The 144,179-nt window shown below is 39.3% G+C and overlaps 2 protein-coding genes, 1 long non-coding RNA gene and 1 pseudogene across 5 annotated transcripts in view; 2 read left to right on the forward strand and 2 right to left on the reverse strand.

Annotated features, from left to right (window-relative positions):
• LOC129730181 (mitochondrial import inner membrane translocase subunit Tim16) overlaps positions 1 to 934 on the reverse strand; it is a 1,015-nt gene extending 81 nt beyond the window's left edge. Inside the window, exons 1-2 of the mRNA XM_055689312.1 lie at positions 268 to 934; positions 1 to 208 (exon numbers count right to left, since the gene is read on the reverse strand). The exon at positions 1 to 208 is cut by the window's left edge and continues 81 nt beyond it. Coding sequence (XP_055545287.1) covers positions 1 to 208; positions 268 to 430 — 371 coding nt within the window. The 5' untranslated portion in view covers positions 431 to 934. The remainder of the gene's footprint in view (positions 209 to 267) is intronic.
• A 26,880-nt stretch (positions 935 to 27,814) lies between these two features.
• Positions 27,815 to 119,208, reverse strand: LOC129730176 (ubiquitin carboxyl-terminal hydrolase 15). 3 transcript variants are annotated; one of them, XM_055689297.1, is made up of 12 exons: positions 118,990 to 119,203; positions 118,109 to 118,929; positions 117,913 to 118,054; positions 113,035 to 113,375; positions 112,841 to 112,971; positions 112,091 to 112,304; positions 48,600 to 48,730; positions 47,996 to 48,095; positions 47,809 to 47,925; positions 47,541 to 47,750; positions 28,294 to 28,655; positions 27,815 to 28,201 (listed from the first exon to the last, which is right to left on the reverse strand). In XM_055689297.1, exons 2-12 carry the CDS (start codon positions 118,838 to 118,840, stop codon positions 28,075 to 28,077), a joined length of 2,607 nt encoding a protein of 868 aa, XP_055545272.1. In that variant the 5' UTR covers positions 118,841 to 118,929; positions 118,990 to 119,203; the 3' UTR covers positions 27,815 to 28,074. The 3 variants fall into 3 exon arrangements, 2 of the variants coding, with proteins under 2 accessions (XP_055545272.1, XP_055545273.1); XR_008728804.1 differs by lacking the exon at positions 27,815 to 28,201 and adding an exon at positions 28,727 to 28,914 and having other exon boundaries at positions 28,499 to 28,655; positions 118,990 to 119,208; XM_055689298.1 differs by lacking the exons at positions 112,091 to 112,304; positions 112,841 to 112,971; positions 113,035 to 113,375; ... (1 more) ...; positions 118,109 to 118,929; positions 118,990 to 119,203 and adding an exon at positions 53,607 to 54,011.
• A 5,925-nt stretch (positions 119,209 to 125,133) lies between these two features.
• Positions 125,134 to 125,806, forward strand: LOC129727842 (uncharacterized). The gene is made up of 3 exons (XR_008728597.1): positions 125,134 to 125,375; positions 125,429 to 125,509; positions 125,591 to 125,806. It is a non-coding gene; the product is annotated as an uncharacterized LOC129727842 (long non-coding RNA).
• A 574-nt stretch (positions 125,807 to 126,380) lies between these two features.
• LOC129728852 (uncharacterized) lies at positions 126,381 to 127,377 on the forward strand (annotated as a pseudogene).
• Positions 127,378 to 144,179: the final 16,802 nt, after the last annotated feature.

A 144,179-nucleotide genomic window follows, 5' to 3' on the forward strand; every position in this document is an offset into this window, starting at 1 on the left:
TTATCTAGTTGCTCGTTCTCTGGAGGCTTATTCGCTTCAAATTCCTGATCTATTCGTTCTTTCGCGCGAAACACCTTAGACTGCAGATAGAAAGAGCCGCCTTTCGATTTATCATTAACGTGAAACAAATGTTCAAAATTTTTTTGTATCTTTTGTCTATCAAGTTTAGAAACGTTTAATATCTGTTGTGCCTCTTCCAACGACATCCCTGCAAAAGTTTAAAAAATAAATGTATCAATATAATCATTTTTGAATTCAACAAATTACCGGTCCTTAAATTGGCAGCTATTTGGTTTTGACCTTTCTGACCACCACCAGCTCGCTTAGCAGCTTCTTGTGAAGCATTTATCTCTTGCTTCAATGCTCGAGCGAAAGCACGTCCTACTATTTGCGTACCTAATACGATTATCTGTGCTATGTACTTTGCCATTAGTTTGCAGTGTGTATAATTGATCACAAACAGTCAAAAATAAAGATCACATTATTTTTGTATGTCTACTATCAGTACTGAAAGAAAGATCCAATAGTCCGGATTACACAACCAATAAACAATGTACTACATGCTGCTTTGTGACAGCTGAGCTGACATACAAGTATAAATGACAGTTCTAAAAGGTATGCTATTCACGTCGATGCATTAGTATTAGTGAGCGTTATGAACTTTTTCAGATTTTGTACACTCAAAATAATTTTCACGTTATGATTACCGGAAAAGTTATGTGAATATTTTTCACTGTCATTTTCACGTAGATTTTACGTGATTGTCATTTGAGTTCATCATGATCTAGTGAGATGAATTATCCTGTGAATATTATTCAGTAGACATATGCGTTTCATGTGATTTTCACGTAGAATTTAACTACCGGTAAAGTGAAACCCGCATAATCAATAACCATAAACGGATGATAATCCATATGGTTTAACGATACCCCATACAGTCGGGACTATAACCCGAACTAGTTGTTAGGCACGTTTTATGGTTATTGATTATGCGGGAAAGCATTTGATTAACGGATAGCTACTACGTTTTATAAAACGTATAAATTTCGATTGTGGTTTCCCAAATTCTTAAGAGAGAAATTAGATTTCAGAATTTTTGAAATATGTTGCCAGATAAATCGCACGGGGATGCAAAATTTCCAATTCTAAAATGGGTTGAACGACATAAAAACTGGCAAATATTAAGACATTCACCGTCGATAATTACTGTTAGCTGCTACTGTTTATGTTCAGGTAACTCTTTGAACTGAATCTGTGCAAAATCTGTAAGCTAAAGGTTCCATGTCGAATTATGGTTTTTCTAAATCTCACTCATTGGGAAGCCATCGGTGAAATCAATTTTATGTTCAGAGACCGAATTACACAACAGCTTCGCCATTTTGATTCTTGTATATTTTCGCACGGAGAGTTCATTCTGTTTGACGTTGCCAAGTTCACGTAGATACTACGTAATAAAACATAGTATGCATGTAATTTTCACGTAGATGTTATGTTTGTCACATAAATCATGAAAACTGACAGAAAATGAATAAGTACAGGAAATTTCACGTAACAATAACGTGAAAAATATTTTCAGTGTATGAAATTTGAAATGATGCATTTTAAACTAAACTTATAAAACATACTTTCCTGAAAAGTTATAGAAATGATGTAGAAACATGTATTATTTGTGAGAAATACATAAACACGCTGGGGTTTAGGTAAAATATGCTGTTTTTTATCATTTTGCCGGTAACCTTTTTGCACTTTTCGTTTTTTTCTTGTACTCTTATAGCGCTTCTAAATAGAGTCGCTAATGTTTCATACAGTAACAAGGGACGATCCTTCAATGATGTCACGCAAAATTTGGAAAAAAATAACTCCCCCCCTCCCACTTGTCACAAGCTGTCACAACTTCCTTGACCCCCCCCCCCGCTTAATTACGTCACGTTTTTATACCCCCCTCCCCCTTCTTTGGTAATAATTGATTGAAAATCGAGAAATTTGTTAGGAATGCATTTTTTCTTAATAAGAACGGTTTTACTGAAAGAAAAACTGAAACTAAAAGAAAAAGAAGATCATAGAAGATAACTAGAAAAGGCGTTTAGTTCTTAGTCCAAGGATGCCAAGTCGCATATCAACGACATAGAAAGCCGAGATAGTAACTGCAGCATCATTGCTGATTTTTGAAAGACCATCAATATTTAGTTCCTTTTCTTCAATCATTTCGCAATCCAAATCTTCTACATATGTTACAATAGCCAAGCGTTCTTATTTACGTTTTGTCACAATTTTTGTATTGATTGGATTGAGAAACACTTAAAATTTATTAAATTGCGCTGTCATTCATAAACGAACATGCACGGTAAAACAGAATTAACGAACCTTATGCTTGTTTAACGACAAAAAAAAAGTCATTTATTTTATCTTAAGCAAATCTTAAGCAAAAAAGGGATCGTAGAACTATAAATGAATGATGCAAATATCATAAATAGTTCTGAGTTAAACTCTGTGGTCAGGTATGTGACTTTTTTGTTTTTTTTTTTAATTTTTTTAGTTGAAATGTGATGTCAGACTCAAGCTAACCCCCCTCCCCCATATATCACAAAATGTCACAATAATCGAAACCACCTCCCCCCCCTAATCACGTGACATCATTAATGGATGGTCCCCAAGAGTCATGAGCTATGACATTTACTAAGATTATGCTCCAACTATTAGAAATATAGCATTTTTATATATTTTTTTTCGACATATTGTCGCAACTTTTCACACTAAATCTAAATTAATATCAATTTCTAGTGTGTTTCAACTGGAGATCCACTTTCCAACAAAAAAAAATCAAATATAAAACAACATAAAACAAGAATTTTCCAAAAATGTTCCGAATTCCATATACAAAACGCGAAATTTTTCATAACGAGATTTGTTTGTGTGCGTGGATAGACAAAAATGTAGCATACCTTGTAGAACTGTCATTGTACTTGGAGCTGACATGACGGAGCCAGAAATACCAGATGTTTTTGAAAAATGTCTGCAACTTCTCGAAAAACCGGAAAAATCTGCTTGAAATCTAAAAAGCACTATCCGTGTTTCGAAAAAAATGGGGAGCTGCGTAGCCGCAAGGTTACAGAGTCCGCTTTGTCAAGCGGATGGTCGTGGGTTCGAATCTTAGTAGAACCAGGCCATCCGATGTCAAAGAGGACTTAAGCATGGGTTTATTCTCAGGCTCCCCACCAGTTACCCTTCCTTTACGCTGAAATCTACAAATACCTTTGCGTGACTTCCTCTTAACAAAAAATAAGTCTCTCTTATCAATAAAACTGGCCAGAAGGACGCACGACGAAACTTCTCCAGGGAATTATAATTGGTGATATTTGGCAAGAGGAACGAGTATCGGTATAGTAGAACAGTAAGCGTGTAAGGAAGAGTAGCACATTACACACAAGCACTGATGAACAATAATAATAAGCATGACACTTCTCAATAGAGGTATTGCTATTAACAGAAGTGCGGGATGCAGCAGAGACCCGGGCATATCTCACAATAGATCTACGATTCTGGTCGCAGTGAGGAAGCCCATACAGCAAAAAAAAAAAACCCGAAATGGCTCGTTAAAACCGACCGAAGGCTGAAAAAAATACCGGCAAATCGAAAACCACCGACCAAAAAAACGCGGGTCATAATCACATGTTTTCTAATGTCTTCCATATGTCTTCGATTTGAAAGCATGTCTTCCAATTTGGCATCGCTGGTTCGGGCATAGTTTACGGTTCCACACAGAAAATGATTCACACGCTCATACCAAATGCTCTTTACAAATGAATACCACTAAACTGGATCTCTACATTAAACGAACCCAATCATTTTATCATGTCGACCCATATTGAAATCCACGGTATTTTGACGATTTTTGGCATTTGACGTATTTTGGTATTGAAATCTATAGTTTAAGACAGACATGTCCAATCTTTTTGACACGCGAGCCAAATTTCACAATGCACAACATTTTGAAAACTTTTAAATTTCAGCTAATGTTTAGATTATGTACAAATATATGTTAAAATATCATGCTGGTTAGCTTTGATCTTGATTTAAAAGCAGTCCATTTTAGATTGAAAAGCCAAGGGTGATACCAGTTGAAGCTTACCATGATATAAGTAAACTTACAAGCCAACAACAAATAACAAATATGGAAAACGGTCTCCTACGAAAGGCGGAAAATCAAGAGGCGGAATCACGAAAGGCAGAATCACGAAAAGCAGAATTACGAAAGCAGAATATTTCATAAGGCAGAATCACAAAGAGCACGAATGGCAGAATCACAAAATGGCAGATTCGATTTTTAATATGTACTTTACTAACATTGTGTCATCTAGTTTCCCTTTAATAACACACACTCGCGGCGTTTGACCGACTCTATTGTCCAAGTTTATGTTGTCCTTACTCGCTATCGCTCGTTCGGACTTAACTAAGAGAAAGAAAACCTGCTTGAATAACCCTAGAAATCCAGTAGATCAGTCGTTTGTATGCGAGAGGCCGCCGCTTCCGACCGGCTCGGACTACGGAAACCACGGCGGCTTTGTGCCGTCTTGGTTCCTTGACCTCGTTATGTGTCTTCGACGCATGAATTGTTTTATGTTGATTATACCCAACATGCCGTTGAGACTAGTGTAAGTCTGGGAGGGAGAAACGAATACTACACTCAAGACAGAAAACACGCACATGCGTCGTTTTCTGATAGCGTGTAACTATCTTCTTGCTGTAACGCATGCATGACTCAAACGAAGTTTTTAGTAACATCAGGAATACTGAATGTGTAAATTTCACAGACTAATTTTTCGAGTCTGTGTTTTTTCAGTTTGCCGTTGTATAAGTTTTTTCTGAGTTTTGAGTTCGACCGTGATGAAGAGTGTTCGAAATTGTAACCAAAGCCCTAAATCACGAGAAGCGCAAGTTTAATAATCGAAGTACGCTAGCATGATTACTACTTAAAGCTTATAAAATTTATTATTTTACGTAAAAACTAACCAAAATATTTTGTAAAACGACAATGAATACAAAAACTGTTTGCGATGAATATTTTTTCGAGCAACGCGATACCTTTCAGTTATAACAATACTCATCGCAAAAAAATGCTTTTTTTCTCCTTGGTTCAAATTGACAGTCAATGACAGCTCGTTCTGGTTCATTTTGACACTCACACACATCCGTTTCTCCCTCCCAGGTATAAGTTATACCTAACATCGAAAAATTACTCCGCGACGCCGTGAAAATCTTGAGGACCTAAGCCAAACCAGTTTGCGCGTTTCGGATCTAATAAATAGGCTTGCCTTGCACCTCCCGCCAAAACTGATCATCGTTTGCAACCAGTTATTAAATTTGGTTACCAAATAATAATAAATAATAAATGTAGAGTAGCAGCTTTAGTACTGTGACCAGGATTCGAACCAATTTGCCATCACGCACTTGGCTATCGTGAGTCATGTTTTGCTTCACGTGATTCTGCCTTTCGTGCTTTTCGAAATTCTGCCTTTCAGATTTCCACCTTTTGAAATATTCTGCCTTGTGTGTACGGTCATAGAATTCTGCCTTTCGTGCTTCTGCCTTTTGTGATTCTGCCTTTTGTGGCGAACCCGTAAAACAGGATTTAAATTAATTGTTGTAAGATTTTAAAATTACATGAGCTTGCACACTCAATCAGATAATAAAAGTTCGGTAATTATTATTACAATTTCGATCGGTAAGTTTGAGAAAATACAGGGAAGTTTGTAAAATTGATATAACTTTACATATTTTCTGTATTCAACAAATAATTTTACTGAATACTGCTATATTTTCTACTGAACTGTTCGGTAAATTAAACTTTTACCGAATATTGGTAAAAAACTACCGGATCAACTATAGACTAGGCTGTCCCAAAAAAAATCGATGTTGAAAAAGTCAAGGTGCTCAGCCCCAAATTGAAAGATAATGTTATTTATAGCATTTTTGTAGAATATTTTGACTTTCTAAAAGGTCGTTTTCAGGTTGCCCAAACGTGATTTATGAAAAAATGACTTTTTCAAGCTACAAAACCACTCTTTTGCACTTTTTTCAAGTCTGTTCGATTCCTGTATTTTTCCATATATTTTTTTATTTTGGTGGCGTTGTTTTTGAATATTTTGCATGGTTTGGTTCAGCATCGCATTAAATTATTTGACTCACAGAGCCCACTGAACATCACAAAAAAGTGAATTTTCCTTATAATTTTCAGATAAAACCCTTCAAAATACATATAAAAAATTTGTTTGATCAAGAACTAAAATTTTTAATGCAAAGCGGAATTCAAGACGAAAATTTACATCAAAAAAGATCCTTGATATCTTATCGGGGGGCTGAGATATCGGCGTTTTTACATGTGATGGAAAACTATGCATTTTGTCAAAAATGCCACTAAAGCTCAATATCTCCATTGCACAGTGTTTTATCAGTGTATAATTTCCTAAATAGTGATTCAAATGTTGATTATAGCCATGAGGTATGTTCGGAGAAGTTTCAGGATATTCAAAAATGCATCTTTTAATGCAGAAAGAAGGGTGATCAATCCACCAATAAGTGAGATAAAAAATTTACTTTTTAATCAGAATGAGATAGACGCAAGGTGTCTTCGACAAAGTTTTAGGTGATCTTAAAACAAGAAACTTTACCGAAGACATCATGTTTCTATCTCTTACATATTACGAGCAACATTGAGTTTTCTATTAGAAGGCACGAAAAATCATAATTTTCGTTCTAACTTTTTCCACAGATTTTTCCAAATTTTGAAACCTTCTACTAAGTTATCAGCCATCCAAAAATGCATTTGTTTTCTGAACATTGTTATTTTTTATCTCCCAAAATAAAACAGTTATTTAACATATTTGTTAAAATGCATAGTTTTCCATCACATAGAAAAATGCCAATATCTCAGCTCTTCGATAAGATATCAAGTATCTTTTTTCATGTAAATTTTCGTCGTAAATCCCGCTTTGCAATGAAAATTTCAGTTCTTGCTCAAAGTTTTTCTTATTTGTGTTTTGAAAAATTTTATCTAGAAATTATTAGAAAAATTAATTTTTTTGTGATGTTTAATGGGCTCTGGGAGGCAAAAAACTAAATACAATGCTGAACCAAACCAGGCAAAATTTTCAAAAACAATCCCAAAATAAAAAAATGTACGAAAAAATGTAGAAATCGAACAGAATTGACAAAAGCGCAAAAAAGTGGGTTTGTAGCTTAAAAAAGTCATTTTTTCATAAATCACGTTTGGGCAACCTGAAAACGACCTTTTAGAAAGTCAAAATGTTCTACAAAAATGCTATAAATAACATTATCTTTCTATTTAGGGCTGAGCACCTAGACTTTTTCAACATCGATTTTTTTACCTTCTTACGTACGAATGTGTTAGTGCCATTAGTTGTGGAAAATATTTACAAATAGCTGTTTTGTTTGCAATGCTATGTTTTAGCAGCTGGACAAATATTCAGTTGAACACTCATTATGTGTTTTAAACTTGTTTCTAAATAAATGTTTTTATTCATGATCAGAAATCGGAAAAAGCTGCTGAACGTAATCGACCACAATTGGTAAAAAGTGATAAAAGTCGAAGCAACGAGATGCGATGATTTACAGTTTGGAGGAAACAAAAGCAACTTTACACTGGTGTACACGTTTACTAGTGTACGTGGGTGAAAAGTCATTTATCTCTATAGCGCTGTAAAATTTTCTCTATTCGTTGTTCTCCTTCTGGTTGTCAAGTCACATTCTCGGTTCGTTTGAACATTGAAGTCCTGCGTAAGAAAAAAAAATGGAGGACGTTTTCCAACAACTTCAGCAAGAAGATGATCGCATAGAACAAATTTTTCGTAAGTATATGATGATAAAATTTGTGAATATTTTAGGCATCAAACCATCACAATTTTTGCTTCTACTTCCGAGCATCTGTTGCATGCTACGTAAATAGTTTACACCGCCATGTTAATGGACACATCCGGAAGATCCTCGGCTTTGGAACTATGAGCACAACTGGCATGAAGTTCATGCACAGTCCATAACAGTAAACAACGTTTGATTTTCACTCATGCAAATTCGGTGCGGCGAACGACGATTTTTGATTTTTTTTTTTAGTTTTCAATAGATAAAATTTTTAATAACATTCGAATAAAAATATCAATTTAAATTTACGTAATATTTCTGGTTTTCTTAAATAATTAAAAGTGAACAAAAAACAAACATCACAGATCTTTCGGTACTGTCTTACACAACTTACAGATTTGATCGGTGGTTTTGGAAACTTATTGCATTCGCCGTTTTCACAAATTAGGTCGGTAATAATGAAGTAAGCAACAACAATTTTATTACTGCTCGGTCGGTAGTGGTTTATATTACCGAACGTTTTACCGAGCGCTCAGCTGTTGAAAAGTCGGTGAAAAAAAACGAATTCGGTGATTAAATGTAAGTGTGTGGAGAATCAATGAGAAACTTGAAACTATTGGCTTTTTCTCCAGAACACGTATTGCACGATTGATGACAAAATCTGATACCGAAATCCGCAAACTTGATTCTTAATTCTCGTCTAATGAAGATGAACGACAACTATTTTTTACAGCCTCCATTCTTTTGAAGTCGTTCTTCATTTTTGAAATGTCGATACGGATTGAACGTTTCAACACACTAAAAACAGGATGTCATTACTCGTTAAATAAGTTTAAATTATACAAAGATGTTTTGTATCATAACAAATTCCAATCCGAATACATCAACACGTGGGCCAAACGTGTTTCAAAACTTAACGCGGGCCGCGAGAAAAGAAGCCGAGGGCCGGATGTGGCCTGCGGGCCATACGTTGGACAGCCCTGGTTTAAGAGATTAATTTCGGTATGCATGACATAGCAAACTGAAGTATAAACCATTTGATGTTGTGCCGTGAAATGAACCGCAAGTGTATTCCACGTCGATATGACATGTTTCATTTAATAGCACAGATGTAAGTGGAATCCACTTCCCAACAACGTGTCGATTTTTTATAGTGCAAGCGAAGTTAAAAAATTAAAAGACTGGCAAAAAAGGCATGGCAAAATACTGAATTAAACCTCGCCAAACATGTGAAAAGGGCCCATTTGCCATATTTAAACGCGCCAAATTATCTCGTTTTTTGATTATTAGAAGCGTAATCTACCCGCAACAATAAGATTTGTTGATAGGAGAAATTTGTTTCATTCAAACAATCTTATCTATACAGCTTTTTATGCATCATAATGGCGGTCGATAATGCGTGTTCGTAATATGCGAACCTCTCTGGTTACGTCAGATTTGCGATTTCTGAAAAATTGGCAACAATTGTCAACAATATGTTGCCAGATATATTTTTCTTTTGATAAATTGTATGAAGACTTCAAACTGACAACAGAGTCAAAAGGGTGGGTAATTTATTACGAACTTTGCATTATAGCGTCCGCCATTATGGCGCGTAAAAAGCTGGATACGAGAAGATTAAGCTTGTGTTAATGAGATAACGTGAAATTGTGGCTTGTTTACATATGGCAAATGGGCCCTTTTCACATGTTTGGCAAGAAATTTAACAAAATAAATTAATTAAGAACAAACTCATCCGAATAAAATAAATTGGAAAAAACAAAATTGATTTTAATTCTATCAAATAAATCAAATTGAAGTTATATTAATATATATTACCTGAAAGAGATTAATTTTCTGAGCAAAACGTGATTTTTTAAAATTTTATATCATTGTGCTTCGATTTTGGAATGAAGAATCACTTTAAATCGCTACAATGTCAGTTGGTACTGGTCCCCGTGGTTCTGTGGTTAGCGATGTCGGTCGGCTAGCTCTCCCACACGGTTGTGATATCGGGTTCGATTCCTGATCAGGTCGAGAATCTTTTCGAGCTGGAAATTTTCTCGACTAGCACTGGGGTACGGTGTACTGTTGTACTTATCCTACAACATGCAAAATGTGCCGAAAACAATATCGATAACGAATTCTCTCAACTAATCTTAGTTGATCGAGACCGCATTAGCCTCTCAGGCTCGCGTGCGATATTGTTATATTGTCAGTTGGTACATGGCCGAACTGTCATTGTAACGATTTCGAGTAGTTTTAATTCGTGATTTAAAAATTGAAGGACAACGATATAAAATTGCATTGCAGCGTGATTTTCAAATATATATATATCATACGCTTCTCTGCTAAGAAAGAAAGCATTTTTCAACGATTCCGTTAGCTGATCACCCGATAAAACAATACAGCTTTGTATTCGGTCGGTGCGTTTATCGCTTGTGTCTTTCGGTGCCGGTGCGGACTAGACATAGCCGTCCAGCAGCCGGAGAAAAGATTTCGACATTGTGCGCAGACGGTATCCGTACTGCTTGTGTTTTCGGTGCAGTGACAATAAAAAAGCCAGCAGAAGGAGCAGTTCCCTCCGCGCCGCCAGGCGCCTGCTACCCACTAGCGGCGGTGACGACTTTTGCAGCCGCTGTTGGAGCATTGTTCGTTTTGCCGAGACGCTTTGTTCAACCTGCAGTTGGAGTATTTTTATTCTGCCACGTCGCTCATCACAGGATTAATCCAGTTAGCAGGTCGTGGAGGCAGCAACCCCGAAAGTTTGGTGGAGTATTCACTTTCAATATTATTATTTTTATTATTTCATTTACGATTGTCTTTTTTTGTATTCAAATAATCTTATTTTGGCAAATTGTTTTTTTTATTTAATTACCAATAATTTGACACCCCATCTTGTTCTGGTATTTTACCGTTAGTTTGCGGTAGAGCAAATTGCTCCCGCCAGTTTGAATAAAATGGATGATATGCAGATGGAATTATTCCTGGATATCGAAACAAATGGGGAAGAGATTGAAATCTCCCCCATCAATTCCCCTGTACCTTCCCATATACCCTCCCCTTTACCTAGCCCTGTACCAAGGGTACCAGAAGTAAGGGTAAAAGCTTACCCAGATAACTCGAAAGGTCCCTACGTTGTCTTCTTCAGGCCAATAAAAAAGCCTTTGAACATTATTCAAATTGGCAAAGACCTGGCAAAAAAGTTTTCGGACGTAGCCGAAATTACAAAGGTTAGGCCGAACAAACTGCGAGTTGTCGTGAATAGCTTGAAGCAAGCAAACGCGATTGCTGGCTGCGAGCTCTTCACGGAAGAGTATCGCGTGTACATCCCTGCCAAGGATGTAGAGATCGACGGTGTGTTTACCGAGGGGAATCTCACTGTCGATGACATTTTGCGTCACGAAGTGGGCTGTTTTAAAAACTTGCGATGCAAAGTGTAAAGATACTCGATTGTAAGCAATTACATTCAGTATCCATCGAAGAGGGGAAGAAGAAATTCTCCCCCTCGGATTCCTTTCGGGTGACCTTTGCTGGATCTGCATTGCCGAACTACATCCTTCTAGACAGGGTTTGTCTGCCTGTACGCCTTTTTGTACCGCGGGTCATGCACTGCCAGAACTGCAAGCAGTTGGGTCATACAGCCACCTACTGCTGCAACAAGGCGCGCTGCAGTAAGTGCGGAAACAATCACGCTGAGACCGTCTGCAACGAAGACACTGAGAATTGTCTTTATTGCGAGGGAACTCGGCATGATCTTTCGGCATGTCTCGCATTAAGTTTTAAATAGTTTATTTGACACGGCACGATACAATTTATGTTTAACTGAGCCAAGTACATTTTTTTTTTAAATTCTAAATTAGCAGGGAAAAGAGGGAGGCCTTTTCTTTATTCTCGCGGCCGACTACGAGCTAGTGGGGATTTAAGGTGAGAGGAGGGGTGTTACAATTTTGTTTTTAATTATTTTATATTACAGAATGTATTCATTTGTACGTGGCTAACCAGTGATGTTCTGTTTGAGCAGTTTTGGTCTGAGGTGTCTGCGTAAACATAGAGATGCCGAGTCTTCATTTTAGTGTCTCCAGCCGGGTGTATCATTCTCTTTCAGTTTGTGACAGAAATTGTATTCTAGCAAATAGATAAAAGAAATCAAATTTTAATGCCAGCATTTTTTATAAACCCGTATAGCTGTGTCATGTACTGGAGATCACCGCTTCCCAGAATGTCTCTAACGGGTACGTTCGGTTGTTTTCCTCGGGCCCGAAGGGAATCTATAAGCTCAGACCTAACACCACAGTATTCGGTACACGACCAAACAACATGCTCGATGTCATGGTAGCCATCGCCACAAACGCAGTGATTACTGTCTACAAGCCCTATACGAAAGAGATGCGTGTTTAACGTATAGTGATTGGACATAAGTCTGAACATCACGCGAATGAAGTCCCGACCTACATCCAACCCCTTGAACCATGCTTTCGTCGATACCTTAAGAAAAATGGAATGTAGCCACCGTCCCAGTTCATCTGAGTTCCATGATGATTGCCAACTGTTGAGTGTTCTCTGACGCAAAATGCTATAAAATTCATCATAAGCAAATGGTCTTTCATAAATATCGCCGTCAATAGCACCCACCTTAGCTAAAGAGTCAGCCTTTTCGTTACCCGGAATCGAGCAATGAGAAGGGACCCACGCTAAGGTAACCCGGTAATTTTTATCTGTTAAAGCACTTAAAAACCGCCGTATTTTCCCCAGGAAATACGGGGTGTGCTTCACAGGCTTCATTGATCGCAGAGCCTCAATGGCACTGAGACTATCTGTGAAGATGAAGTAGTGGTCTATGGGTAGGGTTTCGATGATTCCAAGAGAGTACTGAATAGCAGCAAGTTCTGCGACGTACACGGAAGCAGGAGCATCGAGTTTGTAGGAGGCGGTAAAATTTTCGTGGAAAACACCGAAGCCAGTGGACTCATCTAGATTAGATCCGTCAGTGTAAAACCTTTTATCATAACTAACATGTTTAAACTTATTGGAAAAAATCTTAGGGATCTCTTGGGGTCGCAATTGATCCGGGATACCAGAAATGTCTTGTTTCATGGTGGTGTCGAAGAATATAGCATTATTAGAAGTAGCTAAAAGTGCGACATTGGAGGAATCGTATGAAGAAGGATTAATATCTTGAGCCATATAGTCAAAATATAAAGTCATAAATCTGGATTGAGATTGAAGGTCGACCAACCTCTCGAAATTTTCAATTACTAATGGGTTCATAACTGTGCATCGAATTAGCAACCGGTAAGAGAGATTCCAAAAACGATGTTTCAACGGAAGAATACCCGCTAACACTTCAAGACTCATCGTATGGGTCGACTGCATGCAACCCAAGGCAATACGCAAACAACGATATTGTATTCTCTCTAATTTTATAATGTGCGTGTTCGCGGCGGAGCGAAAGCAGAAACAGCCGTACTCAAGAACTGACAATATCGTTGTTTGGTATAACCTTAGAAGGTCTCCTGGGTGAGCACCCCACCAAGTTCCGGTAATCGTACGAAGAAAATTAATCCTCTGTTGGCATTTTTGTGTCAGATACCTAATATGACAAGCCCAGGTGCATTTAGAGTCGAACCAGACCCCGAGATATTTAGCGACTAAAACCTGAGAGATCGTTTTACCCGTTAGTAGGAGCTGCAGCTGAGCTGGGTTATGCTTCCTAGAAAAAACGACCAGCTCAGTTTTCTCCGGAGAGAATTCGATACCCAGCTTAAGAGCCCATTCAGACAAATTGTCTAAGGTATCTTGCAATGGTCCTTGCAGATCGCTAGCCTTGCCACCAGTAATGGATACAACGCTATCGTCTGCAAGTTGCCTTAGCGTGCATGAATTTGCAAGACATTCATCGATGTCATTGACGTAAAAATTATATAAGAGAGGACTTAAACATGAGCCCTGGGGGAGGCCCATGTAACTAATTCGGGAAGTTGTCGAATCGCCATGTGAGAAATACATGTGCTTTTCTGACAACAAATTGAGCAAAAAGTTATTCAAATTTGGTGAAAGTCCCTGCGAATGAAGTTTCGCGCTTAAAACTTCTACAGAGACAGAGTCAAAAGCCCCCTTAATATCCATGAACGCAGAAGCCATTTGCTCTTTTCGAGCAAAGGCAAGTTGAATTTCAGTAGAAAGCAACGCTAGGCAATCGTTCGTCCCTTTGCCCCGGCGAAAGCCAAATTGAGTATCTGAAAGTAACCCGTTTGTTTCGACCCATTTGTCTAACCGTAAGAGGATCATTTTCTCCATTAATTTCCGGAGGCAAGAGAGCATCGCAATCGGCCTATATGAATTGTGATCAGAGGCAGGTTTCCCGGGTTTCCGAATAGCAATGACTTTTACCTCCCTCCAGTCATGCGGAACAATATTTAGCTCAAGAAACTTGTTGAACAAATTCAACAAGCGTCTTTTTGCAGAGTCGGGTAGATTCTTCAACAGGTTGAATTTTATTCTATCTAACCCTGGAGCCTTATTGTTGCACGACAGGAGAGCCATTGAAAATTCCAACATCGAAAATGGAGGCTCTTCCGTAGTTACTAATAACGCGTCGCGAAAGGTTTTCTGTTCCGGTACAGAGTCCGGACAGACCTTTTTGGCAAAATCGAGTATCCAGCGATCTGAATACTCCTCGCTTTCATTCGAAACGTCACGGTTCCGCATGCGCCTGGCGGTATCCCAAAGAGTGCTCATCGCTGTTTCCCTGGACAACGCGTTTACGAACCGCCGCCAGTACCCGCGTTTTTTCGCCTTTACTAAGCTCTTCATCTGCCTGCCCAGTGCCTCGTACTTTCGAAGCAGGTTGACAGTGCCGTACTCCCGGTAGTCCTTATACGCCGCGGACCTTCGCGCGTACAGCTCAGAGCACTCTTTGTCCCACCATTTGTTGGGAGGGCGCTGTCTAATCGTTACCCCGGGTATCGGTTTCGTCTGAGCTTGAGTCGCGGCGTCGATTATCAAGCCAGCTAAGAACGCGTATTCTTCCTCCGGAGGAAGTTCCTCGTGAGTCTCGATAGATTGCGCTATAATAGACTCATAACACTTCCAATCAATATTACGTGTAAGGTCGTAGGAAATATTGATTGGGTTCGGGGAAGTTGAACCATTAGCAATTGATATAACGATTGGAAGATGATCACTACCGTGGGAATCGTTGATTACTTTCCACCGGCAATCTAACGCTAGTGATGTCGAGCAAAGGGATAGGTCAAGCACGCTTTCACGTGCTGGAGGATTAGGTACACGTGTCGCTTCCCCAGTATTCAAAACTGTCATATTGAAGTCGTCGATCAAGTTACAGATTAAAGAAGATCGGTTGTCGTCGTACAGCGACCCCCATAGCGAACAGTGAGAATTAAAATCTCCCAATATCAAAAAAGGCGCGGGAAGCAACTCTGCTATATCAGTGAGATGCTTCTGTTCAATCCGCGCGGATGGAGGCATATATAACGAAACGAGGCATAAGTCTTTTCCATTCATATTCGTTTGAATGGCAACGACTTCAATATTCGAGATCGAGGGGAGGTCGATTCGGAAGAAGGAATAGCACTTTTTAATCCCTAAAAGTACCCCTCCACCGTGTGAGTCTCGATCTCGACGAATAATGTTAAAATCGTGGAAATTGAGTTGATCGTTTGAATTGAGAAAGGTTTCACAGAGCGCAAATGCGTCACAATTGTATGTATTTATTAAATGAGAAAATAGATCGAATTTGGGGATGATACTTCTGCAATTCCACTGTAATACAGTGATAAAATTCCTAACCTCTTTCGCCGTATTAGTCATCGAAAGATATGATAGCTGAAATGAGGGGCCAAGTTGCTGCTAGTTGCATCAAAAAGGTTTTCACTGTAGGAAGAAGGGCAAGAAGAATATTTTGTAGGGGATCTGGTATGTTGAATGTTTTAAATATCCAGTCCACAATATCAGAAAATTTTATGAACCCTTTTTTTTTTTTTATCTTCTGATCGAGAAATGGGTGCACGAGGGGTTTTTGGTGCCCCAGGAAGCGGTGGGTACTCCTGGTTTGATTTAAAATTAAAACCGGGAGGTACTTGCTTCGGTTTTTCTTCACCGCTTCCTTTTTGTGTTGGCTTATTGGTCATTCCGCTAGGGGTTATCTTGCGACCTTTGCGAGAAAGATTAGGAGAGTTGATCATTCTCCTCTTCCTAGATCCTTCTGGCATGGCATAAGAACACCCTTCGAGGGGATCGTCAGATGTACCCTCATCGGTTGGCAAAAAGGAAAAGATGTTTCCTGTCGAGGGTGGCTCAGCACTCTTCAGCATTTCTGCGAAAGAGCGCTTTGATCGTTCCTTGAGGGAACGCTTTATTTTTTCCTCGCGCTGTTTGTACGCGGGACACGCCGAAAGGTCATGCCGAGTTCCCTCGCAGTAAAGACACTTTTCAGTATCCTCACTGCAAGCGGTCTCAGCATGATTGCCTCCGCACTTGCTGCAGCGTGCCTTGTTGCAGCAGTAGGTGGCTGTATGACCTAACTGCTTGCAGTTTTGGCAATGCATGACCCGCGGTACGAACAGGCGTACAGGCAGACGAACCCTGTCCAAAGAGATGTAGTTCGGCAGTGCGGATCCGGCGAATGTTACACGAAAGGAATCCGAAGGGAAGAATTTCTTCTTCCCTTCTTCGATGGATACTGAATGCAATTGCTTGACATCCAGTATCTTTACATCTTGAATCAGGGGGTTCTTGAAGCAGCCAACCCCGTGACGCAAAATGTCATCGACCGTGAGGCTTCCTTCGGTAACCACACCGTCGATCTCCACGTCCTTGGCAGGGATGTACACGCGGTACTCTCTCGTGAAGAGCTCGTAGCTAGCAATTGCGTTTGCTTGCTTCAAGCTACTCACAACAACTCGCAGTTTGTTCGGTCTAACCTTTGTAATTTAGGTTACGTCCGAAAACTGTTTTGCCAGGTCCTTGCCGATTTGAATTATATTTAGAGGCTTCTTTATGGGCCTGAAGTAAACTACGAACGGACCTTTCGAAGCATCTGGGTAAGCTTTCACCCGTGTTGCCGGTACCCTTGGTACGGGGCTAGGTAGCGGGGAAGGTAGAGGGGAATTGATGGGGGAGATCTCAATCTCTTCCCCAGTTGTTTCCACATCCAGGAATAGTTGCACCTGCATGTCGTCCATTTTGCGGGAGCGTTACGCTCTACCGCACACAAACGATAAATATTCGAATGTGAGGGGGGGTCAAGTAGTTGCTATTAAATTTTAAAAACAATTTTTCAAACTACAATGGATCAAAATAAAAAAAAAGGCAGTAATACTAATACTAATAACAATAGTAATAATAATAATAATAATAATAATAATAATAATAATAATAATAATAATAATAATAATAATAATAATAATAATAATAAAAATAATAATAATGATAATAATAATAATAATAGTAATAATAATTATAATAATAACAATAATAATAATACTATTAATAATAATGATAAAAATTCTAAAGTGAATACTTCACCGAACGTCTAAGTCACGACCTCACGGCTGATAGTAGGATTAATCGAGCGTCTCCGCAGAACAAACAATGACGATCCAGCTTCGTGTTGTGACACAGTGGCCGTATCCTACACGCGACCTTGTAGATGCCACTTGTAGTTGACTTCCACTCGCTCGATCGTATGGTGGTCCGTGCTGCTAGCGGGGTAACAGCGGTGCGGGAGAATTATTCTTGCTGATATATCAGCTGCGTATCGGATCACTGGCGGGGTAGCCTGCCCCTACCAGTGTGCAGAAGATGTTTCTGCCGATATATTGCAGGCTATTGTTATCGCACACAAGAACTAATCGAAAAAAAAAACACCCGTACGATAACTCGTGTATTGTTATTTTGCGAATCAAACGGAGATAAACAATTTGCGTCTAATCAAGACGAAAGCAAAACAACGAATGATGTCTCGCATACAAGCAGCGCGAGGAGAAAATAAAGCGTTCCCTCAAGGAACGATCAAAGCGCTCTTTCGCAGAAATGCTGAAGAGAGCTGAGCCACCGTCGACAGGAAACATCTTTTCCTTTTTGCCCACCGATGAGGGTACATCTGACGATCCCGTCGAAGGGTGTTCTTATGCTTTGCCCGAAGGATCTAGGAAGTGGAGAATGATTAACTCTCCTAATCTTTCTCGTAAAGGTCGTAAGATAACCCCTAGCGGAATGATAAATAAAACAACACGTAAGGGAAGCGGTGAGGAAAAACCGAAGCAGGTACCTCCCGGTTTTAATTTTAATTCAAACTAGGAGTACCCACCGCTTCCCGGGTCACCAAAAACCCCTTGTGCACCGATTTCCCGAGCAGAGAATAAAAAAGAAACAGGGTTCATAAAATTCTCTGATATTGTGGACTGGATATTTAAAACATTCAACATACCAGATCCCCTTCAAAACATTCTTCTTGCCCTTCTCCCTACAGCGAAAACCTTTTTGAAGCAACTCACAGCAACTTGGCCCCTCATTTCAGCTATCATATCTTTCGATGACTAATACGTCGAAAGAGGTTCGGAATTTTGTCACTGTGTTACAGTGGAACTGCAGAAGTATCATCCCCAAATTCGATTTATTTTCACATTTGATAAACACATACAATTGTGATGCGTTCGCGCTCTGTGAAACTTTTCTCAATTCAAATGACCAACTTAAATTCCACGATTTCAACATCATTCGTCTAGATCGAGACTCACACGGTGGACTTACTTTTAGGGATCAAAAAGTGCTATTCTTTTTTTAGAATCGACCTCCCCTCGATCTCAAATATTGAAGTCGTTGCCATTCAAACGAATATGAATGGAAAAGACCTATGCCTTGCTTCGATATATATCCCTCCGTCCGCGCGGATTGAACAGAGGCAACTTACTGATATAGCAGAGTTGCTTCCTGCGCCTTTTTTGATATTGGGAGATTTTAACTCTCACTGTTCGCTATGGGGGTCGCTGTACGACGACAACCGATCTTCTTTAATCTGTAACTTGATCGACGACTTCAATATGACACTTTTGAATACTGGGGAAGCGACACGTGTACCTAATCCTCCAGCACGTGAAAGCGTGCTTGACCTATCCCTTTGCTCGACATCACTAGCGTTAGATTGCCGGTGGAAAGTAATCAATGATCCCCACGGTAGTGATCACCAATCGTTATCTCAATTGCTAATGGGTTAACTCCAACGGATCCAGCCAATATTGCGTATGACCTCACACGTAATATCGATTGGAAGTCTTATAAGACGATTATTGTGGAATCCATCGAGTCCTACGAGGAACTTCCTCCGGAGGAAGAATACGCGCTCCTTTCTGGCTTGATCATCGACGCCGCGACTCAAGCTCAGACGAAACCGATACCCGGGGCAACGATAAGACGGCGTCCTCCTACCAAGTGGTGGGACAAAGAGTGCTCTGAGCTGTACGCGCGAAGGTCCTCGGCGTATAAGGACTACCGAAAGTACGGATCTGTTAAGCTGCTTCGAAGGTACGAGGTGCTGGACAGGCAGATGAAGAGCTTGATGAAGGCGAAAAAACGCGGATACTGGCGGTGGTTTGTAAACGCGTTGTCGAGGGAAACAGCGATGAGCACTCTTTGGGATACCGTCAGGCGCATGCGGAATCGTGACGTTCCGAATGAGAGTGAGGAGTATTCAGATCGCTGGATACTTGATTTCGCCAAAAAGGTCTGTCCGTATTCTGTACCAGAACAGAAGACCTTTCGCGACGCGTTTTTAGTAACTACGGAAGAGCCTCCATTTTCGATGTTGGAATTTTCAATGGCTCTCCTCTCGTGCAACAATAAGGCTCCAGGGTTGGATAGAATCAAATTCAACCTGTTGAAGAATCTACCCGACTCTGCGAAAAGACGCTTGTTGAATTAGTTCAACAAGTTTCTTGAGCTGAATATTGTTCCGCAAGACTGGAGAGAGGTAAAAGTCATTGCTATTCGAAAACCCGGGAAACCTGCCTCTGATCACAATTCATATAGGCCGATTGCTATGCTCTCTTGCCTCCGGAAATTAATGGAGAAAATCCTCTCACGGTTAGACAAATGGGTCGAAACAAATGGTTTACTTTCAGATACTCAATTTGGCTTCCGCCGGGGCAAGGGGACGAACGATTGCCTAGCGTTGCTTTCTACTGAAATTCAACTCGCCTTTGCTCGAAAAGAGCAAATGGCTTCTGCATTCTTGGACATTAAGGGGGCTTTTGACTCTGTCTCTGAAGAAGTTTTAACCGAGAAACTTCATTTGCAGGGACTTTCACCAAATTTGAATAATTTTTTGCTCAATTTGTTGTCAGAAAAGCATATGTATTTCTCACATGGTGATTCGACAACTTCCCGAATTAGTTACATGGGCCTTCCCCAGGGCTCATGTTTAAGTCCTCTCTTATATAATTTTTACGTCAATGACATCGATGAATGTCTTGCAAATTCATGCACGCTAAGGCAACTTGCAGACGATAGCGTTGTATCCATTACTGGAAGCGAGGCTAACGATCTGCAAGGACCATTGCAAGATACCTTAGACAATTTGTCTGAATGGGCTCTTAAGCTGGGTATCGAATTCTCCCCGGAGAAAACTGAGTTGGTCGTTTTTTCTAGGAAGCATAACCCAGCTCAGCTGCAGCTCCTACTTTCGGGTAAAACGATCACTCAGGTTTTAGTCGCTAAATATCTCGGGGTCTGGTTCGACTCTAAATGCACCTGGGCTTGTCATATTAGGTATCTGACACAAAAATGCCAACAGAGGATTAATTTTCTTCGTACGATTACCGGAACTTGGTGGGGTGCTCACCCAGGAGACCTTCTAAGGTTATACCAAACAACGATATTGTCAGTTCTTGAGTACGGCTGTTTCTGCTTTCGCTCCGCCGCGAACACGCACATTATAAAATTAGAGAGAATACAATATCGTTGTTTGCGTATTGCCTTAGGTTGCATTCAGTCGACCCATACGATGAGTCTTGAAGTGCTAGCGGGTATTCTTCCGTTGAAAGCGGGTATTCTTCCGTTCTTCCGTTTTTGGAATCTCTCTTACCGGTTGCTAATTCGATGCACAGTTATGAACCCATTAGTAATTGAAAATTTCGAGAAGTTGGTCGACCTTCAATCTCAATCCAGATTTATGACTTTATATTTTGACTATATGGCTCAAGATATTAATCCTTCTTCATACGATTCCTCCAATGTCGCACTTTTAGATACTTCTAATAATGCTATATTCTTCGACACCACCATGAAACAAGACATTTCTGGTATTCCGGATCAATTGCGACCCCAAGAGATCCCTCAAATTTTTTCCAATAAGTTTAAACATGTTAGTCATGATAAAAGGTTTTACACTGACGGATCTAATCTAGATGAGTCCACTGGCTTCGGTGTTTTCCACGAAAATTTTACCGCCTCCTACAAACTCGATGCTCCTGCTTCCGTGTACGTCGCAGAACTTGCTGCTATTCAGTACTCCCTTTATCTTCACAGACAGTCTCAGTTCCATTGAGGCTCTGCGATCGATGAAGCCTGTGAAGCACACCCCGTATTTCCTGGGGAAAATACGGCGGTTTTTAAGTGCTTTAACAGATAAAAAATACCGGGTTACCTTAGCGTGGGTCCCTTCTCATTGTTCCATTCCGGGCAATGAAAAGGCTGACGCTTTAGCTGAGGTGGGTGCTATTGATGGCGATATTTATGAAAGACCAATTGCTTATGATGAATTTTATAGTATTTTGCGTCAGAGAACACTCAATAGTTGGCAATTATCATGGAATTCAGATGAACTGGAACGGTGGCTACATTCCATTTCTCCTAAGGTATCGACGAAAGCATGGTTCAAGGGGTTGTATGTAGGTCGGGACTTCATTCGCGTGATGTCAGGACTTATGTCCAATCACTACACGTTAAACACGCATCTCTTTCGTATAGGGCTTGTAGACAGTAATCACTGCGTTTGTGGCGATGGCTACCATGACATCGAGCATGTTGTTTGGTCGTGTACCGAATTCTTTGGTGCTAGGTCCAAGCTAACAGATTCCCTTCGGGCCCGAGGAAGACAACCGAACGTTCCCGTTAGAGATATTCTGGGAAGCGGTGATTTCCAGTATATGTCAGAACTATACTTGTTCCTAAAAAATGCCAACATTAACGTTTAAAAAAAAAATCTTTTGTATATTCACCAGAATACCCAACCCACTATGTACTGATTGACGAGCATACTGGAGATACAGAAAACTTACACAAAGCGGAAACAACGCGGCACTCATAGCGAGCCTCTGCCACGATAAATACTTCTAATCTAAGCAGTGCAAAAAAATCGAAAAATTAAGTAATTTTTTAGATATTAGATATAAGCGAATAGTTATCAATTACTAGAGATAAGTCAGTTTTATTTTTTATGTAAATCACCTCTTTAAAAACAATTGCAACTCCCAACCTTAAAATTCCCAACCAGAAAATGGCAATGCCATACTAACCCCAGTAAATCGGGCGTAACGATCACTCCTAACAAAATTCGCTTCTTTTTAAATTTAAAAGCCAATACATTGTAAACACTGCTCCGTTAAGCTACCGCATATGAGCTAGAAAATAAATAATGTTAAAAAAAAAATCACAGGAGGGTTGTGTGCAAAGCCACGACCGCAAGATGAAGTAGAATACTTTTACAAGAGAGATAACCCGGCTGCTTGCGTGTCAGTCATTTTTCCTAGTAAATAAATGTTGACCGCTCATTGGCAGTATTCTGTGCAAATGAAGTTGAAGTACTACTCAACTTCAGTTTGCACATATAAATACGACCTCACTGAACAGGAAAAGTACAAACTCTTTGCGGCGCAAACAAGTTTCAACAGTCAGAGTATATCGTCAGTTGAATTCAATACTGGCACAACTCAAAATTCAGAGTTTCGAACAAAACGCGTTTGAAAATTTGCGTCAAAAATTTCTTTTTTCATTTTCGTGAAAAATCCCACTATAAAACTTCCCATTTTTATTGAACTTGTTTGAGTATATCATGTGCATGTAATGAGCAAGTTATAAGAACTGTAACCTCATTTTTCGGTCTTTTTAGGGGTATTTTAGATTTGTGCAATAAAGGCACATCTACTTATATATCTGGAAATATTGTGAATTTTGAAACAAGTCTTTGTGAGATGAAACTTTATAGTACCGTTATCCGGGGTGAGATTGTGCCAAAAAATGATGCTTTTTTGATCTTAAGCTTCTAACGCACACATTTAAACAAAGAATTCGATCCAAAATACACCAATGCATCCTAGAATGTTTTGTTATCAACTACAACAAATATGGTTGAGTTACAATAAACTATAATTTTGCTAAAAATACATGAACTTTGGCTCAATCTCACCCCTTCTATGGGGTGAGATTGTGCCAAAAACAAATAGTTGAATTTAATACCTGTTAAATGAACAGTAGTGTGTCTACGAATAATCCACATGACTAACATGATGAAACAGTAAGTATAGGGACGACCATAAACAACGTGGACTATTAAGGGGCTTTAGGGGGTTGATCAGAAACTATGCACCATATGAATTATATAAAAATGTATGGCTAGATCAAATTGGTGCATAGAGTAATTAGTTGTGAGAACGTGGCTTATAGACAGTCTCTATACACATAGTGGCGTCTCCAGGTAGCCTAAAAAGGGGAAACGTTAGGACATGAAGTTTGAGAAGACTTTTCGTTTTAATTATTATGTGTCATTGACAACTGTATATTCCATTGGAGATCTTAATACCTCTGGAAACGTACCCACAACCCTCCTTCTTTTCTTAAAAGTCATCTGTTCATATAGAATTGGTGTACAAAATTTTGCTACATTCCATAAGTAATATCAATAATTGAAAATTTCTATATAACAATTGAGAACAGTAAGCTTCTCATGCTTTTAGTCATTATTTCAAAGAATACCATAGCTAGACAACAAACCTTATGCTGTGGGAACAAAAAACATACCCTATGTAAACAATGCAAGTGTTTTGATGTATACTGATATAATTTTGTCGTGAATGTGAATTCCGCACACTGTGCCGTTCAATATAGCTTGGCACAATCTCACCCCAAAAGGGCTCGAAGAGTGTACAGTTTGGAAAACACTATTTTCTGAGCCGGCACAGGTTCAATGCATAATATTTCCTCAACACATTGGAGACGACATCCTAACGTACCAACTGAGCAGTAAGTTCTTGTGATTTTTTGATCGGGTTGGTTTTCCTGGGACATTTTTGGATAACGTTATTTGCGCATGTTTTTCACCCTGTACTTTGAAACATTCTTTAAGCGAAACAGTTCACTGATATTATCTATATTCCATTTTAAGTTGTGAATAAATATGTCATGTTTCATAAAGTATTGAATTTAAGGTATTAGGTTTTGTAAATCTCAAGTAATTTAACATACAAACATTTCCCGTTTTGGCTCAATCTCACCCCCGTGGCTTAATCTCACCCCGGCAGACGGTATTTGGCATCGTTTGCCATCAATAACTCAAAACTGCAAAATTTTGAGTTGTGTCAGTATTGAATTCAACTGGCGATATGTACATGTGATTTCAAATAAAGATAGTTAACTTTTGGTTAAAGCTCAGAGCAAGAAAATATTGAATCTTCAATTCATTTGTTTCGTTGTCCTAAAAAGGACAGTTAGTTGTTTAATTTAAAATCAGATATGACGCTGATTGCATCTCTGTGTTACGCCGATAGCCGATTAACCTACGGCCGGGCGAATCGGTTCGCGCCGCTTTTCGCGTTTAGCCTGGCAGAGGCTCAATGCGCACGGCCAACACAATAGAAAGGTGTTTTCACATTGTCTACGCTGCTATTGTCTGTTATTGCTGAGTGCTGATATCTGCTGCTACTGCTGTCAACGTTGTGGACGGTCCATCCAGCTCACCTTCCGACTAATGAATGTAGCTAGTTTTCTCAGAAACACTCTTTTATAGCCGAAGGGCGCTACGAAATAGGCCACGCCTTTCTGTTCAGTTTTACCATTTCCTAATGTTCTTTAAAGGAATTATTCCACAATTCGCATTTGATTTTAGTATCCAGCGAATAAACACCGACAGTGCTCTCACACACGCAACGGTTTTAACCCGTATCTTATTGCGGTTTGTAACATCAAGCGATTTCGTTTGCTCGCTGTTGCGTGTTGCATCATGTTGCAACTTGGCAGCTGGGAGACGACGAAATTCTGTTAATGCTGATTGATTGCATCGACTTCATATTAGCTCTGCATAGTCGAACTAACTGTCTTTGTGAATCCGGTCTAACAGGGCAGTTTGCTATTCAAAGTCGGTTATGCTGATCGCAGCCTTTGCGCTGCCCCTACAGTGGGGGGTTTACTAAATAAAGTAAAAATTAGACAACTACAACAGAATTTGATTGCATCCCGCACAGAATGTCTGCTTGTGTTGACGCCAGAAAATTATTAACCTTCAATTATTTGTTTATTTGCCTTGAAAAAGGCATTTTGCGGTTCAAAATGGGTTGCTGATCACAACCTTTGAGCTGCCCTAACAGTGGAGGAATTAAGATACACGGACAACATGCACTGTGGAAGCTATTTCACATTCAGTAAATTAGACGGGTGCGACAAATTTAAATTGCTAGGATCCAACACAAAATCTTGCTTGCGTTGTCAAAAATTATTAACTCTCAATGACCTTGTTTATTTGCCTTGAAAAAGGCATTTTGATTTCCAAAATTGGATTTCCTGATGGCAATCTTCATGCTGCCCCAACATGGGGGGAATAGTATCAGTCTGGCGACACACGCTGAGAAGAACCGCGCTGCTCCTGAGACGTATTGACCAACCACAGGGCTAGTGCTGCTGCTAAGGAAGGACGACTGCTGTTGTCGCTGTCTAGAACTATTATGAGCGGCTTCGGCTGAAACAGGCTCTTATATAGGCCAAATAGTATGTTTTCACTTGCAAGGTATATTATTCTGTCGACCGTGCTTGGGAAGCAATCATATAACGACCAATCAGAGGTCGAATTTTTCGTTTTGACAAGGCTTGACTATTTTCAATAGTACAATAGTGTGAATAATAAAATTGCAATTATCTTATATTGGGAAGAATCTTAAAAGATTTTCCAATCTATTGCTGCAAGAACGAAGGAAATCCATCGAATACTAACCGATTTATTAGCATTTGAAATTGGACATATTTTTCACTTTTTTCGGTTTTAGATTTTCATTTCACATCCCTATGTAGCCGAACTTCCTGAGAGAAGTATTCTAATTCAAAAAAAAAATATATATATATATATTTTTGTATATATATATATATATATATATATATATATATATATATATATATATATATATATATATATATATATATATATATATATATATATATATATATATATATATATCACTTGAAACATTTAAACTCTTTTCTTGAGAACCGTTCGCCCATTCGTCTTGTTGACAAAGAATAAAATGTATATTTTTCATCAAGCACGTGTGGTTTTAGCTGGAGAACCACGGACAAATTAAGGAAAACGTGTATTTTCCCACGTCCCCCCCCACGTTTATTGATCAAGACAGGTATAGTTTTAAATAGTCTTTGAATTTTTTTTCGTTTCATAACTTTTGAACCACATATAAAGTTAGTTGGTTGTAAGTTTAAGAGATAACTCATTCGTATGACGCTAGTTATATTGAATAAGTCGTGTAATCTTTGAGATAATAGACTCGTTGTTTAAACAATTTAATATATAACGGTTGCTTAAGTTCGGTTATAATCGAATGAAATGGGAACGTATAGAGCAGCCGAATTGTGAAACCACTTGTTCAATCACAATTCATCAGTTAACCCTTAAGTAGCCCGTTCATCTGATATCAATATTGTTCAAATCGGTTGTGTAGTTTCTGAAATAATGAAGTTTCGTGATTTTCACATTTCGATACAGACAGACGAAGTTACAGTCCGATTACAGTTAAATTCAATAGGGTGTTATGAGGCAGCTGGACCTCTCATTCGACACTAATTTAGTGAAAATCGGTTCAGCCATCTCGAGAACAAGTTTCTTTCCATAACTTTTGAACCACACGTTCAATCTAATTGAAATTCAAAAGTTAAGGGTTTTTTAGGTACGGGCTATTTGAAATTAATTTTGTTCAAATCGGTTGCGTAGTTTCTGAGATATTGATGTTTTGTGATTTTAACATTTTTAAAAACATAACCTCTAAACTAGAAATCCGATTACAATAAAATTCAATAGCGTCTTATGGGGCAAATAGACCTTTCATTTGCAATTAATTTCATTGAAATCGGTCCAGCCATCGAGTGAGATTGGGAGAGCGTTACACACACACATACAGAAAATGCTCAGCTCGTCGAACTGAGTCGAGTTATATACGACATTCGGCCCTTTGGAGCACTTTTATACCTTTAGTTTTTTCAGTGATTGCTATACCTTTCTAGGAGAAAGGCAAAACGTACGGTTAAATAACCACAAATTCATTGAATAAAACAATTGTTGCTTGTTTTTATTTAAAACAAAATCACTTTATTTAATAATTTCTTCACAAAAATATCGCCGCGAAATTAGTGCAAAATTTGAATATTTTCTGTTCTGCCTCTAACCATAACCAACATGCGTCTCCATTAAAAAAATTCCGCTATGCATTAATATCAGACGATAGGATCTCTTGGATCTTGAACCCTCCAAAACGGCAACATACGGTTTGTAACATGATACTGCATTGCAGCCCAAGAGCAAGTTTTAACTGTCCAGTAAGTGTCATTTTTTAAATCTTTGGTATATCAGATCCGTCTCTCAAGCATTGCAGTAACCAAGCGCCTCCATCGAAAAGTTGCAGTAACCTTTTTCTTTTTAGTTCTTTCTGAATTTACTTAGCAAAATAAATAATTTGAAAATATAGTTTTACTGTTTCATTTTTCTCACTTGTTCCATTAGGTATATTCTTTTAGTACAAAATCACAGTACTTCAAACTTCATACCAATGCCGAATATGGTTTCTGTTGTGAAATACCAGTTTCATCATCTTAAACCACATATGATATAAATGATCAAACATAACAATAAAAAGCTAAATTGCCAGTCATATTTACATCACACTAAGAAGATCACAAGTACGGAACATTTTATAATCAGGTTTCTTACTTCTATCTTATTTGCATATCCACCTGCGGCTGTTCTGGAAGCATTGAGTAAAACAGAATGTACGCGGCACTGGAACAGACATCGGATACATCCAGACTAGACACCATATGATCATCAAACTTGTACCATCTGAAAGTTGATAGTATAAAACATTTATCGCAATATTTACTTTTTGTTATAATTTATATCTTATTTATATCAATCATTATGATTGAACTTACATTTGATGGATTGAATTTTTGCAAAATGCTGTGTAATGACCACTCTCCATTGATCCGTAATGATTCGATACCCCATACAGATGGTATCGACGATTTCTTAGCCTTAGATTTCGATTAATCTCCGAAGGTGCTATATGAGCTGACATGTCAAACTCCGTAAGTGGAAACTTGACATAGTTTTGCTTTTTTTTATATACAGTGGATATAGCATCCGGATCTGCGTAAAACCTTTTAAAATGGATCACTAAAATCGAAGGCAGCCGTGAAATGTCCAACTTCTTAATAGCAACTTGGTTGTCTTTACATTGTGGACAGTTCCATCCTCGTATATCTTCGCCATGAAAATACATTTCCAGGCAATCCTGTAAAACGCGAATTACATTGCGTCTTTATTCTGTCATAAATATATTAGTCATGTACTGCCGGTACCCACATAACTGTCCCATACTGATTTTTGTCACTTTTGAGTTATCATCGGGAATCGCCTTAATTGTTATCATATTTTCCGAAAATAATCTAAAATCGATACTTTAGTATGGAAAAACTTGGAAAAAATACCAAGTTGTGTTTGTCCCATATTGAAAGTACTCGCATTACAATCCCACTGCATAGCGGTGCAAACTGCAAACATATAATTTTGCTCCAGATTAGTCTACATCGGATAATTTTAGGCATATACATAGGAGTATGTCGTTCAATTAACTAAACTAATGTTGTTTTTCTGTAGAACAAACTACGTAACCGGTGATACTGCCGGTTGCTGATTGAATTTATATGTGATGAGACAAAATATGCGAGTACCTTTGAAATGTACCCGTATATTTTGTCCCATATTGTTTTTTTTTTTTTTTTTTTTTCTAGGTATATTACGTAGAACTGATTCCACCCATGGTTTTTTGTTCTCATCGTTAAACTGTTTTCAAATGAGACTACTCAATATTTGTTGTTTTAAAACTTTTTTAACGGTGCGAGAAACTTTTCCGGTTACTCTAAAGAAATTTAAAGGTCTTGAGCAACATTTTATTATTAACGTGTATCATTCTCGTAACTGAACACTAGAAATTGCTCAACAGTTTTCTGCAATCTATTTCTAACTGCATATTTCATAATGCTTTTAAATAACGATAATGTCACATGATGTTGCATATTATTGTTTCACAAATGCTTTCTTCTTACGAAAGCAAACAAGTGATGAAAATGTATAGCAACATCTTGTTAAAGCATATATTTGCTAAAATTACCACACAGTAAACAGCCATCTTCAATATAAATGAATGATAAATGATTATTGTTGGAAATATGGTTTTGTTATTTCATATTTCGCACCATTAACACTGCATATCCACTGATCAAGGTTTTCTGAACTATCGTTTCCCAAAACATTGTTTATAATTTGGCGAGTTTGAATCATAAAATTTCTTTTACAACACTTTATAAAAGGCGCGTGAATAATTACGAAATAACATTTTTTGCACGGTAAATTTTGAATCGCAGGTAGAATAACTACCTATCAGAAGCGTAAGTAGAAAAAATCGATATATTTGAGGTTTTTTATAATGTATGTAGTTATATGAATTTTCGCGACACCATCACCGAAGAGTAATGAGAATAAAGGTAAACAAATTAAATTTTGTTTCTCCTCTCTTTTCTTCCTATACTACAGCTACTATCGATGCAGATGATGATTTCACATAACACTGTTTGTTGCGTATAGGCTCCACCTCTTGCGCTTTTTCGGTTTTTTACAAGTTGAATAAAAGTAACGGATGCGAATTAGTACAATCTTTGAATGCTGCGTTGAGAGTTGCATTTGCTTCATTGCAACAATGTGTGCTGCTTGGGTGGTGCCATGAAACTGTTCTGGTCGTTGGTATTGGATGTAATTACTTAAAATAGCTGGAAATCAGAAAATTTACGGATAATATTCAATCGCCGTTTTCTCAACATGCTGTATCTCATTATGGGACAGTTATCCGGGTACCGGCAGTGTAGCGCTCGTATACAAACACCCGAAAATCAAACTCTGTATACTTTGTTACCGATCAAGTACATACTTTTTACTTTTGCGGTTGGGTATTTGTGTACGAGAGCTATATAAATAGATACCTATATTACAAGAAGTAAAAATAATATCAAAAAGTTTATTAATTTACTCTAGAATTGATTGTTATAGGATATGCAGACTTTTTCGTATTTCTATTTTAAATTTATACTTCAGCTCAATTTTTTTAATCGAAGTGAGTTAGCTAGCTTTGAGCTACCCTCATCTACTAACGAGATTTAAGCTACCCTTAGCTACTGTTGTGTATGTACACTTTTATGAATACTTCTTTGTTTAGGAAATTGTGTCATTAGAATACTAGGTTAGGGAACATATTCTAAGCACCCTAAGGAATCGTCTGTGTATTGAGACGAAATACTCGAAATGTGTTGGGTGAAATTCAAACATAAGTATATCAATTTGTTCTCTATCTTTTTCTCTATCAGCACTTGTTTCCAGATTGTAAAACTAAGTTAGCAAACCCTAACAATAATCGAGGGACACTATTCTTATCAGTGATAAGTTATCAACCCGAACCTATTTTAAGCAGTTTGCATCTGTTTTGCAGGCGAAATTTTTAGCACCCGAAGTTGTGCTTGAATGGTTGTAATATAGGTTGATTTGTTTCGGTTGATATATATTCACAGATTTCTTTGTGATTAATGGTATTTCTTATATTCGTGAGACAGCTAGATAGTCAAAGTTTTCGTATCCTTTATTAAAATTTTCGATGTTGAACAAATTTCAGGAGTTTGAGGCCTGCTTTCTTCGACTGATTAAAAAAAGCGCCACTGCTTAAACCATTCCTTACCCTACATGGGCTGGAAAGTCTTTGATCTGGCACGAAGATGGTGCCGTTTGTAACAAATTTTAACCAACATACAGTCGAAATTTCATGACATGTTTTCAACTCGTTCTCTAGTTATTGCTCTCTAAATAATGCTACTTGTGTTATTATGATTGGCATGGAAAAGTGAATTTCGTGCTTTGATAAAGCATTTCTTCCGGACGCGAAAAACTAGCGAAGTAATGGCTTGATATGTGTCACGGAACATCTGCCTCAGCTATATCAACCAACACTTTACGATTCTTTTGTCTTATTTCGTCGCGACCGTACTTTTACAGCCGATGGATCACGCTCAGTAAGGCCAAGTTAAAATCATAGTCATACCAAAGGAATGCATTCATTAATGTTTACTAGGCTGGCTCAAAACGGCTTGTTGCCGGAAACCCTTGGGGCTCACTCTTTAAATGAATGCTTAGGGTGTCAAAAACAATCATCAATACAGCAGCGACTTTGGAAAATGCGGTTTGGAGGGTGCGTATTTAGAAAAAAGACTGGTTTTTGATTTTTTTTTTCTTGGAAAAATTTTTAGCTATTCAAATTTCAATAAATGTTGTGTTTTGCAATTTCTAACGGATTCTTTAGAGTTCAAATTATAAGCCAGACTTTCTTCAAAGCATTTGCCCATTTACCGTGAGGGTTCTATTCACCGCTCACTTTTCAGTTGAAAAGTTATTTTTTCCATAACAGAACACACTGCACGAAAACTTATTTCCCCAATCCTCCAGAAAAGCGTTGCTGAAGTATAAAATATGCTATAGCTTTGTAAGGAAAAGTCATAGCGATGTGTGGTCTTCAACAAAAAGGTGTGTTTTGTATGCCCAAATGCTTCTTTAGAACAACGTTTTCTAGTAAAATGTAACTAACAAAGGTTAGGTACAAAATACTAACTTTTAGGTTACTTTTAAATAAAATACTCTGTAACTCTGTTCCCAATGAAGATAGAAATAGTTTGTTCAGCAAAGTTTCATATTTTTGCAAGTTCTAAAACTTTGCCATGGTCTTTGGTAAAAATGTGTGTTTTGTGTGCCCTAGCAATTCCTCCGAACAACACTTTCGTGTAAAACGCAACGAACAAAAGTTAAATACAAAAAACTAAATTTTAAGTATATAGATAATATACTTTATAACTTGGTACCTAATGAAGATAGGATTTTCATTTGTTCAACAAAGCTTCATATTTTTGAATTTTCTATAACTTTTCTGAATAAGACTCTCCTCTATCTATAATTTTTGACAATTTGCGATAATGCGGCTCATTTATACAAACAATTGTTCCGAAGACACTATTAAGCTAGGATGAATGTGAAAGGCACTATGGAATTAAGTTCACTTTTTGTCTTATTGGACTACTGTGCATTGGTTCAATGTACGATACTCACTTTAAACGATTGAACGAAATGTTAAAAAATCTTTTTTTCAATAAATTCAAATATTTTAATTTATACTTGGAACCCTGAACTGCCATAAAATTTTGTTAAAATTTAAGGGCCACAATTTTTTTCAAAAAATCTTCAAAAATCGAACTTGTTATTTATTATTTATTTATTATTTTATCTTCGACATATACTTCGTACAGTCAATTTAACTTATATACTAATTCTTAGTCTAAACACATATTTCGGCACACCAAAATCAAACAGGTTTATCACATCATTAAAATAAATACAACAGACATTCCATAGAGAGGTCGGAGATTAGGTCGGCGGAAAAACTCGGGTTGACGTAGCACTCGAAGGGGTGTGTTGAGTCGCAAATTTCCAAGAATGTCCGCGCAATCTATTCGATCTGTTAGCACATCAAATATGAGCATATGTTGGAGGAAAACTCGTCTACTCGACAATGTGGGCAAATCAATCAACATACAGCGGCTTTCATACGATGGTAGGTTTGTACTGTCCCTCCAGTTTAGAGATCGAAGAGCATATCGGAGAAAGCGTTTCTGAACTCGTTCTAACCGGCGCCCACACTTGCACCGCATATTCCAGGGCACTGCGCACGAACGAGCAATACAGTATCTTTGGCGTGCAAATATTGTCGAAGAATTCTAATTCCTCTTAAAAAAAACCCAGTAGGGAATAAGCTCTAGTCGTGACTGCAGAAATGTGCTCCGCAAACCCTAATTTGCTATCGACAAGCACTTCTAAGTCTTTCACTGTGGTCGTGCGGGTCAAGCTCGTTGTAGCCATTTTGTACTCGAAGACAGTCGGTGCACGCAAGCGGCTGCCTGAGATCACGCAACATTTGGTCACATTGGCTTCCATTCCGTTCAAGCCACACCATTCCAGAAGCATGTAGATATCCATTTGAAGCCAAAACAGTCAGCCTCCGTTGTGACTACACGGTAAGACTTGAGGTCGTCAGCGTACAACAATTTTGGAGATTTCAGCATCGTACAGAGATCGTTTATAAACAGTATGAACAACAGAGGGCTCAGAATACTGCCTTGAGGTACTCCTGAAAAAATCTTAAAAGGTATACAATACGTTTCACCTACCTTTACCGAAGAATTACGTCCGGTAAGGTAAGACGAAATCCATTGTGTCAGCCACTCTGGAAGTCCTATCCGCTCAAACTTTTCGACGGCTAAAGTATGTGGCACCTTGTCGAATGCTTTGGCAAAGTCAATCTAAATGACGTCAATTTGCTGCCGTTTCTCCATCCGATTTACAAGAGTCGAAACATAACTAACAAATTTGTCGTAGTATAACGCCTCTGAACAAATCCGTGCTGATCAGCTGAGATAACGTGTTTAACAGATTGGAAGAGCACATCGTGTACCATGGTTTCGAAAACTTTCGGCAAACAGCTTGATATAGAATTTCCGCGATAATTTTCCACATCGTTAAGTGAACCTGATTTATGAATCGGTAGGATCGAAGCAGATTTCCGAGCGGTAGGAAAGCACTTTTCACTCAAAGAACGGTTGAAGAGTATACTTACAGGCAAGGCCAGAGCACTTGCACAATTTTTGACAACGAATGGTGGCAATTGATCGGGTCCACAGCCTTTCGATCCATTGATGGATTGAAGTTTGAGCAGAACATCATTGGGCGAAAAGTTCATCCGAGGCATATTTAAGTCGAACTGCGGAATACTGCTCAGGTATGTTTCAGTCAAAGATGGTGAGTTATTACTTGACACACTCTGAAAGAAAGTCGAGAACATATTCGCAGAATCCAGTGGCGTAGAGGCACTCACTCCCTGGTAACGAGTGTTTTGAGGTATTCCTGTCGTTGATTTCCTATGGTTGATGTATTTCCAGAACGATTAAGGGGCAGCTTTAACGTCATTTTCAATGCCATGAATGTAATCACGAAAACATCTTCGTTCAAAGAGTTGTACTGGGCCTCTATTTTACACATTTCAGTTTTTTGTGATTCACCTCTATGTTTGAAATACCGTTTTATGGCTTTCCGGAGCCGGTTTCGAAGATTCCGAATATTTGCTTTCCACCATGGCCTAGTTGTGTGCAGTTTTCGTTTAGTTCTTTTCAACGGTCTATTCGTCCGGAAAACTCTAAACAATTCGCTGTAAAAAATATCAATGGCTACATCAACTGATCCTACCGTCATTATTCGATTCCAGTCTATTTGTTGCATGCTCTGATTCAACACAGTGAAATCACATTGATTAAAATTGAGCCGCTTTATTTCCTCATCAATGAAATTGTTATTCCTCTTAACAGTATTCCTAAAGTTGTCGCCATAGTAAAAATTGTTTATGACACCCTTTTCATTTGAAAGCGTAAGCGGTAGCCGAATATTTACACATTACCCCAATCAGCCTAGAATTTACCGTGAATATTTGACTTTTTTCAACTTTAGATAGCTACTGCGTCCATGTACAAAACTAAACTAACATGATTTGATTTTCCTTGTCAAGCGGCATCTATTGAGGTCCATTAAAGTATCGCCAAATGATGAAATTGTTATTGAATTTCATTTTAGATCGAAAAATGTTCAATTTGTCAAATGATGCCATATGGCGTCGTTGGGTTGATTCGGATTACGAAGCTGTGCTTGCAAGAGGTGTCCATTCGTTGTCAAAAAGGACTTAAGGGGTTATATACCTTTTTGGTCGAGAAAAATGAGGGAAGTTTGAAATCATTTTTAAGTGCATACCACCATTTTCATTGCATCAAAGTGATATTTTTCTCAAAGTGCAGTTTATCAACAACAAAAAATTATGTTTGATTTTGGAGTAATGGCCATTTCCCCGAAACGCTATTTTTTGCAGAGGCTTGTGGTGATCCTGATAGAGACTTAGCGGGTCAACCGAAATAAAAAAACTCATATTATTTCCTTTACGAACTAATTTCATTTTTGTCATATGACTTACATTTTTAAGTTTAGTAAAGCGGGCAATGTATGCAGTTTGCGAGGATGTGAAAATGAACGGGAATAGAAGGTGTGACTTTTAGGCTTAGAAAAAATTTTCCCTCATCCAGACTAAAGGTCACACCTTCTATTCCCGTTCATTTTCACATCCCCGCAAACTGCATACATTGCCCGCTTTACTAAACTCATATTATTTCATTAGTTTAGAAGTGTGCCGGGTCCTTGAACGATCGCTTTTATGAGTATTTTGTTTTCAGTGCAAACGAGAACGTTTTTCCCAAAAAATGCACGTTTTAAGCGCCAAAAATTGCATTAAAATTTTTTTGCGGCAAAATGTAGCTGTATGTTTCAAAAAGCGACCGTTCAAGGACCGGTGAATTCAATAACGAAAATTTAAAAAAAACCTAAATTGATCCACCTAGCGGTCAGACCCAGCCTTTCTCATTCAAACTTATTATTTGTAAAAATAGATTTACATGAACGCTTCAATCCAATAAATGTGTATTCACTTTTTTGATTTTAAAATAATGATGTTATAATAGAAGTATAAAATATGAAATTTGACGTAATGTAATGTAATAAAAGAATTAACTCTTAATTTCGAACGCGATTGCGACTTCTCATGGTAAAGGCCCATGCGATGCAATTGATGGCACATTAAAACGAATGGCAAGAAATGCAAGTTTAGCTAAAGAACATGAACATCCCATTACAAGCGCAAAAGAATTGTATGATTGGGCTAATCAGAAAAGTAATAAAAATTCATCAAAAATGTCATTTAGTTGGGTATCATATGAAGAATATGAACAAGGAGTAACAGAATGGAGCAATATTTTCAAAAAATCTAAAATAATAGCTGGCACACAAAAGTATCACTCGTTTGTTCCGATTTCAGAAAATAAGATACAAACGAAGCTGTTTTCAAAAGATGACGAATCATTTACTTATGATGTATATAAAATATAAGGTGAAACTAGTTCTGTAAAGTATCTATGTCATAAAAAAATATGTTCCTAAGATAATAAAACTCGAAAATAAATATTTGATTTTTATATATATTTATATCACTTAGAACATTTAACTCTTTTCTTGAGAACCGTTCTCCCAATCGTTTTGTTGTCAAAGAATGAATTGTATATTTTTGATCAAGCATTCCAATGAACGTATGGTTTTTGCTGGAGAACCATGGACAAATTAAGAAAAACGTGTATTTTCCTAAATTTTAATAATTGTTCGAGCTTAAATTAGAAATAACTCGAAAACTAATGCCTTTAGAATGTTAACTACCAAGAGCTTATTGATTTAAAATGACTCTCTGCATCTTTTAAAATCCTCAGAATACAAATATTTTGAAAAATGTTTGAATTCGAATTTTCATAAAAAAATTAATCTACCATAAAAAAATTATTTTTCATTTCTCCATCCTGGCATTTTTTTAAAAGTTGCGTATTAACGTCAAGTTTCTTTAAAAAAAAATTAAAAAAAAAATCAACTCTTTTTTTTTAAATTGAAATTTAATGTTTATTTTTAATTTTTTTGTCACCTCAGCTACTCAACCAGGTGAGCAATGTCTCTCTATCTCTCTCGAACACCTTCTCCAAGGTTTGCAAAAGTTCTCAGGGTTTTGAGGTTACTCTTGAGGTTACGTTTACGAACACTAGCCCTTTCAAGGCTTTTCTGGTTTTTAACTTTACTCGACTAAACTGGTCTGGGCTTATCGAGCGATCAATCTGCAATGGCTGACGATAGCTCGCCAATATCGGATGTGCCTGATGATCCGATGATCTTCGCCCCTGCTTCGGGTTTCATCGGTTATGGTTATAGCATCGTTGTTCTAAATCGAGGTGTTACAGCAGTGCGATATTCTCATGCCCCCTGTGGTAACTTTAGCAGTTATCACCGACGGCTTCTAACCGAAACGGTTACATTATCCCACACTCCTTCGATAATAAATTGTTCTAAATTTATTTTCACGAAAGACAGTTAACCGCAAACCCATCACAGCAACAACTCCATGTTTGATTTAAATATCGCAATCTTCTTATAACAATCCATACAAACAGGTGTTTCAAACAAACAATCACGCGAGGGACGTTTTTTGCTGATCCCATAAAAAATTATAGCAAAGGTGGGAATCTGTCTTAACCTTTCCATGTCAAACGAGAATAACGGATTCCGACTGCTGTTTATCTCTCTCTCTTTCACTACTCAACATTTAGTTTCCTTTCACTAGCACACGCATCAACATCCTCAGGTTGCGCTGTCATGTAGTACGCCATGCGGTATTTAGCTAACAGATTGTTCGACCCATGATGAAAATTATGGAAATAAAGTGTATATTTACGAAATGTGGCTGAAAAAAGTTACTAAAATTTCAGTCGGTGTCAAATTACAGTTGTTACTTCAATTGAATACGGCGTTCATTAGAATTTGGCATCTAAGTTGACGTGGCATTTATCTGTTTTTCTTCTAGTGAGCCAAAATAGGTGTAATATTCCACTGACCAAACCATTTAGTTGAAAGGATGTTTATAGACACATCATGGAATCGGAAAACAAATCGGTTGTTGTCGGAAAAATGTTGTGAAAGTTTTGTCTTTCTCTCTAAGCACCGAGAGGGTAAACATTCAACAGAATCAATTGCGTATACATCATACAGTGAACACAAAATTACTCGTTACATATCTACAACGTCTTAATTTCAATTTTTTCTAAATGCTCGAGCTAATTTCTATTTCTTTTTTTTTTAGGTTATTGATTCATCGATTCTAAAATAATTCATTAGTTTGGTCCTGGTTTCAGGTCTGCCGCGGAAAATATACCGATGTTTTTCCCGTTCGCATTCGCGAGTTCGTACGAACTAGTTCCTCGCCGCGATAAAACGGTACACGGAGTATACGCGGAACCGAGTTTCGCATTGTACTTTTCATTAGCCGATGACAGATGAAAGTTGCGTTTTAAAACCCGTTGTCCTATTTTATAAATCGAGGCCTTAACAGGAAATCTTAAGTCGTATCGAAGTTTATTCTTATTGTAGCTTTTTTGTATATTTTTCTTTACAATTTCATAGATTTTACTATCCAAATTCTGTTCCTGTTCGTCGCGTTCGGCATTCGAAATTATTCTAGTGTCACAGTCAAGTTTGTGCTCCTCTCCCCGTGTAATAATTTCATGCCCAAAGACAATTCGATATGGGGTAAACCCTGTCGACGCGTGAATAGTGTGATTTAAGACATGCTCAATTTCAGGTACACGAGAATCCCATGTCCGTTGATCAGCTTTCACACATGTTCTGATGCATGCGTTGATAGTTCTATTCAGCCTTTCTGCTGGATTGGCTGTGGTATCTGGAATTCGTCCAGTGCTGGACTCCGTAACCATCTAAAAACTTTTTGAAATCTTTGGCCAAAAAACTTGTGGCGTTATCCGAAATCAAATATTCGGGAACTGAATATCGTCTAAACCATAGATCTTCAAGTATGTGTATGGTTATTTGCGATGAAATTTTCTTTACAGGTTCCAATAAGCATAATTTGGAAAATAAATCTATTATAACGAAAAGGTGAGTATTTCCGGTTTTACTTCGTGGTAAAGATTGTATATAGTCGATTGCTATAATCTGGAAAGGTTTTGTTGTCAAACGAAGTTGACCCATCTCCGGATTTTGCGAAACATTACTCGGTTTGGATTCTCGACAAATACTACAATTTTGTATATATTTTTTTGTATCCCTAGTCATGCGAGGCCAGAAATAAGATTTTTTTAAACGATCGAGAGTTTTCTCGAAACCTATATGCATCTGATTATCATGTTCGTGTTGCAGTACTTTGTTTCTGAGTTCATTCGGTACACATAACTTCCACTCAAAATGAAAATCCAAAACTTCATTTTGTTGAGGGATGAATTTAAAAAGTTTCCCCCCTTCAATTTTGAATTTATCTATTTCATGCGGGTTTACGGAGACCTTGGCAAATTGGTTTACATACCAACTATCGGTATTATCCATTTGCATTTCCTCCACGGCTCTAGAGAGTGCATCTGGGATAATATTATCTTTTCCTCGCCTGTGTCTTATTTCGAAATCATATTGTTGAAGCTCGATGCTCCACCGACTAAGTCGAGAGCTCGATTTCCACTTTCCCTGCATAATGTAAGTGAGTGCTGACGAATCAGTGATAATTGTGAAGTGAGTTCCCTCAATATAGCAACGAAATTTTTCTATTGATGCCATCACCGCTAAGCCTTCTTTTTCAGCGATTTTATATCTTTGTTGTGCCGGGTTTAGTTTTTGCGAAAAATACGCTATAACTTTCTCCCCTTCAGGAAAATCCTGTGTAAGGATGCTGGCGATAGCTTGGTCGCTCGCATCTGCTTGAATGCAGAATGGTAAGTTGAAATTTGGGTTAGACAGGACCGGTGCAGTTATCAGACTCTCTTTAATTTGATTAAACGCCTGTTCAGCCTCATTGGACCATACTACCATTTTCGGTTTATTCTTTAAAAGATTAGTTAGGGGTGCGGTTATGCTACTGAAATTATGCAGGAATCCCCTGTAGTAGTTCGCCATGCCCAAAAACCTACGTAAAGCTCGTATTGACTGTGGCCTCTCGTAATTGATAATGGCCTTCACTCTTTCCGCGTTCGGCCTCAATCCGTCTCGGGAGAGTATGTATCCCAAATACGGTAATTCCGGAACACAAAATTTTGATTTTTCTAAGTTTATAGATAAATTCGCTCGTTTGCGTGTTTTGCGACTTCCCGAAGACTCTCCAGATGCTCTTTAAATGTCTCACTGACCACAACGATGTCATCGAGGTAGATGAAAACACCTGGTTCCAGTTACCCGTAACTGAGTACTTCATCCATCAATTTAGCCAGCGTTGCCGGACTATTGACCAACCCGAATGGTAATCGGGTAAATTGGAATAGCCCTTTCCCCAATACTGAGAAGGCAGTATATTTTCTCGAGTCCTCGTGTAAAGGGATTTGCAAGAAAGCTTGCGACAAATCGATGGTACTCAAAAACTTCCACGGACCCAAGCGACCCAAAATTCGGTCTTGATGCGGAAGAGGATACGCATCTCTTTTCGTACGTTCGTTCAAGCGCCGAGCGTCTAAACAAAGACGTACCTCCTCTGAACCCTTAATTACTGGTACCGTTGGCAGGCACCAATCGCTTTTTCCCTTCTCTAAGACTCCTTGACGAAGCATTTTATCTAACGTTTCGTTTATTTTATTCTGTATTGCCGGTGAAATTGGATATGGATTTATTCTGATCGGAGGTTTACTTTTATGTTCTTCCTTCAACTCTATGTTGTTCCTTCAACTCTATGTATGTTCTTCCTTCAACTCTATCGGTGTTTAATCATGTTTGTGCAATCTAGAAAATCATTATTAGCAATTTTGAAAAGGGATTTCACTTGTTCTAATTCTTTTTGTTGGGACTCAGTGAGTAAGAAAACTTCTTGGGGTAATTCTAATACTTCAGATGTTGTAGAAACGGAAGGTTTTATACCAAAAGCTTCCCAGAAATTGTGACCTAAATAAAGTTGCTGCATAAGACTTGGGGCTACTAAAGTGGCTATAATTTTTGTCTGATTATTAAAGGTAATTGGTAAGTTCACGTAGCCGATGACAGGAACATTTGCTCCGTTCGCTGTTTTAAGAGCTACTTCACATTTATGCATCTTAAGTTGTAAAGCATCCATCAACTTTTCTCCCTCAGCTCCCAGAATAGTTTGATGTGCTCCACAGTCAAGCAACCCTGTTACTTTGAAACCCATAATATCAATTATTGCATGCGAACGATTATCTTCTGTGACATTTACAAATAGTTCATGTAAGCATGAGCTTTCCCAATAATCAGAGTCTGGTAAACTTCTGAATCCAAGTGCAGAGAGACTTACCTCTACTTCATTTGATTGAGGGCATCCTTCAGACGGTGGATCAGCATCCCCTCCTACGCTGATTCCGTCTCGTTTTTTGTACAAAAAGGACAGAGATGAGTTTGAACGTTGGAAAAGCCGCAACGTTTGCAAAATTTTTGTCTTTGCTCCGGACAATCCCCAAAATGATGACCACTTTTCCTACAATTATAACACGTTCCAATTGTTGGACGTTTATAATTTCTAACTAAATTTTGCAGTGTACCGCTACTGCTACTTTCCATCGGTTCGTCATATTTCTGTTCCCTTTCTTCTGTATTTAATTTCTTCGCTTCATTTGGTACATTTTTGTTATTACTCTGGTATCGGGGATTCAGATTACTATTTTGAAAAATTCGAGTTTCATTCATGTTTTGGGTTGGTTGTTTGTTATACTGTTTCTGATACGTAACTATTTCTTCTATCTGATTACTTTTCCGCCGACCTGGGTTTTCCATAGGTCTTCAAAATAAATACCAATTATTTTCATCTACTAACCGTCCATATTCTTTTAATTTAGCAAGATTTTTTTTTAATTTTTGCGCCAGTTAGAGCGTTTTTATACTCGTGACGCATATTACACCAAACAATTTGAAATTTCCGTTTGGACGAGAGTTGAGATTCCATAGACTGAAAAGTTTTTTGAATGTCATGGTAGAAATCTACAAATTTTTCCCCTCTTGCTTGTTTCCTAGATGATACCAGCATCTCTAGCTGATAATCAATATCAGGAGGCAAAAATTCCCTCTTGAGTTTCCTTTCCAAACTCTTCCAGCTATGAAAATCACCATTTTCAATCCCATCGATTAGCCAGTCTTTTGCTCTACCCGAAAAAAGATGTATAGCCGAACGAAAATGTTCTTTCGCGTTTACCTCTTCTGCTACACAACGCATCTTAATTTCTTTAAGGAATTCCATAAGTTTTCGGACATTATCGCGTCCGTCATATCGGGTCTCCAATCAGCTACCGATACACGTTTAGTTGTTCTAGATTCTCGATTTTTGCGGGAACTATTATGTTTCTTTTTCTTGTGTTTTCTTCGAAGCCAATTTTCTGAGCTGTAAGACTCCGTTGTAGTGGTCGAGCTGTCACTAGTTTCATCCGAGCTATGAGTACCGGATTTACTGTTACTATTGCTTCCACTACTACTCGAGCTGTTTCTGTTTGATGCTTTTCGTTTTTTCGATTTTTTCCGTGATTTACGTTTTCCTTTTTAACATTTTTCCTATATTCAGATTCGCTGCTACTGGTAGTTTTGTTAAACTTTGAAATTTCCTTGCTTTCTTTATTCAAATTATTCCCTTGTTTTATGTGTTTCCGAGGTTTCATATCTGTAGCTTTGATCAGCTTTTCCAATTTTGTTTTTATAGATTGCGCGTATTTGTCCTTAAGAAGTCTCTTCTCATCTTTAAGTCCATTTTCTTGTTTCTTTTCTTCCTTTTTGTATACTTCCTGCTTTTGTTGCATATCTATAATGAACTCTCTGAACAAACCAATCATTTCTCTCCAATTTTCCTCCTCTCCATTTTCTAAACCAGCAATTCTCTCAAGAAAATCTTTTTATTTGTCTCTTGGGTTAATATTTTCTAAGTTCAAGTCAAAGTTTGTTTCTGATTGGTCTGCAATCTTTTCAGACTCGACTTCTTCTTGTTCCGTTGCTTTTTCAGTGTTCACATTTTGATTGTCTATTTCTCTTCCAGATTCTGATGTTTCTGATGTTCCTTCTTCGGTAAATTCGTTATCCGAATTGTTCTGTTTCTGATTTCCACGCATTTGCTTTATTTTCGCGTCAATACTTTTTTGTACTTCCTTTCTAACTTCTGGCAAGTCTGATAGCAAGGTGATAGCTCGTATACAGAGATCTTAAATTCTTTTGTAAGCCCGTTAACAATATGACGTATTTATGTGCATCGCGCATATTTCGTATTATATCCAAACGGTGCATATAATGAATCAATCGCGTTTGTAGTTTTTGTTTTTCCCGCGCGTTTGGCTTAGATTTTTCCATGAGCAACGTAATTTCTCTAACATTCTCTACAATCGGTTCTATTTCTTGTTCAATTTCTTCTGACGGCACTCGAAAATTCATCTGTGACGTATTCAACGATCTTTCCTCTTTTAATTTATCTTTTAATTTACGACGTTTGATACTGTCGTGTTCATTCATCGCGAACGGTATTTTTCTAATAAATAGTTCAAAATCCAATTCCTCTTTCAGAAGATGATACACATCCAATGACTTATATCGAATTTGATATTCCATTGTTATGAATCTTTTAGCTTGAGCGATTATAATAAAAATAGAAAAAAGATATTGAGATAATTTACAAAATATCTCAAATGAGACTAATTACAAAAAATTAGTTCGGGAGCCTTTACTAGCAACATAGTTCGAATACATTGTATCATGGACGACAATCTTTTAGCTAAATGTTATTATGTATTAAATTTTTCGATTACATTATTCGGTTACAGCATTACATGCAAAATCAATCACCTATTTTGATATTGGAATAATGAATCAAGACCCATTCCCATCAATTTGTTCCAATTTTAAAACTAAGTCGCAAAAATACGTTTGTTTGTTTGAACCAGCAGTTTCGTGGACCGTTCAAAGTGGATTCAAGCATAAATTATGCTTCGCGCACTAGTAAAACCGTTACCGATCCGATATCTGCAATCACTTATCGAACGTATTGTCAAGGGGTTGCAGAACAACTTCAATGTCCCAGTTATCACCGCCCTCTCTTGTCTTCTAATAATCGCTTTTCTTCGTCCTCCTGCTATTCTTCTACCAAAAAAAATTTCGCGTTGGGCGCCAATTGTCACCTCAGCTACTCAACCAGGTGAGCAATGTCTCTCTATCTCTCTCGAACACCTTCTCCAAGGTTTGCAAAAGTTCTCAGGGTCGGCCGACATGACGAAAATAGCAGTTGGGTTTCACATGCATTCTATATTTACGATATGGGGGGCTTAACCTGACTCTACTCTACCACGTGGCATTTTTGTCTTAACTAAGTACATGCATTTTTAACTTAGGTCTAATCACATGCTAGTTACATACAATATCTCCGAAGAACTCTGCTACCGATGCTGGCTGCTCTGTAGCTCGGCAACCTATGCCGTCACGTCGACGATATCGCTGTCTGCTGGCTGTTTCCGCAACTCTCCTCCTCCCAGGCCGTAACCATTGGGGAATTCAGCGAACCTTCGCCGTCCCACGGCTCGTTCGCTCGTCTTGCTTATTGGTCCGAATCCAAATGACTTCGCTGACTGACGTACTGTCTACGCTTGGTGTTGATGGTAAAGATGGCGTAGCTTGTAGGTCGATCGCACGGAGGGCTTGCACGTGGCCAATGTACTACCCCTGCAACGAAGCGATATTGCAAATTCTGGGTCCTGATTCACTCTCCTCATTTGATCTTTGAGGTTACGTTTACGAACACTAGCCCTTTCAAGGCTTTTCTGGTTTTTAACTTTACTCGACTAAACTGGTCTGGGCTTATCGAGCGATCAATCTGCAATGGCTGACGATAGCTCGCCAATATCGGATGAGCCTGATGATCCGATGATCTTCGCCCCTGCTTCGGGTTTCATCGGTTATGGTTATAGCATCGTTGTTCTAAATCGAGGTGTTACAGCAGTGCGATATTCTCATGCCCCCTGTGGTAACTTTAGCAGTTATCACCGACGGCTTCTAACCGAAACGGTTACATTTTTGGTCAAAAAAATTTTTTTTTGTACAGTGTATATTTTTTTAATGATGCATTTTTAATTCCCTGCAACTCATTCTCAGACAGTTTTTCTATACAATCAACGGTTTCTGGGCTACAATGCTTCGAATAAAACCTATGCCAAAAGGCATACGCCCTTTTAGAATGTAACTCATGGGTGTAAAAAATCGCTCCATCTGTGGAAAATGCTCAGTTGGCTGAGCCAAATACGTGTGCAAAGTTTCATTCAAATCAAAAATGGTCGATATTCGACCATCGGTGATTTGGCGCGATCTTGCTCAAGTGCTTGCCATACCTTTCTAGGAGAAAGGCAAAAGGTTAAAAAAAATATTAATTAGGAGTAAAATATTCGTGCTGAAGAAATAGCGAAATAAAAGAAATGACTTTGAATTTCGTACACATCAATCACGAGCAATACCGGGAACGTACGAATAGCACAATACCAAATTTAAATTTTGTTGAGGCCATACATTTTGATCAAAGCAGTTACAGTTTTAAATAGTCTTTGAATTTCGTTTCTTTTCATAACTTTTGAACCACATATCAAATTGCTATGAAATTTCTTACTTGTGAGTTTGAGAGACAACCCAGGGGAACCTATAGGAAAGCCGAACTTTTCATTTGACACTAAGATTGTTGAATTTAGTCCTGCCATTTTTGGGAAAACGAGTGAATTTGAAAAGTCACCGGAACATGATTATTTTCACAATTTTTGAACCACGTGTTTAATCACTATAAAATTCATCGAATAACCTTAAACTAGCCCGTTCATTTGATACCAATATTGTCCAAATCGGTTGTGTACTTTCTGAGATAATGAAGTTTCGTGATTTTCATATTTTGATACATTACAGACAAAGTAAGAGACCGATTACATTGAAATTTAATAGGGTGTTATGAGGCAGCTAGACCTTTCATTTGACACTAATTTCGTGGAAATCGGTTAAGCCATCTCTGAGAAAAGTGAGTGAGTTTAAGTAGTCTTCGGAATATGTTTCGTTTCAAAGCTGGATTTCACATTTTTAAACATAACAGGCAGAGTAATAGTCCGATTGCAAAAAAAATCAATAGGGTCTTATGGGGTAATTAGACCTTCCAAATGACACTGATTTTGTGGAAATCGGTCCAGCCATCTCTGAGAAACATGAGTGAGATTAAACACTTTTCAGAACACGTTTCTTTAAATAACTTCTGAACCACACGTTCAATCTACATGAAACTCAAAAGTTAAGGGTTTTTCAAGAAGCCCGTTCATTTAAAACCAATTTTGTTCAAATCGGTTGAGTAGTTTCTGAGATAATGATGTTTCGTGATTTTCACATTTTTAAACATAACCTCTAAACTAAAAATCCGATTACAATAAAATTCAATAGGGTTTTATGGGGGAACTAGACCTCTCATTTGCAATTAATTTCATGAAGATCGGTCCAGCCATCTCTGAGAAAATCGAGTGAGATTGGGAGAGCGTTACATACACACACATACACACACACACATACACACACACACATACAGAAAATGCTCAGCTCGTCAAAGTAAGTCGATTGATATACGAGATTCGACCCTTTGGAGCATTTTTATACCTTTGGTTTTTCCAGTGATTGCTATACCAAAAAGATGAAGGAAATCGGTTCAGTAGTTTTCCCGCAATCAGGATCACGGCAAAGTCATTTTTCGAAAAATACTATTTCGAGATAATCGCGTGTAAAGTTTCAAGTTTAGCTTATACGGCCGTGGCGAGGCGCGTTGCATATCGCTCTAACTTTTTTCCTATTGCTCAGATCTTTATGAAAATTTGTGAAAATGTTCTCAAGATGTTGTACTTGAAGATAATGCAATAAAAATTTTCTCGGTTTTTTGAAAACTAAAAAGGTATATAACTCCTTAAGCATGGGTTTATTCTCAGTCTCACCACTTACACTTCCTTTACGCTGAATTGGGTCCTAAAGCTATACCAATTTTTATATATCATTTAAATAAGGCCGTATTCTGAGCAAAACGTGATTTTAAAAAAAAAAATTCATCGTATTCCTTCGGATTTTTGATGAGGAATTGAAAACTGCTCAAAATGTCTTAAATGACATTTCGCCTATGTATATGGAAGAACTGTACTGTACATAGATGAAAATAAATCTTGATTAACGTGAAAAGCAAATTCGTTAACGCATCGCAAATTTCAGTCATAAACAATTAACATAGAACACGTGTGGGAAAGAGAAAATGATGACCCAATCTCACTAGGCGATGACAACAAGCAAAGAATATTTAATATTCTTTGCTACTAGGTAGTTGTCAAGATGCTCGTTATATAGTCCGCTCGTGGTCTAATTCATGGTTTTTTTATTAAAAAAATGGAAAACTTACATTCAAATGGCATCTGTTAGCGTCATTGGGCAGTTCTAGGCTAAGGTTTGAAAAAGATTCATAAGTAGCGCTCTCTTTTCCGCAACGTCTACATTTCACTGTACTTTTAATTTGCCCGTAGAACAGCTGAGAAACGTAGCTTTCCTTTCCTTTCAAGTATTCAACCCACGCTTTTTCCGACGGTGGAAGCTGGTCTAAACTAGTTTCAATCTATACAAAAAAAAAATGTATCAAAATTATTCAAACTCAAAAACGCAATACTTATTACCTTCATTGACACAGTTTGCAGATCAGAATGAAGCCAATCCATTAAAATTGTCAAAAACTCATGAGAGTCTTGCTGCTCAATTCCTCCAAACTGTCGCTCATATTGTCCAACAACGTACTGATATGGAATAAATTGTGAAAAAAAATTAAAACTTATTTAGATGTACTTAATTTTGTTTAGAATTTACCCTGAGATTTTTACTTGCAATACATTTGTATTTCCCTGTCCATAAAGTCACTATCACGGCGGCCACCTCTTCAGCAATTCTGCCTTGTGTTTTATTATTTCTGCGAAGGTCGAAAGTCAAATTGCTTTTGTTAATTTCTTTCGCTCTCTTGTGACGATTGTTTGAAAATCCATCCGCACAGATCAAAATATTTCTATATTTCATATATTAAAATAATTCTATATTTATATTTTTTTAAATAATTTCAACCTTTTATTTTTAATTGAATCTAATTAGACACTATTACAAATTTTGAAGTAATCTATTATTTGTGTTTTTTACCGCTTTTTGAAAAAAAAAACTAAAAGATGGGTCATGTAGATGAAGATTTAACGAGTTCAACAGAATAAGGAAGATATAAAAATGAAAACGAAGAAACTATATTCCAATACGATTTTTATTCGCATTTTTTTTTTTGAAAAAATACGAATGATAAAGAAAAACCAACAACTTACCTATCAAAAGACTAAGGAAATTAAACTATACTTTTGCCAAATGTAAAATTCTTTAAAATGCTGCAGCTGGCAGAAAATTGTTGGCCCATGATATATAAAAAAGTATTTACCCGTTGAGGTGCTGTCTGAATAATCCTTCAGTAAAATATTCTGTTAGAAATGTTGAATTGCTAAGGCATTGAAGGATGCTATTCATATAACATGTATTGCCGAGATTTTTCAGTCCTGTCAATCCGCGACCCTGAAATTTTAAAAAAATATTAAAATAGAAAACACACACATAATACTATAATTTATGATTGGAAAGTACACGTGGAGTATAAGAATCGAGCGCAATGGAGAATTCGACTCATTTTGTAGCTTTCGATTTTGTATTTAGGAGTACCACAGAGAACGTTGCGAAACGATTCACGACTTTTTTTTAGTTCCATCGAACATCTTCAGGATATAATGAACAAGTCGCTGCGTGCATTCGTGCGTTTCCAGTAGAAGAAGATCAATTTGTGCTTAGGAGGGGACCCTACTATGGAAGGTCGAAAAATCATGAAATTTCTGATTTTTTTTCGGAGGTTTAGAATAAAGTGGGGTATTCGGGTATTTTGGCTATTGATTAAGGTACACTGCGACTACCGCGAGACTCGAACCTACGATGACTGGCTTATTAGGCCAGCATCGTACCTCGAGACCATCTGGGAGAATATTTGTTCCAGGCAAAAGAATTTTCTGAAAAGTAATTTTCTAGAAGAACGTATCTGTTTTAGCATAGGCTTTATTTAACCCTATCCCCGCGGAATGATAGGGTTTCCCTCGATAAATGACCTTCAAACTCTTCTTACTCAGCAACCACATGCACAATTTGCACAAACTCTATTGTAAAACAAAGATCGATCTGATCTCCAACCGTTTTAAATAGTGCCATAGTTCCAATGTTATCAAATTTCTATTTTTACAGTAGAATTAATTGAAACTAACTTAAATAAGATTAAATATATCATTAAAATTTTCCTAAGTATAAAAGTACCTCGTGACGATGGGATTTTAAACATTTTAATTGAAGTTCTTGAGAAATTCTCAGAAATTGTTTCAAAATGAATAATTCTCCAAATTATGGAAAAAAATACTAAAATTACTCAAATTTTAAAGCAGGCTTAGAAACCAGCTGAGGTTTCAAGTTGTCGACCAATCAATTTATGATGATACGAGGACGAGCATTATTCAAGTGGAACTGCTCTTCTATACATAGAAAAAGCATTCGACAGTGTTTAGCACGAAGGTTTGGAATACTATGGTATCCGGGGCTCTGTTCAAAAGCTATCTTTCGGGAAGAACCCAGTATGTCTCAATAAACGGTATGGAAGGTTCAAGAAAAGCAATTATGGTTGGAGTTCCCCAGAGGAGCAATATAGGACCCTTACTGTTTTTGCTCTATATAAATAATCTTGCTAGACTTGGTAAACCTAAATTATTTGCTGATGAAACATCTGTGGCATACGCCGCAACAAACTTTGTTTGCTTAGTTAAACAAATGAGTAAAGACATGCAAAAACTTCCAATGTATTTTAATGAAAACCTGTTGTCTTTGAACCTTGGAAAGACAAAATATATGATATTCCATATACGGGGCCGACAAGTAGCCAATCACGATGGGCTGAAAGTTGGTACAACGACGATTGAAAAGGTAGACAGCTTCAAATATCACGGTTGGATTTTCGACACTACACTAAGCTTGCTCGCTCACGTTGATAATTTATGAAAAGGTATTAGTTCTAACTGTGGCTTATTTTGGAGAATATCAAGACTGCTTCCTCAGAAACAGCTAATTACTATGTACCAAGCATTCGTACAATCTAAACTGCAGTATCTGGTCGCTATTTGGGGAGCTGCAGCAAAAACTGTTTTGAGGCCGCTTCAAACAACTCAGAATCGTTGTCTCAAAATCGTGTATGGTAAACCCCGTCTTTACGCAACTCTTGAGCTATATTCTAACGCAGCAATCTCGATGATCCCTATATCAGCCTTACGCGAACTACAAACTGTGGTAACCATGCACAATCTTCAATTCACCATAACTACATACTACAACGAACCGACCATACTCATGAAACTAGAAATTAGTATTAAGACAGAATACGGAGATTGGAAAAAAGGGCTTCAGGTATTACGGCATCTTTCGATACAACGCCTTACCAGAAGCATTAAAATTGGAACTCAAATTTACAAATTTACTTTGGCGTTAAATATTCGAAAATGCATTGAGTTTGGAAGTTTGAGGATTTTCAGTGAAGGAATGTGAATTATGATGATGGCAACTCTTTTCATAAGTGACGTATGTATTGTAAATAATCTCAAAAGTGTCTCATTTGACATTATGTGCAAAACATACTAAATTTATTTCTCTTCTAGTTGTTTCACAGTGACTGAATACATTAGCAATTTATCCAACATTTATGTTTAAAACAAGTTTACCAATGTGTCCTGAATGCCGTTACGTTACGTCACGTTACGTAATTTCGATAACCTTCACATTCGGCGAATTGGCTTGAACAATGCGGACGAAGTCTCTAGCATTATTAATTTCATCAATACGATCACCTTGCGGCAACGGTTTTCTTCTTAAGGAACATTCGCATGTTACGTAACGCGGAAGATGGCAATTTCCAATACCCCCATCTTCACGTAACGCAAATTTGCATGGTGGCCTCACGTAGAGTAACACTTTGCTAAATACCCCCCATCCCCGAGCGTGTTTTGTAATATACGAATGTTCCCTAATAACCATTTTTGCTTCTCCACCAATTGCATTGCACTTACCCTTTCCGTGAGGAGTGCAAAATAATTTCCTTGTGAAACTTTTGTTGTACTCCTTGGCTAGGTGTACGAGTATTCGCAGCATATATTGGTTTTAAACTTGCTGGTTGCTTCATCACTTTAAGTTTAGGTTTTAGACGAAAAGTTACCTAGATATTAATATGAATTCATTGAAATAATTCCCGCATAATTTTAAATAATGGTCATTGTAAAATTTGACAATAAAAATCTCAGCATTTAGAAACTTTATCACATTCAAAGCACCCGAAAAACAAACTTTTTCTGGAAAGAAGAAAAAAATGAAAAAAAATCTAGTTGTTCCTAGGAAAGGAGCTAGACCTGAGTAAGAAAATCTAAATTGTATAATGGCTGTGTCTAAAACCGTGTAAAAAATTTTGGATGACCCGTAATTACTGATTGATACTGATATTTTCAACACAGGTCAGACTTTTTCCTTTAAATGTAATAATATTATTTAGATTCTAACGTTACTCATGGATGACCCACAGTTTAATGATTAAAAACATTAACACATTTTACAAAATTTATTTTCAGTCATATGACAGATGTGACGTAAAGTGATTAAAACGCATCAAGTGTGTTATCAGACATAGAAAATACCATATGGGGAAAAAATTTGGTAACGTTACGACGCAAACTAAACCCGGTTGTAACTAAGTTGTATTCAACCTAGCCAAGATCTTTTAGTGTCAAATTAAAGGTATTTTTGAGTATGAAGAGGAAACGAAATGTTAATTTGATTAAAAATAATTTTTCGTGACGTTACAACGCTAAAATACCCCTGTTTTCATATTGGCTCAAAATCAACATATTTGTCAATTCACATCAAAACCCTTTAGGCATTGAATGAAGCTTTTTTTTTGCAATCATGTAACCTAAAAAAATATTATAAACATATACTCCTGATCATTTGGAACCATTTAAAAAATATGTAACAAAAAGGTTGTTTTTTGATAATTTTACTTGAACTTTGCCATTGGTTTTCTACAGTTTCTTAAACACTTTAAATTTGACTTTGACGTATTTGGAAGGCTCAAATACTATAGAGTTTAGGAAAAATATTTACATTGCTGGAATATGCATTTCAAAAACTGGTTTGTTGGTGTACTTTCGCAGAGAATGTGTCTAGATACATAGCGCCTCCTTCAAAGAGACAATGCTCTCACTGGATGTGCATTTGATTTTTTATGTATATAGAAAAGAAGAGTGGGTTTTATGCCTCTGGGAGAAGGGGTCCAAAAAAAACTTCACTCCCAAGGGCTTTTCCCTGCTCCAAATAAATAAATGAAAAAAAAAAGATTTTAAAACAATCATTCAACTGATCCAACCAGAATTCCAAATCTGATTGTTTCTCTTGTCGAAGCAGGTGTTTCAAAATAGTTAATGAATAACACTGTTCCTGTGAAATTTGGTGCTCCTAGACGAGCAATTACTCTACGGCCTTTTGAAGCACCTCTGCATTCACCAGGGGCACCAAAACCAGTGTAATTTTTATTTCCAATTATTATCAAACTGGACGTATTTCTCCAAAAAAAAATTTTTTGTTCAAGATTCAAGTTAGCAAAAGCGAAACTAAACTGTTCGAATTACTGGTAAGAACTTTCACAGGAACCAGTTCAAGTCCGATCCTGTTTAGTTTTGTGATTAAGGTGGAGAAACCTTTAATAGTCGTACCTCAAATCAGCTCAAAATAAATTTGAATAGTCAAGGAAAAAAATTAGAACATCAGGGAAAATCACGGAATATCAGGGCCACCCTGAGGTATATCTGAAGATTTACTTTGCATGTCGTGGATGCAAAAATAGTGAGCATTACGCTGTTGGTAGCGTTTTTCTTGAAACCATTTTTCTTCCACTGGTAGTACGTTTTTCTCAGCATCTGCTGAACCAATTGGCCTGATTTTTTAGCATGTAAAAATGGATTATTTAACTATTATTTAACTGGTTACATGGGATGAATTACCCTCTCCTCCCTCCCCTTTCGTAAGTATTCGTAAGGATTTTGGATACTCCCCGCTCCCCCTAAACCATTACGTAATTTGTGGGTGACCCCTAACTAGTGTTTTTCAAAATCTATAACTTTTTATTGATGCACCATCACTTTTTATCGAAAGCCATGTGCATTCTAATATTTTCAACTCATAACATCTCATGGACACAGAGTTTTATTCATTCTTACTTTGAGATTCGATTGGTATATCTAGCATTGTTAAACCAAAGTTAAATGAGCATAATTTTTCCACGTAGTCGAAGTTTATCATTTATTATAGTCAATTCCACAATACATACCTTTTTGTATGGTACCAACAAACGATAATGAGGTGACTTAATTTTATATCCTGCTACCACAACCATGATTTATTTTCGAGTTTGTTCAAGTTGAGATATGTATGGAATGTCACAGTAATTCAATTATCTTTTTTCCAAGCACTGTACATAGTAATTGAAATTTTTTTCCATGTGATGTGTTTGTGCGATTCAAAGAAAAAATCGGGCAAGTTATAGTGAGTATTTCTAATGTAACTCTAAATCGCTGTTTGTCGACACATTCATTGCTATTTTCTCTCAACAATGTTAAGCTACTTAACAAAAATTGTTATGCAGGATAAAATCATTGACAATAGGTAATATCGCAAACTGCTTTAGCTTGTGTCAAAACTAGCGCTACATTTTAGTAACGTTCCTGGGGAACAACTAATCAGAAAATTTGAAAATAAATCATTAGGTACCTTTGCATGTTTAGCTGGCCGTCGACTAGTAAAAATGAAAAGCTATCTGTCTCCTTCTATCACAACACAATTATGCTTTGCTTTGGTTGAACGTAGATACACTTGTAGCGACAGCAATAAACCGTGCACGTGTATCGACAAACTCAAAAGATTGCCGTTCGGCGAAGCAGAGACAAGGAGACACATATCGGCACGGAAGGAAAGGAATTAGTAAAGAATGCTTAACCATAGACAGAAAAACGTGCCTTAGTTGATATGTAAAGAATACAACGATAATTTTGAACGCAATTAGGTGAACAAATGACCGTGTACTTCACGTGGTAAATAAACGATGGGAAAACCTAAGATCCTGAAAAAATAAGTGAGAAAACACTAGGAAAATTACCCAGCAAAATGAAAAAATCTATTAGGGCAACAGAATTTGTAAAAAAATGCAAAAAGTCGACACTAAAACGTATTATATATATGGATGTAGTTTTTCAAATTTTTACTGTGCATAAAAGGAATTTTCTTCCATGGGCTTTTTGCTTGGTCAAGCGGTATTTTTACGACAGAAAGCTTACACTTGTTACGTTATACTCTCACTCTGTGTCATAACACCGTTGAGTACGAATCAACCAGCTTTTTATAATCCTCGTTCCTAATGAAAATAACTATTTAAATTTAACGGAATACAAAACATTCCTTGATCATTCTCTGATTTAACAGATGAAATTTTGTTTTTTTGACGTGGGCTACGTCTTTATTCTCTATAGTGAGTACATTCTGTAAAATTGGAAATAAAACTGACTTATGTTCCGTCAGATTTTAAACGGTAAAAACAGCATAACCATATGGCGATATAGAAAATGTTAAAGAATTTTCTAATACTCTAGATATCATTACACTGGTCGACAAAAGCGAAAAAATGCTGCCGTGAGGCTCAAAGTAGTGGCCCTAGAAAGATTTTACTTTTTTAACCATTCCTGTGAAATTTGGTACCTCTAGCCAGTGTAGAAATACGTCCCTTTACGTCAAAGTGCCACATAGTAATTGCTCGCCGGGTTCGTCGCTTTAACGTATGTTTACGAGAAAACTTATTTAAGTATTTGAAAAAATGCTGGTGACTAGGGGCACCAAAACTTACAAAAATAGATAATTTATTTTTTTTTATTTTTTATTTTTCACTATAATCTTTCATTTTTTTCAGTTTGAGTTTTGGGGCCACGCCTGTATTATTCTTTTATTGTTCAGCGGTGAAAATTGATAAATTTTCGCGAACAATGAACAAGAATGCCTAGCACAGACGACATGAATAGACACCAACCATTTACCGTGACATTCTCTATATCAGTATCAAAAAAAAAATGACAGTCTCTTCGTCCCAACAGGTCAATTGATGTATGCTTCCATGAAATTAGACTACATTGGTGTCTCCAAGATAAAAATTTTTCAAAAAATTTGAAACAACCCTCTTCCTTAACCAAGTTAATTTTTAGACGGACTTCGGTAAAATTCGGTAAAATTGTTTCTTCAAAACATTATAACTTTTTCGATTTTTTTTTATTTCTCCATGATCGGATAGTTTTCTATGTTTAGGTAATCTTTTTTAGTTTCAAAAAAATAGATTTTATAGAAATGAGCTTTTTAAGATAATTAATTTTTAATTTTTCTTCAAAAAATTTTTTTTTAGAAAGACAAATTTATTATCTACAGCTTTGCCGAAGACGTCGCACCGATCAAAAAACCCTTTTTGGCTCTGAAAATATTTGTAAACATCAATACCTTCCCAACGCAGAATTTTTCAATAGCCTCTCAAAAATGAGTCGTGTTTCAAAAAAAATTACCAATACCGAACACGGCTATTTTGGAAACTTCAGTTTTATCATGTTTTTAGCAAAAATACATTTTAAACTTATACAGTACCCTCTACATCAGTCTTCGTTGTTGCACGTTGAACAAAGTGTGCGAGAAAAACACGTTTTCGCTGTGCCTTTGATTCTCACGTTTGGATACAAACATACATTTCCCGCGCTGTATGTTTGCACAAATTTGTGAACATTGTTCTAGCTAATGTTTTCTTCTGAGCAAGTAACAATCTATTGTGCTAGGTTCTAAGTTTTGGCTTGCAAGCGGCGTTGCATTTCGAATCATTCGTCACGAAAAATATTCATGAATGTGTTGATAAAAATACGACTCGCGATGACAACGTAAAACGAAATTAGAAACGTTTCTGGTTTCTCCTATAAATATCACACAAATGAAAACATGTAAATGCAGAAAATTGTATAAGGCTCTAAGCCCCGCCATTTCGACGCGTTTTCAGCATTCCTGACCATTTACTGAACATATTCCTAATACGAATATTAATCTTCTCTTAAAGGTCACCAACATGTCATTTGTGCGGACTGGGTGTACATTTAATTTATGAAACTTCACTTTGGTTCATTAAATCTTAATGTCATGATTTATCGATCACGAAACTGAAAATATAAATCATGTGATCTAGCGTTCCACGAATGAAATTAGACATTATATTTGAATTCGTGTTTTGGTTTATGAAGTCAGTAATTTATTTCATGAAACTACAATTAAAATTCATTAAACTTAGGGTAAAGTTCATAAACTTTGAATTGGATTCATCACTCTGATAAGTTGGAACTTGATTCATGATTATGAATTATTGAAATTATAATTTTTCAACTTGAAACTGAAAATTGTAAAAGATCAGATTTTGTTCACGGTCTTGGATGCCAAACCGTTACGGGTTTGAGGATTTGCGTTTGTAGTAACAAGTTCGACAGTCAGTATTATTTATGATTTGCACGGCAAAACAAGGTAAAACATAAATTAATAAGTTTTCTATGGCAGCTTTTCTGCAGCAGTATTATGCAAAAACCTGCCAAAGACGTTCGATACCCTAATCAATTTATAATAACATTTCAACCATTTTTGATCGTTTTTCCTAACGGATTTTATTTTTTCTGAAAAAAGTACTGTAAATCTTTATCGATGACATTAGAGAACACAAAAAGTTTCTCATCTATTTTTTTTAAATGTCATTTGCATAGCATTGCATTTGCACTTTGCATAGATGTTCTTATGGGCTGAAGAGGTCATTTTGTGCTATTATTATTTTTTTGTTTTTGGTCACGAATAATTTGGCGGCATCCATAAATTACGTAATACCTATAGGAGGGAGGGGGGATATATTTTTTGGCAATACAATTTGTTATATATGGTAGGGGGAGGTAAGATCAGCGTTACGTAACAAAAAATCTATGGGGATACTTTCCAAATATGAGCGTTTTTATTTGGCAAATTCTTTTACAGCGTTACGTAATTTTATGGGGGGTAGGTTTTGGCGTTACTTTTCGTTACATATGGGAGAGTGGGGGTCCAAAAATTTGGTTTTTTGCGTTACGTAATTTATGGATGTTGCCAAGGCAATCGACGAGACAGGTGCGGTCAGCTGATTTCAGTTAGTTTTCAACTTTTGACAGCCTTAGGTATGTTCGAACGGTCGCAACTTGGATGCAACCCGGATCGAAAAGCACGAAAAACAAACGATCGGTTGCTCCAGTATGGTTAGTGACAATCCTTTACCCAATAATAAAATATCACTTTAGATTTTTTTTCCGGCATTAAAAGATTTTGTGTTTGGTTGTGTTTTGGTTTTGCAACTTGAAAAAACAATTACAAACGTACAAGCAGTGAAACTTCACCCGTGGATTGCCTTATGGATGGTTAAAAAATATTTTTAGAAACAAAACGGTCTGTTTAATCGGTGTGACTTCTTCAGAAAAGTTGCAGATAACAGTTTTATCTTACCGATAAAAGTATACACAAAAAAATTATTTTGCAACACAAAACAAGGAAAACAACTTGTTTTAAAAATTTTTTTAACTACAAATGGTTTATGGTTGTATGCTCCAGAGTTGCTAAACTCGCTCTAAACAAGCATGCGATACTCCAAGTAGTGTTCTCACCGCTACCGAAATCACACACACAATAGAGTACCTCCACCATTCGAACTGTCTCTCGTTTTTTCACACTTCCTTCATTTCACACCACCGAGTGTTGACGCTTGCGAGTTTTCTTCGCTCCCGGAATCATGGACACATACTCCTATTTACGGTCTTATTCGCGTGCACTCCCCTACTCGCGAGCACGATCAGCCAAAAATAATTGTTTCAAGACGCATCGGAATGGCGTGGCGTGATGCAGCGGATCGATTATAGTTATGTAAACTGTGTAAATGTAGTAAAAGCTGTTCCTATCAGATGCTTAAATGTTTATAAGTTGTCGTCAAAATGTCGCCTCAAATTCTCTCAGAAAGCAATATGCTGAACATCATGGACATCCTGAATAGTAGAACTAATGTTTTTTTTTTTTTTTTTTTTTCTTCACATAACATTTATTTGACACGGCACAAATACAATTTAATGTTTAACGGCGCCAATTATATCTGATGACTTAAAAACTAAAGCAAATTTTTTATCCTCGCTGCCGACTACGAGCTGAAATTAAGTCTAACTTAAAACTAGCATGGGATTTCCAATCAGTGTTTTGTTGTTCAATGGTCGTCTGATAATCGTCGAATGGCATGTATGGATTCGTTCTGCTGAGCCACGATGTCGTGAGTTGGGACAGAGGCTCGTAGTCCTTGGGTCCTGGTTCTATTGTGCGGGGTCTGGTTGCTGGTTTTGTGCTTAAGGTTCAAACGTGTTCTTGTCGTTTTGTTGGGTGTAGACGGAGGGGAACGGGACTAGACTGGGGCGTGGATGGATTTCAGGAAAACGTATATAAGGGACATGTAGGATAGGTCACGGCTCGCCAAGACATCACGAACAGGAACAGCCGGCTGTCTACCCTCGGCCTGCAGGGAAGCTATTAATTTAGACCTGGCGTCACGGTGTACAGGGCATGACCAAACCACATGCTCTATGTCGTGATAACCTTCACCACAGGCACAGATACCACTTTCCCCGAGCCCAACACGACGGAGGAGCGCGTCAAATCTATAGTGATTGGACATAAGCCGGGACATCACGCAAATGAAATCCCGACCTACATCCAACCCCTTGAACCACGGGTTCGTCGATACTTTGGGGATTATGGAATGTAACCACCTTCCCAATTCCCCTCTGGTCCAAGCATTTTGCCAACTGATGATCGTATTCTGACGTACAAGTGCGAAAAATTCATTAAAGGCAATTGGTCTTTCATAAATATCACCGTTTGTTGCGCCCACCTTAGCCAAGGAGTCCGCTTTCTCATTACCCGGTATCGAGCAGTGAGAAGGGACCCACGCTAAGGTAATCTGAGTAGATTTTTCGGATAAAGCACTCAGATGTTCCCGTATTTTCCCCAGGAAATACGGAGAGTGCTTAACATCTTTCATCGATCGGAGAGCCTCAATGGAACTGAGACTGTCCGTAAAGATGAAATAATGGTCCGTGGGCATTTTTTCGATAATCCCTAGGGTGTACTGAATTGCAGCTAATTCTGCGACGTAAACAGAAGCAGGATTATCGAGCTTATGGGAGACGGTTAAATTGTTATTGAAGATACCGAAGCCAGTGGACCCATCAAGAAGTGATCCGTCAGTGTAGTACATATTGTCGCAGTTGATGTTTCGATATTTATTGGAAAAATTTTTAGGGATCTGCTGCACGCGTAAATGATCCGGGATTCCACGAGTTTCTTCTATCATGGATGTATCGAAAAACACAGTAGAATCAGAAGTATTTGATAAGTCGACACGATTTGGAATATTCGAAGAAGGGTTAATATTTTGGGACATGTGATTGAAATACAATGTCATAAAACGGGTTTGAGAATTAAGTTCGATTAACCTTTCAAAATTTTCAATCACGGGACGGTTCAAGACCTCACATTTGATTAGAATACGAGAAGACAGGCTCCAGAAGCGGTTTTTCAATGGTAGTACTCCAGCTAAAACCTCCAAACTCATCGTATGGGTCGACTGCATGCAACCTAAGGCGATACGCAAACAACGATATTGTATTCGCTCCAGTTTGATCAAATGTGTGTTTGCTGCGGAGCGGAAGCAGAAACACCCGTATTCAATAACAGACAATATCGTTGTTTGGTAAAGCCTTATAAGGTCTCCTGGATGGGCTCCCCACCATTGTCCGGTTATTGTACGAAGAAAATTCACTCTTTGTTGACATTTTTTCATCAGATACCTCACGTGACAGCCCCAGGTGCCTTTAGAGTCGAACCAGACACCAAGATATTTGTGTACCAAAACCTGAGAAATCGTTTTACCCATTAATTGTGTTTGAAGCTGAGCAGGTTCATGCTTCCTAGAAAAAACTACTATCTCAGTCTTCTCCGGAGAGAATTCGATACCTAGCTGTAAAGCCCAAGCAGACAAATTGTCCAAGGTATCTTGCAATGGTCCTTGCAAATCGGCAGCTTTGGCTCCTGTAACAGAGATTACACTGTCGTCTGCAAGTTGTCTTATCGTGCATGAATTTGCCAGACATTCGTCGATGTCATTTACATAAAAGTTGTAAAGAAGGGGGCTTAAACATGAGCCCTGGGGAAGACCCATGTAGCTAATGCGAAAAGTTGCCAAATCGCCATGCGTAAAATGCATGTGCTTTTCGGACAACAAATTGTGCAAAAAATTGTTCAAAATTGGAGAAAATCCTTGTCGGTGAAGTTTACCCGAAAGAATGTCAATAGAAACGGAATCAAAAGCCCCCTTAATGTCCAAGAACGCAGACGCCATTTGTTCTTTACGAGCATACGCCAGCTGAATATCTGTTGAAAGCAACGCAAGACAATCATTCGTCCCTTTGGCACGGCGGAAGCCAAATTGAGTTTCTGATAGTAGACCATTTGATTCGACCCAGTGGTCTAAACGACGGAGTATCATTTTTTCCATCAATTTCCGGATACAGGATAGCATTGCAATCGGCCTATAAGAGTTGTGATTAGAAGCTGGTTTCCCTGGTTTTTGGATGGCGATCACCTTCACTTGCCTCCAATCCTGCGGTACAATGTTTTGCTCCAGGAACTTATTGAACAAGTTCAACAAGCGCCTCTTGGCATTGCCGGGTAGATTCTTCAACAAGTTGAATTTGATTCTATCTAATCCAGGCGCGTTATTGTTACAGGACAGGAGGGCAACTGAAAGTTCTGCCATCGTAAAAGGTGATTCTATCGCGTCGTGGCCCGGAGACGCATCGCGAACAATATTTTGCTCAGGAACAGAGTCCGGACATACTTTCCTGGCAAAATCAAATATCCACCTACTTGAAGACTCCTCGCTTTCGTTGACCGTTACGCGATTCCGCATTCTTCGGGCTGTGTTCCAAAGAGTGCTCATCGATGTCTCCCTCGACGTCTCGTTCACGAACCGACGCCAATATCCACGTTTCTTTGCTTTAGCCAAGCTTTTAAGCTTGGTATCAAGCTCCGAATACCGTAAATAGTCGCCAGGTATACCTCCCGTCTGGTAGGCCTTAAACGCGTCGGATCTTTGCGTGTAGACATCGGAGCACTCTTGGTCCCACCACGGAGTGGGAGGCCGTTCTTTGATCGTTACGCCGGGATATTTCTTCGTTTGGGCTTGCAACGCGGCGTCGAGAATCAAGCCCGCGAGGAGGTTGTATTCTTCAAGTGGTGAATGATGTTGAATCGACTCGACCGCTTTTGAAATCATTTCCTCGTATAACTTCCAATCGACATTTCGTGTGAGGTCATACGGAATGTCAATTGGTCGCATGCGAGTTGACCCGTTAGTAATTGAAATAAGAATAGGCAGATGGTCGCTACCGTGAGGATCGAGGATTACCTTCCATGTGCAATCCAACCGTAGCGACGTCGAACATAAGGATAGATCCAAAGCGCTTGGGCGCGCTGGAGGTTTCGGGATACGTGTCATTTCACCGTTGTTTAAAATAGTCATGTCGAAGTCATCGCAAAGGTTATAGATTAAAGAGGAGCGGTTATCATTGTATGGGGAACCCCAAGCCACGCCATGAGAGTTGAAGTCTCCCAAAATCAAACGTGGCGAGGGAAGAAGTTCTATTAAATCAAAGAGCAGCCGTTGCCCAACCTGTGCTCTGGGGGGAATATATATTGAGGCAATACAAAGCTCTTTACCTTGTATTGTCATTTGACATGCGACAACTTCGATGCCTGGAATCGAGGGGAGGTTAATACGATAGAAAGAATAGCACTTTTTAATCCCTAAAAGTACTCCTCCATATGGGGTGTCTCGATCAAGGCGAATAATATTAAAATCATGGAAGTTGAGATCAATATTTGAAGTAAGCCAAGTTTCACAAAGGGAAAATGCATCGCATTTGTTTTTATTTATCAAAACTTTAAACGAATCAATTTTTGGTAAAATACTTCTACAATTCCACTGTAAGACAGAGATAGAATCCTTCATATACGCAGTTGAATTAGGCATCGAAGGATACAATCGCTGCAAGGAGAGGCCATTGGGCAGTCAACTGCTTCAAAAATGATCTAACTGTTGGGAGGAATGCTGTAAGAAAAATTTTAATTGGATCGGGTACATTGAAAGTTTCAAAAATCCAGTCCACAATGTCAGAAAATTTCACTAATCCAGAGTTTGTTTCATCAACTGGGAGTGTAAAAGGAGCAACTGGGGTTTTAGATGTTCCTGGCAGTGCTGGGAACTCCTTCTGGGACTTTAAATTTGCCAGCCCAGGAGGAGTTTGCTTCGGTTTTTCCGCAGCACTGTTTGGTTTGTTTGTAACTTTCATTTCACTTTGAGAAATCTTAGGACCTTTTCTGGGAAGTTTAGGAGAGGAAATATTTTTCCTCTTTCTAGACTCCCCAGGATTGGCGTAAGATGCTCCCGCTGGTGAATCGTCAGAATCGGTTTCCTCAGAGGGCAACAGATCGAAGGGGTTCGAAGTAACGGGAGAAGTGGTAACGGTCTTCTTCAGCATGTCAGCGTAGGAACGCTTTGAACGCTCTTTGAGAGACCGTTTTATTTTATCCCTGCGCTGCATGTACACCGCACATGTCGAGAGCTCATGCAGATTTTCTCCGCAGTGAATACACTTTTCAGCGTTAACACTGCAAGAATCTTCCGCATGAGACTCCCCACACTTGCCACAACGTGCCTTATTGCAGCAGTAGGCGGCTGTATGGCCTAACTGCTTGCAATTCAGGCAGTTCATGACGCGGGGCACGTAGAGCCTCACAGGGAGACGAACCCGGTGGATCGAGACGTGGCTTGGTAGTGCAGACCCGGCGAACGTAACTCGAAACGAGTCTGACGGAGTGTATACTGTTTTGCCTCCGATGATCGATGCTGACCGCAATTGCTTGCAGTCGAGCACCTTTACTTCGGGACACGTTTTGTTTTTAAAGCATCCTTTGGCACTTTGCAGTATACACTCGACGGACAGACTCGAATCGGTTATGACACCGTCGATCTCCACGTCTCGTGCGGGTATGTAAACGCGATACTCGCGTGTGAAGAGCTCAGAGCAAGCTATATCGTTGGCCTCTTTCAGGTTACCGACCACGACACGGAGCTTGTTAGGCCGGACCTTGGAAATTTCGGTCACGCCCTTGTACTCCTTCGTCAGGTCTTTAGAAATCTGCAAGAGGTTCAACTTTTTCGATTTCGGTCCTGCCTTTGGCCGAAAATAAACAGTATAGCTGCCCTGGGCTCCGTCTGGGTAAAGCCTGGGGCGAGGGGGGACTGAAGAATGAACAGGGGAGGGGGTAACAGAAGGGTCAGGGTCAGAGGGGTTCGGGGATGGTGGCGCGGGAGGCGAGGGATCTACATCCATCGCGCTAAGTTTAGCGCACTAGCGCTGACAAGAACACGTACCTTTTTATTTCACCCTTCCAGTAAGGTTGGTTGTCCGATCGTTCGAAGTAGCAGCCGTTACAGCCAGCAGCACCAATACAGCAGCACCAAACAGCCACCAGCAGCGAGCCAGGTGTGAGATCACTCCACACAGCGATACAACTCGCTGACACTGATGGCTTCTTCTTTTTCCTCGTTTGTGTCTCGTCCACTGCTGTAGCACAATCCAGCCAGCAGCCAAATCGGCTTACGCACCAGCTGGCAGTCACGATGCGAAACAGTTGCACAAAGGAACGACCTTGAACCCGGATTTATTTCACTCGACCAGGCAAACAATGCCAACACTTGTTCACACGTCTTTTGTTCTATACTCTATCGGACCGATCACCAAACACGTCCAGTACTGATGCGTGTTCGGCACAGAATGGGAACTAATGTTTGTCGTTGATGGTTGCTCTAAACTGGGCTCCTTTGCATTATTGTGGGAAACATCAACAGGGTCTACTTATGAAAAAGTTGGTCACTCAGTTATTTGTTCCTTGGTGCACATTAAATTTCGAACACACCAGCACACCAACATTTTGATTAAGGTGTAATGTATAAACGACAAAATTTCAACTCTTCAATTGACTATTTAGTTCATCCTTAAAAGGACAATTAGTTTTTTAATTAAATTTAGGATATGATGCTGATCCCATCTCTGTGCTATTCCTGACATCAAAAGCTGTTTTCGGACTAAAAATTTGACGACAGACAGATTTTGATTGCCAACACCCCCGTTTGTGTGTTGCCAAAATACGGCAGTTTTTCACTGGAGGAATTGTCGCTACCGCACATAAGCAGCTTTTTACTAGAAAAGGTAATACCGTTACACTTACCGCTGACGCTGCTACTACTACCGCTACTGGTACTCGCTATCGCTGCTGCCCGCTGCTACATGTTTAGCACTCATCCTTTGCTAGTAAACTGATTGCTTTTTCAAGACTTTTTAATAAATTTTGTTTTATTTCTTGTTATTTTAACACTTTTCAATAACAATTTTCAATAGTAGGGTAGCGAAAGGCTTCGGCAGGTTTTCTGCAGCAATCTTAACCACTGCCGAAGCCATTCGCTACCTACAATAGTTCAAATAATCAAATTACAATTGTCTATATTTGGGGCTCATGCGTGGATAATTTTCAATTGATTGTTACAAAAACGACGGGAATGCGTTGGAAATTAAGCGGCTTATAAGCATTAAAAAACACTAATTTTGTCCCCTTTTCCGTTTTTATATTTTCATTTTCACCCCAATGTAGCCGATCTTCCTGAGAAATGTAGTTCTACGTAAAAAAAACAAATCTTTATTATGCTCAACTTCAGTGATGTGTAAAGATAGTTTACAGTTCCAAATTTCCGCTAGCGAAATTTGTCAGAAAACCTGGTTGGAGAACACACAGGTATTTCACCAATCTGCAGTTTACAGTTCATGCGAAGCGAATACAACCACCACCTAACTGATTGGGGAGCGGGGGTGATAGATGCAACCGAAAGATCATTCAAATCGATCGAGTTACTGCCGCGGCTTGCAGAATTACGTACACACACAGCTGTTTAAATTGAACAGCATTCGTTGGCACAGCCGGCACATTATTTAGTTTTTCGGCAAAATAGGCATGAGTTTTTCTACCGCCTAATTTATCTTTACAGGCGGGACAAATAAGCATTGCCTTCCCTTGTGCGAACAAATCCTTGAGGGCACGACCGTTAATTTCACAACATTGCTAGCCGATGTGACAAAAGGCATCGCAGAAACCGCGGGGCACTGGTTTCAAATCATTAATAGGCAGATGACACTCGCCGCACAGCTTTTTATCCATCAATTTTAGCAGCAATCGTATGTTCTCTGCCACAGCTGTTTCAGTTTCAACCGCACTTGATAATACTGTGTTGAGTAAATTTATGCAACCGGACACTCGTCTTATGTTTTATCAACACGTTCACTCGCGAAAACCTTGTCTGCACATGAAATACGCTAGTCCACCTACGGTATTAATCACGGTTTCTAAACTTGCAATCACTGAATATACCGGCGCACAGTTTGACAGATATGTGTTACGTTTTTAGCAGTCATGAATCGTATTTATAAAAACGCTCTGAGTAGCTCATGATATTCAGAGTCCACCCATGGTATCATGAGTCATAGGTCATGATTCTGTCGGAAAACAACATTCATGATTTCATGACCTGAAAGGTCATGAAAACGGGAAAATATTTTTACCCGTGTACGACGTTCTCAAGTGAGCCGCAGTATTTTGGGTAGTCAAAGATTTTATTGTTGCACCTTTATTTGTTTCTGTTGCAAGGCTGCATGCAAAACGAGGCGTGATATGTTGATTAATGTAATAATATTTGTACAAGGATATATACTTAAATGCTGTATATAAACTGTATTATTCTAGTTCATCTGTTCTTTATAGTTGAGGCCGTTGCACAGTGGGGAATCGCTGGCCATCAGCCAAAAAAAATTTTTGAAGTAGAATACTTCTCTCAGGAAGTTCGGCTACATAGGGATGTGAAATGAAAATCTAAAACCGAAAAAAGTGAAAAATATGTCCAATTTCAAATGCTAATAAATCGGTTAGTATTCGATGGATTTCCTTCGTTCTTGCAGCAATAGATTGGAAAATCTTCTAAGATTCTTCCCAATATAAGATAATTGCAATTTTATTATTCACACTATTGTACTATTGAAAATAGTCAAGCCTTGTCAAAACGAAAAATTCGACCTCTGATTGGTCGTTATATGATTGCTGCCCAAGCACGGTCGACAGAATCATATACCTTGCAAGTGAAAACATACTATTTGGCCTATATAAGAGCCTGTTTCAGCCGAAGCCGCTCATAATAGTTCTAGACAGCGACAACAGCAGTCGTCCTTCCTTAGCAGCAGCACTAGCCCTGTGGTTGGTCAATACGTCTCAGGAGCAGCGCGGTTCTTCTCAGCGTGTGTCGCCAGACTGATATTATTCCCCCCGTGTTGGGGCAGCATGAAGATTGCCATCAGGAAATCCAATTTTGGAAATCAAAATGCCTTTTTCAAGGCAAATAAACAAGGTCATTGAAAGTTAATAATTTTTGACAACGCAAGCAAGATTTTGTGTTGGATCCTAGCAATTTAAATTTGTCGCACCCGTCTAATTTACTGAATGTGAAATAGCTTCCACAGTGCATGTTGTCCGTGTATCTTAATTCCTCCACTGTTAGGGCAGCTCAAAGGTTGTGATCAGCAACCCATTTTTGTTGTCTAATTTTTACTTTATTTAGTAAACCCAGAGCCGGATTTATGGGGGGGCCCAGGGGGCCCGGGCCCCGGGCCCCCACATTTTTAGGGCCCCCACAAATCGACAAAAAGATTTTTCTCTTTAAAAATGAGATTTAATCAAAAGTTCGATTTACAGTAAGAAAATTTGAACAGACCATTTCAATCTGACACTTTCCTTCAGTGTTATTTTTTCGCGAACGCCAATATCACAACTACATCCATAAGAGTTCACCTTGGATTCTTTTGGAATGACACACATTAACACACCATTTTAATCGAACCAGCGCGCATTAAACGCCTAGAGTTAAAGTTTAGCCGACTGTCACTAAAAGCGCCAATCGAACTGTCAAAACTCGTTCCAATCGAACATCAGCAATGTTAAAACTATGATGAAAAAACTGTTGACTGTTTGATTGGAACATTTCAGTGACAGTCGGCCAAACTTTAACTCTAGAGCTTTAGCGCGCATGGGAGGTAATCAAAGAAAGAAAATAACCCACAAGTTTTTTTAATGCATTGCTTTTGCTTACTTGTCCGAATCAGGGATACCAGATGTGCTTTTCAAAATGCAGATTTTCTGAGCTCGTGTGCAGATTTTATTGACCTGCAGATGTGTGTAGTTTTTTCCTAATTTCTATTATTGTCAGAGTCGTCTTATATTTGCGCCGTCTTTCTCAAATTGTGTGCAAATTTTTGCCTGTGGATCGCATTTTTTTTCAAATTGCGGTAGTTTTTTTTTCAGGTATCAAGAAAAAACTTGAAGATGAAACTTATTAAAAATAGGTTGCGTGCGACTGTGAAGAATGAAAGGCAGTCAAACTTGGCATTATTAAGTTTCGAGTACGAGTATACTAAAGAAGTTGAATGTTGATTATTTAATTAATATGTTTTCTGCAAAAAAACTCGTAAAGCATAGTTTACAGTTCCAAGCGAAGTGAAAAATTTGACAAGTGAAAAAGCGTAAATTTTCGTTTGCGAAATCTGTCGTGACAACCCGTTTGTGGAACACGCAGGTATTTCACCACCCTGCAGTTTACAGTTTAAGTGAAGTGAAACTCACGAGTTTACACTCCGAGCGAAGTGAAAATTGGCTGCAACTGACAGAATAGAAACGCACGCAAGTTTTCGCTTGCTGCTCCTTTTTTCACTAGCGCTTTCATGCGTGAAAGAAATAAACCCAAGTGAAAAAGAAGAGATCCACAACCATCGATTTCGCTGGATCGAATTTGCTTACAGTTCCAAGCGAAGTGAAATTTTTTTGCAGGTTGCATTTTTCACGAGCGTGAAAAAATGAACATGTTGTATGAGATTTTCACTTCGCTTGGAGCTCTAAATAGAGCTTAAGAAAAAATTCTAACAAATTTTTGGTAATTTTTCAATAGCAAATAAATGCTTTTAACTCGTACGATAAAAAACAGTTTTGTTTTACATTGGGCCCCCCACTATAACTGGGCCCCGGGCCCCCACAATCGTAAATCCGGCCCTGAGTAAACCCCCCACTGTAGGGGCAGCGCAAAGGCTGCGATCAGCATAACCGACTTTGAATAGCAAACTGCCCTGTTAGACCGGATTCACAAAGACAGTTAGTTCGACTATGCAGAGCTAATATGAAGTCGATGCAATCAATCAGCATTAACAGAATTTCGTCGTCTCCCAGCTGCCAAGTTGCAACATGATGCAACACGCAACAGCGAGCAAACGAAATCGCTTGATGTTACAAACCGCAATAAGATACGGGTTAAAACCGTTGCGTGTGTGAGAGCACTGTCGGTGTTTATTCGCTGGATACTAAAATCAAATGCGAATTGTGGAATAATTCCTTTAAAGAACATTAGGAAATGGTAAAACTGAACAGAAAGGCGTGGCCTATTTCGTAGCGCCCTTCGGCTATAAAAGAGTGTTTCTGAGAAAACTAGCTACATTCATTAGTCGGAAGGTGAGCTGGATGGACCGTCCACAACGTTGACAGCAGTAGCAGCAGATATCAGCACTCAGCAATAACAGACAATAGCAGCGTAGACAATGTGAAAACACCTTTCTATTGTGTTGGCCGTGCGCATTGAGCCTCTGCCAGGCTAAACGCGAAAAGCGGCGCGAACCGATTCGCCCGGCCGTAGGTTAATCGGCTATCGGCGTAACACAGAGATGCAATCAGCGTCATATCTGATTTTAAATTAAACAACTAACTGTCCTTTTTAGGACAACGAAACAAATGAATTGAAGATTTAATATTTTCTCGCTCTGAGCTTTAACCAAAAGTTAACTATCTTAATTTGAAATCACATGTACATATCGCCAGTTGAATTCAATACTGACACAACTCAAAATTTTGCAGTTTTGAGTTATTGATGGCAAACGATGCCAAATACCGTCTGCCGGGGTGAGATTAAGCCACGGGGGTGAGATTGAGCCAAAACGGGAAATGTTTGTATGTTAAATTACTTGAGATTTACAAAACCTAATACCTTAAATTCAATACTTTATGAAACATGACATATTTATTCACAACTTAAAATGGAATATAGATAATATCAGTGAACTGTTTCGCTTAAAGAATGTTTCAAAGTACAGGGTGAAAAACATGCGCAAATAACGTTATCCAAAAATGTCCCAGGAAAACCAACCCGATCAAAAAATCACAAGAACTTACTGCTCAGTTGGTACGTTAGGATGTCGTCTCCAATGTGTTGAGGAAATATTATGCATTGAACCTGTGCCGGCTCAGAAAATAATGTTTTCCAAACTGTACACTCTTCGAGCCCTTTTGGGGTGAGATTGTGTCAAGCTATATTGAACGGCACAGTGTGCGGAATTCACATTCACGACAAAATTATATCAGTATACATCAAAACACTTGCATTGTTTACATAGGGTATGTTTTTTGTCCCCACAGCATAAGGTATGTTGTCTAGCTATGGTATTCTTTGAAATAATGACTAAAAGCTTGAGAAGCTTACTGTTCTCAATTGTTATATAGAAATTTTCAATTATTGATATTACTTATGGAATGTAGCAAAATTTTGTACACCAATTCTATATAAACAGATGACTTTTAAGAAAAGAAGGAGGGTTGTGGGTACGTTTCCAGAGGTATTAAGATCTCCAATGGAATATACAGTTGTCAATGACACATAATAATTAAAACGAAAAGTCTTCTCAAACTTCATGTCCTAACGTTTCCCCTTTTTAGGCTACCTGGAGACGCCACTATGTGTATAGAGACTGTCTATAAGCCACGTTCTCATAACTAATTACTCTATGCATCAATTTGATCTAGCCATACATTTTTATATAATTCATATGGTGCATAGTTTCTGATCAACCCCCTAAAGCCCCTTAATAGTCCACGTTGTTTATGGTCGTTCCTATACTTACTGTTTTATCATGTTAGTCATGTGGATTATTCGTAGACACACTACTGTTCATTTAACAGGTATTAAATTCAACTTTTTGTTTTTGGCACAATCTCACCCCATAGAAGGGGTGAGATTGAGCGAAGTTCATGTATTTTTAGCAAAATTATAGTTTATTGTAACTCAACCATATTTGTTGTAGTTGATAACAAAACATTCTAGGATGCATTGGTGTATTTTGGATCGAATTCTTTGTTTAAATGTGTGCGTTAGAAGCTTAAGATCAAAAAAGCATCATTTTTTGGCACAATCTCACCCCGGATGACGGTACTATAAAGTTTCATCTCACAAAGACTTATTTCAAAATTCACAATATTTCCAGATATATAAGTAGATGTGCCTTTATTGCACAAATCTAAAATACCCCTAAAAAGACCGAAAAATGAGGTTACAGTTCTTATAACTTGCTCATTACATGCACATGATATACCCAAACAAGTTCAATTAAAATGGGAAGTTTTATAGTGGGATTTTTCACGAAAATGAAAAAAGAAATTTTTGACGCAAATTTTCAAACGCGTTTTTTTCGAAACTCTGAATTTTGAGTTGTGCCAGTATTGAATTCAACTGACGATATACTCTGACTGTTGAAACTTGTTTGCGCCGCAAAGAGTTTGTACTTTTCCTGTTCAGTGAGGTCGTATTTATATGTGCAAACTGAAATTGAGTAGTACTTAAACTTCATTTGCACAGAATACTGCCAATGAGCGGTCAACATTTATTTACTAGGAAAAATGACTGACACGCAAGCAGCTGGGTTATCTCTCTTGTAAAAGTATTCTACTTCATCTTGCGGTCGTGGCTTTGCACACAACCCTCCTGTGATTTTTTCGTTAGCTGTTTCATAATATTTTTTCTTTATCGCTATAACACTCAAGTGTCTAAATCCAAAATTTGGGCGCAATATCATAAAATCTGAATTTTTTATGACTTTTTGAAGCTTGACGAAATGACGGTTTTTGTCTTTTTCTTGAAAAAAAGTACATTACTTTGAAAAGCTCTGTAGCTTCAATGATAGCTTGGATTTTGTTGACGTCAAAGGAAAAGTTGTTGTAAATATTGTACAAAACAAACCCTTTTCATTAGATATTGTAAAATTTGGTCATAGTAGGCCTGACACTAGAAAAAATTTAAAAAAACGTGATTTTTTGTAGAAAAGTAGCTTAAAAGTTTAGTTGCCGCAGTTTGCCACGGTTGTGACTACATTCAAAATTTAGGTAAAAACGTAAGCTTTCAAATGCATACTGTCTCTGTTGCGCGAAACTGCGCAAGTTGTCACTTTAGTGAAAAAAGCTATAGAAGATTTTTTTAGTTTTTATTTTTGAAGTTGAAATTTCATAAAGGATTAATTTTAATCATAACCATGATACCCCATTAATGCAAATTTATGATATCGTACTCAATCCGTAATGATAAAATATAAATTTGGGCAAAAATCACATAATTTATCAATGAAAAGTTATAAAATATATGTGAAAAACAAGAAAACAGTAAACAAATCTGAAATTTTATCATCTCAAACTTTATCACTTTCTGCAAATTTAAAACAATACTAAAAACATTCAGCCCTTTTCAGTTTATGATCATGAAATTCGTTAAACTGATTGAAGTGTCAAATATTAGCAGCAAATTCATACCATCAAACTCCGGCCAACAATAGCCCGTTTGAAGATTGCTTTTGCTTCGCACTTGTTTGCATACAAAAGTAAAGCACACATTTTGCTTTATGAGAAAAAAAAACTGTCGTCCCCCGTTGCATCTTTTCTTATTCATTTAGAACGTTGTGTCATTCCAGTGTCTTGGTTTTCAAATTCATAAATTCGTTGAATTTTATTATGGAGCCTCCAACTTCAGCGGCACCACCTAATTCAATGTCTAGTAAGTTGTCAATTCATGGTGTTATACATGTATTTACATGTCCTCTTTCAACCATAGAAACCGGATTAGGAAGAGAACATATATATGAAACAATGAAACATCGAAAATTACTAGAAGAAATGAAAATTGCAGCGAAATACATTTTTCCTGCTGATAAGTATAATGAACTTCAAATTTTCTGGAAACAATTCAACACGAGATTTAAGCGATCACATCGAAAGATGATGATGCTGTTGATGATTTTTTCAATTTTTAATTAGTTTGTATTACTTATGTTGTTTTACTTTATTAAAATATTTTTATATATTTAGGCAATATTTGTTTAGTTCGAGGGGTCGTCCATAAATTACGTTTTTTTTTTTTTCAATGAGGAGGATGCCCGGTGGCACTACTTGTGGTCAAAGATCATATAATTCTATAAAAAAGCAAAATAAGGGCGAAAAAAATATTAAAATTGGCTTTCGTGCTTTATGGACGGCCACAAACAAAAAATGAATGCCAAATTCGTATTCAGCGCCCCAAAATTATGTAAATACCAAGTTTTTGTCGCATTTATCGACACTATTTTTTGCTTGGCCAGCATTTGTATGGAGTCGCCCCACTGTGCGTTGGTTTGGTTCAAGTTTTTTTTCTTCTATTTGTTCGGCGTGCAGTTGAACCATTCAAAGTTTGACCACCTCGTATGCTTTCTGCAAGCGGCTAAAGAGAATTCTCGTTTTACTGTCGTTATGAACTGTTCAAATGATTTCAAATTATAATTTAAATTCAAGTTGCGTAACAGAATTAATACAGACAATTTGCAGGACAAAATGCAACTCCGTGTTCAATATTTAGAAATTGAAAAGACTTCATACCGAAATTCACAACCTAATTTTTGATATTACATCCCTTTTACATCAGGTCGGCGTGGAGCCTACCCGAACTAAGAACCAAAAATATTATTTCAAGTTAAGCCTTCAAAGTTTAACCACTCCGTACCTATGTTTTCTGAAACCAGCTACTGAGAATTTATGTTATTATATCATTATGAACTGTTGAAATGATTTCGTTTTTTCTTGAAAGATAGATTATCAATTTTGATTTCCGCCAGGGTTAATACCTCAATTTAACCTTTTCCCGGCGGAGAGAAATCAATTTTTACCACAAAAATGAACTCCAAACTCTTATTAGTCATAAACTATATGCACAATTGACAGAAACTGGATTGCAATTTAAAGATCAATCTCTTCTCTAACCTTACTGAATAGTTTCTTGGTGCAAATTTTCAAGTATAATTGTTAAACTCAAATCGAAGTTTGAATGTCAGGTAATGTCATATGGCATCACCCGCCGGGAATGGGTTGAAAAAATGGCGCTTGGTTCGGTCTGGTCGCACGCCGATCATCTCAAAATCACCTTCCATCGTTCGTTGTCTTCAACGCAATGGATATTTTTGGCGGTTTTTGTCGATGCAACTGGAACAGAATCTTCAGCCACATGCTAACGTATCACGTGTGCCAAAACAGTGAAGACATAGTACACTGTGATTTCCTTACAGTCCGATGGCTCCATACCAGGCGAGACGCACGATGCAACAAAAAAAAAGCACCTGCCAATTTAGCACCGACAGGCACCGTTCTGTTTTACAAATTTTAAAACCTATGTGCACAAATTTTCGAACATCGTGTTCAAAACGCATGTCATCTCAACATGTTTATGTATATCTTATGTCGAATTCGTTTTTACGGCGGGCTATACCGTCCCGGACTACAGTTTGCAGCTGAGAAAAAAAAAACACTTTCCGAGCAGTTGCAATGGTGTGCGTAATACTAGAGGTAGCTGTCACTTCTGTTTTGGTCATTATCGCCATTGTCTTTTTGTCGCGTTTGTGCTACTGTACGAAAAATTTGCCAATTTACTGAAAATGACGAAAATAACCAAATAAAATAAATAAATCAGGTTCGGATGTTTAACACGTGAAGAACGATTATCAAAGCAAACCGATTTTGACCCTTTTTTTTTTGAAGTAGAATACTTCTCTCAGGAAGTTCGGCTACATAGGGATGTGAAATGAAAATCTAAAACCGAAAAAAGTGAAAAATATGTCCAATTTCAAATGCTAATAAATCGGTTAGTATTCGATGGATTTCCTTCGTTCTTGCAGCAATAGATTGGAAAATCTTCTAAGATTCTTCCCAATATAAGATAATTGCAATTTTATTATTCACACTATTGTACTATTGAAAATAGTCAAGCCTTGTCAAAACGAAAAATTCGACCTCTGATTGGTCGTTATATGATTGCTGCCCAAGCACGGTCGACAGAATCATATACCTTGCAAGTGAAAACATACTATTTGGCCTATATAAGAGCCTGTTTCAGCCGAAGCCGCTCATAATAGTTCTAGACAGCGACAACAGCAGTCGTCCTTCCTTAGCAGCAGCACTAGCCCTGTGGTTGGTCAATACGTCTCAGGAGCAGCGCGGTTCTTCTCAGCGTGTGTCGCCAGACTGATATTATTCCCCCCGTGTTGGGGCAGCATTAAGATTGCCATCAGGAAATCCAATTTTGGAAATCAAAATGCCTTTTTCAAGGCAAATAAACAAGGTCATTGAAAGTTAATAATTTTTGACAACGCAAGCAAGATTTTGTGTTGGATCCTAGCAATTTAAATTTGTCGCACCCGTCTAATTTACTGAATGTGAAATAGCTTCCACAGTGCATGTTGTCCGTGTATCTTAATTCCTCCACTGTTAGGGCAGCTCAAAGGTTGTGATCAGCAACCCATTTTGAACCGCAAAATGCCTTTTTCAAGGCAAATAAACAAATAATTGAAGGTTAATAATTTTCTGGCGTCAACACAAGCAGACATTCTGTGCGGGATGCAATCAAATTCTGTTGTAGTTGTCTAATTTTTACTTTATTTAGTAAACCCAGAGCCGGATTTATGGGGGGGGCTTTAGCGCGCATGGGAGGTAATCAAAGAAAGAAAATAACCCACAAGTTTTTTTAATGCATTGCTTTTGCTTACTTGTCCGAATCAGGGATACCAGATGTGCTTTTCAAAATGCAGATTTTCTGAGCTCGTGTGCAGATTTTATTGACCTGCAGATGTGTGTAGTTTTTTCCTAATTTCTATTATTGTCAGAGTCGTCTTATATTTGCGCCGTCTTTCTCAAATTGTGTGCAAATTTTTGCCTGTGGATCGCATTTTTTTTCAAATTGCGGTAGTTTTTTTTTCAGGTATCAAGAAAAAACTTGAAGATGAAACTTATTAAAAATAGGTTGCGTGCGACTGTGAAGAATGAAAGGCAGTCAAACTTAGCATTATTAAGTTTCGAGTACGAGTATACTAAAGAAGTTGAATGTTGATTATTTAATTAATATGTTTTCTGCAAAAAAACTCGTAAAGCATAGTTTACAGTTCCAAGCGAAGTGAAAAATTTGACAAGTGAAAAAGCGTAAATTTTCGCTTGCGAAATCTGTCGTGACAACCCGTTTGTGGAACACGCAGGTATTTCACCACCCTGCAGTTTACAGTTTAAGTGAAGTGAAACTCACGAGTTTACACTCCGAGCGAAGTGAAAATTGGCTGCAACTGACAGAATAGAAACGCACGCAAGTTTTCGCTTGCTGCTCCTTTTTTCACTAGCGCTTTCATGCGTGAAAGAAATAAACCCAAGTGAAAAAGATGAGATCCACAACCATCGATTTCGCTGGATCGAATTTGCTTACAGTTCCAAGCGAAGTGAAATTTTTTTGCAGGTTGCATTTTTCACGAGCGTGAAAAAATGAACATGTTGTATGAGATTTTCACTTCGCTTGGAGCTCTAAATAGAGCTTAAGAAAAAATTCTAACAAATTTTTGGTAATTTTTCAATAGCAAATAAATGCTTTTAACTCGTACGATAAAAAACAGTTTTGTTTTACATTGGGCCCCCCACTATAACTGGGCCCCGGGCCCCCACAATCGTAAATCCGGCCCTGAGTAAACCCCCCACTGTAGGGGCAGCGCAAAGGCTGCGATCAGCATAACCGACTTTGAATAGCAAACTGCCCTGTTAGACCGGATTCACAAAGACAGTTAGTTCGACTATGCAGAGCTAATATGAAGTCGATGCAATCAATCAGCATTAACAGAATTTCGTCGTCTCCCAGCTGCCAAGTTGCAACATGATGCAACACGCAACAGCGAGCAAACGAAATCGCTTGATGTTACAAACCGCAATAAGATACGGGTTAAAACCGTTGCGTGTGTGAGAGCACTGTCGGTGTTTATTCGCTGGATACTAAAATCAAATGCAAATTGTGGAATAATTCCTTTAAAGAACATTAGGAAATGGTAAAACTGAACAGAAAGGCGTGGCCTATTTCGTAGCGCCCTTCGGCTATAAAAGAGTGTTTCTGAGAAAACTAGCTACATTCATTAGTCGGAAGGTGAGCTGGATGGACCGTCCACAACGTTGACAGCAGTAGCAGCAGATATCAGCACTCAGCAATAACAGACAATAGCAGCGTAGACAATGTGAAAACACCTTTCTATTGTGTTGGCCGTGCGCATTGAGCCTCTGCCAGGCTAAACGCGAAAAGCGGCGCGAACCGATTCGCCCGGCCGTAGGTTAATCGGCTATCGGCGTAACACAGAGATGCAATCAGCGTCATATCTGATTTTAAATTAAACAACTAACTGTCCTTTTTAGGACAACGAAACAAATGAATTGAAGATTTAATATTTTCTCGCTCTGAGCTTTAACCAAAAGTTAACTATCTTAATTTGAAATCACATGTACATATCGCCAGTTGAATTCAATACTGACACAACTCAAAATTTTGCAGTTTTGAGTTATTGATGGCAAACGATGCCAAATACCGTCTGCCGGGGTGAGATTAAGCCACGGGGGTGAGATTGAGCCAAAACGGGAAATGTTTGTATGTTAAATTACTTGAGATTTACAAAACCTAATACCTTAAATTCAATACTTTATGAAACATGACATATTTATTCACAACTTAAAATGGAATATAGATAATATCAGTGAACTGTTTCGCTTAAAGAATGTTTCAAAGTACAGGGTGAAAAACATGCGCAAATAACGTTATCCAAAAATGTCCCAGGAAAACCAACCCGATCAAAAAATCACAAGAACTTACTGCTCAGTTGGTACGTTAGGATGTCGTCTCCAATGTGTTGAGGAAATATTATGCATTGAACCTGTGCCGGCTCAGAAAATAATGTTTTCCAAACTGTACACTCTTCGAGCCCTTTTGGGGTGAGATTGTGCCAAGCTATATTGAACGGCACAGTGTGCGGAATTCACATTCACGACAAAATTATATCAGTATACATCAAAACACTTGCATTGTTTACATAGGGTATGTTTTTTGTCCCCACAGCATAAGGTATGTTGTCTAGCTATGGTATTCTTTGAAATAATGACTAAAAGCTTGAGAAGCTTACTGTTCTCAATTGTTATATAGAAATTTTCAGTTATTGATATTACTTATGGAATGTAGCAAAATTTTGTACACCAATTCTATATAAACAGATGACTTTTAAGAAAAGAAGGAGGGTTGTGGGTACGTTTCCAGAGGTATTAAGATCTCCAATGGAATATACAGTTGTCAATGACACATAATAATTAAAACGAAAAGTCTTCTCAAACTTCATGTCCTAACGTTTCCCCTTTTTTAGGCTACCTGGAGACGCCACTATGTGTATAGAGACTGTCTATAAGCCACGTTCTCATAACTAATTACTCTATGCATCAATTTGATCTAGCCATACATTTTTATATAATTCATATGGTGCATAGTTTCTGATCAACCCCCTAAAGGCCCTTAATAGTCCACGTTGTTTATGGTCGTCCCTATACTTACTGTTTTATCATGTTAGTCATGTGGATTATTCGTAGACACACTACTGTTCATTTAACAGGTATTAAATTCAACTTTTTGTTTTTGGCACAATCTCACCCCATAGAAGGGGTGAGATTGAGCCAAAGTTCATGTATTTTTAGCAAAATTATAGTTTATTGTAACTCAACCATATTTGTTGTAGTTGATAACAAAACATTCTAGGATGCATTGGTGTATTTTGGATCGAATTCTTTGTTTAAATGTGTGCGTTAGAAGCTTAAGATCAAAAAAGCATCATTTTTTGGCACAATCTCACCCCGGATGACGGTACTATAAAGTTTCATCTCACAAAGACTTGTTTCAAAATTCACAATATTTCCAGATATATAAGTAGATGTGCCTTTATTGCACAAATCTAAAATACCCCTAAAAAGACCGAAAAATGAGGTTACAGTTCTTATAACTTGCTCATTACATGCACATGATATACCCAAACAAGTTCAATTAAAATGGGAAGTTTTATAGTGGGATTTTTCACGAAAATGAAAAAAGAAATTTTTGACGCAAATTTTCAAACGCGTTTTTTTCGAAACTCTGAATTTTGAGTTGTGCCAGTATTGAATTCAACTGACGATATACTCTGACTGTTGAAACTTGTTTGCGCCGCAAAGAGTTTGTACTTTTCCTGTTCAGTGAGGTCGTATTTATATGTGCAAACTGAAATTGAGTAGTACTTAAACTTCATTTGCACAGAATACTGCCAATGAGCGGTCAACATTTATTTACTAGGAAAAATGACTGACACGCAAGCAGCCGGGTTATCTCTCTTGTAAAAGTATTCTACTTCATCTTGCGGTCGTAGCTTTGCACACAACCCTCCTGTGATTTTTTTATTTTGACACATATGTGTGAATGTGTTGGTGTCTTCAAAACTGCACTCTGTTTCTTTCGCGGACTGTCCGGGACAGAAAAAGGGTAGTCCGGGATAGTCCGGAAAATGAAAAAAAAAACAGCAATAGGACAAAGTGTAGTCCGCGGGGTAGCTACACCGCAAAAACGAAAACGACATTATATTCGGGCATGTTAGTAGGAAACGGTGAACTACGATGGAAATCGCGCACTCGTTCAACAAAAACGTAGGAGTTTTACACGACGTGCACATGTGGGCATGTTTTGCAGGAGACTGCTCTACATGTTGATAAAACAATGTATTTCGCACCATATTGCATAAACTGTTCTCGAAGATCACTCGTTCGTGCTTTTCAAAACACGAGTAACCTTTCATAGCCGTGATGAAGTAAATTATAGTTGCTAAAACTTTTATTCCAAAATCGATGTTTTTGCTGACCATTAATGTTATCAAAAAACTATTTCTTTTTCATATTTAGCCATCAGTTTTATTGAATTTCAGTTAAAGATTGTTAGTTTTGCAAAAATATTGGATGCGGCGGATTTTTGGTCAGCCATTTTGGGATACTTTTGGAAAAACTGTCTCGACTATGCGTTTCTAATAGGATGATCAACTGGCTTCGTTCATATCTGGGCGATAGATTTCTGTGCGTTAAAATTGGTCCAAAGAAATCAGCTCCTTTTTCGCCATGTTCTGGTGTGCCCCAAGGAAGCAACTTAAGTCCCCAGTTGTTTAAACTCTTTTTTAAGCTTTTAGTAATTCATCTGCAAAATGGTGGCATACACTGGGGTCGCTTTTTACGCGGCTTGTTTCTATGCGTTTTTTTAAACGGGATATTTTTACAATAACGCGGGTTATTTTTACTCGATTCGGAAGGTCATTTATATGCGGTATCAAATGAGTTCAGTACAAGTATATCTAATCTAATCTTTTAAATGCGGTACAACCAACCGCGTAAAAAGCGACCCCAGTGTACTCATCTATGCTGATGATTTGAAGATGTATCTTGTGGTACGAAGTAAAGCTGATTGCAGAGAATTGCAGAAACTAATAGATCGTTTTGGTTGGCAAATGGCTGGACACATGTAACTTGAGATCCCAATGTGGCCATTCACCTCTGTCCAGCAACTCCTATCCCAACCTCCACGTGGTGCCGACCGGAATACGAGTAATCTTAGCGGAGATCGAGTAACCAACCCCGGTGGAAACTATGGTCGTATGCTGACTGGGAAGGGGGTCGTACGCGGCTGTATCCCCATAGGGGCGGCGTACAACAGCGTCTGACCCGGAGCGGGCGGCTAAATTATGGAATGCTGTATCCCGCCAGCTACACCTAAGATGGCAGCTCCATCAGCAGGATGTAGGTATCGCGACCCTGGTAAGGTAGCATACCAAAACCTTTCATCAACCACAAACAACGAATTTAGAAATACGGAACGGATCAATCGACAAAGACCTAGGCTACGAACACGGAAAAAGATTAAGGTAAACGATTGGAAATTGGTTACTTGGAACGTCCGATCTCTCAATGAACCGGCGCGGGCTGGCTTGCTTGCTCGAGAACTACAGCGGCAGGGAGTCGAAATCGCAGCGATTCAGGAGGTTCGGTGACCAAATTCCGGAGAAAGGGAATTCCGTGCAGTAGACCCTATTGCACGCACTTCTTTCAAGTACCACATCTACTACAGTGGCAGCAAAGCAGCGGAACGGGGCGTCGGTTTCGTAGTGCTGGGAAATCAGAAAACAAGAGTCATCCGGTGGAGGCCCGTAGATGACCGTATATGCGTGTTGAGGATTAAGGGCAAATTCTTCAACTACAGTTTAATCAACACCTACACACCGACGAATGACAAATCCGATGAAGTCCAAGATGAGTTCTATGACAAGCTTGAGCGAATCTATGACGAGTGCCTAAAACACGACGTAAAAGTCGTCATCGGAGACGCAAACGCACAGGTTGGAGGGGAGCCATTTTTCCGTCCGGTCATTGGAAGGCATAGCCTCCACTCGTCAACCAATGAAAACGGCCTGAGGCTGATAAACTTTGCCGCGGCCAGAGGAATGGCCATATGTAGCTCCAATTTCCACGTTTGAATATTCGGAAACACACCTGGAGGCATCCAAATGGAGAAACCTGCTCCCAGATCGATCACGTACTGATTGACGGTCGGCACTTTTCGGATGTTACTGATGTTAGGTCTTTTCGGGGACCAAACATTGACTCTGACCATTATCTCGTCGTTTGTAAGATCCGCGCACGGTTGTCAAACGTACTGGAATATCGCACAGAGAGGACGACGCGTTTCAACATTCAGCGGTTGAAAGCTGATGGCGTGGCAGCAGAATACGCCAGAGAACTGGATCAACGGATCGCAGAACAGCAGGAGGAAGGAGTGGAAAACATAAATGGGCTGTGGAGCAGTATTCACGGCGCCATCGAAACGACTGCGAGATAGGTGGTAGGTACGACGCGTGGAAGACAGCCTAACGGCTGGTTCGATGTCGAGTGCCAGAGAGCGACAGATGAGAAGAACCGTGCCAGTAGCCGCATGCTCACTGCGGCTACGCGTCAAAACAGAGAGAGGTACAGGGTGGCAAGAGCTGCCGAAAATAGAACCCACCGTCGGAAGAAGCGCGAGTACGAGCAGGTGCTCGCCAGCGCAGATGACAGTTATGCTCAAAACGACGTGCGGAGATTCTATAGAACTGTCAACAGAGTCAGAAGCAGGAATTTCCCTGTCCGGTCATGTGTAATGACAAGGACGGCAACCTGTTTACTGATAAACCGACGGTTGCAGCCAGGTGGAAGGAGCATTTTCAGGCGCTATTGAACGGTGAGGATCCGGATGAGCAGAGCAGGAACAGGATGACGGTTATGAGTGACGAACAAGCTGTGGAGCCACCAACACAGGAGGAGGTGAAAAAGGCGATTAGTGAGCTGAAAAACGGCAAGGCCACTCGGAAGGACGGTATCCCGGCCGAACTTCTAAAAGCGGGAAGCGAGCGGCTGTACTATGCGATCCACCAGATAATACTAAGAATCTGGGTGGACGAACAAATGCCGAACGACTGGTTGGAAGGCCTCATATGCCCTATCTATAAGAAGGGCCATCGATTGGATTGTGGCAACTATCGAGGGATAACGTTGCTCAACTCCGCATATAAAGTGCTCTCCCGTATCCTGTTCTTCAGATTGAGACCGTTAATGGAATCCTTTGTTGGCGAATACCAGGCTGGTTTTCGACAAGGGATCAAATCGGATCAAACGGATCAAATCAAACCCTGAGACAGATCCTCGATAAGTTCCGGGAGTACATCTTACCGACTCACCATCTGTTTGTGAACTTCAGGGCGGCATACGACTCAGTGAAAAGAAACGAGCTGTGGCAGATCATGCTGGAACACGGTTTTCCTACGAAACTAATAAAGCTGAGTCGTATGACACAGGAGGGATCAAAATCGTGCGTGCGGATAGCTGGCGAGACATCAGCCGCGTTCGTAACGTTGGATGTACTGGAGCAGGAGGATGCGCTCTCCAACCTACTGTTTAACATCGCTCTTGAGGGTGCAGTACGAAGAGCAAACGTCGAAAGAAACGGTACGATCATCACGAAATCTCAGATGCTTCTTGGCTTTGCGGACGACATCGATATCATCAGTATCAACCGTAAGGTCGTGGAGGAGGCCTTCGTACCTTTTAAGAGAGAAGCAGCGAGATTGGGACTTGTCATTAACTCTGCCAAAACGAAGTACATGGTAGCTGGCAGAGAGCGTGGGAGTCCCCGTGGTGTTGGTGCTGAGGTGGAGATAGATGGGGAACGATTTGAAGTGGTTGACGAATTCGTTTATCTTGGTACACTTGTGACATGTGACAACGATATGAGCCGTGAAGTGAAACGACGAGTTGCAGCTGCGAACAGGGCCTTCTACGGACTACGTAACCAGCTAATGTCCCGTAGTTTGCAAACTCGCACAAAACTAGCGCTGTATAGGACGCTGATACTACCGGTGGCCCTTTACGGACATGAAGCATGAACGCTGAAGGAAGCTGATCGACGAGTGCTCGGAGTTCTTGAGCGTAAAATTCTGCGATCGATACTTGGGGGTAAACTGGAAGATGGAGTGTGGCGCAGACGCATGAATCACGAGTTGTACCAGGTATACAAACATGCTAATATGGTGAAGGTAATACAGCGGGGCAGGATTCAGTGGGCTGGACATGTAGCCAGGATGCCTGACGAGAGAGCCGCCAAAACTATCTTCAGTAGAGAACCAGGAAGAGGCCGTCGACTCCGTGGTAGGCCTCGCACGCGATGGATGTGCGCGGTGGAAGAAGATGCACGATCTGCTGGTGTACGGGGAGACTGGAGAACGGCTGCCCAAGACAGAAGAAGCTGGACATCTCTAATTCGTTCGGCCCTAGACCGGTGAACGTTCCGTTAGCCAAAAAAGTAGAAGTAAAAGTAAGTAGGTAATAGATCATTTTGAACATTAAACTTTAAAATTGAGTGTTGCAAAATGTTCCGTGATAACATTTCGAAGTTGTGAACAACCTATTACATTCGACTATACGTTCCAAGGTGAACAGTTGAACCGAGTTGAAAAAAATCAAGGATTTACAAGGGGAAGACAAAATGATTGAGACAGGCAAAATTTTGTCAATTTTCAAACGGTCAGAACTTCACGAAAAATGAATCAATTTCGACGAAACAGGTTTCATTTTCCTAGAAAACTATCCTAGTTTCCTAGTATTGAGAACTTGATGCGACTAAAGGACACCGTAAATGTTTCGGATTTTGGGAGTGTGTAAAAATGTACATTTTTGCAACACTTAGAACTTTCTGTGACAGTTTGTTTCTCAGGGTGGCCACTCAAAGCCCGAAATTGAATTCCCGGTTTCTTTCCCGGTTCGTTCAAATATTTTTCCCGGTCAATTGTACTTCTGATTTCTGTAGTTTTTCACAAGTTAAGGATTAAACCGCGTGACTTTCGATTTGAATCCCAATATTTTCAAAGTCATTTCTTAAACGAGTTCAGCCTTATTGAAATCGAAAATCAAATAGCAAAAACTCGAAAAATGTGACGGATTTATCTTTTTCGAGAGGAGACCTTCTGCCTGTAACCGCATAATTGTAACATTCGACATTTTATGGATTTCGTGCTTTTTATTGGGAAATGCTTAGAATATTATGTACTTTTTACATCTGAAAAAATATACTTATGTTTGTTTGAAAAAAGTCGTAAAAAAATACCAAGTTGTTTTATCACATAGCATAAATAACCGCATAATTGTCACACTACTTAACTTTTTCAACTTTTTTGACAAAAAAGCTTCCATCCAAATCCACATCTGCATCCTTTGGAACTCGGCAGTTATTCTGGTTCGGTACACAACCACCGGTGACCCGTTTCCGATGTTCAGCTCATGCTTGTTTAATACATGAAAAACTTCATTTCCCCTGTGATATATTCCAAAAGTAGCTTGAAAGTGACGGCATAAATGTATCATTGCAAAAATTTCAACCAATTTGACTCCAAAAGTAATGTTCAATGTATACATAGTGTAAAGTAGTGCTCTCTTCAAGATACTAAGTTTATTTAAAGTGTCTATTTGCAAGAAAATATTGGGAACAATGCATAAAAGGTCAAAACATAAAAGTGCGATTTGCTCGAACAACCCATTTTGCAAATGTTACAAATATGCGATTATGGGCAGCCTTGTCTACGAGTATTTTTAAGTGTGTAGGAACCATTCTTACCTCAACCATATAAAAATCAATATATAAAAAAAATATGTTACACATTTCTTAAAAAACAAACTTTATTTTAATCAGGCCAATCAGATTTGCAAAACACTTCAAACACATTACTTCAGCAACGCAAGCATCTCGTCATCCATCGGTGCTGTCTCCCTTTGGGTGTCCGCGAGAGGTTTTGCCTTTTTGGCTTCTATCGGCCTTTTTTCCGGGCTTCTTCGTCTTGATCAGATTGCTCCTTCTTTTTTGCCTTCATCATTTCAACATATCGGCTATGTAAATTGCGAGCGTAAAGGATCAACGACTAGCAAAGCAAAGCCTTGGTGCTACATTCCGATTCGGAACTCGTCCATCTGTCTGTTATACACAAACATCGCAGCCTACTGTTTAGTGTACAGCATAATTGCGGGGCTAGCTCTACGATCCTACTGTCACTAATAGTCTTTCCCGAGCTGAGACTCGAACCTACGACGACTGGCTTGTGAGACCAGCGTCGTACCTCGTAAACCAAGCGCTGTGCTACAAGGCTTTCCTTTTCCTGATTCACGACTAGACAGTCCAACCTGGCATTGCCATGTAATAGAATCAAAATCTTCTTGATAATCACAGAGGCGTCGCGTGGCTCATTTTGTTACCTGTGCATTGTACACTGTCATTTGTTTAGGTTCTTTTTCCTTGAGTTAGAGAAGAAAATCAAACTGAAGTGTTTCAAGCTTTGAATTGAAGAGTTTCGCTAGCATGCTTAGTTGTTTTTCTATATATTTTATTATATTTCGATAATAGCATATGTTTGGATATTAGGGAACAGAGTACCTGTGCAGTGCACATATTGCACAGGTGGACCCGACGCCACTGGATAATCACGGTCAATTTAAGAAGGTTCTTGCCTGAACAGGCTATCAGATCTCTCCAAAAAGTATCAAGGCGCTTCTCGCTACGGCGCTAGGAAGTTAGCAATGTCTTTATCGAATGCATAAGGTTTGTACTCGAAAAAAATGAACCATTTTTATCCGTGTGCTTTTTTTCCCCACGAATTTTTTTGTTCGTGGGAAAAAATTGATGAAAAGCTGGGTATAACTGGTTTGGAGTGTATTATTTACATGTGTAAAATTTCATAACAATCGGTTCAGTGGTTATTGAGATGTCATTGAAACAAGAAGAAAATCATCGTTATGGAAAATCCGAAATCCGAGTTGCAAGATGGACAACTGGGAATCACCCACTGTGTTTCGGATGAAAAAACCATTTAAGAAGTCACAGACGACCGAGCGACGGACTGTAAGTGGAAGAAAATCGAAGACAGCTGACCCTTTCAAGGCCCGGAAGATGTCCCGTTCCGTATTCCGAACCTTCCGATTCGCGGCGTGGCTCTAAAGGCAAAATATTTCGCCTGGTTCGTTCAGCTTCGTGTATTCAAGGTCCGGAAGGCACCGAACTGGCGTGATCAACAAAACACGGCGGCCAAATCTCGCGCAAGGAAGCTGTATCGAGAGTGGTTAACGAAACCGATGCGTTTGGTTATGGATAACGGCACCTACATAAAGGTAGACGCAAAGCAGATATAGGGGCTGGAGAAGAAAGTGGACAAATTTTCCATAAAATACTTGCTCTGGCGGTAACCTGAGTAAACCGTACATCACAACGGGTACCATCAACAGTGAAATTTACCGCACCGAGTGCCTCCAGAAGCGTCTGTTGCCCTCCTGCGGTACCACGGAGGCGAGACATTATTCTGGCCGGTCGACGTTGGATTGATATAGAGAAAATAACGTATTTTGTGTGCCAAAAATCGCCAACCAAATTCACCAGAGATTCGCCCGGTGGAAAGATTTTGGGCCATAATAAAGGCCAAAGTTCAAAAATCATCCAAGGTGATTAAGAACGAGTTTGAGTTGAAGAAAGAATGGATAAAAGTGACTAGAAAGTCGGCTCCACTGTTGCGCAAAATGTTATGAGGGGTTTTAAGGAAAACATGCGGGCTTCCAGCGATAAGAAGGAAATTGAACTAAATAATTATGCCGAAACACAATTCATATGTATTAGTTCAGTTCCCTGAAAGTTTCAAGAAAATCCGACTTAAAATAAACTTTTGGCGGATACTTGTGTGGTGCGTTTGTTTTTTCGAGTACGGGTCTTACTCAACAATTGTCCTTGTGAGTATTCTTGGCGATATTTAGTGGAATTCCCGGTTTTTCCCGGTTCCCAACAATTCCCGGTTTTTTCCGGTTCTCCCGGTTTCCCGGTTGGGTGGCCACCCTGGGTTCTTTTAGGTTTATATATTGCCAATGAACTAGAATTCATTCCGAGTTCATTGGTACCCGAAGGTTGAAAATCCGTCAAGGAACCATCGAGATACGAATTTTTTAGTTATGGGTGTTATTTTTGGCAGGTTTTTTCCTGTTGGGTGCATACATATGTATTCCATTGCGACTTCACAATCATCATTTTTGTTCGGTAAGTTCGTGATTGCGACGTCACCACTATTACGAGATTGTCTGACTAAGCTTGATATGGTAGGAGGATTTCCAACAATCAGTATACAGTCAACTCTCCTTCACTCGATGTTATGTATCTCGATACTCTTCTTAACTCGATGAAAATCCAGGCTACTTGGACCACTTTACCCATAAATTTTTCCAAAATTTACCTCTAACAGTATACACTCACTAGCGCGATGGTCTCTCCCTGTCCCTTCAAAATCGAGTAAGATAGAGTTTACTGTATAAACATGCGAGTTTACTGTATTAACATGCATGTTTACTTGTATGAGTAACAACATATTTCTATCCTTGGCGTTATTTAAATAAAAAGGGAACAAATACTGTTTCATTGCATCATTGTTTACTTCTAATGCGGTTTAGCAATGTCAAGTTTTTTCACCACCAACCAAGTTCCCTCAAACAATTGGAGAAGACTCTGAATGATGAGTTGCCTAACATACCGTTGGAGGAAATTCAAAGACTGTACGAATCGATCCCTAGGATCAGGTGGTCCTTGCGGCTAATGGTGGACCTACTCCATACCTAGGACAGGATGTGTGACTAGAGAAACCAAAAATCACCCAAAGTTCTGTCGAAGTGAAAGCCCTCTCTGATTGGTCGATTTTATTCTACGCACTGTTAAGTTTTATTATTAGTCGGTATGGTTGGCCGTGCTGCAAAAACTTTCGATATGTTTGGTTTACACTGTTTCTGCATACCAAGTGGATAACCTGTGTTTCGTTCAACAACTTTTCGAAACATTTCCATACACCGGATCTGTGAAAATTAACATTCGAAAAATATTAATCGTGTTTTTGCCTTTCTCCTAGACAGGTATAGCAATCACTAAAAAAAACTAACTAAGACCCTATTGAATTTTATTGTAATCGGATTTTTAGTATCGAGGTTATGTATCAAAATATGAAAATCAAAAAACTTCGTTATCTCAGAAACTACACAACCGATTTGAACAAAATTGGTATCAGAAGAACGGGCTTGTTTTTTTGAACCATTTGTAAAATAAATTTATATTTTACCACAAAAGATCAAAACAATGGTCGCAGTGGTCCAAATCTCACAAAAAAAGAAAAAAAACACAATTTTATAATGATTGGGAATGTAGTTCAAAAGTTATGCAAAGAAACGTGTTTCAAAGACTGTATAAACTGAATTGTTCAAAAATGGGGATTGTTTCAGATATTCGGAAAACATTTACCTTCGAGACATCATATTAGTCTAAGCTCATGGAAGCAAAAATAAATTGACCTATTGGGACTGGGAGACTATCATTTTTTTTTTTTTGATATTTATGCAGAGAATATCACAGGGAACGGTTGGTGTCCATTCACGTCATCTGTGCTAGGAATGCTCGCATGTAATTGGTTCATTGTTCGCGTAAATTTGTCACTGAAACTTATCATCAATTTTACCGTTCAGCAAGGAAATTAGATTGATAACTAGCATATTACAAAATTGTTACATTTTATCTATCCAACAACATATTGGTTATTGTTATCCATCATGTGGTTATGCTGTTATTAACGTTTGAAATCTGACGCAACATTTGCCAGTTTTATTTCCAATTTTACAGAATGCATTTCAGTATAGTAAACAAAGACGTAGTCCCACGTCAAAAAAATCTCGATTTTTATACAAAAGTGACGATGAACATAGCATTTGCTTTCAATAAAATATAAAACATCTGAACTAAAAATATACACCATGCTATTTATTGATTATTTGTTGTTGTTTCGACCGTACTGTTGTTTATCCTTTTCGGCTTACGGCAAATCGGTTTTATGTCCGTGTTAAATTGTTCCGTTTAATTTGCAGTTGCTATAATTGTATTCGAGTGCGTCCTGTGTACTTCAGTGATACGAAAATTGACTTCTAATAGTGCAGTTATCGCGAAAAACACTACTTGGAATATTCTCGCGTGGTACTGAAGTGTTTTTAATATTTCGTTCTCTTATTTGGCCGTTGTTCTTACCGCGCTTCACACGTGCAACCGTAGTTTTGCGGTCTATATTATTGTTTCACACAATTGTCCGGTCTAGAGATACTCAGAGAGAGAGAGAGAGAGATAAGCGATAGAAAAACCGCCAATTGAACAAAAAAATATTTTTGTTGAGAAACACGTCCAGTTTGATAAAATTGATAATAAAAATTGCATTGGTCGACAAAAGAGAAAAAAAGTTGTCCCAAACTTCAAAAAAGTACCCTAGAAATTATAGCTTTTTAACCATTCCTATTCATTTGGGTGCTCCTGGTAAACAAAGAAGTGCGTCAAAAGGCCGCAGGGTAATTACTCGCTGTGTTCGTTGTTTTTACGTTTACTTACGGGAAAACTTTATGGAAGTCTTAAAAGACTTGAAGCATTTCAGAAACGTCTAGGGGCACTAGCTTTTTGATGGGCGATTAACTATTTTGAGACACACCTATTTTGACAAGAAAATCAATCAGATTTGGAATTCTGGTTGGATCAGTTGAATAATTATTTTAAAATCTTGACTGTAAAAATTAGAAAATAAGAAACTAACAATTTCGCAATCAAACCTTTATTCTGAACCCTGTCGAATCCTTTTTTGAGTATAGAAGAGCAGCTCCACGTGAATAACCTTCGAATTTATTAGCTCGTATCATCATAAATTGATTGGTCGACAACTTGAAACGTCAGCTGGATCCTTATCCGGCTCCATAATTTGCCTGAATATTCATATTGAAACAATTTCTGAGAGTTTCTCAAGAAGAACTTTAATTAAAATGTCACCAGGTGCTTTTGTATTTTTGAAAATTTTAATGATAGATTTAATCTCATTTAAGCTAGTTCCAATTAAATTCAACTAATAGAAATTTGATAACATCAACGTGTGATCATATAGATGAAGAAAAAAAACGTGTGATCATATTTCCAGTTCCCTTGTTTTTCGCTTTCCCTAGTGCACATACCATCTGCTTAATGAACTTATGTGTTAACGGGTAAAAGCCGTTGTTAAAAATAGAAATTTAGTTCGAAAGATCAACGTGTGACTTTGTCTTTAATTGGACTCACTGTATTCCGAGTTATGAACACATTCAAACTATTGAGCAAGTCTTTGAGTCTTCTGTCAATTGGTTGCAAGAAAGTAATCACTATTTTTGATTACTGGAATATGACAATGGCGATAGTGAAGCTTGCTCAGGCGATGTTAGAAGGTGTGTCAATAGTTCTGAAGGAATTGTAAACGTGATGATGATGAAGTGCAAGAAACTGGAAAAAAATCTCTTCTAACCACTGGTTTTTACGAAAAAATGTAGTGCGCGCACTACTGAATGACTTATTAGTACTTATTTGGATACTTTTCGAAAAATTTAAAGTAACTTTTTCTTGATATTTTGGTCACTACGAGCCCTGTACAAGGTATCATCAGTTCCTTGCAATTCATTCTCAAAAAGTTTTACTGTACAACGAAAAGTTCCCGTGCATTCCCCGCGGGAATTCAACTGAAATTTGAACTGTGGTGCAGTTTAACAAATATACTTGAAATTTTTGGAACTCAGATCAGATCTTTAAGTTTGTGCAAATTGTGCATGTGGTTGCTGAGTAAGAAGAGTTTGAAGGTCATTTATCGAGGAAAAACCCTATCACTCCGCGGGAATAGAGTTAAATACAGCCTTTGCTAAAATGTATACGTTCTTCTTGAAATTTACTTTTCAGGAAAATTCTTCTACCAAGAACAAATACTTAGTTTGCTAAACCAAGTACGAGTACATACAGTCCCCCACGGTTATGTATCACTTAAGAAGATGTATGAATTCAAAAAATCATTTCTGACCAATTTTATTATTTATAAGTAATCTATAAATGTTTTAGTCACAGAAAAATAAGTAATCTTCATATTTCATAACTCACCAAATACACAATTGTGGATCACTTTATGAGAGCGGTTCTAATTATGGGACATTTCGCATCACATTATGGATCAGCATAATAAAAACAACTTTTGGCAACGAATTCATTCAATAAACCTTATTCAAATTATGTAATTTGAAGAAATAACATATTTCAAATCGTATTAAAGATCCCGCATGGCCTGGCCACATTTTATGTGGTTTTGGAGGTTGCAGTTAGATTAGAGTCCAGGTCTGTCGCTCCCGAAGGTAACAATGAACCATTGTATACGGTACATCATAACAGTTTTCCGCTTCACGTAGCTTTCCTGTCCCTCGTGCTTTGAAAATAATATTTTGTTTAGCTTCCGTTTAGAGCTCAACAGAAGTTGAGAAGGTGTTTTAATTGGTGAAAATCACATTTCAATCGGAGTGATCCATATTTATAGAGAACTATCTTGTCTCGGTCCCTATTATGGAACACTTGAAAAATAACTAGTTTTTACAGAAAAATCGTTATCAACCATCAACATTTTGATGAATCGTGAAGAACTCACCTTTATCTTTGTGTATTAGTTATTTTTTGCACGAGAATTAGCGATTATAAGACCTATGAACCTTATGAATGATGAGCGTGCTACTTACGCTGATTGAGAAAAACGACAAATATTATGATAGATTCTGGAAGACAATATTTCACGCCTATAAAAAACATGAGACACAAAAGTGATCCGTAATTGTGGGTGATCCATAATTGTGGGGGGAATGTAGTTTCAGTCAATTAAAAAATGATCGATTATTTTTTGCATATTTTGAACTCATTTGGCATTGATTGGTGAAGCAAATTGAGTAACCTAATTATTATTGAGTGTTGTTGTAGGGTTTCTGTTGAGCGTCCACATCGAATGCTCTGAAATAAATTCAATTCAGAACTAACTTTGTAAAAAATCCCAAGCCTCTGAAATTTTCCCTGATGACTTTTCGAATTCCCTGATTTTCCTGATCGAAAAATTAAATCCCTGATATTCCCTGATTCTCCCGGTTTTTCCCGGTAGTCGCCACCCTGAAAATTTACCTAATTATGTGTAACGATGCAAGAGCGTGTACGCGTAAAAATAACCCTAATTTTGGGTACTGCTGCGGGAGAGTGTATAAGTGAAAATTACCCGCATTAGAAACCTCTCGCAGCAGCGTGTACCCAACATGACAACTCTCACCACTTGTGCTGAATATCGTTCACATAAGTTTGTTTATTTTCGTTCAAAATCGTTCGTTTTATTGTTTGTGAACGATATTGTCGCGTTAGATAGGTTCGATAATTTTTATGTCATGTTTGTAGATAAATTGTTAGGGTTAGATAGGCCGGTATTTTCCTCTAGCTGCGAAAAAGTGGTGCTGAAATAAGCCTCGGCGGGTTTGTTGTGGTCAGCAGCCATCGCGGGATAGTCAGTTTAGCCTCGACCATCTGTGTCTCGCGAAAAAGCGAAGATTGTGCCGCCTTGTGTGTGTAGTCCAACGAAGGTTGTCTCGTTGGCCCGTGGATCGTGTGCTGCAGTTATGTGTTGCTCACCGGATTGGTAAGCAGTGTTTGCTACCTCGGCTAATCGACAAGGAACGGAAAACCACCCCGCCGAAGTCTGCTGTAGGAGCAGCATCCAACACATCAGCCCCGCCGAAGTTAGCTGCTGGAGCAGCACGGAAACAACTCGGATTCGCATAGAAGCGACCACCACAGCGAAGAGGGCAAATAAACGCGATAAATTTATGTTCTAATTATTTTGTTGTTTATTTTCGTAGCATACTAGCAAAAGTCCGAAATCCGATAGAGGTACACGCCACCCTGTAAGGGTCTGCCGGGCACAATAAAATACGCAACCCGAAGAGTAGCTAGCTGCCTTCTGCAGTTAGCTATTTTATTAGTGTGCAGGGTAACCCCCACTATTAACGTGGTGAAGCAATTTTGGAGCATTCTCAATTCATTGTTTAGCAATAGAACATGAAAAACGTGTGAAGATAAATATATCCTTCATTGTACTTGATTGCAATACCTCTCAATGTGTTACCTTTCTTGTTCGTTTGGCTCGGATTTTGACATGTTCGTTTGGCTCACAACATTCTCTTCGCATATCTCTTCCTCTGAGTATTGCTAGTCCGGTACGGTCGGTGTCGTGCTGCGCAACTATAGTTTTTCGATACGCGGTAGTCTCAGCTGACGGCGATTATGAAGTTCAGTAAATTAATTGGCGATTATAGGGATTACGCTTGTCTCGGAATTAGACATCGAAACTCGGCCATGACCACTGATGTCGATTTGGGTTGCACTCGTGCTTGTGATCAATGCGGCGAGGCAGTTAAAACCGTGGACGACCACATAACGTGTATGGGTTTCTGTGACCAAGCGACCCATATAAAATGCGCCAAACTAAACGCTCCCTTTGTGAAGAACATAAAGGAGCGTAGTAACTTGTTCTGGATATGCAGGCAATGCGTGAACCTTATGAATCTAGCTCATTTCAAGATGGCGATATCATCAATTGGTGGCGCAAGCTCCTGCATCACAGAAACCCATGTAGGTTAATTGACTGAATTGAAGCGGGTCATCTCGGATAATAGTAGTTCGGTGAGCTCTAAGTAAGGAGAAGCTCAACCAGGACGAAAAAGTCGTAGAGAAAAATACTCGAAGGTTTCTAAACCTCTTGTAGTAGGTACGAAAGTGATGCCAGCCAGTCCGTTTTGACAGTCCCCCCGCCGAAGGAATTGTTTTGGCTGTAGCTCTCACGTATTCATTCGAGTGTCAAGTCTGACTGTCTGCATTGCTCGGATCCACTGAAGGTAGTTCCTCTGGTAAAAATGGATGCCGAGTAGAGATCCATGAATTTTATCTCCTTCAAAATCGGAATGGATGTGAAATATCGAGACGTTGCCCTAGACCCGGCTACTTGGCCCAATGGTGTAGTGTTCAGAGAGCTCGACGATACAAATACTAAATTCGCTTGGGCACCGACCGAATCTCGCACACCGAACGCCACCTGCCGAGCATCCAATCCGTGGGCGACGACAGCCGTGTCGAGGTTCAGGAGGAGGCAAGGGTTACGAATGAGGAACTCATCGTGATCGCCAACTCTCTAAAGGTGAGCAAGGCACCGGGACCGCATGGCATCCCTAACCTGGCAATCAGGCTGGCGATAAAAACGGCCCCCGGGCTGTTTCGAGTAGTCATGCAGAGGTGCCTGGATGACTGCCTCTTTCCGGATAGGTGGAAGCGGCAGAAATTGGTCCTACTGCCAAAGGCTGGGAAACTTCCAGGTGACCCATCGGCATATAGGCCTATTTGCCTGCTAGACACGACGGGCAAGGTACTTGAGAGGATTATCCTCAACAGACTGATGAGGTACACAGAGGGTGTAAACGGTCTGGCAAGCAACCAGTTCGGCTTCCGGAAGGGCAGGTCCACGCTGGATGCCATCGCCGCCGTCACCAAGACGGCGGAGATAGCACTCCAGCGCAAGAGAAGGGGAATGCGCTATTGCGCAATCGTCACACTTGACGTGAAGAATGCGTTCAATAGCGCCAGTTGGGACTCCATAGCGCTCGCGCTCAGGAGCATCCACGTACCGATGTCGCTGTACAAGATTCTGGGAAACTACTTCCAGAATCGAGTACTAGCTTACAACACAGAGGAGGGTCAGAAGTGCGTCCCAATCACCGCCAGGGTTCCGCAAGGTTCAATCCTGGGTCCAGTGTTGTGGAACGTCATGTATGACGGGGTTTTGAAACTAAAGTTTCCTGTAGGGGTTGTGATCGTCGGCTTTGCAGACGACATAACGCTTGAGGTTTACGGCGAGTCGATCGAAGAGGTCAAGTTGACGGCCGCGCACTGCATACGCAAGGTCGAGGACTGGATGCGCTCCAGGAAACTGGAGCTCGCGCACCATAAGACGGAGGTCACGGTTGTGAACAACCGTAAATCAGAGCAACAGGCGGTGGTCAGAGTCGGAGACAGTACCATCACCTCAAAGCGATCGTTGAAGCTCTTGGGGGTTATGGTCGACAACAAGCTCTCGTTCGGGAGCCACGTCGACTATGCCTGTAAGAGGGCCTCATCAGCTATTGCAGCACTATCTCGTACGATGTCCAATAGCTCAGCGGTCTATGGCAGCAAGCGAAGACTTCTTGCCAGCGTGGTTTCGTCCATACTTAGGTATGGTGGGAGAGTATGGTCCAGAGCGCTAGGTACTAACAGTTACCGCGGTAAACTGGAAAGTACCTACACATAGGCGTAGCCAGAGGAGGGCGTTGTACACCTCAGAAGTGACTCCAGCTTAAAAACCTGGACGAAATCACTGAGGGGTGCAACATTGCACAAGCCCTAAAGCGAAGTGCGGGGTGGAGGTGGCTAAGGAGTCAATCCGCCTCCACAAAGGTCCGGCGGGGACCCAGATAGCTACCTTCCGACTACCGTCGGCGGACGCTAACCTGGCCCTGAAAAAGGGCAAGTTGAAGGTCGGCTGGTCTGTATGTCCTCTGGGCATACTACAGCAACCAGACATTTGCTTCCGGTGCTTCGAGGGCGGACATAAGTCCTGGATCTGCAAGGGGCCCGATAGGAGCCAGCTGTGCAGGCGATGTGGAGGTGCAGGCCATAAAGCAAAGGACTGTGTGGAGTCTCCCAAGTGCATGGTATGTTCCGGGAAACGGGACGCCAAACACTTTATGGGAGGCCCCAGGTGCCCAGTCGGTAAGCCGGCTGCGAAACCACGGGCGTAAGGGTGACGCAACTGAACCTGAACCATTGCTTCGCGGCTCAGCAGCTGCTACACCAAGCAGCCACGTTGTCGGACATCGCCGTCATATCGGATCCCTACCGCATCCCTCCCGGAAACGGTAACTGGGTTGCGGATAAGTCCAGTTTGGCGGCCATATTTACGACGAGCAAGTTCCCGGTTCAGGAGGTTGTCTCAACCTCAGAAGAAGGGTACGTAGTTGCTAAGGTAAACGGAGTGTTCTACTGCAGTTGCTATGCTCCGCCACGTTGGTCTACCGAAAGGTTCACCCAGATGGTCGACCTCCTATCCATGGAGCTAACGGGCCTAACGCCGTTGGTGGTGGCGGGCGACTTCAACGCTTGGGCTGTTGAGTGGGGAAGTCGCTTCACGAACCAGAGGGGCCAGATCCTGTTGGGGGCTTTTGCAAAGCTCAACCTAGATCTGGCCAACGTTGGGAACAAAAGTACATACAGCAGAAATGGTGCGGAGTCGATCATCGATGTGACGTTCTCCAGCCCAGGACTGATCAAGAACTGGAAGGTAGACGATAGCTACACTAATAGCGACCACCAGGCGGTCTGTTATAGTGTAGACAACAACGAGAGGCGGCAAGCGACGGGTAGAGCCAACACTCCGACCGTTCGCGGGTGGAAGACATCGCACTTTGATGCCGAGGTATTCGAAGAGGCAATGAGAAGGGAGCGCTAGGGGGGCAGTTGGCTCCGCCCGACTGCTGACCAACTAGTTGCTATGCTATCGCGGGCGTGCGACGCCACCATGCCTAGGACTCGCCAACCTAGGAATGGAAAGCCACCGGTTTACTGGTGGACGGACGCGATAGCCGACCTTCGCAGTGCGTGCCTCCGTGCAAGACGGAGGATGCAACGTGCGCGAAACGAAGAAGAGAGGACAGAGCGCCGCGCAGCATTCAGTTCGGCAAGATCGATGCTAAAGAGTGCGATAAAGGCCAGCAAGAGGGCCTGCTTCGATAGGCTATGTGCGAGTGCCAATACAAATCCGTGGGGTGACGCCTACAGGATCGTAATGGCCAAGACTAAAGGCGCGCTGGCGCCTGCAGAGCGATCACCAGCGATGCTGGAGCGTATCATCGAGGGACTCTTTCCACGCCACGAGCCAAGTCCTTGGCCTCCGGCAGTCGAGTCTCACGTTCGACGTTCCAGTATCTCAGACATAGACCAGAGATGGTCGGCCAACCTGCCGAGCATCCAATCCGTGAGCGACGACAGCCGTGTCGAGGCAGGGGAGGAGGCAAGGGTTACGAATGAGGAACTCATCGTGATCGCCAAATCCCTAAAGGTGAGCAAGGCACCGGGACCGGATGGTATCCCTAACCTGGCGATCAGGCTGGCGATAAAAACGGCCCCCGGGCTGTTCAGGGCAGTCATGCAGAGGTGCCTGGATGACTGTCTCTTTCCGGATAGGTGGAAGCGGCAGAGACTGGTCTTATTGCCGAAGGCTGGAAAACCGCCAGGGGACCCATCGGCATATAGACCTATCTGCCTGCTGGACACCGCGGGCAAGGTGCTTGAGAGGATCATCCTCAACAGACTGGTGAGGTACACGGAGGTTGTACACGGTCTGGCAAGTAACCAGTTCGGCTTCCGGAAGGGCAGGTCCACGCTGGACGCAATCTCTTCCGTCATCAAGACGGCGGAGGTAGCAATCCAGCGCAAGAGAAGGGGAATACGCTACTGCGCAATCGTCACGCTCGACGTGAAGAATGCGTTCAATAGTGCCAGTTGGGACTCCATAGCGCTCGCGCTCAGGAGCATCCATGTACCGGTGTCGCTGTACAAGATTCTGGAAAATTATTTCCAGAATCGAGTACTTGTTTACGACACGGAGGAGGGTCAGAAGTGCGTCTCAATTACCGCAGGAGTTCCGCAAGGTTCTATCCTGGGCCCGGTGTTGTGGAATGTCATGTATGACGGAGTGTTGAAACTCAAGTTCCCTGTAGGGGTTGTGATCGTCGGCTTTGCAGACGACATAACGCTGGACGTTTACGGCGAGTCTATCGAGGAGGTCGAGTTGACGGCCGCGCACTGTATACGCAAGGTCGAGGACTGGATGCGCTCCAGGAAACTGGAGCTCGCGCATCATAAGACGGAGGTCACGGTTGTGAACAACCGTAAATCGGAGCAACAGGCGGTGGTCAGACTTGGAGACTGCACCATCACCTCGAAGCGATCCCTGAAGCTCTTGGGGGTTATGGTGGACGACAAGCTCACGTTCGGGAGTCACGTCGACTATGCCTGTAAGAGGGCCTCATCGGCTATTGCAGCACTATCTCGTATGATGTCCAATAGCTCAGCGGTTTATGGCAGCAAGCGAAGACTTCTTGCCAGCGTGGTTTCGTCCATACTTAGGTATGGTGGGCCAGTGTGGTCCAGAGCGCTAGGTACTAACAGTTACCGTGGTAAACTGGAAAGTACCTACAGGCTCATGTGTCTGAGAGTTGCGAGTGCGTATCCGTACGGTGTCATACGATGCAATCTGTGTCTTGTCCGGCATGATGCCTATCAGCATCGCCATCAAGGAGGACAGAGAGTGTTTCGACCAACGTGACACAAGGGGCATACGAGGTACCAGAAGGTCATTCTCGATGCTCCGCTGGCAGCGGGAATGGTCCAACTCCACAAAGGGCAGATGGACGCACCGACTCATACCGGAGATATCCGGCTGGGTCGGGAGACGACATGGTGAAGTGAACTTCCACCTGACACAAATCCTGTCAGGCCATGGTTGTTTTAGGCAATATCTGCACAGGTTCGGACACGCGGTGTCCCCCATGTGTCCCGAGTGCGTGGAGGAGGAGGAGACTGCTGAGCATGTCTTCTTCGTATGCCCCCGTTTCGCAAGAGCGAGGAGCAACATGATGGCTGTGAGCGGGCCTGGCACTACTCCGGACAATCTAGTCCGGAGGATGTGCGACGACCCGGACATCTGGAACGCGGTCTGTGCGGCCGCCTCTCAGATTGTTCTGGAGCTGCAACGTGTGTGGCGAGTCAACCACCAACACGCCAGTGGTAGCTAATTACCAGTCTCCAGGTAGTTAGCTAGGAGGTTATAAGAGTAAAGAGGATGCATCACGCACAAAAGCCACTCCCCGACGTAATACTTAACCGTCGTTCCGGGAAGACCAGGGCAGGAGACTGGAGGGGTTTTAGTGGGTCGGGACAGGGATCAGTAGGTGTCTGGGCGAGTGTAACTACCCCAGCATCTCTCCCCTAGTCTCATCCCCACACCCTGAGTTCTCTTCTCAGGTGTCTGTTTGCAGATTTCCCCGCCACCTTTAAAAAAAAAAAAAGAGAGGGGCGTTGCCCCCCCCCCTAATTTTTGAAATTGGTGCAGAATTTTATTTTCCATAACTTCAATAACGTTTGCGCTAAAAAATGGACAGAAATTGTCAATTTTTCATGAGTTTATCTTTACACGCACTGACGAAACTAAACCATGAGTCATCAGAAAAAAAATCATTTTGCGTGTTTAAATAACGGTACCCCGCCCATCGAAAACGGACATCGTGCGGCAGTTCGTGGACACCGGATACGCCCGTTACGGCATCTACAACATCTTGGCACTATTGGACACCAATCAGAGCATTGAAAGAAAGCCCGGTTCCGGACGGCCGACGACCCTGAGCGACGAGAAACTCCAAAGGATACTGAAGAGGAAGACCGAGGTAAAAGTGGCTACATCGCTGCGTGCGCTTGGCCTGGAGGTCTGTGCAACCGATCAAACAGTGCTTGGCGAACATGGACGGTCAATACCCGATCACTAGTCTCGGAGCTGCAGGCAATGACGCAGCGGCAGCGCCTGAATAAGATGGTCAAATCGATTTTCCCGGCAATTCACGACGTGGCGGTGGTGATGGACGACGAGACCTGTCTTAACCTGGATGGCAACGACTGGTAGGGCATTATAGTACGAAGTACCTGCCGGATGTTGCGCCGTTCACCAAAAAATACCATAAGGCCGAAGACACGGTGATTTGGCCGGATCTAGAGTCGGCTCACTATTCGAGGCGATCGTTTGAGGAGATGGAACGGCTAAATATCGATGTGGTACCCAAGTTGGCGAGCCCGTCCAACGTTCCCAAGATGCGTCTCATCGAGGATTTCTGGCAAGCCCGAAGCGTAAAATCTACATCAACAATTTTGTCGCGAAATTACAGGAGAAATTGATAAATAAAACGAAAAAAGAATTAAAAAACACGCCTACACACATGCTTTCGTCCGCTATGGCGAATGTTCCGGTTAACTGCCGGAAGGCCGCACGCAAGAGCGTAGATTTTTTTGCAAGTAAGCTAACATAATTACCTTCCATAGGAAATTTATCAAACTTAATTATCTGTCCTAGTTATTTTTTACCACTATCCGAAAAAAGCCCATTTTTTTAACGCATACGTTAGAAACGTTAATAAAACAGTACGGAAGCACAAGTGAGGACGAGAAGGACGACGAGACAATTGTTTCGTGCAACTGATTAGACCGTTGTGGAAACGTGAGGCTCGAGCTATTGAATCAAGGAAAAAAGCAGCTTCACCACGCTGTAATTTTCAAAAGCTGAGAGTCCAATCTTCTTCTCTTCAATATTACTTGTAATCAAAGAGCTAAATAGCATTTTTGAAAATGTAAATATTTATGACAGAAGGAAACAGTCACATTTTTTGATAATTGAGTTTTGCAAATAAATTCTTGTTGCATCGAATAGTCTTCGTAAAAAAAAACAAAATTTGAAGCAAGGATCGGTTATCTGACGCCAGTAACCACCAGGCTACCACACACTTTCGAAAGTTAGACGAAACAAAGCACAGTAATAACACACTGGTTCGTGTACAAGCCACAGGTTAAAATATATTGGATATTAGCCAATATCTCAATTATTTTGGATATTAGTTTCACATTTGCCTTCCCGAATGCATCTTTCGACAATCGGCTTCCATAGGGACCTTGTTTAGGGTGTTTACCATCACGAAAAACTGTTTTCTCTTTTTTGGTAAAAATGACATTTTAGCCAATTTTTGAATTACAGGCAGTTTAAAGTATCAGCCAGATCAAAAACAATTGATTGAAATGCTTGCCCTATGTTGCGTGGAATTGCACAGGTTTTTCAGTTGATCCACTAGGGACATTGCAGCGGCAAAAGTACCGAGCGAATCCGTGTTGATCACTAACTACTATTATTAATTTTTATTTTTCAAAATACGATTTTTTTACTTCTAAAATTTTGAAGAACTTGCCCCCCCCCCTGATTGAAATTCTGGCTACGCCCATGTACCTACAGGCTCATGTGCCTGAGAGTTGTGAGTGCGTATCGTACGGTGTCATACGATGCAATCTGTGTCTTGTCCGGCATGATGCCTATCAGCATCGCCATCAAGGAGGACAGAGAGTGTTTCGACCACCGTGACACAAGGGGCATACGAGGCACCAGAAGGTCATTCTCGATGCTCCGTTGGCAGAGGGAATGGTCTAATTCCACAAAAGGCAGATGGACGCACCGACTTATACCGGAGATATCCGGCTGGGTCGGGAGGTGACATGGCGAGGTGAACTTCCACCTGCAACAGATCCTGTCAGGTCATGGTTGCTTCAGGCAATATCTGCACAGGTTCGGGCACGCGGGGTCCCCCATGTGTCCCGAGTGCGTGAAAGAGGAGGAGACTGCAGAGCATGTCTTCTTCGTATGCCCCCGTTTCGTAAGAGCGAGGAGCAACATGATGGCTGTGAGCGGGCCTGGCACTACTCCGGACAATCTTGTTCGGAGGATGTGCGACGACCCGGACATCTGGAACGCGGCCTGTGCGGCCGCCTCCCAGATTGTCCTGGAGCTACAACGTGTGTGGCGGGTCAATCACCAACACGCCAGTGGTAGCTAACTCATCTTGACCCTGGGCGATTACAATCTACCCGATTTACACTGGAACTTAGACGAGGATATCAACGGATATCTACCTTCGAATGCATCAACCGAACAAGAGGAAACTCTCGTGGAAGAAATGCTTGCAAATGGTTTGTGCCAGGTTAATTCATATGTGAACGCAAACGGTAGGCTGCTCGATCTGGCCTTCACATCAGATTATGACATTGTCGATCTCATGAAACCAGCCATTCCCTTACTCAATATCGATGTTCACCATAGACCATTCATTCTAAAATTCGACGTCGAATCTCGCATACCCGACTGTCAGCATGCCCCTGCTGTTTTGGACTTTAAGAACTGTGATTTTATTCTCTTGAACGACCTTCTCAGCAGAGTAGACTGGAACAGGCTCATGAACGTTGACTCAGTGGATGTCATTACTGATAGATTTTACGAAAAACTCAATGAAATCTTTCGCGACCATGTCCCGCTCCGTCGATCTCCCTCCAACGGCACTGAGTGGAAGCCTTGGTGGAACGTTGAACTTCGTACTCTACGCAATAAACTTCGCAAGGCCCGTAAGCAATACTTCATCTCCAAATCCGAGGACAGTCGAAGATCACTTCGTTCAATTGAAAGTCGGTACAGCTCGCTACTTGAAACCAGCTTCAAAGATTATGTCGAGAGAACACAGTCCAACCTCAAGCAAAACCCTTCGATGTTCTGGAAATTCCTGCGTTCACAGAGAACATGCAACCGCATTCCTGCTACGGTTTCTCTAGATGGTACAAGGGCAAACTCTCCCATCGAGGTGGCGAATCTGTTTGCTAAGTTTTTCCAGTCCATTCATAACGCAAGCACCGCACTTCCTGTGGCACAAAGGGTCAATGATAACGCTGAACATGACGTGAATTTTCCTCCGCTGAGCTTCACACCAGACGACGTTAAAAAGGCATTAGCCAATCTCGATGCTACTGAGAGCCCTGGACCAGATGGTATCCCTCCGCTCTTCTTGAAACACTGCGCGCGCTCACTTTCGCTCCCGATTTCCTGCATATTCAACCGCTCTTTGTCGGAGAAGTCTTTTCCTAGCCTTTGGAAAACTGCATCTATTACACCTATCCATAAGTCCGCTAATCGTAATTATGTCGAGAATTACCGAGGGATTTCACTTCTATGCTGTATCAGTAAGACCTTCGAAACGCTGGTGCATGTAGCATTGTATGATGCTGTTTGACCCTTGATATCGGAGTTCCAACACGGATTTGTGCAGCGTCGCTCTACAACCACGAACCTGATGTGCTACACAAATACGTTGTTCCGAGAGATTGAACTACGCAATCAAATTGACTCAATCTATATTAATTTTGCGAAAGCGTTCGACACGGTACCACACCTTCGTGCCTGCGACAAACTAAGAGTGTTAGGTCTTCCTGATTGGTTGGTCGATTGGATCCGTTCCTACTTAACTAATCGACACGCTTTCGTGAAGATACAATCAACTTGTTCCGAATCCTTTCCAATCACGTCAGGTGTTCCACAAGGCAGTGTCCTGGGGCCACTGATTTTCGTATTGTTCGTGAACGACTTGTGTTCTCGTATATCATCTTTCGAGCAGCTGTTTGCAGATGACCTGAAGATGACCTGAAGATGTACAGGATTATCTCTTCCATTCTCGATTGTTTGGCTCTCCAACGCGATATAGACATTCTCCTTCAATGGTGTGAAGAAAATGGAATGAGCATCAATGGCAAGAAATGCAAAATAATTACATTCACTCGTCGCTGTACCACAGTCAATCACCAGTACACCCTAATCCCGTTAGAACGTGTCTCCTCTATCACGGATCTAGGAGTGACGCTAGATTCCAGACTGAGATTCAACAACCACGTAACACTAATTTCCTCAAAAGCATATGCTGTTCCTGGATTTATCCGGCGATACACTTGGCATTTCACGGATATCTATGCTCTGAAGACACTGTACTGCACCCTTGTTCGTAGTCTTCTAGAATACGCTGCTCCTATTTGGGCTCCGTTTCATACATCGCTCGTTATAAAAATTGAACAAATACAGAGGCTGTTCATAAGGTTCGCACTACGCAATTTACCATGGCGAGACCCACTTCATCTTCCAGAATACCCAGCACGCTGTGCACTTATCAGCTTGGAAACACTAGGAACAAGACGACAAAGGTTACAAATAATGTTTATCTTCGACATTCTCGACGGAAACATCGACTGCCCGCAATTACTCCTAGAAATCCCTCTCTACGTTCCGCCCCGACAACTGAGAAGATCTCCTCTTTTTGCTGCTCCCACACACAGAACTACGTACGGCCAGAACAATCCACTAAACGCTTGCCTAAGGGCCTTTAACGACGTTGGCGATCACTACGACTTCAGCATCTCTAAAAATGTTTTTAAAAGTAGAATTAAGATTAGGTAGGGTAGTCTGTACGATTAAATCGAAGACGAAACAATAAATAAATAAAAACTACCAGTCTCCAGGTAGTTAGCTAGGAGGTTATAAGAGTAAAGAGGGTGCATCACGCACAAAAGCCACTTCCCGACGTAATACTTAACCGTCGTTCCGGGAAGACCAGGGCTGGAGACTGGAGGGGTTTTAGTGGGTCGGGACAGGGATCAGTAGGTGTCTGGGGGAGTGTAACTACCCCAGCATCTCTCCCCTAGTCTCATCCCCACACCCTGAGTTCTCTTCTCAGGTGTCTGTTTGCAAATTTCCCCGCCACCTATGAAAAAAAAAAACACCGAACACCAATCCTCGTATCCATGTCACGCCTTCGCCCCAGTCGTCGCATTTTTTGTCGCGTTATCCTGAGGCAGACTCTTCGCCAGAGAACATCTTATAAATTCTACGCCAACTAACGAGGGAGAATCAGCCCATTTCACAAACACGTCATCGCATTGTCCGGGATGCACGAACCAATGCACTACGGAGGACCTCAACCCACCTAACGCAGTCGTGCCCTGCAGCCAGCGTCAACACTGCCGTCCCGGCCCCGGCCCGGATCGGGGAGGGCGTCTTCCGTCGTGCCATTTCAGGCAAGTACCATTATTCCAGCATGCCCTTGAGCTCTGATTTGCCCTCCGTTTCCAGCATCAAGCACTGCCCGTTAGACGATATTCACGAAACATTGTCAAGTCCAATTTGCACCGCTGCAAACTCATCTCTAGTTGAGCCTTTTCGGACATCAATTAACGGTTCCCCGGGACGAACCAATGCATTGTGGAAGACATCAACCCATAAATAAAGGCTATAAAGGTACGGGGGGATAGCAGTAAAGCGGGACTTTCTTCTGATTTAGTCTTCACTGTGTACTTCCAGAACGTCAGAGGCCTTTCATTTTCATTTTCATTATGGGAAGGGGCCGCAGGGCTAAGTCTCCAGTGTTTAAACACTTTCCATGCTGTACCAGAGGAGAGATTTAGATTTGGCACCATAGCATAGTAACCCGAGAGGTCAAATAAATTCTGCATTGGAATGCCGTATAGTAAGACAAGGTTAAATATAGGGGATAATCGCAGGGAACAGTGATAGTAGTTACCGAAAGTTGCATGAAAAGAAAAAAATAGAATAGATTATGTAATTTCGTCCATTTGTAATATATTGTAGCTATGTAATATTTGGTCTGCGTCCAGGGCCTCCCAAGGTAGCCCCTCTCAGCCTATATATTTTTATTCATTAACTCTTGTCAGATGAAACATTTGATAAATAGTAGTAACAATAATAACCTCATTTGCTTTTTTACATACCTGCTGTGTTTCAGTCTTTGACTTACCCTGTTTTATGTTGTTACCTTCAATAATTTTTTCATTGACCTTTATTTGATAGTATTCCTCAGGGTAATTGCTTGATTCTTCGTTTGTTCTAATTCTTGATTTTTCTCGCATTTGAAAAAAAAAGAAATTTGGATTAATAATTTGATTTGAACAATTAATGTAAATAAGTCTGACCGCGCATATATCTAACTACTGGTTGAGCGTTGGCTTTAAGAAAGTTGGAAACGCAATTTTTTGATTACTATACCAAATTCCTTTACTGAGCCCTCTAGACACCTCAGTAGAAAGAATATTTTAGTTGTCATAATAGTCAATTAAAACTGCTTAATCCGTAAAAGACGATATCAATCAATCTGACCTTTCATCAAAGTGTTAAATAACTCAAACATTCCAACCAATCATTGTCATTAACATTCAACTTCGTCTTATTACGACCGTTGTAATGAAAGAATCTAATGAGCCTTATAGACATTTAAAATCATTTTACAATGGTCATGCAGTATGTCATTAGGTTAAGTTTTATTGCTTCCTTATTTTGATTACAACCGAAAAGCCCATCCAAGTCTTTTCAAAGAACGTTTGAGGTGTTTTGCAACTAGCATCTGGCCCCATTAGACTGGATCTATCTTGTATAATACATAAACGAAAAGAGTATGTTAGTTCGCGAGTTTAAACCAGATATTACTAATTGCAAAACCGTCAAGCCCCTCAACCTAGGAGAGGGACTACCAGAACGTCAGAGGCCTTCGTACAAAAACACACGACCTTCGATTACGTCACTTCAGTTGCGACTACGACGCGCTGGTTTCGACTAAAAAATGGCTTCAGCCGGATATACCGGACTGCAAGCTCTCCCAGGACTACCAAATCTTTCGATGTGACCGCAATGAGGCGCCAAGTCATCTATCCAGTGGAGGTGGTACACTCATAGCAGTCAAATTACAACACCACAGTACCCTGAATCCGTTGCATGATTGTGATTTGCTTGAGCAGGTTGTTGTCCAGATTAAGCTGGAGGGTCGCCTTATGTTCATATCTGGAATCTATATTCGGCCTACGCACATATGTTCAACTGAAGAACCAGAAACGAGACAAAATCTCTTTATTTTAAGTATCGACATCTAGCGGTGGAGATGACGCATTTTACTTACACTCGAAATTTTATTACGCCTATATCATTCATAGAAACCATTCAAATATTACATAACGTGGAATTTGGCAATTTTCAATACCCACACATCCCCACGTAACGCAATTTTACATGTTTTACACACGCAAAGTAACGCTTCGCTGAGTATCTTGACTAACGACAATCATTATTTTACATTGTACCTAATGTCATATGCAGTGCTGTGTATAGCGCGTCTGATATGCATTACTTGAAATGTTAGGTATAAAAAACGGTTCGAGAAATAAAAATTGTCGTTTGTCGAGAAATTCGGTCTCCAAGTCCAACGAAAATATTCAAGTAAATCAACTAACAGGTTAAAATAGTTTCACCAGTCGCGAGGTGTACGATCCAAGAAATTTGTTAAACAATGTTTAAATAGTTGCAAGATTTTTAGTTTAATTTGTTTTATTGACGTTGATTGTAAATTGTTACTTCAAAGATCTCTTGAATGCAGTCCTGTCTTAACTTGGTTTTGATAGATTCAACCATTAAAGCTCACCTTTTTGCCTGACCATTGAAGCAAAAAAAATAGTTTTTTGGTGCATTTTTAATCTATTGGAGCGAACTGTACGAGCGATGCACTGTAAAATCAATGTAGGGTGGAACAGCAAAAAATGAATGCGAAAGCTTGAGCACCGATTTGCTGCAGAGTTTTGTTCGAAGTTGCATATCTGTTCTGTGGCCCACGTCTAGTCCAGAGGTGTACAAGTTGCATACCACAGCTGTACGGAACATCGTTGAGATATCTACGAACGATGACATCATCTTGACCCTAGCCGATTACAATTTACCCGATTTACAATGGAACTGAGACGAGGATATCAACGGATATCAACCTTCGAATGCATCAACCGAGCAAGAGGAAACTCTCGTGGAAGCAAATGACTTGAGTCAAGTCAATTCATATGTGAACGCAAACGGTAGGCTGCTCTATCTGGCCTTCACATCGTATTATGACATTGTCGATCTCATAGAACCAGCCGTTCCCTTACTCAATATCGATGTTTACCATAGACCAATCATTCTAGAATTCGACGTCGAATCTCGCATATCCGACTGTCAACATTCCCCTGCTATTTTACACTTTAAGAACTGTGATTTTATTCTCTTGGACGACCTTGTCAGCAGAGTAGACTGAAACCGGCTCATGAAAGGTGACTCAGTGGATGTTTCTACGAAAAACTCAATGAAATCTTTCGCAACCATGTCCCTCTCCGTCGATCTGCCTCCAATGGCACTGAGTGGAAGCTTTGGTGGAACATTGAACTTCGTACTCTACGCAATAAACTCCGCAAGGCCCGTAAGCAATACTTCAATCGAAAATCGGTACAGCTACTTGCAACCAGCTTCAAATATTATGTTGAGAGAACACACAGAACCCTTCGTTGTTCTGGAAATTCCTGCGTTCACAGAGAACATGCAACCGCATTCCTGCTACGGTTTCTCTAGATGGTACAACGGCAAACTCTCCCAGCGAGGTGACAAATCTGTTCGCTAAGTTTTTCCAGTCCGTTCATAACGCAAGCACCGCACTTCCTGTAGCACAGAAAGTTAATGGTAACGCGGAACATGACGTGAATTTTCTTCCGCTGAGCTTCACACCAGACGACGTTGAAAAGGCATTAGCCAATCTCGATGCTACTGAGAGCCCTGGACCAGATGGCATCTCTCCGCTCTTCTTGAAATACTGCGCGCGCTCACTTTCGCTTCCGATTTCCTGCATATTCAATCGTTTTTGTTGGAGAAGTCTTCTCCTAGCCTTTGGAAAACTGCATCTATTATAAGTCCGTTAATCGTATTAATGTCGAGAATCACCGAGCGATTTCACCTCTATGCTCTATCAGTAAGACCTTCGAAACGCTGGTTCATGGAGCACTGTATGATGCTGTTCGACCCTCGATATCGGAGTTCCAACACGGATTTGTCCAGTGTCGCTCTACAACCACGAACTTGATGTGCTACACAAATACGTTGTTCCGAGAGATTGAACTACGCAATCAAATTGACTCCATCTACATTGATTTTGCGAAAGTGTTTGACACAGTACCACACCTTCGTGCCTGCGACAAACTAAGAGTGTTAAGTCTTCCTGATTGGCTGGTCAATTGGATCCGTTCTTATTAAACCAATCGATGCGCTTTAGTGAAGATACAGTCAACTTATTCCAAATCCTTTCCAATCACGTCAGGTGTTCCACAAGGCAGCGTCCTGGGGCCGCTGATTTTCGTATTGTTCGTGAACGACTTGTGTTCTCGTATATCATCTTTCAAGCAGCTGTTTATCAGGATTACAGGATTATCACTTCACGTTTTTTTGGCTCTCCAATACGATACAGATATTCTACTTCAATGGTGTGAAGAAAATGGAATGAGCATCAATGACAGGAAATTCAAAATAATTCGATTCACTCGGCACTGTACCACAGTCAATCACCAGTACACCCTGAAATCAACCGCGTTGTAACGTGTCTCTTCCATCACGGATCTAGGAGGGACACAAGATTCCAAACTGAGATTCAACAATCACGTAACACGTAACACTAATTTCATCAAAGACATATGCTGTTCTTGGATTTATCCGGTGACACGCTTGGCATTTTACGGATATCTATGTTTGAAGACAATGTACTGCACCCTTGGTTGTAGTCTTCTAGAATACGCTGCTTCTATTTGGGCTCCGTTTCATACATCGCTCGTTGTTGAAATTGAACGAATACAGAGGCTGTTTATAAGGCTGCACTACGCAAATTACCATGACGGGTCTCATCTTTCAGAATATACAGCTCGCTGTGCACTAATCAACTTGGAAACACTAGGAACAAGACGACAAAGGTTACAGATAATGTTTATGTTCGACAATCTCGACGGGAACATCGACTGCCCGCAATTACTTTTGGAAATCCCTTTCTACGTTCCGTTCCGACGATTGAGAAGATCTCCCCACCTTGCTACTCCCGCATATAGAACTACGTACGGCCACAACAATCCACTTAACGCCTGCCTTAGGGCCTTTGACGACGTTGGCGATCACTACGACGCATTTCCAAAAATGTTTTTAAATATAAAATTAAGATAAGGTAGTGTAGTCTGTACGATTCAATCGAAGACGAAACAATAAATAATAATAATAGCGCCTATTTTAATCAGTCGAAGAAAACAGGCCTTAAACTCCTGCAATTTGATAAATATCGACAATTTCAATAATGGAAACGAAAACTTTGATTGTCTAGCTGTCTTATGAATATAAGAAATACCGTTAATCACAAAGAAATCTGTGAACAATTGCATTTGAAACAAACCGACCTATATTGCAGCCATTCAGGAGCCACTTCGGGTGCTGAAAATAAAACGCCTGCAAAACAGATGGAAACTGCTTAAAATAGGTTCGGGGTGATTGGAATAGTGTCCCTCGATTGGTAACTTTTATTGATTATTGTTAAAGTTTGTTAACTTAGTTTTACAATCTGAAAACAAACTCTAACAGAGAAAACGATAGAGAACAGATTGATACACTACTGTTTGAGTTTCACCCAACACATCTCGAGTATTTCGTCTGTATACACGGGCGGTTCCTAAAGCTACTTAGAATATGTTCCCTACCCTACATAAAGTTCTTTTTACACAACGGCTTAACAAGCCATTCGTCGTAGGTTCGAGTCTCGACTTGGAAGAGACTGTTAGTGTCAGTAGGATCGTAACGCTAGCCCCGCAATTGTGTCCTGTACACTAACAAATGGCTGCGAAGTCTGTGTACAATAAACAGAAGGTCGAGTTCCGATACGGAATGTAGCACCAAGGCTACGTACCATGCAAAAAACCAATCGTGTAATAAAAACCGCGTTATTTGGGAAAACGTCTTAAAAACCGCATTATTTGGAAAAACGTCGTAAGAAATCGTGTAAAAAATAAACGTGTAGAAATGAAACTGTGTAAAAAACACCCTGCTATAGTCTGTTACCGTTACTGTTACTTACTGTAACTGTTTCACGCGAAGACGAAAAATCGTGCAAAAAACCGTGTAAAAAAACCGCGTTATTTGAGAAAACGACGTAAAAACAAATCGCGTTATTTGGAAAATCGTCGTAAAAAACCGTGTAAAACAGACTTTACTGTAATAGATTGTACTGCATATTTGGTACCTACTGCATATTTGGTTTTTACAAGTTATTCTTTCATTTGACTCGTATTGAAAAACTGATCAAATGGATCTTCGTCACAATGTCATCTCACGGCAGAATACATATAATTAGGCTGACCAGACGTACCGTTCTGAACATGGCAATACCGTTTTTCGACTGTTTTTAACCGTCCCGTCTATTTGCCATTTTGTGCCGGTTTCGGATACTCCTTGAAAAAACCTTAAATATAGCTTTGCATTGAAATTTCCCTAAATGGAAAGTAAGTTTCCACGCAGCCAGGATTTTCTAATACTACTGACTTGAGTACGTTTTGTGCTTTCCTGACAGTATCGCACCACTGGAAGGACATCACCTATCGTGAATTGATGAAAAAGCCGCGACTGAAAGTTGATTTGTTAGTCAAAATCTCAATTATCATGTGACGAATTTTAGGAATTTCTTTGCAAAAAATCACACTCTTTAGTATCGGGCAAGTTCATCAAAGCAATGAATAATTCGTCCCCTTAATGCTAGAACTAGATAACTCGAAATTTGTCGATTTTGAGTTAAGTATAAGTATGCCATCGTATTTATCGCGTCGAGCTCTATAATATATCCAAAACTCGTTGAAAAACGATTACAAGAAATAAAGTTATTCATCAATCAAAAAACTAGATATCTCAGCGAAAAACAAGCGTATTTTGTAATAAGCCTAAATAACTCGGTATTTTGTTGATTTTTTCGTTGCTATAACGGGCCTGAAACGATATGGATGCATTTCATAAAATCTGAACCTTTAATAATTGCATTTGAATCTTCATCACCGGAATAGGTAAAATTTTCAAACTCGTTTTTCTCGAAACGTCAATTTTCGAGTTATCTAGTTCTAGCATTAAGGGGACGAATTGTTTGTATGCTTTGGTTGGTGAAAATTTTCGAAAATCAATTTTGTCATGTGTCCCGTTTTCATCCCGAGAAAATCTGATCAGCCTACATATAATAAAACAGGAGAAAAAATAAAAAATAAAATGGACTTACCACATTGCCTATTACTGGAGCGAAATCGCGCTGCACAGTTATGGGCTTTGCTGAACGATCTATCTGCGGAATTTTTCGTTGCGGTATTTCTTCATCATCAGGTATCTCTCTTAAATGACGCTTGTGTTCATAAGCAATCTTCAACCTCTCTGTGCGTTCCTTTGCAAGAGCGTCCATCCGAGCACGTTCTAGTTCATCGCGTGTTTCTTTAATTCTAACATCAAAAGTGAAAGCCGGTTATATTTTAAGTTTGAAATGACAAAAAAGAAAAAAAAAACAGCTGTGGGTTTTGCACTAAAACTCTCTTTATGGAGAGTTCAAGTTGACGTGATTAAGAGGCAAATACCAGATTGCTACATTACAACATTACAGTTTCGAAATTTAAACTTCCCAGTAGAAGTTCTAGCATTTAAGTTGAAAGAGAATTCCTAATTAACTATTCATATTTACAAGTGTTATTGTATATCATTTTTATATATTTATAAACACCAGATTCCCAGTTCGAGGTCTGCGGAGCACTTGTTGCGTTATGTGCAGAAAAGTGAATATTAAAAACATGTTTTAGCTTGATCTTTTCGTACAATCTTTTGTACAGCAAGCATAGGGTTCACTGTTAAGATGTGATTCTCACTACCTCTACGTTACGTCACCCTAACAAACTTTTAGTGTAATACCCTTCGCTGTCGTTTGTAGTTAAGTTTTAACATTGAAAAACTGCTTTTTAGGCCGCTAATACATTCTAAAACATACCTTTTGCGATTAGCTTCTTCTTCCAATTCAGCAGCTTCATCAACAGTAATACGCTCGCCCCATTCTTGTAGACTTTCATCGTTTTCATTGAGCTGCTGAACTTGTTCTCCCAAGCTAGCATTTTCAGAAATCTGCCGGTGCACAAAAAATCGAAACCAATTATAACGAAGTATAATTTATTCTAGTACACGTACGTAATCTTTCTTCATATTTTCCATCTGCAACAACCGATGATAGACTTCAGTGAACTGATCGACCAACCGGAGCTTTTCTTCGCCATCGATCGCTTTTTTCGTCTCAGCGGAAATTTGCTCAAACTCCTTCATAGTTGTTTCCAATGCCAGATCGTTTTGAGCTGATTTATTTAAAAGTTTTTCCCGCTCGTCCAAAATTTCTTCAATAGGCTTTTTTTTCGCTTCGTAGGTATGCAAAGCAGCTGCTTTGCTATTTCGATCGATATGCGGACGATCAGGTTGGGACCCAAAGCTGTCATCCTTCATCCTAATGTCGCTTATATTGGGATATTCAATGTCCTCTGCAAGTATATGGTAAAATGAATTTCTTTTTTAATGGCTTAGTGATAAATTTTGAAGTAGAATACTTCTCTCAGGAAGTTCGGCTACATAGGGATGTGAAATGAAAATCTAAAACCGAAAAAAGTGAAAAATATGTCCAATTTCAAATGCTAATAAATCGGTTAGTATTCGATGGATTTCCTTCGTTCTTGCAGCAATAGATTGGAAAATCTTCTAAGATTCTTCCCAATATAAGATAATTGCAATTTTATTATTCACACTATTGTACTATTGAAAATGGTCAAGCCTTGTCAAAACGAAAAATTCGACCTCTGATTGGTCGTTATATGATTGCTTCCCAAGCACGGTCGACAGAATCATATACCTTGCAAGTGAAAACATACTATTTGGCCTATATAAGAGCCTGTTTCAGCCGAAGCCGCTCATAATAGTTCTAGACAGCGACAACAGCAGTCGTCCTTCCTTAGCAGCAGCACTAGCCCTGTGGTTGGCCAATACGTCTCAGGAGCAGCGCGGTTCTTCTCAGCGTGTGTCGCCAGACTTATATTATTCCCCCCGTGTTGGGGCAGCATGAAGATTGCCATCAGGAAATCCAATTTTGGAAATCAAAATGCCTTTTTCAAGGCAAATAAACAAGGTCATTGAAAGTTAATAATTTTTGACAACGCAAGCAAGATTTTGTGTTGGATCCTAGCAATTTAAATTTGTCGCACCCGTCTTATTTACTGAATGTGAAATAGCTTCCACAGTGCATGTTGTCCGTGTATCTTAATTCCTCCACTGTTAGGGCAGCTCAAAGGTTGTGATCAGCAACCCATTTTGAACCGCAAAATGCCTTTTTCAAGGCAAATAAACAAATAATTGAAGGTTAATAATTTTCTGGCGTCAACACAAGCAGACATTCTGTGCGGGATGCAATCAAATTCTGTTGTAGTTGTCTAATTTTTACTTTATTTAGTAAACCCCCCACTGTAGGGGCAGCGCAAAGGCTGCGATCAGCATAACCGACTTTGAATAGCAAACTGCCCTGTTAGACCGGATTCACAAAGACAGTTAGTTCGACTATGCAGAGCTAATATGAAGTCGATGCAATCAATCAGCATTAACAGAATTTCGTCGTCTCCCAGCTGCCAAGTTGCAACATGATGCAACACGCAACAGCGAGCAAACGAAATCGCTTGATGTTACAAACCGCAATAAGATACGGGTTAAAACCGTTGCGTGTGTGAGAGCACTGTCGGTGTTTATTCGCTGGATACTAAAATCAAATGCGAATTGTGGAATAATTCCTTTAAAGAACATTAGGAAATGGTAAAACTGAACAGAAAGGCGTGGCCTATTTCGTAGCGCCCTTCGGCTATAAAAGAGTGTTTCTGAGAAAACTAGCTACATTCATTAGTCGGAAGGTGAGCTGGATGGACCGTCCACAACGTTGACAGCAGTAGCAGCAGATATCAGCACTCAGCAATAACAGACAATAGCAGCGTAGACAATGTGAAAACACCTTTCTATTGTGTTGGCCGTGCGCATTGAGCCTCTGCCAGGCTAAACGCGAAAAGCGGCGCGAACCGATTCGCCCGGCCGTAGGTTAATCGGCTATCGGCGTAACACAGAGATGCAATCAGCGTCATATCTGATTTTAAATTAAACAACTAACTGTCCTTTTTAGGACAACGAAACAAATGAATTGAAGATTTAATATTTTCTTGCTCTGAGCTTTAACCAAAAGTTAACTATCTTAATTTGAAATCACATGTACATATCGCCAGTTGAATTCAATACTGGCACAACTCAAAATTTTGCAGTTTTGAGTTATTGATGGCAAACGATGCCAAATACTGTCTGCCGGGGTGAGATTAAGCCACGGGGGTGAGATTGAGCCAAAACGGGAAATGTTTGTATGTTAAATTACTTGAGATTTACAAAACCTAATACCTTAAATTCAATACTTTATGAAACATGACATATTTATTCACAACTTAAAATGGAATATAGATAATATCAGTGAACTGTTTCGCTTAAAGAATGTTTCAAAGTACAGGGTGAAAAACATGCGCAAATAACGTTATCCAAAAATGTCCCAGGAAAACCAACCCGATCAAAAAATCACAAGAACTTACTGCTCAGTTGGTACGTTAGGATGTCGTCTCCAATGTGTTGAGGAAATATTATGCATTGAACCTGTGCCGGCTCAGAAAATAATGTTTTCCAAACTGTACACTCTTCGAGCCCTTTTGGGGTGAGATTGTGCCAAGCTATATTGAACGGCACAGTGTGCGGAATTCACATTCACGACAAAATTATATCAGTATACATCAAAACACTTGCATTGTTTACATAGGGTATGTTTTTTGTCCCCACAGCATAAGGTTTGTTGTCTAGCTATGGTATTCTTTGAAATAATGACTAAAAGCTTGAGAAGCTTACTGTTCTCAATTGTTATATAGAAATTTTCAATTATTGATATTACTTATGGAATGTAGCAAAATTTTGTACACCAATTCTATATAAACAGATGACTTTTAAGAAAAGAAGGAGGGTTGTGGGTACGTTTCCAGAGGTATTAAGATCTCCAATGGAATATACAGTTGTCAATGACACATAATAATTAAAACGAAAAGTCTTCTCAAACTTCATGTCCTAACGTTTCCCCTTTTTAGGCTACCTGGAGACGCCACTATGTGTATAGAGACTGTCTATAAGCCACGTTCTCACAACTAATTACTCTATGCATCAATTTGATCTAGCCATACATTTTTATATAATTCATATGGTGCATAGTTTCTGATCAACCCCCTAAAGCCCCTTAATAGTCCACGTTGTTTATGGTCGTCCCTATACTTACTGTTTTATCATGTTAGTCATGTGGATTATTCGTAGACACACTACTGTTCATTTAACAGGTATTAAATTCAACTTTTTGTTTTTGGCACAATCTCACCCCATAGAAGGGGTGAGATTGAGCCAAAGTTCATGTATTTTTAGCAAAATTATAGTTTATTGTAACTCAACCATATTTGTTGTAGTTGATAACAAAACATTCTAGGATGCATTGGTGTATTTTGGATCGAATTCTTTGTTTAAATGTGTGCGTTAGAAGCTTAAGATCAAAAAAGCATCATTTTTTGGCACAATCTCACCCCGGATGACGGTACTATAAAGTTTCATCTCACAAAGACTTGTTTCAAAATTCACAATATTTCCAGATATATAAGTAGATGTTCCTTTATTGCACAAATCTAAAATACCCCTAAAAAGACCGAAAAATGAGGTTACAGTTCTTATAACTTGCTCATTACATGCACATGATATACCCAAACAAGTTCAATTAAAATGGGAAGTTTTATAGTGGGATTTTTCACGAAAATGAAAAAAGAAATTTTTGACGCAAATTTTCAAACGCGTTTTTTTCGAAACTCTGAATTTTGAGTTGTGCCAGTATTGAATTCAACTGACGATATACTCTGACTGTTGAAACTTGTTTGCGCCGCAAAAAGTTTGTACTTTTCCTGTTCAGTGAGGTCGTATTTATATGTGCAAACTGAAATTGAGTAGTACTTAAACTTCATTTGCACAGAATACTGCCAATGAGCGGTCAACATTTATTTACTAGGAAAAATGACTGACACGCAAGCAGCCGGGTTATCTCTCTTGTAAAAGTATTCTACTTCATCTTGCGGTCGTGGCTTTGCACACAACCCTCCTGTGATTTTATAAAATAAAAAATGATGAAAAAAAATAAAATTATTTCTACAATAGGTACAACAATCAGCAAGGTTTGCAAAGAGACGGAAGCGCAAGTACCGTACCATAACAATGTGTAGGTGTAGATCAACAACATAATAATCGTATTTCACTAATCCATTCTTCTCAATAATAACAGTTACAAAAGTAATAAGTATTAAACAATCACAGGCAATATGATAAGTTTGAATAGAAGAGGCTAATAAAAACCATATTTGTTATTATTTATAGGTACCTATCTTTGTAAAAACCAAAACCGATTTCTTAAGTATAATTCTATCATTGATCGGCTTGTCGATTGTTTAAATTTTTTGAATGTTAATTTCCTCTTTTCGGGTTTCAATTGATTTTTTTCGGTGAGATTTATTAAAACAAAACAACTAAATAGTTTACGTTTCAGCTTACTAATTTTTCAGCCATCCTCAGAAAAACTATTTTTTCGTGTGCATCACCGTGTGGATCCCTCTAACTTCCACACGGTGATGCACACGAAAAAATAGTTTTTCTGAGGATGGCTGAAAAATTAGTAAGCTGAAACGTAAACTATTTAGTTGTTTTGTTTTAATAAATCTCACCGAAAAAAATCAATTGAAACCCGAAAAGATTAAAGTTACGGTGATTCGAACCCGGAGAACAAAACGAATGTTAATTTCATAAAAACCTAGTTCTTCCATAACATTATTACTTTAGCAATCATTACACGCCAGAGTTTCTTACTTATTGACTAATGTGTCCGTGGGCTCAAATTTCTACGGATTATTGGTAAGAATATAAACTCATACATAAACTTACCGATACGGGTAGCATCACTAACTTCATTAAAAGGTGGTAGATAGCTAGGATTCATGCAATGCATCGGATAATGCAACTGGAATGTTTTGTAGCCTCCTTCTAGTTTTATCAGGGGTTTCATATAGTTAACATCCTGGTCCCACTGAAATTAATTGATATGTCAAATTGTTCCGTTAAGCAATTCATTATGAGCTACGTTATTTAAGATATCATTCAGCACCCACAGTGGCGAATCCTTGGCTGCAACACCAATGGTATTGAAATCCATTAAAACTATTTGCTCCTTAACCCTACGAGATTGCCACAAAGGCTTTGATCGTTCGGGAAGTTTCTCATGGATTTTTCCTGCAGTCATTCCAGCCACTAGGAGCTGATCTGGCACATTTACAACATGATCGTACTTGATTCGAGACGATTCGAAATCCTTGTCCGAGCGGCAATCCATGATAAGCATGCTAATGTTATTATCAATAATCATTTGACACAGTTCTTTAGCATCAATTGAATGTTTAAACGATATTATGGTTGAAATGCTGTCATGCCGGTCACGAGCCTTATTAACTTCTCGTTCCCTTCCAGCATTGACATTTGCATATCTTCTTGACAAGCTGTTCTTAAGTTTTTCCAGTTTATCGAATATCTGGTTAATGTGCGAATTAGTACAAACAATGCTCGAAATTTGGGTTTTCTTCTCTGGATATTCTTTATGCTTTTTTATTGTTTCCAAAAGGTTTAAAAATTTCATGTAGTACACATATGCTTGTTCTTCGTCTCGTTGTATATAATATCGGTCCGCTTGCTCCTTAAGCTTAGCTGCACCTGAACACAGTTGTAAAACTTTTTTTCCGCTAATACTTTTATTCAATTTATACAGTTCTTCCAAATCTTTCAAACTACTGCCGAGGTGTAGTGCCTTAACACAATCCATTGTTCAAGTATATTTAGGTCTTCAGGGCGAAATTTCTCTTTAAAGAATTTCTGCTGGCGGATTTTGGGACTATACCAAAATGGAAAACCCTAAAAAGTTAAGTTTTATCATATATTAAAATTTGATGCCTAACGTTTTCTTTAACAAACTCGATTAGCTCAAACACGGAAACGATATTTCGGCACTTTCATAGCTGACATCACAATTATGAAAACAAAACAAATGTTGATATTGGTTAACGCAAAATCAGAACTATTTTAAATTACAAAAGAAGTTTCAGTTGTCGAAAAAGTATCGATAATTTTACTACACTGAATATAAATCGCACGCTCATCTCGAATGCCCTTTACCCTCTTTACATAAATATGAATGTCAATCATTCTATCATGTCGACCCATATAGTTTTTATTGGAATATACACGCTCATTATTTGTTACTCTAACGTGAGTTAGATATGACCCATTTTAGAAAAAAAGTGGAGGTACCCTAATTTGAGTACTTTTACGGTTACTCACTTCTGAGTAAGGGCGTCATACGTCAAAAACTGATTAGAATCTACTCTGTTTATGCAAACCAGGAATTAACGAAAATGAGTACAAGTTACCCAGTTTGCCTAAATTTGGAAACTTGATGATTTCTGGTTTTTGTAAATCTTACTCAATAAATAAAATAAATTCAGAACAATCAAAATCATAGATTTATTTTTCATCGAAACATTATAAAAGTTTTAAATCATTCACGTGTCTTTATATAATGCGGCAACCAACCGGTTCACAGTTGCCCGTGAACTGTGGCTCATGTTTTTGTACAGTATCATCATCCGTCACCAAACACTGCGAAGGATTTAAATTGTATCGATTGCATGTATTGGGCACTGTACATCGATACAAATGTTTCCGTTCATTATCACGAATAAAAGCCCGACTTGAAACGGCATCGCAGGACACACAACATGCGGTTGTTCATTTTGAAGAGATGTTTTTTATGTTTTCAAATCCTCTGCAATAATAATGTTGGGCTGAAATTGTTATGGAATATTGTTACATGTTGTTTGTAATGTAATTGATTAGGAAATTATTGATTTGATGAAAGATCAAATACTTACTGCTAGCAAACGAATAAAAAGCGACACCAATTGTTCTTCGGAAACAGATAATATCGCTGTTGAAAACTTTTGACATATACATATACTCAGGGGTGAGTAAACATCATGGATAATAACTCAAAACTGAGTAAACATGGTAATTATGAAAATTTGAGTAAATGTTACTCAATTATCCAGTACCCGATAACTCACTTTTTGACATTTTGCATAAGAATACCAAACTGAGTAGATCCTAATCAAATTAGAGTTAAAATAAAGCAGCGTGCGCTCATTATTTGTTACTCTAACGTGAGTTAGATATGACCCATTTTAGAAAAAAAGTGGAGGTACCCTAATTTGAGTACTTTTACGGTTACTCACTTCTGAGTAAGGGCGTCATACGTCAAAAACTGATTAGAATCTACTCTGTTTATGCAAACCAGGAATTAACGAAAATGAGTACAAGTTACCCAGTTTGCCTAAATTTGGAAACTTGATGATTTCTGGTTTTTGTAAATCTTACTCAATAAATAAAATAAATTCAGAACAATCAAAATCATAGATTTATTTTTCATCGAAACATTATAAAAGTTTTAAATCATTCACGTGTCTTTATATAATGCGGCAACCAACCGGTTCACAGTTGCCCGTGAACTGTGGCTCATGTTTTTGTACAGTATCATCATCCGTCACCAAACACTGCGAAGGATTTAAATTGTATCGATTGCACGTATTGGGCACTGTACATCGATACAAATGTTTCCGTTCATTATCACGAATAAAAGCCCGACTTAAAACGGCATCGCAGGACACACAACATGCGGTTGTTCATTTTGAAGAGATGTTTTTTATGTTTTCAAATCCTCTGCAATAATAATGTTGGGCTGAAATTGTTATGGAATATTGTTACATGTTGTTTGTAATGTAATTGATTAGGAAATTATTGATTTGATGAAAGATCAAATACTTACTGCTAGCAAACGAATAAAAAGCGACACCAATTGTTCTTCGGAAACAGATAATATCGCTGTTGAAAACTTTTGACATATACATATACTCAGGGGTGAGTAAACATCATGGATAATAACTCAAAACTGAGTAAACATGGTAATTATGAAAATTTGGGTAAATGTTACTCAATTATCCAGTACCCGATAACTCACTTTTTGACATTTTGCATAAGAATACCAAACTGAGTAGATCCTAATCAAATTAGAGTTAAAATAAAGCAGCGTGTACACGTATTTGTATTGATCTTTCATCAAATCAATAATTTCCTAATCAACTACATTACAAACAACATGTAACAATATTCCATAACAATTTCAGCTCAACATCATTATTGCAGAGGATTTGAAAACATAAAAAACATCTCTTCAAAATGAACAACCGCATGTTGTGTGTCCTGCGATGCCGTTTTAAGTCAGGCTTTTATTCGTGATAATGAACGGAAACATTTGTATCGATGTACAGTGCCCAATACATGCAATCGATACAATTCAAATTCTTCGCAGTGTTTGGTGACGGATGATGACGGATTTTCTGGTGTGCGTACTGTACAAAAACATGAGCCACAGTTCACGGGCAACTGTGAACCGGTTGGTCGCCGCATTATATAAAGACACGTGAATGATTTAAAACTTTTATAATGTTTCGATGAAAAATAAATCTGTTTTGATTGTTCTGAATTTATTTTATTTATTGAGTCAGATTTACAAAAACCAGAAATCATCAAATTTCCAAATTTTGGCAAACTGGGTAACTTGTACTCAATTTCGTTAATTCCTGGTTTGCATAAACAGAGTAGATTCTAATCAGTTTTTGACGTATGACGCCCTTACTCAGAAGTGAGTAACCGTAAAAGTACTCAAATTAGGGTACCTACACTTTTTTCATAAATGGGTCATATCTAACTCACTTTAGAGTAACAAATAATGAGCGTGTACGGTATTTTGACGTGTTTTGGCATTTGTCGTCTTTTAACATTGATATCTAATAACGAATTTCTTTATTCCACCAGCTCACCTCGTTTAACCTGGAAGCAACCTACACTGAAAATAAATCGCACGCTAATCCCTAATGCTCTTTACATATGAATGTCAACGAACCCACCTAGTCATTCTTTTATGTCAACCCATATCGATTTTTATTGGAATCCACGGTATTTTAACGTGTTTTGGCATTTGACGTGTGTAAGCTTTTTAATCTGAGTGTAAAATGATTGATTTCGGTATGCATGACTTGGCAAACCGAAGCGTAAAGGCCTAAACACAATGGATACGTTGCGGCTGCGTTTGCGGCAATTTGATAGTTACCCCATACATGTTCTGTCAAATTAGAGTCAACGCAACGCAAACGTATCCATTGTGTTTGGGCCTTAAGACACTTCCGGACTACTTCGTGATTAGGTCGAATCTTACAATGACTACAAAACTCAAAAAAGACAAAATTTTCAATCAAAAATTCAAATCCTAAATGACGGTGGAACAATATATTTGTCATCCAAATACTCTAATGAAAACAAAATTGTTCTAGCTTTGCACATGGTAAAACAAAGACTTGAATTTCAGTCGCTTTACATTGTATATTCGAGAATTTATAGTTTCACCACATACATAAGACATACGTAACACTCAGGAAGAAATCTTCCTAAAACTTGGTACAAAATGAACTACTCGAAAGTACCAACCTCTGTAAAAAAACCTCTGTTTGAGTAGTTTATGGAGGTTGTGTACCTGCGCAGCCCTGCATTTGTCTCGTTTCCACTCGAAAAATGCAACATTGATTTTGTAAACAACTTTTTGACAGTTTCGTAAGGGATTTTGTTGAGGGCTCGAGTAGAGCCGCTATGAAGAAAATTCATTCCGTTCATTTTCGTCGAGCAGTTCATACTGGTGTTGGTACCGGGTGATGTGGGGCAAAGAGTACCAGAAAAAATCGTCAGTGTTACGTATGTCTAAGTATGTGGTTTCACCACATACTTAAGACATACGTAACACTCAGGAAGAAATCTTCCAAAAAAGTTGGTACAAAATGAACTACTCGAAAGTACCAACCTCTGTAAAAAAAAAACCTCTGTTTGAGTAGTTTATGGAGGTTGTGTACCTGCGCAGCCCTGCATTTGTCTCGTTCCCACTCGAAAAATGCAGCATTGATTTTGTAAACAACTTTTTGACAGTTTCGTAAGGGATTTTGTTGAGGGCTCGAGTAGAGCCGCTATGAAGAAAATTCATTCCGTTCAGTTTCGTCGAGCAGTTCATACTGGTGTTGGTACCGGGTGACGGGGGCAAAGAGTACCAGAAAAAATCGCCAGTGTTACGTATGTCTAAGTATGTGGTTTCACCCTTTACTATGCAACCTTTTCGATCTGCTCGAATATATCGCCCTTTGCTTTGCGCCTTATTTAGATCTGCTCGAAAGTATCGCCCTTTACTATGCGCCTTATTTCGATTTGCTCGACAGTATCGCCCTTTACTATGCGCCTTATTTTCATTTGCTCGACATTATCGCCCTCTACTATACGTCGTGTTTGGGATCATTCATATAATACATAACGCGCTCAGGGATGGGGGGGGGGGTATTCAGCGAAGCGTTACTTTGCGTGTGTCAAACATGTAAAATTGCGTTACGTGGGGGTGGGTGGGTATTGAAAATTGCCAAATTCCGCGTTATGTAATATTTGAATGGTTCCTTTACGTTATTGTATTGAATACGCCCTTTGCTTTTAACGTTTATTTTGTTGACAACTTTGATTTCACCCATTCCCATTCATCAAGACGAAGTCTCGACTACTTTGTGATAAGGTCGTATGTCTAAACGTAAACAAAACGAGTGAGAGTTGTATCCCTTGTACTTCACAAGCACAAATCATCTCTCACTCGTTTTGTTTACGTTTAGACATACACTGTAAAAAATCAACACGTTACTGCCAAGTGGATTCCACTTACTTCTGGGCTAATAGATGAAACATTTCATATCTACGTGGAATATATTTGTGTTTCAGTTCACAGCACAAAATCAAGTGTCTTACACCTCGGTTTGTCGTATCATACATACCAAAATCAATCATTTTACACTAATATTTCAATGCTTACACACGTCAAATGCCAAAACACGTTAAAATACCTTGGATTCAAATAAAAATCGATATGGGTCGACATACTAGAATGATTAGGTTCATTCATTGACATCAAAGATAACTAGAACAAGATACCTAACTTCCATATTTTTCATACATTTTGAACACGACCGATTTCCGACGGTTAGTGCTGCCATCTGATAACTTAAATTCTCATAAAATTGTCACTATGAGCAAAACCGATTTATCGTGCATAGTCCTTCATCGACGAGCCTTTGGCATCCCTATACCGAGTAACAGTGAATGACAATGAACTCATGTCCTGGGCTCAAATTAATTTGTGCTCGCTGTCAGCAGTAAGATAACAATGTATGAAAAGAAGCGGTGATATGCTATCTCGTTTTTACATATGTTGAGATGTTAGCCCTTGAAACATGGAGTGATGCCAAAGGGGTGGTCATCGATCGTTTAGCTGTTCAAGATTGTATATGAAAAAGGTGTAGCAGTTTGGTCAGCTCGATGCTTAGGATATCATGCAGATTAATTTGTCATTTTTTGCACTTAATGCTATTGCCGTATTTTTTGCACTTCAAAGTACGAAAGAAAAGTGTGAAATTGACTGTCAGAGTGGGAGTTTATATTGTGGAATTATATTTATTTTCAGATCTCATTGTACCAAAACCAAAGTTTGATGTGTCGCAACCAGGTTTCAGAACCATTGTGCATATGATCAGGTTCACCGGAATACCCGATTTTTGCTTTGTTAACCTCGGCAAGAGTGGAAAACTTTTCTGTAGAGCGTGCTCATAGCAGTTATCAGGAAGTTCTGATGGTATGCTTAATTTGAAATGATGCGCCGATAATTCTTGATTCTTCCGGAAAGTTTCATGTTTGAGAACTAAACATTCGTACACGTTATTATCATTTTTCAGATGGCAGCACCGTAAAGTCGTCCACATGGATACTGAAAAAATTGTTTCACCTTTCAGCAGTCATGTCTTGGCCTTGTCGTCAGTTGATTTTGACGATAAGTATACATCAAATTAACAGTGTATAAATTAGTTCGACTTTTGCTCACGCGCAGCGACAATCATGTCCGATGAATTCTGCAATAGTCAGGTATCTTGTTCTAGTCATCTTTGTTGACATTCATATGTAAAGAGCATCAGGGATTAGCGTGCGATTTATTTTCAGTGTACGACCTTATCACAAAGTACTCCAGAAGTCAAGTTTCGCCTTTTACTAACGTAAACAACAAAAAGGGCGTATTCCTCATTCTATTTCGTTTTGATATAAAGTAAATTTCGCCCTTAACAAACATCCTACTTTTTAATAGTTAGAAAAGAGATACATTATTTTTTCGAAGTTTGAAGGTAGATAGTAGCTTACTTCATACGTTTGCGGTAAAATTTCTATTTGTTTACAGTTTGTTAGATTCGCCCTTATCACGAAGTACTCCGGACTTGATTTTGTGCTGTGAACTGAAACGCAAGTGTATTCCACGTAGGTATGCAATGTTTCATCTATTAGCACAGGAGTAAGTGGAATCCTATAAATGAAGCCTATATTCAAAAATATGTCTTTTCAGAGATTCCCGATTAAAAATCCTGAAAATAGAGGTGTCACACGCTATATTTGGTGCAAAAACGTAAATGTCCCCTACTAAAGGTTCCTCTGAGGACTTCCGGATGAAAAATAGCCATTTCTCGATGAGTTCTTGGCCGATTCTGGATCTTGATGAACCATTCGCTTCAGAAATGATTTTGTAATCTTTGCCAATTATGCTAATAAACATTTTTATCAGGTAACCCATTATCAAATCTATCCAAAAATTAGCAGGTTCGACATGCTTACCGGAACTCCGGAATATTTCCTACATCCATTGACCTAGGCCAGATCTGAGGTCAGAAAATAAAACTTCAAAAGTTTTCCAGTTCAATGGTGTTCGAATTATTAAAGTCGAATAACTTTTGACAAAGCTACAGCAATTCAAATTTCATCCAAATTTTGCCTATCCAACTTATTTTGACTATCCCCTGTATGACAACTGGCTTCTTAGCCCAGCATCGTACCTTAAGACCAGCTAGGAGGTCTTAGGCTTAGATCAAATTTGTGCCGAAAAAAAGGGTGTCCTGATTTCTACCTCCGACTAGATGGTATCCCTAACTATAACTATTGTCGCTAAAGCACAAATCTGGAGTTCGCTAGTCCGACTAGCGCAGCGATTTAGAAAAGCGAAACAAGTGGAGCTGTCAAATTTTGACAACACTTCTCCCATATGATAGTTTATCCTTGATTTTGTTTTGGTACGAAAAAGTAGGATATAATAGTTAATTCGGAAATCTTAGAAAGTTATTGCTTTTTTTTTTTTTCAAAGAATGGCTAGCATAATTGGTCAGCAAGTTCATCATCAGCACGCTCATAAAAACACCGTTTATCATTCTCTTTATGGTCACTACTTCTTGGGCATTTCTAGGAAGGATATAGCTCGAATCTATGGAAAGTCGTTTTACACAATTTGTGAATGGATTAACAGATTCGAACAGCAAGGATTCTTCAGCAGGAAGCAGCGAAAAATAGCATATAAAAAGTTTAGTGTGGAGATGCGCCAGTGGCTGATAGACTTGTATACGAGAGAACCGGTTCTGTTTCTAGATGAAGCGAAGCACAAGTTTCAGTTTCGGTTACATACGACTATTACCACAGTATCAATTTGTACCATACTCCACGATGCTGGACTCTCGTGGAAGTCAATTGAGCGGCGGGCCATCCAAATTCAAAATCGGGAGATAATGCGATTCATGCGGGAATTACTGTCTGTTCAATTGTTTACAACCTAGTTTTTCTTGACGAAGTAAGTTTCGACAACAGAGATATGCTGCGCCGGAAGGGTTACGGAGTGGTTGGACAGAAGGTCATCTTTCGTGGTGAGTTCTGTCGTAAACCACGTGTATCCCTACTTTGCTTTTTGGGAGTAAACGGAATGCTGGATAGCTTTACGACAGAAGGCACGTTCACAAGAATCAAATTCTTCGAGTGTTGCCGCCGGTATGTTTCGGATAATCCACAGGTACAAATGTACCCGGGTTTCATTCGGTCTGGATACTCGATGGCGCCAGAATTCATTGTGAAGCCAACATAATCCGCTACTTACGCTCTATAGGAATTATTCCGATATTCTTACCGGCATATTGTCCGTTTTTGAACCCTATTGAAGTGATTTTCGGACTCGTCAAAAAACATATAAGAAGGATTCGTATTGAAAACAAACCGATGATTCAAGATGTTTGTGATGCGATCAATTCGTTCAAAGTTTATCCATGCTACGATTTGTTCCAGCATTGTGGATATATTCCAGGTGGTTTTTTGAAGTAGAATACTTCTCTCAGGAAGTTCGGCTACATAGGGATGTGAAATGAAAATCTAAAACCGAAAAAAGTGAAAAATATGTCCAATTTCAAATGCTAATAAATCGGTTATTATTCGATGGATTTCCTTCGTTCTTGCAGCAATAGATTGGAAAATCTTCTAAGATTCTTCCCAATATAAGATAATTGCAATTTTATTATTCACACTATTGTACTATTGAAAATGGTCAAGCCTTGTCAAAACGAAAAATTCGACCTCTGATTGGTCGTTATATGATTGCTTCCCAAGCACGGTCGACAGAATCATATACCTTGCAAGTGAAAACATACTATTTGGCCTATATAAGAGCCTGTTTCAGCCGAAGCCGCTCATAATAGTTCTAGACAGCGACAACAGCAGTCGTCCTTCCTTAGCAGCAGCACTAGCCCTGTGGTTGGTCAATACGTCTCAGGAGCAGCGCGGTTCTTCTCAGCGTGTGTCGCCAGACTGATATTATTCCCCCCGTGTTGGGGCAGCATGAAGATTGCCATCAGGAAATCCAATTTTGGAAATCAAAATGCCTTTTTCAAGGCAAATAAACAAGGTCATTGAAAGTTAATAATTTTTGACAACGCAAGCAAGATTTTGTGTTGGATCCTAGCAATTTAAATTTGTCGCACCCGTCTTATTTACTGAATGTGAAATAGCTTCCACAGTGCATGTTGTCCGTGTATCTTAATTCCTCCACTGTTAGGGCAGCTCAAAGGTTGTGATCAGCAACCCATTTTGAACCGCAAAATGCCTTTTTCAAGGCAAATAAACAAATAATTGAAGGTTAATAATTTTCTGGCGTCAACACAAGCAGACATTCTGTGCGGGATGCAATCAAATTCTGTTGTAGTTGTCTAATTTTTACTTTATTTAGTAAACCCCCCACTGTAGGGGCAGCGCAAAGGCTGCGATCAGCATAACCGACTTTGAATAGCAAACTGCCCTGTTAGACCGGATTCACAAAGACAGTTAGTTCGACTATGCAGAGCTAATATGAAGTCGATGCAATCAATCAGCATTAACAGAATTTCGTCGTCTCCCAGCTGCCAAGTTGCAACATGATGCAACACGCAACAGCGAGCAAACGAAATCGCTTGATGTTACAAACCGCAATAAGATACGGGTTAAAACCGTTGCGTGTGTGAGAGCACTGTCGGTGTTTATTCGCTGGATACTAAAATCAAATGCGAATTGTGGAATAATTCCTTTAAAGAACATTAGGAAATGGTAAAACTGAACAGAAAGGCGTGGCCTATTTCGTAGCGCCCTTCGGCTATAAAAGAGTGTTTCTGAGAAAACTAGCTACATTCATTAGTCGGAAGGTGAGCTGGATGGACCGTCCACAACGTTGACAGCAGTAGCAGCAGATATCAGCACTCAGCAATAACAGACAATAGCAGCGTAGACAATGTGAAAACACCTTTCTATTGTGTTGGCCGTGCGCATTGAGCCTCTGCCAGGCTAAACGCGAAAAGCGGCGCGAACCGATTCGCCCGGCCGTAGGTTAATCGGCTATCGGCGTAACACAGAGATGCAATCAGCGTCATATCTGATTTTAAATTAAACAACTAACTGTCCTTTTTAGGACAACGAAACAAATGAATTGAAGATTTAATATTTTCTTGCTCTGAGCTTTAACCAAAAGTTAACTATCTTAATTTGAAATCACATGTACATATCGCCAGTTGAATTCAATACTGGCACAACTCAAAATTTTGCAGTTTTGAGTTATTGATGGCAAACGATGCCAAATACCGTCTGCCGGGGTGAGATTAAGCCACGGGGGTGAGATTGAGCCAAAACGGGAAATGTTTGTATGTTAAATTACTTGAGATTTACAAAACCTAATACCTTAAATTCAATACTTTATGAAACATGACATATTTATTCACAACTTAAAATGGAATATAGATAATATCAGTGAACTGTTTCGCTTAAAGAATGTTTCAAAGTACAGGGTGAAAAACATGCGCAAATAACGTTATCCAAAAATGTCCCAGGAAAACCAACCCGATCAAAAAATCACAAGAACTTACTGCTCAGTTGGTACGTTAGGATGTCGTCTCCAATGTGTTGAGGAAATATTATGCATTGAACCTGTGCCGGCTCAGAAAATAATGTTTTCCAAACTGTACACTCTTCGAGCCCTTTTGGGGTGAGATTGTGCCAAGCTATATTGAACGGCACAGTGTGCGGAATTCACATTCACGACAAAATTATATCAGTATACATCAAAACACTTGCATTGTTTACATAGGGTATGTTTTTTGTCCCCACAGCATAAGGTTTGTTGTCTAGCTATGGTATTCTTTGAAATAATGACTAAAAGCTTGAGAAGCTTACTGTTCTCAATTGTTATATAGAAATTTTCAATTATTGATATTACTTATGGAATGTAGCAAAATTTTGTACACCAATTCTATATAAACAGATGACTTTTAAGAAAAGAAGGAGGGTTGTGGGTACGTTTCCAGAGGTATTAAGATCTCCAATGGAATATACAGTTGTCAATGACACATAATAATTAAAACGAAAAGTCTTCTCAAACTTCATGTCCTAACGTTTCCCCTTTTTAGGCTACCTGGAGACGCCACTATGTGTATAGAGACTGTCTATAAGCCACGTTCTCACAACTAATTACTCTATGCATCAATTTGATCTAGCCATACATTTTTATATAATTCATATGGTGCATAGTTTCTGATCAACCCCCTAAAGCCCCTTAATAGTCCACGTTGTTTATGGTCGTCCCTATACTTACTGTTTTATCATGTTAGTCATGTGGATTATTCGTAGACACACTACTGTTCATTTAACAGGTATTAAATTCAACTTTTTGTTTTTGGCACAATCTCACCCCATAGAAGGGGTGAGATTGAGCCAAAGTTCATGTATTTTTAGCAAAATTATAGTTGATTGTAACTCAACCATATTTGTTGTAGTTGATAACAAAACATTCTAGGATGCATTGGTGTATTTTGGATCGAATTCTTTGTTTAAATGTGTGCGTTAGAAGCTTAAGATCAAAAAAGCATCATTTTTTGGCACAATCTCACCCCGGATGACGGTACTATAAAGTTTCATCTCACAAAGACTTGTTTCAAAATTCACAATATTTCCAGATATATAAGTAGATGTTCCTTTATTGCACAAATCTAAAATACCCCTAAAAAGACCGAAAAATGAGGTTACAGTTCTTATAACTTGCTCATTACATGCACATGATATACCCAAACAAGTTCAATTAAAATGGGAAGTTTTATAGTGGGATTTTTCACGAAAATGAAAAAAGAAATTTTTGACGCAAATTTTCAAACGCGTTTTTTTCGAAACTCTGAATTTTGAGTTGTGCCAGTATTGAATTCAACTGACGATATACTCTGACTGTTGAAACTTGTTTGCGCCGCAAAGAGTTTGTACTTTTCCTGTTCAGTGAGGTCGTATTTATATGTGCAAACTGAAATTGAGTAGTACTTAAACTTCATTTGCACAGAATACTGCCAATGAGCGGTCAACATTTATTTACTAGAAAAAATGACTGACACGCAAGCAGCCGGGTTATCTCTCTTGTAAAAGTATTTTACTTCATCTTGCGGTCGTGGCTTTGCACACAACCCTCCTGTGATTTTTCTTCCAGTAAAAGGGTTAAATCGAGACGTAAGCAAAATGGAATTCAGTGTTAACACACTGCAATGAATTATCTCTCTATTTGAATAGATAAAAACAAATGTTCAGGTTTATAAACTTAATAATAAACTTAACAATAAAAACGGTTTTAAAAGTTTTTATAATGCCAAATGACACTTGTTGTGACGGGGAAACGATCAACTAAATTGATTTTCTTTCCGTAGGAAAACTCACGTGCAACCATTTGGTTTTTCTAAGTTTATTTTTCTGCTCCTCTTTACAGTGTTGGCAGTAGCCTTCATTTTACATTATAACAATTTCCTCTTTCAGCGATTTAAATGTTTATCGTACTTTTTCAATCCCCCAACTCATAATCATCGAAATGCAGGGGGCGTTTTTTTCACGTTTTGGACGTCCAATCACTTCATCTGGAATTTTCTTCCATGCTCCAGAAATTGGTGTACTAGCGCAAGCTTGAAAACTGGAAGAAGGTGTAGCCCAACCACTAACACTAAGCTCATCCGATGTCTCCTGTCGATCAACTTCATCGTCGTGGCAGTCAACTAACTTTTTCAGGTGCGCAGAATTTCTTCGGAATCGTCCACCATCATCTGTTTGCACTGTCACACTATTTCCTTGTTCGTCCACAACTATTGCTGGCTCCGGAAGATACTTTGATGACAACTTGTTCCGCGGCAACAGATTCCGCATTAGAACCCGATCCTGAACTTGAAGATCTGACTCTTGAGCGTGATTTTTTTCATCGAAGTACATTTTGGCTGTTTGTTTATATATTTGATCATGGTCTCTGATTTCGCCATCCTCATTTACATTCAATTCCACCTGGGGAATCCAATCTCTGAACTTTCTGCCGAAAACTAATTCAGCTGGAGAACGACCGGTTGCTGGATGACGCAAAAGGAAGTACACGTAGTTGGCCTCTTGCAAATCCTTCTTCCAATCGGTTCCGTTCAGCTCTGCAATCTTCAGTGTTTTTAAAATGGAGCGGTTCTGTCGCTCGACTTCCCCGTTGCTTTGTGGCCAATACGAAGTGGTGTGCCGCAACTCGACCCCATACTTAACACAGAATGCTTCCATTTTCTTACTGGAAAAGTTCCGTGCGTTGTCCGACAGTAAAATTTTAGGCCAACCCATTCTCATGAATAGATTGTCCAGTCTATCAGCGATGTCTTCGGTAGTGGTTGATTGAAGAACCATTGTTATGCGGTAACGACTATAGAGATCGATTACCACCAAGGTGGAATCACCACAAGGAAGAGGGCCCAACATATCCATTGCCAGCACGTACCACGGTTCTCGAGGAAGCTCTCTCACAGACATTGGCTCTGGCGACGTTGAATTGCTCACTAGCTGGCACTCTAGACACGACTTCACCGCTTTTTCTACCTCTTTGTCAACGTTCGGCCACCAAACCTTGCTGCGAATTCGTTGCTTGGTACGCTCAATCCCAGGATGACCAATGTGGGCCAGCTTTAGTATGCGTTTACGCAGACTCACCGGCACTACAATTTGATCAGCTCTCATGACGATCTCATTTACAACTGATAGTTCTTGTCGAAAAGGAAAGTACAGCTTCAGTTGGTCTCCCCATCGGCCAGTGTTCAATGCTTCCTTGACAGCAGCAAGCTCACAATCTTTGACAGTTGCTTCGACTAGTTCTCTGATGATCAAAGCTGTTGGTTCAGCTGATTCCAGAACGGTGAGCAGCATCGACTCTCCGTTTTGATCGTATGTGGAACACTCTTCGAATCTCGGTAATCTTGATAATGGATCGGCTATATTTGCTTTCCCAGCTACATGGACAATTTTGTACCTGAATGATTGAAGCCGCAATGCCCAACGTTCAATCCTTGGACACTGCTTTCGTTTAGAACCAAACATCACCTTAAGCGGTTCATGGTCAGTCACCAGCTTAAACTCCAAACCACGTAAATACGACTCCAATCGTTCCGTAGCCCACACGAGTGCCGGAGCCTCCCTTTCGTTTTGCGCATATGCTCGTTCAGTTTGCGAAAGGCTCTTGCTTACATAGCAAATAGCTCTCTTTTTCCCATCCTTCTCCTGTAACAGTACTGCCCCGATGCCAACTGGACTGGCGTCGGCAATCAGAATCGTATCGTCATAGGGAGAGTAGTAACCCAAATTCTTAGGGTCTTTTAGCTCCTTCTTCACAGATTCGAAGGCCTGCGTATGCTGTCGCTTCCAATTGAATCGAGCATTTTTGTGCAACAGCTCTCTCAAAGGCGCAGTTAGAGTAGAAAGATTTGGTATGAACTTACCAAGATAGTTGATAAGTCCGAGGAAACTTCTCAGCTCTTCTACAGTTTCAGGATTACGACAACGTCGAATTGCATCCACCTTCTCTCCTGCTGGGCTGATTCCTTTGCTGCATAACTGGTGTCCCATAAAAGTAACCTCTCTGCGTCCATATTCACACTTCTTTTCATTGATAGTTATTACGTACTCCTTTAGACGATCTAGCACAGCCTGCAGCGCCCGATCATATTCGTCCTTGTTGCGTCCAAAAATTAGTATGTCATCGATGAAGACTTTCATACCTTTGATCCCCATCAGTACTCTTTCGATGACATTTTGGAAGACTTCCGAAGCACACGACATTCCAAAAGTAAGGCGCTTATATCGAAAGTAGCCGTTGTGCGTTGCAAACGTCGTAATCGGTCTGGATTCCTCAGCGAGTTCGATCAGCATTCCCAACCTTTGGTCGAACAACCAAGCGTAATATCCAAGGGGAATCACGAGGAGCTGATTCAATTATGTCTTGCTCGAGCAGTTTTGCAAGCTCTTTCTCGACTTTTGGTTGCAACGGAATTGGGACACGACTTTGAGTGTGCTGAATCGGTTTAACTTTCGGATCTACTTCGACAGTGACAACCACTCCTTTCACTTTACCGTTTTGCTCCGCAGCAGACTTCACAGCACAGATCGACGTATCAATCTTCAGTATTCCAAGTTTAGTAGCTGCTTTCTTCCCAAGAAGGTTGGCACCTGTCTCATTGACGACGTACACCTTGTCGCTGATGGAAGACTTTATGGTCGAAATTTCTGCGATGAACATTCCTTTTATCGAGAGCTTATGACCGCCGTAAGTAAATAACATTTTAGCAACCGATTTCGTTTGGAAATCCACTTGCACCTGCTGTTCTTTTAGAACATCAGCGCTAATCACATTGGCTCCGGCGCCGGAATCAATCATTCATTCAAGCTGTACTCCACCCACCTTGCAGGTCGCCAGTTGGTTGCTATCGGTATTCATGGCAAATACATAGCTGACACTTTCATCGTCTGTCTCGTCACCCTCATTTCCTTCCGTTTCAGATTCATCATCAGCCACGACTTGCCTTAGTTTCTTCTTGTGGCTCTTCTTCGAATCCCCATCCTTACTCTTCCGTGCATTCGCATCTTTGGTTTTACAGCATCGTTTGAAATGCCCAAGCAAGTGACACTTCTCACACTTTTTGTCCCTGACTGGGCAATCGTCGTCATTGGCGTAGTGTCCGGAATGGCCACATCGGAAGCACTCGCCTTTCGATTTCACAATCCGGTTAATCTCTTCTGTCCGCTGCAAGTTTTTGCGATGCTTTGCTATTGTTTCCAGTGAGCGCCCTTCCTCAATAGTTTGTGCCAACGTCATGTTTCCCTTGGTGAGAATCTCCGCTCGTAGCTCGTCCGAACAGCCTTTCTCGAAAATTTGTTCCTTAATGTTTTCTTCCAACCACGCATCGTACTCACAAAGAATACCTTGTTCCCGTAGACGCAAAACAAATTTCTCGATCCTCCGGGCCTTGCTCGAGGTTTCGGAAAATGTGACGTTCTCTCGGCAGGCATTTGAGTGGCAGGAAATAATCGTCAAGCAGCTTGATTGACTGCTTGTAGATGTCCGAATCCTCCGGAATTTGTACCTCATTCTCTCCTCGCAGATTGAAGAAAATGTCTTGCACGTCACTGCCAGCATAATGCAGCAGGTACGATCGCTTACGGGCTGGATTCATTACATTATTTACCTCCAGAAAAATATCAAAGCTTCTTTTCCATTTTTTCCAACGAACTGACACCGAGGAGGTATCTGCCGGATCGAACTTTTGGATATTGGAGCCACCCGGAGTATCCATCTTCCGACAAAACTGTTTTTTCAGTCTGTTTCGCGCACTATCTATATACTTTTAAAATAATTCTTTTTTTTCAGCCGGCTCACAAGTCTATCCCAGCCAAACTATTTCTGCGATTTATCGAAGTTTTTCTTCCGAATTCAATCAGCATCCGTATTTAAGCGATCCGCAATCAATTTCGCCGTGTATTTACCTCGTCGCTAAATGTTGTGACGGGGAAACGATCAACTAAATTGATTTTCTTTCCGTAGGAAAACTCACGTGCAACCGTTTATTTTTCTGCTCCTCTTTACAGTGTTGGCAGTAGCATTCATTTTACATTATAACATTACTTATCAAAACAACTAAATTAGACCACCTCATGTGTGATCTACATCAACACAATCAGTAATTTGTGCAGCCAGATTTTGGCTGATGACGGATTCCTCCGGGTGAACAGCGGATTCCATCGCAGTAAACAGCTCAGCTACCATAGATCCCCGTGTGACCATTGCTTGCACTCTTATGCTAACACCTTGTAACATCCGTATCGCCATATTCAAATCTTTTTGGACCTCTACTATCTCTTTCATCCACCCGTCGTTCATTATGTGAGCAACAGTTATACCTCGGTGTATTGCTTGCAGTCGGGCAGATTCCGACACACCGGTCCAAAGGAAGTATTTAGCTAATTCAAGAGGGAGAGTCGGAATTATCTTCAGCTCATCATGCTTGTGAGCTGGCGAAGAATTAATAAAATTAGCCCACAGCAACCACGAGCTATTATGACCTTCCAAATCCGCATGACTTTCACGCAGTTCGTCCGCTAGCTTCGAATCATCCCTTGTCGAATGGGCACCAGACCGGTCAGGGTTCTGTGGATTGATCAATACTCTCAGAACGCTCTGATACTGTGCGCTAGTTTCCAGGATTGTCGAGTAAACGTAAACATGTATTTTAAAATACTTAAAACTAAAATACTTACTTTCCCATTTCTGTAACTGTTTGATTCGGTAACAGTAAATAAACCAACAAAATTCACTGAACAGGGGAACAAGAATCGAGTAAATCGTTTTTGCTTTGGTTTGATTCTTACTTTAACGTTTCGCTAGTGCTGTGACACCGAGAAAAAAACTACTGCTGCTGCTGTTAAAGGTTGCCGTTGCAGCGGTTCCGACAGTGGGAATTGCACTCGCCAGAGATGTCCCATTATTTTGTTGGCTGAAATCACAACATCTACATCCCGGTCAACATTGTTACGTAACATTATATAGATTGTTACGTAACAGTGTTACGATGTTATGTTAGTTATACGTTAGCTGGAAGTAAGTGGAAGGTTTCTATTTCCCACTTTTTTACATAACATTGTAACATTACAATGTTACATTGGGGTAACATAACTGTAACATTGTAGTTATATTAAAGCAACGTAATGTTATGTAACATGATTATTTTTGTTACGTAACAATACTTATATTGATGTTATGTAACGACATTAATATAGGTGTTATGTAAATTAGAAGATTATTTCCTGTTTTGTGTAACATTGTTTTATATATATATATATATATATATATATATATATATATATATATATATATATATATATATATATATATATATATATATATATATATATATATATATATATACATATATATATATATATATATATATATATATATATTATATATATATATATATATATATATATATATATATATATATATATATATATATACATATATATATATATATATATATATATATATATATATATATATATATATATATATATATATATATATATATATATATATATATATATATACATATATATATATATATATATATATATATATATATATATATATATATATATATATATATATATATATATATATATATATATATATATATATATATATACATATATATATATATATATATATATATATTATATATATATATATATATATATATATATATATATATATATATATATATATATATACATATATATATATATATATATATATGTATATATATATATATATATATATATATATATATATATATATATATATATATATATATATATATATATATATATATATACATATATATATATATATATATATATGTATATATATATATATATATATATATATATATATATATATATATATATATATATATATATATATATATATATTGTAGCAGATAAAAAATGACGAAACACGAGCACGAGGTTTTCAAACTTTTTATTTGTACGTGCTTTCGCCTTGACTGTCGAATATACAATAATGGCTGCCCAAGTTTTAAGTTTTTCTTCCACACACTTTACACACATATATCTATACAGATCGGTGGCTTCTAAGCCAGTGTTGCCAGAAAAATAGATTATGATTCGAAACAGGGTTTATTCACAGCCCACCTAACGTAACGTCAGCTAAATAATACTACAACTCGACCATTCTGACATATGATCGTCTCGATCATTCAATATGGGTTATGATAGACGATTACCCGCGTCTTACTCGGGGTTAGTAACATATCAATAATAAACAATCATACAGCACAAACACACAGTATTACTCTTTCAATTGTTGTGTTTCAATGCACCAAGTTTCAATCCGAATCCCTCCAATCCGCCCACTGTTTTATACGTGACGATTCAATTATCCCGTCGTAGGGTAACTGAGAGATCTGTCCGTTTTCAATGTCTCTTACAACGTATCTATCATTAGGGAGAACTTTATGAATACGATAGGGCCCTCTGAACTTGGGTACAAATTTCTTGTTTGTTCCAATAGTAGTATCGATGCTCCGTATAACAACGTAATCGCCCACTGAGAATTCGATAGGAGATTTAAATTTCTTCCGATTCAGCTCGGAATTACGATTTTGTGATCGTTCAATATGTTCTGCAGAAGAATTTCGCAACATCTCTAAATTTCGGGTGGCGTCTGAACTCCCGGAAGACAATTTGCAATCAAGAAACTCAGATAACACATCCACCTCACGGCCACGCTGCTGAACACCGTACAGAAGCATACTGGGTGTCTGACGAGTACTTGAGTGTATAGAGTTATTCATAGCATATTCTACCCTTCCCAACATCTTGCACCAATCCGAATGCTGAACGGGCTCCGTAAGTTTAGCTAACATTGACTTGAGAACTCGATTCACCCGTTCAACTTGTCCATTTGCTTGAGCGGAAGCAGTAGCTATTTTCACGTGTTCTATGTTGTTGTCCAGAAGATACGCACTGAAATCTAACGAGGTGAAACATGACCCTCGATCACTTACAATTCTTCTTGGTCGACTATAATTGTCAGAGTACTTATCAAGACATTCGCACACTTCTTTCGTACTCGTTGAGTTTGTTGGGAATAACTTGACAAATTTTGTAAATGCATCAACAACTACCAATATATGTTTTCTTTTCGAAACAATCGATGGGAGTGGGCCAAAGTGATCAATGTGAATGGTGTCGAAGGGAATTGGTCTTTTCGGAATACAATACAGGGCATGATTTTCGGAATTCGGATCGGAATATACTATACAACGGATGCAATTCTTGACATACTTCTCCACCTCGTCTTTCATGTTCGGAAACCAATAATGCATCTGGATCTGATCGTGTGTCTTTGTAATGGCCATATGACACAATTTCTCATGTACATTGCGAATCACATTCATTCTCATTTCTTTTGGCACATAGAACAATAGCTTATCATTGTTGGTTCGACGATACACTAATCCATCATCCAAAGTGAAATGATTAACGGGTCCCTTTTCCAGTGATTCCCTCAGCTCAACTATATCATTGTCACGGCTTTGTGTGATTTGAAGCTGGAAGTCAAAATCCTCGACATCAACAGCGGAAACCACTTGGTGCACATTATTGAGAGTTTCTATACTGGCACTGGGAAGGCGACTCAGTGCATCAACATGATTCATGAGTTTACCGTTACGATGTTAAACGGTGTAATGGTAATTTTCCAATTCAAGAGCCCAACGAGCGATTTTCGCATTCACGCTTTTTTTTTCAAAGTCATTGCGAGAGAGTTGCAATCAGTTATTATACGAAATGGTATTCCTTCCAGATAGATGCGGAATTACCTCAACGAGTAGATAATTGCCAATGTCTCAAGTTCAAAACTGTGATAACGTGATTCTGCAGGAGAAGTCCGTTTGGAAAAATATCCAACTGTGGGGGCCCAGGGCCCAATTTACAGTGGGGGCCCCAGAATAAAACAAACCCGTTTTTTTATCGTACGAGTTAAAAAAATTTTGCTGTTAAAAAAAATTTGCTAGAATTTTTTCTTACGAGTTTTTTTTTGCAGAGAACTTATTGATTGAATAATCAACATTCAGCTCCTTCAGAATATTGTACTTTCAACTTAACAATGCTAAGTCTGACAGCCTTTCACTCTTCATAGTCGTACGCAACCTATTTTTAATCAGTTTTATCTTCGATAAAGACCTTACTCCAGTTGCGTTCGAAATCATTAGGCTCAAATAAATAAATGTATGCAACTTGCTCGAAATCCGGAAATTTTTTCTTGATATCTGAAAAATAAAAACCTACCGCAATTCGAAAAAAATGCGAACCGCAAGCAAAAATTTGCACACAATTTGAGAAAGACTGCGCAAATACACACTCTAATATAAGGCTACGCAAATATAAGGCTACGCTGGCAATAATCTACAGAACCTAGGAAAAAACTAGGGGTAAGCGGGGTAAGACCGCCCCCTTAAGCAATTCTGTTTATAGAAAAAAAAGTTGCGGCTGCAATTTAATTTTTTCTTCGCTAAGAGGTTCTTCTATTCAATACCCGCATTTAAAAAATAAGAACTGAAATATTTTTGTTTATTTTCCAGTTTTTTTTTTTTTCAATTTTTAAAAATTCATTGAAAATGTGCAGATCTTTTTCATGCGGGGTAAGCCCGCCCACCAGCGGGGTAAGATCGCCCACCATTTTTTGAGGATAAACAATATTTTTAGGGCCGAAACGGTTGATTCTATCGGTATAATGTCTCTGACAAAGTTGTAGATGGTATTTTTTTTCTTTTTAAATAAAATATACACTGTGAAAAATCTGAAAAAAAAAATTTTTTCTAAGTTTTAACTTATTTTGTTTTCTGATTATTCAAGTTCAAATCAATGTTTAGGTAACTTTTTTGGTTTTCAAAATAAATAGATTTTTCAGAATTGGGGGTTTTCAAGATATTGAATTCATAATATACCTATCTTTAAGCTAAAAATTAAAACTCATTAAACCTGTCTGTATGATTCTTTTGAAGACTTATTATGTATAGAAAAAAACTAATAATTGTTCTTTCGTTCATTTATATTTTCAATTTTCTATGTTTTTTTTTTTTTTGAAGAACAAAATTATCAACGACTCTATACACCAAACAAACCATCCAAAAAACAAAAAATTCTTCACAAAAATTAAGCTATTAATATAGTATATAGTAATTAATATAGTAATAGAACTCCATGATCCAACAACCATAAAGTTTTAGCTTACCTTTTGTAGATTTCACAGGCAAAAACATATTTTTTCAAATAAATTTGAAAAAAAAAAATTTTCAATTCTATTTTTATATCTTTTCTTTAAATTTTTTTAGAGTGTGTATTTTTTTCGGAAGTAAAAAACTACTATTTTCAATTCTGCCGGAGACGTCATACCAATCAAACAAACCGTCATGGCTCTAAAATTATTTTGGTTCATTAACACCATTTTCACACAGGTTTACTTTTTTCAAAAATAAGTCTTGTTAAAATATATTGCTAGAAAAGCTTCAACCAAATCAAAATGGTCGATTAACATCGATGTCTTATGTGGCTTGAAGTTGCTTCACTGATCCTGTAAATATTCCCTTTGTAGTGTCGAGGCATTTGGGTCTTGATGTAAAACAACAAGCAGTTGGATACGTGGCGGTTTTACCCCTTGTATAGTGGGCGACTTTACCCCCAGTGGAACATTTTCATATTTGACCGAAAAAGTAGTCAAAATTACAAGATTACTCACGGCCTTCGATATTCCCGAAAGAAGATAGATTCAGGCAAGCGAATAAGCGTATAATCACGAACAAAACAATAGATTTTTAGACTGAAGAACCTTAAGTCCCGTTGCCGCAAAACAATAGCGCATTGACTGGTTGCCAGCTGAAAGGTTGTTTTTGATTACTTCTGCGACCGTTCGCGCACTATCAAAACAGAAAAACGTGCAAAATGTTATGTAATTATACTGTGATAGACACGTTAAAGAAATTTTTCAATTATTTTATAACTTGGTAGTAAAACTACAGTGGGCGGTCTTACCCTGTTTACCCCTACACACTTCTGCAGGTCAATAAAATCTGCACACGGACTCTGAAAATCTGCATTTTGCAACGCAAATCTAGTATCCCTGATTCGGACAGGTAAACTTATTTTCGGAATCAACAGTAATGTATTAAAAAAACTTGTGGATTATCTTCTTTCCTGGGTTATTTTCCCATGCGCGCTGGTTCGATTCAAATGGTGTGTTAATGTGTGTCATTCCAAGAGAATCGAAGGTGAAATCTTATGGATGTGGTTGTGATATTGGCGCTCGCGAAAAAATAACACTGAAGGAAAGTTTCAGATTGAAATGGTCTGTTCAAATTTTCTTACTGTAAATTGAACTTTTGATTGAATCTCATTTTTGATAGAGAAAAGAACTTTTTCTCGTTTTGTGGGGGCCCCAAAAATGTGGGGGCCCGGGCCCCCTGGGCCCCCCCTTAAATCCGGCTCTGTCTACAGAAGTAGGAGAAAAGTCCCAGGCATTTATTTACTTGCCTCACGTCGCACGGAAAAGGAAGTTTCTCAATGGCAGCTAAATGTGAATTGTTTGGCCTGATACCTTGTTCATTAACAGTTAATCCCAACAACTCTATTTCTGTGTAACAGAATTGACACTTTTTCGTTTTGATCTTCAATCTAAACTCCGCCAGTCTTCGAAGAACTCGTTTCTAAACGTCGAAATGTTCCTGAATCGTAGTAGTTGCTACCGTGATATCATCTAAGTACACAGTAACGGTTCCCTCTTTAATAAACGGTGCCATAACGAAATTTATAAATCTCTGAAACACTGCTGGAGCGTTGCGCAAACCGAATGGCATTTTCAAATACTCGTACTGCCCACCAGGCGTTACAAAAGCTGTATAGGGGACAGAGCTTTCAGACACATTAACCTGATGGAACCCATTCTGAAGATCCAATACTGTAAAGTAATTTTTCCTTCAACACGCTCCAAGCAGTCATCTATCGCCGGCATCGGGTAGCTATCTCGTACGGTCACTTTATTCAGAGAACGATAATCGACACACATCCTTCTTTCACCCGTTTTCTTTGTCCTCAAAACAATCGGAAAGGCATAAGGGGAATTACTAGGTCGTATGATTCCAGCCTCCAATAATTCTTCGACAATACGGTCAACTTCAAGTTTATCAGAATATGAAAGTCTCCTAGGACCAAAATTAATCGGGATGTCGGAAGAAAGTGTCAATCGCATTTCATATTCATGTTTCTGAGGGGGAATGTTTTCAAAGTCTAGATAATTCTCTTGAATAATTTTCAATATTTCCCTCCGATCATCATTTTTCAATGCCAAGTTGACATCATAATCTGGATCGGTGTAGCTCAAATTGGTGTAACACACAGCGGAACTGAAGTAACAATCGGAATTTGTCGGAACAGATGAACTTCATTCACTCGGAACGGAATCAGGTAGACCGGAATCGGAAAACGGAACGGAGTATTCGGAAATCTGAGGCTCGGAATTGAACGTAACTGAAACAGGTGGGCCAACACATTCGTTACATGTCGTAATAGGATCACAAGGTGCATTGTTTGAGTAATCGAAAACACAATGTAACGCATTTCCAGAAATTTTTATTCGACTCGGGTCAGGTCCAATTCTAAGGTCAATACAAGGTTTTACTTCAACTGGGTCATTAAATTTTGTGTCGAAAAGAGTGACACCGATTTGTTTTAAGAAATTCCTCCCAAAATAAGTGGGACACAAAGGTAGTTGTCGGGTACTATGTGTATTTTTGAACACGTCTCGCGATTCCGAAGCGTAACAAAAGCTTCGATGATTCCATAGGTACACAGTGGATAGTTGCCTATGCTTTTATATCCTGAGTCTATTTTTCCTCTCATATCTATCGATGACAGTACTACCGAACGTCGTACTAAACTAATTGGACTGCCCGTGTCGAACATGGAAAATATGGCATTACGTAAGTGTGTGTTGTTATCAATTGAAGGAGCAATACTCACAGTATTAAGTTCCGAAAGCGCTGCTCCTAACTCGTCGACTGAATGGGCACCCCGGCGAAACTCGTCTGTTAAGGCTACTTGATTGTTGTTACTTGAAGCTGGCTTGGGGCATTCTTTCAATTGATGTTGTGTTGATCCGCAGCGGAAACAAGAACCTTTCATTCGACGCGGCTCCTTGCATTCCCTGGACAAGTGGCCAATGCCTGAACAGTTGTAGCAACGCGGTGAACCTGCTTTTTCCACTACTGGTTTAGTCTTTGGTCGGGCTGGCTGTCCCACAGTCGGAGTGGGATACATTTCCCGTAACTGAACATATCGACGTGAAGGTTGTTTTAGTTCCGACAGACTCTTAGCCGGATAAAGGACTGCTATGTTCGCAGAACGATCCTGAAACCCGTCAATAATGAGCTGTACAATCTAGTTCTCTTCGATGTGCACTCTAGACGCAATGTCTTGCATTTTCAGTATGTATGCAGCAACTGACAAGTGGGACGCGTTGAATGTTGTCTTACGTAACTTATCGATGATCTCGGCAACAGTATAAGTATGACCAAAATTTTGTAAGAAACTAGTGCGAAACTCATTTTAGTTCACGGAGTTGGCTACTCTGAGAAACCATTCGGCCTGTGTTCCTGGTTCCATCAGTCGGCGAATGCATTTATACATGAAGGCGTCATCGCCTCCCAGCGATTCGCAGGCTG

This window comes from Wyeomyia smithii, chromosome 3 (assembly GCF_029784165.1).
Source record: "Wyeomyia smithii strain HCP4-BCI-WySm-NY-G18 chromosome 3, ASM2978416v1, whole genome shotgun sequence".
Lineage (NCBI taxonomy): Eukaryota > Metazoa > Arthropoda > Insecta > Diptera > Culicidae > Wyeomyia > Wyeomyia smithii.

Excerpts from the sequence above, each read along its gene's own strand:
- LOC129730176 (XM_055689297.1), bottom strand. The coding sequence starts at position 118,840 with ATGGATTGTGTTAAGGCACTACACCTCGGCAGTAGTTTGAAAGATTTG. Across the intron at positions 113,376-117,912 it reads TAGTGATGCTACCCGTATCG|AGGACATTGAATATCCCAAT; the intron begins GTAAGTTTATGT and ends ATATACTTGCAG. Across the intron at positions 112,972-113,034 it reads AAAATATGAAGAAAGATTAC|ATTTCTGAAAATGCTAGCTT; the intron begins GTACGTGTACTA and ends GTGCACCGGCAG.